The 120,340-nt window shown below is 41.1% G+C and overlaps 7 protein-coding genes across 19 annotated transcripts; 5 read left to right on the forward strand and 2 right to left on the reverse strand.

Annotated features, from left to right (window-relative positions):
- Positions 1-276: 276 nt before the first annotated feature.
- On the forward strand, positions 277-26,697 carry SSX2IP (SSX family member 2 interacting protein). 13 transcript variants are annotated; one of them, XM_055815626.1, is made up of 17 exons: positions 677-779; positions 1,109-1,230; positions 2,409-2,512; positions 6,212-6,312; positions 9,612-9,745; positions 10,494-10,660; positions 10,925-11,125; positions 12,769-12,879; positions 14,064-14,199; positions 15,383-15,458; positions 15,533-15,704; positions 18,797-18,944; positions 20,413-20,549; positions 20,969-21,142; positions 23,373-23,484; positions 25,492-25,591; positions 25,811-26,697. In XM_055815626.1, the coding sequence occupies exons 5-17, from the start codon at positions 9,703-9,705 to the stop codon at positions 25,890-25,892; spliced, it is 1,659 nt and encodes a 552-aa protein (XP_055671601.1). In that variant the 5' UTR covers positions 677-779; positions 1,109-1,230; positions 2,409-2,512; positions 6,212-6,312; positions 9,612-9,702; the 3' UTR covers positions 25,893-26,697. The 13 variants fall into 13 exon arrangements, with proteins under 13 accessions (XP_055671608.1, XP_055671602.1, XP_055671601.1 ...); XM_055815634.1 differs by lacking the exon at positions 677-779 and having other exon boundaries at positions 982-1,230; positions 20,972-21,142; XM_055815636.1 differs by lacking the exon at positions 677-779 and having other exon boundaries at positions 984-1,230; positions 23,373-23,424.
- A 4,310-nt stretch (positions 26,698-31,007) lies between these two features.
- LOC101922252 (vitellogenin-2-like) lies at positions 31,008-54,377 on the forward strand. Its single transcript, XM_005238454.4, has 35 exons — positions 31,008-31,077; positions 31,193-31,213; positions 31,319-31,470; positions 32,754-33,005; positions 33,462-33,623; positions 33,711-33,859; positions 34,444-34,594; positions 34,717-34,874; positions 34,968-35,133; positions 36,013-36,138; positions 36,496-36,714; positions 37,673-37,890; positions 38,050-38,147; positions 38,446-38,570; positions 38,681-38,782; positions 39,453-39,572; positions 39,659-39,848; positions 41,617-41,710; positions 41,822-42,007; positions 42,548-42,692; positions 42,814-43,036; positions 43,127-43,302; positions 43,678-44,310; positions 44,798-44,848; positions 45,770-45,859; positions 46,912-47,124; positions 47,213-47,355; positions 47,761-47,899; positions 48,420-48,555; positions 49,002-49,188; positions 49,516-49,607; positions 50,644-50,741; positions 51,484-51,643; positions 53,016-53,177; positions 54,042-54,377. Exons 1-35 carry the CDS (start codon positions 31,008-31,010, stop codon positions 54,158-54,160), a joined length of 5,526 nt encoding a protein of 1,841 aa, XP_005238511.3. The 3' UTR covers positions 54,161-54,377.
- Positions 54,378-58,393: 4,016 nt separating this feature from the next.
- LOC101918808 (vitellogenin-2-like) lies at positions 58,394-81,634 on the forward strand. Its single transcript, XM_027788294.2, has 35 exons — positions 58,394-58,436; positions 58,798-58,818; positions 59,004-59,155; positions 60,929-61,180; positions 61,332-61,493; positions 61,647-61,795; positions 62,212-62,362; positions 62,469-62,626; positions 62,707-62,872; positions 63,370-63,495; positions 64,538-64,756; positions 65,170-65,387; positions 65,500-65,608; positions 66,032-66,145; positions 66,814-66,915; positions 67,503-67,622; positions 67,722-67,911; positions 68,239-68,332; positions 69,066-69,251; positions 69,460-69,604; positions 70,347-70,575; positions 70,664-70,839; positions 71,091-71,396; positions 71,745-71,792; positions 71,951-72,037; positions 73,578-73,790; positions 73,913-74,055; positions 75,394-75,532; positions 76,230-76,365; positions 77,519-77,705; positions 79,031-79,122; positions 79,603-79,700; positions 79,781-79,940; positions 81,056-81,217; positions 81,351-81,634. The coding sequence occupies exons 1-35, from the start codon at positions 58,397-58,399 to the stop codon at positions 81,464-81,466; spliced, it is 5,166 nt and encodes a 1,721-aa protein (XP_027644095.2). The 5' UTR covers positions 58,394-58,396; the 3' UTR covers positions 81,467-81,634.
- Positions 81,635-81,782: 148 nt separating this feature from the next.
- CTBS (chitobiase) lies at positions 81,783-88,933 on the forward strand. Its single transcript, XM_055815279.1, has 8 exons — positions 81,783-81,944; positions 82,171-82,309; positions 83,285-83,493; positions 84,096-84,267; positions 84,833-84,930; positions 85,640-85,801; positions 86,785-87,008; positions 88,614-88,933. Exons 1-7 carry the CDS (start codon positions 81,813-81,815, stop codon positions 86,992-86,994), a joined length of 1,122 nt encoding a protein of 373 aa, XP_055671254.1. The 5' UTR covers positions 81,783-81,812; the 3' UTR covers positions 86,995-87,008; positions 88,614-88,933.
- A 485-nt stretch (positions 88,934-89,418) lies between these two features.
- On the reverse strand, positions 89,419-107,755 carry SPATA1 (spermatogenesis associated 1). Its single transcript, XM_027788210.2, has 13 exons — positions 106,429-107,755; positions 105,448-105,554; positions 101,791-101,908; positions 99,615-99,668; positions 99,186-99,516; positions 98,823-99,071; positions 97,012-97,138; positions 96,816-96,861; positions 95,720-95,828; positions 94,782-94,907; positions 92,786-92,955; positions 90,765-90,863; positions 89,419-89,930 (listed from the first exon to the last, which is right to left on the reverse strand). Exons 1-13 carry the CDS (start codon positions 106,462-106,464, stop codon positions 89,826-89,828), a joined length of 1,677 nt encoding a protein of 558 aa, XP_027644011.2. The 5' UTR covers positions 106,465-107,755; the 3' UTR covers positions 89,419-89,825.
- Positions 107,756-107,858: 103 nt separating this feature from the next.
- Positions 107,859-111,702, forward strand: GNG5 (G protein subunit gamma 5). Its single transcript, XM_055815281.1, has 3 exons — positions 107,859-108,070; positions 109,136-109,291; positions 111,459-111,702. The coding sequence occupies exons 1-2, from the start codon at positions 107,990-107,992 to the stop codon at positions 109,259-109,261; spliced, it is 207 nt and encodes a 68-aa protein (XP_055671256.1). The 5' UTR covers positions 107,859-107,989; the 3' UTR covers positions 109,262-109,291; positions 111,459-111,702.
- A 963-nt stretch (positions 111,703-112,665) lies between these two features.
- Positions 112,666-118,714, reverse strand: RPF1 (ribosome production factor 1 homolog). Its single transcript, XM_055815280.1, has 9 exons — positions 118,488-118,714; positions 118,327-118,383; positions 117,237-117,317; positions 116,729-116,824; positions 115,897-116,050; positions 115,221-115,303; positions 114,172-114,353; positions 113,968-114,094; positions 112,666-113,096 (listed from the first exon to the last, which is right to left on the reverse strand). Exons 1-9 carry the CDS (start codon positions 118,653-118,655, stop codon positions 113,055-113,057), a joined length of 990 nt encoding a protein of 329 aa, XP_055671255.1. The 5' UTR covers positions 118,656-118,714; the 3' UTR covers positions 112,666-113,054.
- Between the last annotated feature and the right edge of the window lie 1,626 nt (positions 118,715-120,340).

The raw sequence follows: 120,340 nt of genomic DNA on the forward strand, positions 1-120,340 counted from the left end.
ATGGCTTGAATCAGCAATACCTTTGTTTCAGACAGCACCAAACAGCTCTTGAGATCAACTATGAAGCCGCCTTCTTTAAAGTGTATTCTACAGAGACGTGATTCTGGGCTAGCGGAATAACGTGACGCAGAGGACTTCTCGTGCTTTTGCGTACAGCCGCAGAAATTGCCTGCGGGGAGGAAAAATCAAAGTAGCAACGCGCAGTCAAACGTAAGGGCTGGTATTTAATGACGGATCTTTTTAAAAACTTGTGAACGCTGTCCTCCGTGAAAGGCGCTGACGTTCTGGGCCGAGCATTAGGTAAGGAGGCACAGCTCCCAGCGTACGTGCGGCGCGGCGGCGGCGGGCCCGGCCCCGCGGGGGCTCCCCCAGCCAGACGGAGCTCGCTCTCTCCCCGCCCCTCACCGGCGCCGCAGCAGCGCGGCCTGCGCCGCCACCTGCCCCCCCGCCCTCGGGACCTGCCAACAGGTGCCAGGCGCCCAGCCACCGCGCCCGGGCCGGGCCCTGCCTCACCGGCGGAGCAGGTGCCGACACAGCGCGGCCGCGGCACCTGCGCGGCTGCGGGCCCCGGCCCGCCGGGGCGGTGCAGGCCGCTGTGGAAGGTCTCCTAGCAACTGCGCGGCCAATGGCAGCGGCGCCGGGGCGGGGGTGTGCGGCGCCGGGCGGGTTAACCCCGCGGGGCGCGGCCGGCGGTCGGCGTGGCGGCAGCTGCGGGGCGCGGAGCGGAGCTGAGCTCGCTCGGGAGCCGCCTCCCCTCTCTCCCGCCGCGCCGGCAGCAGGTGGTGCCGGGGCTCCTCCTTCCCCTCACCGGCGGCGCGGGAGGGGGGTCCCGCGGGGGCCGCGTCCCGCCTGTGAGGCGCGGCGGGTAACGGGCGCTCGGCGGCCGTTGGCGAGGGGGCGGGCCGCGCGGGGAGCGGGAGCGCGAGCGCGCCGCAGCGCTGAGGTACCGGGGCCGCGCCGGGGGCGGCCCGCAGCGGGGCGGCTGAGGGGAGCGCGGCAGCGCTCGGGGCTCGCCCGGGGGCGCCCGGGCCGCGGCGGGCTGCGTGCGGGGGCCGGCCTGGCTGGCCGCGGCGGCGGCGCGGGTTTGACATGTGCTATTCCCGGCCAGGCTCCGGCTGATCCGCAGGGACGGGGAGAGCGGGGCGGGCGGCGGGGCTGGGCCGGCCCTCCCGCGGGAAGGCCCGGCGGCTTGTTGATCTCTGAAGCTACAAGCGGTGGGTGCTCGAAGAGGTGAGAGCCGTGAAGCTTCCTACCGAGTCTGCGAATTGGTGGCCGCTCGGGTTTTGCCAGTAGTTTCACGTGATGTGGAGTACAGGTTCCATGAAGGATTTTCGTTTTGTTTTTATTTTGTTTAAAAATATTTTTAATTTGCAGCAAAGCCTATTTCAATTTGAAGAGCAAATCGTAGTGTGAGATCACTTTGTAGTATGTGCTGCACCCCCTATTTATGTGGAACACACTGCTGCTTTCTGTGCTGTCAATGAAACAGTTACACGGGGCTCCATATGCTCCAGAGGTATGGTAGGAATTTCGGGGCAATGACTTAAAATAGGAGGCATGCGAAGTAAAACGTGAATGTATTAGGAAAATTTACGTAGTGAACTTGGCAAGGAGACCTAAGATACCACTAATGGAAATCTCAGATTATAAGCATTCAGGTGGGAAGACGTTATTTTTGTTTCATGTTTTTTGTTTTGTGGTTGGTTGTGTTTTGTTTTTTTTTTTGGTGGGGGTGGGGGAAGCTGTGGTACTATGGTCAGTTATCATTTGGGCTGAAGAGAGCGTAGGAGAGGGTAATACTAGGCTCATTGAGGTCAGTATTTTGTCTCTGAAAGTGGCTGGCAGCAGATGCAAAGGGAAAGATCCTGAGTGCAGGTTGGTTGTACAGCAGTGCTTTTATCTGTGTATCCTTCCAGTATACTGCGGTCTGGAGCTGAAGGATTTCTGAGCAGGGGTTGTATCTCTCTTTAAATTTAAACAGTTGCCGATGGATGTTTTTTAATTAATTGGAGTCTGCTTATATAGCTGGAGTTCACAGCACCTCATGGTGATGTGAGTCCACAATTAGCTGTGTTTTATAGGGGGGGAAAAAAATGCTCTCATTTTCTAGCTTTTGTGCTGAATGTTTCATTTAATTCTGCATAACTGTTGTGTTAAAAGAAGCAATTAATAATTGCTTTCTGTATGTTTGTCCTATTTATGTAGCTCTTTCCTCTTCTAGTTGAAAAGTCGTAGCTTATTAGTTTCTTGTATGAAAATGTTGGTTGACCTTCTTGCACCATTTTTAGCTCTGTTATGCCTTGTGTACAGAGAAGGTTGTACCTGCATGTAATATTACATATGTAATACGTAAGCTTAATGTTCATATAGAGGCATCATGATAATCTCTCTTCTGTCCTCCTCACCAGTGTTCTGTTAACTGCCTGTGAGCTGTTATTTCCAGATGACTAATCATAGTGACCCTGGGATCTCTTCCTGCATGATAATACCTAACTAGAGGCTGTTGGTTTAAGTATGTAGCAGAATTGTCTCTTTTCTTTTTTTTTCCGTTGTGTTAGTTTGTCCTCATACTAAGCAAATGGATGACAAAAATCAGTGGCTGAAACTCCATGTTCATAAACACAATTTTCTGCAGTTCTTGCCGTTCAATCTGGGTGTTTATTTTTCTGAATAACTCTGTAGAATACACAGGCTTTCTCACTTAACTCATCACGTTTTTAAATTTATTGAACAACAGAGATGCCTGCACAGACCCATTGAGACCCTAAGTTTTGTATCTTTAGGACTTTCATATGATATACTTTCATATCCTCTCCTCACCCTTTAATTTACTCCCACACTTTGCCCTTCCCCATCTTTAATTGGTCATTAATAAATCCCCTGACATCATAGCTTAAGAGCTTTTGGTATGTAACATGGTGAAAATTTTTCTGGAAATCCAGTTATGCTGTCTTGCCCAGGTATGTTAGCTCATTCCTTCTTCCAGAGCACGAAGGCAGACTTGTTAGTGTTCCTTCCTTCCACAGAAGGCATGCTGAAGCTTCACGAGTCCTGTTTATTTGCAGTTACCAATTCTGCTCTGTGACACTTCTGTGTTGCTCATTAGAAACCTAGAATTTACATGAGAACAGTCTTTGAACTCCCTGGCAGTCTAAAGAAATTAGTTAGTTACCATCTTCCATTTCATGCCTGATTTAACTTGCAGGTTATATGCTACTGAAGCTTGTAAGTCTCATCACTTATGAGATCTGGAATACTAGTTCTGGCTCTAACCAATAAATACTACCAGCCTCAGGATCTAGTAAGGCTGTAGTCTGGTTTTGCTTTTTTGTTTCCTTTAAAATCATCTCCTTGCAGAGACAGCCAAGCTATAAATTTTGGCTAAAGCTGATCTCAGGAAAAGGAGAAGGAACTGCACAAGACTGTTCCTGAGGTTTTCCTCTTGGGTATCTGATGTGGGGATGTTTGGTAGCAGAATGTTCTGCTCCAGCTACATGCGTTAAGTAGTTTGTGAATGCAAACAGTGGAATACGATTTTGAATATTAACAAAAATAGTGCTATTGTTTAGTAATAGGAAGATGCTAATGTGAAGATCCAGTGTTAGTTCAAAATGGGGTAGGAATTTGGGAGCCAGATTAAACATTGCCATGTGTTTCAATTTGCAGTGATTGCATTAACAGAATTTCAGTCATCTGTGTATTTAAAAGGTAGAGTTGAATCTTGAGGTAGTAGATCAGATTATTTTCCTTGTAACCTGAGTGTTTGAGGCAAAGACTGTGACAGAACAGTCATCAAAATGCTGTATTTTTATCAGATGTGAGAGTATATTCTTGTGTGGCTACACATGTTGAGGAGATAAAATAAGCATATTCTTAAAACTGTTGTTTTTTTTTAGTTTATTTGCTTTTTAAGTAAAAAGGAGAGGAAAAAGGTAGTTGGGATTTTGAGTATGATACGCTCATAATGAAGCAGAGACTTAATATGCACACACTGGGTGGTGATACCAAAAAAAAAGAGACCAAACTCTCTAATACCTGGTTTGGAGTGTTAGAAAGCAGGCATTCTTTATTTTTGGTGTTGGATGCGCGGGGGATAAGTTCTGCCCAATGTGCATACCGACTTTGTTCACTGTTTATTTTTAAATGGCTGATCTATACATATTAATGACATTTCTGAGAAACTATTAGCATATTCATTACGGTTCCATGAACTACTTAACATATTTACACTCTTGCTACGCATGTGTGGTCTAATGGGTCAAGGGCCCTCTGGTTTGGGACATCTTCATCCTCTTCCTCTTCTCGTCCTTTTCATGACCTCTTCTTCTGGCCCTGTTTCAGTGCTTTGGGCTTGTATCTTGGTTTCAGACAGGTTCTTAGCTGCTTAGTAGCTGAACTATACAGTGCAGCGTTCTACTGGTAGTTAAACTAAGTAATACAATGTTGTACAGCTTGGCCATGTCATGGATACGTAGTTGCAACATTTACCCTTAAGCACACTGTTAAAATTCCTCTGGTATCAGTGGTTTGAATTGACTTTTCACGTTACTTTTGACAATACTGAGATGTTTAGCTGGAAATTTGACTTTGCTTAAAGTTCCTGTAGAGTGTGGGTAAGCAGAGGGATTTCACCACCCCCATGTTGCAGTTAATAGAATAACAATTGAAGTGCCCCAGTCTTATAAATGTGGGAGAAAAGATGTGGGATCTGCTTCAATTGTAACTTTAATGATGGCTCTTGAGATATTAAATATAGGTCACTAAAACTGTAATAGATCTTTAGATAAAGAAATTCTTTCAGCTCTCCAGTTATCACTGGATAGCATATGCATATTAGTGATAATTGTAAACTATGTTATTAAAACAGCTGTATAGAGAGAATAAGTGTCAAAACTCTAGGGGGGGGGAATTCATGGACTCTTGTGGTGATTACAAGAACTAAAACAAGTATATGTTTTACAAATAGATCCCTGATAATGTCATAAACCTACAGTGTCATGGCTGGAGTATACCCTAAATTTGCATAGTCTGTGTCTTTGTGTCTATCTGGATAAAGCCATCTGTGGATTACTAGACGAATGTAAAGGCTCTAAGCACATTCACAGCTCCTTTTGGGACATAATTTTACTAGAAGGAATCATACTACCCTTCAAGTAAAGGCTAACTATGCCCTCCCCGCTGCCGCCCCCCCCCCTACGGTTTTACAAGTTGAAACACACGTGTGTCACAACCTGGTTTTGAAACTATTTGAAATATACAGAGAAGGAATGTTTATTTGACAATTTCTGGTTGATACTTTTTAAAAACGCTTTCCCAAGACATTGCAGTATTGGGGCAAGTAGAAATTACCTCTCCAAAAACTGCTTTTCCCTATCTTCTCTGCTTGGGGGGTGGAGTTCTGGGTTACTAGATACTGCATTTCCCATTTGTGTTACACCCTGTGTAGGTTAGAGATGACCAGATGGTGTAATATGATCACAGCACAGTGTTCTGACAAGCGATTCTCTTCTGATAGAATGAGTTTTACAAATGCAGTTACAACTACTTCTTTTCAAGTTTAAGCATGATATTTAGAAATTCTAAGTATACTGTGTTGTGTACAACTTATAGTCTTCCTTGTCTGTGATAACTTGTCATGCTGAGACTGCTTGTCATGCTTGAGTTATGATATGGTCTAAGCTCAGGCTTACTTAATCAGATTTCTGTCTTGAATCTTAGCACATTCATTGTCAATCCCTCCCCTGTCCCCCAAAACACAAACCAGTAATTTTAAGAATGGCTGCTTTCAGCTCTCTGGGTTTGTGAAATGTACTATTTTTGATTTTTCATCTAAACTTTTTCTTGAAAAGAAAGAAGTGTTTGTTAGTGAATCGTGTAGGAGTTGGTGGAATTATTCCTGTAGACTTTTTGTCAAAATTCCCCAGGTGCCTTTCTAAGAATTAAATTATGGTATGTTATTACCATGACAGCTTTTTTAAAGTTCATTGGGTTTTTTTGTACTTCACTTGTTCCAGCAAGCACTTGAATGCTGCAGTTTGATTACTGCTTCCTTGGTATTAATCAAGCTCTCTGTGATTTTTAATGCAAGTAGCTTAGGGTTTTTTTGTTTTGTTTGAGGTTTAGATTTCTATTTGCAGTGAGATGGCTCTGCCATTATGTTCACACATTTGAAATTGGGTCTCAAAGGTTCATTTTTTGACAATCCACCTAGGTCTTGTTGGCTCTGGGAATTTCTCACTTGGAATAGGAAGCGATACTGCCAACTAGCAGAATTACATCTAGCAAGCATTGGGTTGTTACAGTTCTTTGGGGGTAAGTTATCAAACCTGTTGGTGAGGTAACTGCAACAAATCCTGCTGTACAGAGAATGGGCATAGAAGGAAAAATCATTAAGTAGTTAGAGCAGTTTTGGCTGTTCAGTGGTTCTTCTCTCTCCACCCTGCAGTCAGTCAGATTTTTGACATTACTATGGGATGCTGGGAAACAGTAGAACTTGAATTACTATTATTTTTTTTTTTTCCTGTATGGCATGTTTTCCCAGCTGGGGCTTAAGGAGGAGGGAAGAAAAAACCCAACCAAAACCCCACAAAACCTTCTCCCTGCTTTTGTTTGGTGAAAGCCTTTCTGTGTGAACTAGGGTAGTCTGGGTGATCCTTTAAAGTACTTCTCAATCTTACGTAGTATTTTATTATTCTTCTGAAATTACACAAATTACTGCTTAGAGGAAAATGTGTAACTCCTACGTGAATGTTTCCTGTGTTACAGTGGTTCGAGTGTCATAGTATACTAAAGGTGAAGAGTCCCTTCTGAATATGGTGTATCCAAATTATTTTTTGCGTCCATGCTGTCTTCATCAGGAATGCTCATCTTTAGTTCTTGCATACCTTAGTGAGGCTATATTGAGCTGTTTTGCTCCAGAGGGACTGCCTAGATGGGGAAGGAAATGATCTGATGGGTCTTAATCACTAGGTAGCTTTAGCAATCACTGCTAAGGCCCTGAACTGGCAGTAGAAGCCATGTGGGACTGATGAGATGATCTTGGACTAAAGGCTTATAGCATTCCCTTTTGCAGCTGACATGGGATTGTCTTGTTCTGCCCATCTGATTTTAATTCTAAATACAGTATATAAAGATGATTCAAACATAAAATACTGACCACTTTCTGAAATTATTACTGCTTCAAAGCTACTGCACTTGTTTGACCCATAACAAAATAAGATATTTTGGGTTAGTAGTTTAACAGTTGAAGAAAGTTTTTTTGGGTTTGCTGCTTTCCAAACCTTGAAATTGCTGAGGGAGGTTTTTAATCTGATGTATTAAACAGCATGCAGTGTACTGCAAGTGGTCGATTTAAGACAAAGTCTCTAAAGCCTTCAAGGTAGATTAATGTAAGAATATAGTTGCATCATCTGGATTTTATTGGACTGCGTATATGTTCTTGCTTTTTCCGTCTTCACTAGACATCCTTTGGAGCCTGGGTTTGTGCTAATTTTCTTTGTGTCTTGTTGGTGTACTAGAAACAGCATGTCACTAGAGAGTAGTCTTGATAAAGCATCTGCATGTGGCTTGCAGGGCTCAGATTTAGAGAATCATTGCATCCCCACACCTGTACTAGTGCTGTTCCTGCTTCTAGCCCAGTGTTGTTTGGGATGATAGATACTGTGTCAGAATAGTATTGTCAGTGTAGAGACCTGTGGGTTGGTAATACGATAAATTGAGGGAATTTGGGTGATCAGATCTCTTAATGGGTGTGCAGCCTCTTAGAGAACAAAAGCCAGTTTATTTGAAAGTAATGACATATCTGAAATAAGAGTAGTATTTTTGTGGACTTTCCAACAGTCCTTAATGGAATTTGTGTGTCTTGAGTTTCTTAAATATCTTTTGAAATACCTTACTAGAATGCAAGATTGCAATGCCATTAATGAGAATATACTTGTAGCTTAATTTGCTGCCTTATTTCCTTATGTTTGCAGATTTCTCTATCTGATAGATCCAACAAATTAACATGTAAGAAGTGTGTCCTCTTAATCCTTAGTCTTGACTTTGAATTCCATTTTTAAAAGCACAGTTATTTTGGATGGGTGGAAAAAATTGCCTTGCAGATTTCTACTATGAAGTCATTTCTTGTCTTTAGAATCTGAACCTTCACCCTATTTGTTTGTGGACATGTTGGCTTTATTGGGGGTGAGCAGTAAAATATGCATAAATGAATATGGGCTAAGAGGAAGCAGGAAAACCCATTTCTTAAACAAGAACAGCCACTAGACTTGATGCCTTACATGTACTTTCTGATACGTTATCTCAGTTGTAGGGCCTTCAAGTTATCTGAGGAATAACTGTTTTCCTTTTTTCAAATTTATGAACCTGGAGAAATATTCATCCAGGTGGATATTTTATTTTCTAGTGCTGAGCATTCTGTGACATGGCTGTGTACCAGTATGATACTTTAAAAACTTGGTGTTACTTTGGACACAGTGTTCTGTGTTGAAATGCTACTGAGAACACAGACAGTAAGAATCTTTAAGAGACCTTACGGATAACACAGCACGCTTTTCCTGGCTCTTCTTTGTTTCCCCACAAATGACAGTTTTCTCTATAGTGATAAAAATACAGGAGTTTAGTGTCAGAAATTTAGAAGTTGCTTGCCCAGAGTGTGTTTACTGGGATATTAACCAGGGGTTAGGGGAAAACATCCCTGTGCTCTACAAGTCTACGGAGTCCATCTAAAACTGACTTGAGGTTTTGTTCCAAGGTGTTAATTGAAAAAAGGGGGCCGCCTTTCCTGTCAGGAGGAAAGTTTGTTTCCCTGAAGTATCATTGTTCAAATGATGGCTGATGGGTTGCACTGTCTGAATCTTAAACATCCAAGCTGGATTTTAAGTTTCCAGCAGTGTGGTAACTCTAATGCTATTATGTGCCTTCTTACTGTGTGGTAGAGATAGGGTGAGGGGACAGTTTCTTCTTTCTTATGAGTGTGTGACTTTCCTTTGGTTTCTAGAGGGCTGGTGCTGTACTGGGTGGCTGTGTGGGGTAAAGCTTCTGCTGTTTGCTTTCTTCAACAATCTTAGAAATTCTGTAAAGCAAGCAACTTGCCAGGGAAAGGTACTATAGCTAAAGGTATAAGTTAAACTTAAATAGTTAAACATTCAGAAGTTCCTTTGTCCTCTCTCTGCCAATATACCTCCTCTACAGCCTTTTTTTATCCTTCTTTTTAATAATCCCACTCAGATTCATGTTAAAACTTCACATATGTTTACCTTAACAAAATTGCTTCCTGGTCATATGGCAGGAAAATACTTAATATTTGGCTTGCTGTTTTCTCTAATGTATGTTATCTGCAGTGTGAGTCTTCATTATTTTCATGTGTGCATGGCATTTTAGCTTTAGTTAATGGTTTACAAGACTTAGTTAAGTTTAAGGTTAACTGAATATAGACAGATGCATTATTTTTACAGAGTAATATTTGCTGTGCTTACTGTGTTCCAAATACTGTGTAAAGAAGTAGAAGAATTTCATGTGGCTTAAGTCCAATAGTTGCTCTCCTATGACTGCTTTAATCTTCTAGCTGTATTAGCCGCTATTGTTAATCTAAAATGCTCTTCCTATTTTAGGAGATGCCTACGTAACATACGTTGCCAGCAATTATACTAAATACTTCACTGCTGAACCAGTTGCTCAGGTACCCTGCCTGTCTTTGTTGCTATGGGAGATTGGAAGACTATTACTGTGCCAGTGCTGTCATCAGGTAAGCTGGTAATATTTGTAATTTAGTGGATTTGTTAATTTTTCCAGTAATGTTATAGCTGCTAAAGAGAGATTGGACTTCTGTGCATGACACTTGAGTAGTTAAGCAGAATGTTAAGTAATAGGTAGTACTTAAAGTGCTTTTTTAGATTGAGTGATTACAGAAATGCTACTGTAAAATACTGTCTTTTCACATATATATAAAGGATCCAAGTCTTTTCAGTCATGCTTTTTTAAATTGCATCTTTTAGGATATCTTGCATTTTCAGGGGTTTCTTTACTTGTTCTGTATTATTTTGCCTTATTTTTTACAAGTTTATTAAAGGAGTAAATATCTTGCCTAATTCTGTCTAGTGGAAGAGTAAATTACAGTATACTTAATATGAGTAAGGATATTACACATTCTACAAAAATTCTTGCCAAATACATAGTTTGTGTACTTGTGTAAAAAAAAAAAAAAAATTCCTGTTGTAGCAAGCCAATTGGGTAGAAAGTTTGGCCAGTGTTTTCTTGGCAGATGAGTAAAATTTGAAAGATATAATACCTTAATGTTATAGAGTCTTTAAATCTTCAGTGGAAGCTTATCATCTTTTTATTGTGAATTGCTTAGAATTTCACCTAGAATGACATTAAGTGCTAGGATTGTAAACTTCTGTAAGTAATAATGTAATAGGGATTTGATTTTTTTGGTATGTGATGTGTCCTAAAGTACTAGCTCTGACTTGTTTCTTGATGTTTTTAACTTTTAGATAGCAAAAATATTTTTCAATATACCTCAGAAAAAAAGATATCTTGCCCAAGCATGAACTCACAAGTGCTATGCTTGCCACTGCCTTCATCTAAAAGCATGCACAGCTTTTATAGTGCCTTCTGCACAGAAGAGAATATTGAACAGAGTATATCCTATCTCAATAGGGTAAGCCAAATTTTCTTGTTTATTGGAGGTTGTGTGAAGGGGACATTAAATTGGTTGTGGTAGTAAAGATTCACTGGATTAAGAAGGCTTCTTTCTCAATGCTTAGAAGTCAAAGTTGGTGGGGAGTAGGATTATTCTCCCACTCTTTCCCCTCCCCGCCCCCCCCCCCCCCCCCCCCCCCCCCCCAGGATTTCACCAGATATTGTTTCTCTCGTGAGAGATTGATCCAGTTATTTATTTCCATCCCACCTTGTCTTTTACCAGGAATTGACAACATTGGGCTTTCCTTCTATTTATGCCGAGTCCAAAGGAAAAGAATTAAATTTAATATCTATCATAAATTGCATGAATGAATTGCTCGTACTGCAGCACAAGAACCTTCGAGCTCAGGAAGAAGTAGAAATGCAGCATCTGAAACTGGGTAGTGATATGGATCACTTACAGAACTGCTATACTAAACTAAAGGTAGAAAACGAGATAAATCCACCAATATTATGCAGCACTTATGTTTAACAGATACTGTACATTCTTAACAGTGACTGGTTTTGCCTTTCTCCCCAGTACTAATCTGCAGTTGTTTATGTGTATTTTGGGGTATATTTTGAAGTCTTTTTTTTTTTTCCAGTTGAAAATTCCTTAAAGTCAACAAAATATGAGTTAATGAGAACTGAAAATTTATTTAGAATTATGGCCTTGTCAATCAAGGAAGCGAAGACTGTTTGGATTGGAAGTGTTAATGCATGCTGTGGGTAAAAATGTTAAATGCTTCAGTTCGTATCCTTCAGTATCACTTAAAAGGATATGTCCAGCTCTAAAAGATAAATTCACAATGTAATTGTAACCAGTAAAAGTGTAGGTAGTATTTCTAGTGTGTGTTACAGGGGGGTTATCGGTCTTTCTTTGTATATGTAGCTTTTTCCTTTTTTTTTGTTGTATTCCTTGGATAGCTGATGACAAAGTCTTCTTGCTCAGAAGCTAGTGTCAAACCTGAAGTTATAAGCTTCATTTTATCACAAAGCCAATCACTGGAGTAGCTGATACATTGGAAGTTCAGTCTATGCTACTTCATGGGTACCTGTATGTGCAGTCATATTAGTGTCTCTGCCTTTCTGTCAAGAAGAAAATTCAGTGTGTGATTTGGGGCCTTTTAGGCTTGCTCTTTGCTAGCATTGGTCAGCACTATCTCCTTGACAAATACTGCTGTAGATGATGAAAATCATAGTACTCCCGCTGATATTGCATTCATTTTTATGCAAACATTAAATATTAGTTCCAGAACACCCCAATTACTTTGCCTAGACAAATGGCTTTAAAGTGAGGGGGGGTGGTGGTAGAAAACTTTTTAGTACTACTTCAATCCCAGGGTATTTAATTTAGCTTGTAAGGTTTATAGTGTACATTCTTTCAGATACCATGCAGTAATCCTCTTGCCTTCCACTAATGTGTTACCTATATTTCGATGTGGTTTGCTTAGTTCTTGTTGCTTAAATATCTCTGCATACTTGTAGCTTGCTGCATGTGAAGAAAAAGAGTTTGTATGTAGTGTTTGGCTCTGTTTGTGAAAATATTTCTAAAAGGCTAGTTTTGCACAAGTTGTTAGAATGAGATCACCTGCCTAATATTGTATTACATTAATGTATACATTAAATATCCTGTTTGCTTTGGTATGGTCGCAGTCTGCATATCTCTTTTAATTGTTCCCTTCATTATCTAACAAACATTCCAGTGAAACTGTAGTCCCAAATTCATACAGTTTGCTTAGTATATACCTCATTCTCACAGTATAGATATACTTACAGAATCCTGACTTACTGAAAAAGTAACAACTGCATAGGATAACATCTGTTAAATAGCAAGCCAAATATTTGTTTCCTGTACTGTAGAATCATATTTCTTGCTCAAGAAAATAGAATTAACTTGTCATTGAGAATGCAAGATCATCCCCCAAACATCAGATTAAATACATAGGCGAACTTACCTCAAGTGAGGTGGCTTAGTAGTTTGGTTTGGGTGGTCTGGTGGTTTGGTTTGTTGCTGGGTTTTGTTTTTTTTTTTTCGTCCTTTGCTATTAATTCTTAATGATACTGAATTATCAACACTCTTTCTAGGAACAGCTGGAATCATCTAAAAGGGAAATAGTTGGACTTCAGGAAAGAGACAGACAACTGCAAAGCAAGAACCGAAATTTGCACCAGTTACTTAAAAATGAAAAGGATGAAGTGAGTTGTTGTGTACATTAACACAAGTCATCACACAGATATTCAATCTATCTTTTTTGTAAGAAGTCTTGCAATTATTCACTTAAGATGCTTTCTTGTTGGTAAATGTCTTTCACCGCAGTGAAACTGAAATGTTATATATGGACAAATAGGTTCTGTAAGGGATGGGTCCAAGTTATAACAGTACTAGAGAGTACTGCAGAAATGCACATGTGCAGCTTTCTGAGGCTTTCTGTACTTTTGAGCATAGCGTTATCTCCGAATATTTTAAAATACCAAAAAATGGGAGGGAGCAATAGGATTCAGTTAATTCCTCAAATGTTGGCATATAGGAACTTTCTCTTTTGTTTATACTGTAGAGGGGAGCAAAAGACCCAAAAGAAGGTAGGTAAGGGGAAACTCAGCCCAAAAGCACAGTCTCATTAAACTTGGGAGTCTTGGAAGAACGAAGATCAGAAAACACTTTGAAATCCAAGACACTGTTCAATTTGGGTTTTGTTTCCAGTGTGTGCCTTCCCCAACACTGTATGTTACATAACTCCTAAGTTTCTGTGAGTGTTCTTGTGTTCATAGACAACTTTATGAATATGTTTATCACGGCACTATCCCTATATGGTGAGCATCCTAAAGTTCCAGCTTGAAATATTGTATGTACTGTATGTTTGTTAGGTTTTTTGAATCGTCAGTTTAACCTTAAAAACAACCCCAGGTATTGATAGTACAGGCCAAGTATGTGCTTTATGGTAAGTTTTAATGTTCTTTTAGGCCAAACGGAATAATCTGTCTTCCAGCATCCTGCTGTCCAAAAGAGTGTGGTTTTTTTTTAGTGTAAACCTAACAAGCATACTTTAGAATTAAAGTGCATCCTGAACATTAGTAATTGAAAGCAAAAAAGATATCTTTCTCAACCTCCTTCAAATACCTTTATTGAACAAGGTAATGTGAATTACCAGAACATGAGTTCAGAGGAGCTAGTGTTAAATGTTGCTTATGATGTTGGTTTCTTCAGAGAAGAAACTAAATCCCCACAGACTGGGAGACTTCTCCCAATTTCTCTTGTCACTTCCTTTCACCAAAAGTACAGTTTAATAGAAGTGTCATTTTGCTTCACGTTTTTTGGCTTTCTGAAAAGATTTGTGTGTATGTTTGTTGAAGAAGCATGGTTTTTGTGGGGTTGCTTTTAGGTACAGAAGCTACAGAACATAATTTCAAGTAGAGCTACACAGTACAATCATGATATGAAGAGGAAAGAGAGAGAGTATAACAAATTAAAGGAACGTTTACATCAATTAGTCATGAACAAAAAGGACAAAAAGATAAGTAAGTTGCTCTGAATTTTACTGTAGAAGAGTGGTGTATTCTATATGTTAAAAATGCTTAAATCCTGGTTCTGGCCATCTTTAATATGGCCCTGCTGTAGATTTTTTTTTTTCAGATGTTAGTGTGTTATGTAAGATGTAGTATTTCATGTCAGCTGACTGTGTAAGGCTAAAACTTTTATATTGGTTTCCATAAGATTGTTCTCCAAGCACAAAGAAATTAGTATCTCTAGTAAATGATTTTTTTTTCTTTTACTAGAGAGAATTATTCAGAATCTATTCCTAAGGTAGAGCTGTCACTCCTCTACTTTCTGGCTGCTGCTACCATCGTATCACTTTGGGTAGTGGCATAAACACTATTATGCCCCCCAGCTGCAGTCAGGAAGGAACACTGCATAAGCTCTTTCTTTGAGATACTGTAGACTATTTGTGTTAACAAGGGATGAGAAATTGTAGAGAAGTAACACAAGGTAGACATAGTATCTAGTGCTATGTAAAAATAAGGAAGAAATTGCCTTTATCATATGAGTACTCATATGTTGTGCCTCCCAAAAATTGTGTTCAAGACATTCATGAGTGCAGTTTAAAGTATAGCTTTTTGTGGTGTGTTGCTGGAAACAAGTATCAGTGTTAAGTAAACAAAAATATCTGCTCCTTTTGGTTCACCTATCTGACCTTAGAGTATTTATATTGTTTATCTCCAGTGGAAGGTGAGTCCTGCTCTTCCTCTTTTATCCCTCTTGCCACTGCCAAAACCCTCAGCTGTTTGCCAGCATGTAGTGCATAGTGCTTGTGAAGCATCAGGAAGCTGCTTAATCTAAACTGGAGATAAAACTGGCATTATTGCCAGAAGAGAGGTTAGAGTTGATACAACAGTGATGTAAAGGTTGAAATAGGGATGGTGGTGTCATTAAGAAATGTATTAAAAAAAAAAAAAAGATAGGGTGAGAATAAATCCCTCTGAGTTTCCAAACACAAATTATTTTCTTTCTTTGACTATCTTATTCTTACTTTGAGCAGAGAAATGTGGTTTCATATGGGTCTGAAGACTGAGGGAGATACTTGGGTAATGTGGTCTCTTGACAATAGTTACGTGTAAATACAAATATTTAAATGCAGTGTCATCTAAATATTCATATGTTTGCATGTCGTTTCACGCTTTGAAATATCCTTTTTGTTTGTAGCTATGGAAGTTCTAAATTATGTTGGTAGAGCTGATGGGAAGAGAAGTGCATGGAGGACTGATAAGACAGATGCCAGGTAGTTGTCTCAGAACATTAATTGAAGCATATATTACACCTGTTATGTTGTTACTCCAAGACTTCCTCTTCCAGAAATGAAGAGGAGATGTACAAAGTTCTATTAAGTGATTATGAACAACGCCAAAAACAGCTTTTGATGGAAAATGCTGAGCTGAAAAAAGTTCTTCAGCAGATGAAGAAAGAGATTATTTCACTTCTCCCACCACAGAAACAGAAACCTAAAGAAAGGTCTGAAGATGGGCCAGTAAGTATTCAGTTAAAATTAAATCTGAATGGTAGTTCAGTATAGTGCTGGAGTAATCTGATAATTTTAAAAAAGTAAACTTTTGAGACTTGCAGTGGATTGCACATCCTGTGCTGTGCTTGAAATTCCTCCATGTTTAAATGTTCTACTGTCTGAACAATACCCAGTGTATTCTTCCCAGTCAGTTAATGGAAAGCTTGAAAGTATACTTTGAATTAATTTAAAATGCATTAGCTACACTTGTAACTTCACATAATGATGCAGTTAATAGGGAAGGCAGACAAAATCCAAAGGTGTTGATGCTAGTTTTCAAGGTGCTTATGCAAATAAATTGGGCTTTCTATAGAGTCTGTGAGGGTGGAGAAAATATAATTAAGGTGTGCTCCTATAGTATGTGGCTTAGAGTAGCTCTTAATTCCTTTTACAGAGCTGCTGGTATGTTCCAGGAAGAAGTTTGATTTCAAAAGTAAAATGGTTTGTGGGTGTCTGATTCCACATTTAAAATATTTCTTTGTTTACACAGGCTATTTTATTTTCATGGAACAGTAGACTGCACATTCACTGTTTATCAGAGTTTGTTTATTATGATGATTCCCAGCTAGAGTTGCAGCTCTGTTTTGATATCGGAGTGAAGTGGGGAGTAACCTAAAAAGTTTGCTGAGCTTTTGCTTAGCAATGGGAGAAAAGTGTCCCTGGGCGTAAGAAAGTTGAAATACAGAAAAATGTGCATAAAGGCTAGATTCCAGGGATTATTCAAGATTGATGGCATAGTAGTAATAGGCTATTAAGACAATATGGGTAGTCCACAGAACAAAGTATGAAACATTTTTATTACAGTAAATGGTACAGGTTGGTACATAAGAATATGTGTAGACGGAGTCTTCCAGAGCGTGCCAATTCGGTGGAATCTAGTACTTGCCATTTCAGAAGGTCCGCTGTCCTGCTCAAGTGCTGTACTATGTCCTTTATTTCTGAGCAATCTCAGGTGCATTTGTCAAGCCCCAGAATGTGCTGTGAAGAAAAGCTCTAGGCTTTCTGGCCAATTCTTTGTAAGATGTGAATAAACTTTTCTCAACGTCACTGGATGACCTGCCCCCTATACCACACAGAGTGACTCTCATATGTATTTGGTGAAGTAGTCAGTAATGTGCAATGTGTTAATCTTTACCTCAAAAGTTCATCATGCAGATAATCGGTAGATCTAATTATTACTCCAGTTCAGCAATAAGAAGTGATCTTCAGTCATGGGTGTTGGGTATAATTTATACTAGAAAATAAGTGGTCCTTCTGCTTTTAGGATTCCAATGAGGCCAGGAGGGCTTGGCACAAACTTCAGTACATTGGTGAAAATTCAGCTGTGGGAATGGGCTCTTTGTAAACATTTAAACGAACTTGAGGAAAAACTGGGACCTGGTGCTCTGAAATACACTGTTCTTGGGTGACTAGACAAGTATTTAACTGTTGTAGCATTAATAGACTAATAAAAAAATATTAAAAGCCTGTACTGAAACTTCTGTTTGGTTCTCTTGTAATAGTACCAATTAAGCAGAGCAACTAATTACTACACAGTAATTTCTATTAGCAGAATAATAATAGAAGCACTTATTAGATGCAAGTCTTCAGTTATTTCAGCAGGGGTGTAGGGGTTTTTGGTGGTTTGGTTTTTTCTGGATGTTCTTCCATTTAATCTAAAAAAATCAATTTCATGGCACTATAAAACTGGGGACAGTTTTTTTATCATAAGTATACTGCTCGGTTTTTTCCACATTTGTCAAATATAAAAAGGAAGAATACTGACAAAAATTGTGGTTTTGCAGAAATTATGTATTTAAAACTTAGTCTGTCCCACAACATAAGTTTTACATGGATTAGTTTTGTTTAGCAGTACTAGTTTGCTTTGTGAATATCTAAAACATTGCATCCGATAGTTCATGCTTGTTTGTGGCCCTTTTAACATTTTGGCCTGAAGCGTGAATTCTTACTGAATCCCTTGTAGAATAAAAAAAACACCCAAACACTGCATTTCTACTTAGAAATGTGAATTCAAAGTATGTGTTTCCTTCTAAGAATCAATATGGAGGTTGGCAGCTAGTGATGTATACATACCATTTATTATTTTCCTTCCCATTACAAAATAACAGCCATGAAATCAGCCAGACTGTCATAATACAGTACTATCCAGAGGCCTACTCCAGACTGGGCTTTCATTGCATTAGCATATATAAATATAAGTAAAGGAATAAGATGTTTTTTGTGAACTGACATAACTCTTAAGCTGACCAACCACAAAAACCCCAACCCAAAAAACCCGGGCTTGTTCTCTATATTTGTTTTTCTCCTCAAGATCTCCTGTGATCCATGTGTAAGTGATTTACTTGCCTTTGAAGTTCTTGATTTTATACTTCCCATCCTATTTATCTTATCTACTTGTAAATAAAGGGGATTATATAGAATGGTTTAGATGCTTGAGAAGTGAAGTGTTCATGCCAGGTATTCAAACAGCTATGGCTTGTCAGTTTAAATCTGCTAAACTGTCTTGGCCTAGTCTTCTATCATTTAGACTTGCATCTTAGCTAGTCAAGATGGCTTTTGGGTTTGATATTTGAACTGTAGTGTAAAATGCAAGGGGGAGAGGGAGGTGCTAGTTCCACTCAACCTTCAATGTGTTGTGAGTGTGGGTGTCTTTATCAGGGAGGAAAAAAAGCGGGGACAAATCAATGCTCAACAGGAGAAAATCTTTGTCTTACATCCTGTTGGTGCCGTGTAGTGGGTTTATGGATAGCTACCACTGAAGTTTGACAGTGGAGGTCAGCAGTCTGAACTTATCTAGCTTGAAGATGTGTGAGTCGGTCTTGCTAGTTGATAGCCCTCAAAACCCACCACAGAGAGAGTGTAACAGGTCACTTCTGTCTCTTCAACATTACGCTGTCAGGGAACTGAACTCCCTGACAGTCAGATTTCCCTGGATGGAAAAATCTTTACTGTACATAAGCATTTTTCTTCTCTTCAGTATATTAAAGCCATGTAAATATTTAAATGTGTGTATTTGGAGTGGAGGAGTGATTTGGAGCTGCTTGTTTCTGCTTCAACAGGTGCTGTCAGATCTGGAGGAAGATATTGGAGAGTTAAAAGAGAATATGTGGGAACTGTCCTGTGAAACTGTCAGAGAGCAGCTTACCAACAGCATTAGAAAACAATGGAGAATGCTGAAAAATCATGTTGAAAAGCTGGATAACCAAGGTGATGTTTAACTGGATTACATGTACATATAAAATGCTACTGATGCCATTTGGTATTGCCCTCTTAAGACTTACTTTACTGACCATTGAAGCTAAAAGGAATTGTGACCTGGTAGACTTTTTCAGAAAGGGCATTTTCCTGTGTGAGTTTTAATTGTAGGTAGTTAAGGAAGAAATGGCATATCAAGCCTGATATCATGGGAAAAGGACATGATTATAACTTGACACAGTAAACAGCAACTTTCTGAAGAAATAATTTTTCTTTTGAAAGTATATGCCTCTAATAATGTTTGTTGCATTTCACCACCTTTTTAGGATGTTCAAGTAATGCAGTTGTAATGATCTGAAGTAATCAGATGCAAAATATGTAAATCCCTTTCAAGCATCTAGGCTTGCCCCATCCATACCTCTGAGGCTGCTTGTGGCATTCTGAAGTGAACTGGCTGATGGTATGGTGCTGGGCTGTTCTCATTTCCAGCTGTTAAACAGCATTAAAAGATGGCTAAAAATACATAAAATTCTTTCCTAGTATTATCTTCCCATGCAAGCAAATGTTCTTGCTACCACAAGGATATTTGCAGTCAAGAATAAGACTGAGGAGGTCACACATGCAATTGCAAATAAAAGAGCAGACGGTCTATGAGAATGTTTATACCATAGAAAAGATTTTTAAGAACACTAGTTCTGAGTATTGCTTGATTTGATGTAACTAACTGAAAAAAAACCAGTTGTAAAAATCAGGAAAAATGTTCCAAGTATTTGCTGTTTTCTTGGAGCCACCTTTTTGGGCTTTGGAGTTAGAGATGGCCATAGTCTAGTCCTTTAGGATTCAATTAATGTTCAAGAAACGGCATCAGGGGATAAAAACTTGTCTTATTAATCACTGTGATAGCTATGCATGGAATTAAATAAAGCAGTATGTAATTACACAAAATACACTTTATTCCTCTCTAATTCATTCCCTTACTGGGATGGAAATATGCACACAATGTTTGCTAGCTCTGTTTGTCCTTCGCAGGACTCAAAGGAAGAGATTTCTTTTTATATCTGTGACAAATATAGTTACTGTCATATATTTATGAACACACAAGCCCTTCAAAAATGGGCTCAGAAGAATAGGTTAACAGCATGTCAGTGAAAAGTCTTCAGTTTTATTTTTTTCTTTTAAATACAGCTTAAACAAGTAGGGGGGTTTGTGTGATAATTACTGCAGCACAGATGCTCGATTTACCTTGAGGAATGTGAAACAGCTATGTTTTCATTGCTATTTTTTCTGAACTGGGTTTTGTGCGTAATTACATGCATAGCACCAATTCTGGATCTCATGTCTAAGTGCTTTTCAATCCATTGTGTATGTCTCTGTCAGGATGAAACAAATATGGATGGAAACCTTTCACTGTAGTGGTGAGTCCCTGATGTGAGGAACTTTTTTTTTTAAGTAGGCTTTTTCCTTTTCCTCCCCTCCTTAGTGTCACGTGTACATTCAGGAGCTTTGGATGAAAAAGATGTCATTTCAAGGGAAGACCACGAGCTGGAAACTGAAAAGCTGGAGTTAGAGATTCAGCAATGTAAAGAAATGATCAAAACTCAGCAACAGCTCTTACAGGTAGCAGGCTTTATTTTTTCTCAACTGAATCTAAGCTTTTTTGTGTTTTGTTGTGCCAAGCTTCTCACCTCTGAGCCTTCCTCCATTCTTTGATAATGCTGTTTAAATATCTTAATTGTTGTTGTGAGTACAGGTGTGCTGGTGGGTTGTTTAGTAATTCAATGAACTTGTAATCCTGGTAGGAATAATTTTGGGGGATTAAAAAAAGGTGAGGAAGGTAGAGGTCAGCTGCCTGAACAGGGACACTTGCTTGCCATGTGAAACTCTGCCCCCACCAGCCACCAACTTGATACTTACTACATGGTTTCCATATTAAACATATAGAATAATTGTTCTAATAAAACTGAACCTGTGGAAATACTGCATCTCTTAACCATCCCAAATTAATGTTTGTGTCTTTTGTTGCTTTACATGTGCAGCAGCAGCTTATGTCTCCATGTGACGATGACACCACTCTGTTACTACAGGACTGCTATTTGTTGGAAGAAAGAGAGCGTCTTCAGGAAGAATGGAGACTATTTCGAGAACAAAAAAAGAATTTTGAGAAAGAACGAAGAAGTTTCACAGAAGCTGCTATTAGATTAGGACTTGAGGTATCAGGAAAGGGAACTCCTATGAAAGATGAGTTACAATTGTTAAGTAGTTGTACACACTGAAGTGCAGCTGACAAACAATATCTGTTTGCCAACATCTATAGAGGAAGACTATTCCCATACTGCAGAGAATTTACCTTTGGTCATTGCAGATCATTGTTACCATTTAAAAAAGGGGTTTGTGTGTGTTGGAAAATACAGTAGCCACATCTGGAATGGCTGATTTCTTGTTTTAGCTTTTTAAATATTTAAGTACTTCCAAAAATCAGTCCATTTTTTCACTAAATCCTTTATTAGATGTTGCTTAAGTTTGGCTTGCCACAAAAGCAAGACCTATGCAAATTTCAGTCAGACTTCATTGCTGGGTTGCATTATTAAAGGTACTTAATTCCTAAGCTTTCATGAAAACCAGTGACTGTTGCAGAAATCAAAGTAATTGCTGCCTTTCCCTTAGGGTCATTATCTGTTCTGTTCTTACAGTAAAGGTGGCCAGTAAGCACACATACTGGAAGGCAGTCAGAGTAGATGTGTCTGAGTTCTATCATCTGTGTCCTTTGGTCTAGCAACAGTTAGGGCTTAGAACGTGAAGGAGTTTACAAGTTTTGCAGGGAAAGGCGGTCATGATGATGTTGTTGTGGAACTATAGTAGTATATATGGCAGGAAAAAAGCCATTGAATTAAAAAAGAAATGGACTTTAGATTTATTATTCACAGAACTGCTTGCTTTGACATGTGGAGCAGAAAGTTGGAGTGGGATGTGATTTAAAATTTATAAAACTGTGGACTCAATTGGTCAGATGAAAGCAGTACTGCTGTTCACTAAATCTCTCTAGATTAAGACTAGAGGGAGCTCACGGAGAGTGCTTGAAATTACCGCCTTTGCTGGGTATGGTTTAGACTTACTTTATGTATCAGGGAGTTGACATCTGGATTTTGCTGCCACAGGAGATTGTGAAGGCCATCAATCCCAGCAGGTTAAAAAAACAATTGCCGAAGCTCATGGACAACACATCTACAGATGTGATACTAAAAGCAGGGGACAAGTGTGCCTTCCAATATACCTAATCAAAAGGCTTTTGGGGCTGGAACATCTGAGGGAATGCACTGCAGAAAGTGGCCAGGTTTATGCGATCTCATAAATAGCATCTCTTGTGGCCACTGTTGAAGACAGAATACTGAGCTAGATGGACAACTTGTCTGACTCAAGACAGGTTTTTTTTATTCTTATGTTGTAAAACTTATTGTAAAGAACATAAAATACTTCGGATTTTACTTGAGATACTGTCACGGCAGTAGTTCACATGGTGACAAATACTGACTCAGACTACTACATACAGATAAGCGGTCTTCAACTTTTCATTTAACTTTATTTGTGTTTTAATGAATTTGTGAATATCATGTTGGACCTGGAATTCAGCTTTGAAAGTCTTGAGTGATAAGTGATAATTGTTTGTCCAGAAATGTATAGGACTACATTGCAGCATAAGCATAACTATCCATGCTTCTGCTTGTTAAAATGCTTAAGTATGAAAAGAGAAGCAATGCTGTAAGCTTTGTAGATGTGTTTGAAACTGGGCATTGGAGTTCAGCTTGCTCTATTTTCTACTGACATGGTAGAAATAACTTTGTGATGGGGGTGTCCTGCTTCATTGATGGGTTTTGGAGGTGAAGTAGGTTGGTTCCACAGAGCCGTTGGATATTTTGGAGGTTGTCTTTCAGCCATTATTTTCATCATCTGTGCTCAGAGTGATAGGAAAATGAAGCAACCCTTTTCTTTCTGCCCCAGTTTCAGAAGGAAGTAATCAGTGCTATTTTCAACATCACTTTTCAGAGAAGGCTCAGGATTGAGGTTTAAGCAGTAATCCTTACTGGCAGCCACCCAGAAATGGGAGCTGCCTCCAAGAGGTGGTGCTACACTGAGGGGGGAAGGGGAGTTTAGGAGGCAGTGATAAGACACTGTGTCACTAGACTGGAGAACAGTAAAATGAGAAGATTAGTCAGACCTCTGTGAAACAAACCATGATGTTTGGCTTGTGAATAAATAACCTCCTTAGCTAATCCTTGTTGCATCCAAAGCTTGCTCACATGACTGTAATCTTGTGTTAAACTTCTGGCTGTCCTTAATTATGTGGACACGTTACAACTTCTGCGTTCTTAGAATAGCATTACTTTAATGTGGACTAAGCTTGTTCCTGTGGTCGTAAGTGTAAACTGTCATTTCCTTTCCTAGAGAAAGGCATTTGAAGAAGATAGAGGAGCGTGGCTGAAGCAACAGTTCTTAAGTATGTCTACTGATTACAAGCACTCTGAAAACGTGACAACTCCAAGTGCCTTCCTAGGAAGCAAGTATTTGGTTCAAATTATGTTCTTACATGTTTCCCCTCCCTTTCAGTTAGAAGATGCAAATAAGAAAAAAAACCCTTTTAAACCTCCAAATCTTTGCAAGAGAAATTTTATCATATATCTGTATGTCTCTGTCAGGGTAACTGATGGTTCAAGATTTCTTGTTAAAAGAAGGGGATAGTGATAACTGCCTCCCTCACAATAAATGATGTAATCCATTTATATTAAGTGATCTGGTCAATGTTGGGTACCTGACAGCACAGCTGTTAAGAACAGGGAACTTCTAGAATTACTGAAGTAAATTAAATGTGAGCATATTAATTGCCAAGGGAGTTAAGGAAATCATGACCTATGGAGACCTGTCTAGATTAGAAACAAGTTTTGGAAACAAGAACATCATAATGTGGAGATGGCAGCATTAGTTATTTGAGATGAGGTAATATTAAACAGGTGTACACATACATATTAAGTTAAAAAAATAATTTGGAAAAAGAAATAGTGAAAAGAGCATAATGAAAACATTTGAGCAATATGCAATTGAATTTTAAAATTCAAATCTTCATAAAGGAAGAATTTCTTCAGAAAAGATAACAAAACTATGGCTGTATGATGTATTTTAGAACATTGTTTTTAATGAAAGTATTTTTTTACTTCCCTCTACAATTCCACCCCCACCCCCCCCACCCCTTCCAGTTGGAACTTTTATTTCTCATCCCCTCATGCCTGAATATGCATGTGCAGTGTTTTGGTCTTTACCACTGAGTCTTCAATACTTTCTAGGGGAGGGGGGAAGGGATAAGGGAGGAAAAACTAACAGCAATCTCTGTTAAATAGACTCTTGTTGTGGCAGCCAACATTTAAAGATAAATGTGTGAAACACCTGGCAAGTAAAGATAGCTTGAATTTGTATTCTTGTTTAGATAAAGTAGCCTGCCTCATGTTCTGGGTTCTGCTTGTTTCACTTCTGTGCAATTCCTGTAGTGCTTCTGTAAGTAAGAAATTAAATGTTCTTCCACAATAGGAAGACCTTTATTTTTAGGAACAGAACTTAGATTGTTTGGCTGTTGCTCATGAAGAATGACTTGATCTAGTGATCTGTGAGCAACCTGAGATTGGTTTAACATTCACTGTTCACCTAAGCTTTTGATTTGTAATTGCCTTTTTCCAAATTCAAGTGTTTCTGGATGTATTTAAAGCCATTATTTTCTCTTCTAAATGGCATTCTTCTATCTTACATATCCTAATATTAAGCTACTGGATAATAGCAATAAAAACAAATGTCTGCCACACTGAGGATCATACTCAACTTGGATATTACTCTACAGGTTACCGTTAGAATTATCTTAAGGTTAAATTTTCCTTTTTCATGACACTTGTCCAAAATCTTTTAATTCTGTAGTGCAAGGATGAATACTGTACAACACAATCATTCTATGGTTTTTTTTTTTTCCACTTCATATGAAAGCTTTGAAATCTACATGTGAGGAATAGTTAGTGGGGGTTGATCTGGCCCTGCCAAGTTTGGCCATGTCTTTCATTGATTTCAGTGGTGGTTAAGTTCATATAAATGCTAAGGCATCTAACTTACTGCTTTTCATTTTTTCCTGTACTCTGACAAGGTTGTATGTTTCATGTTGATGTTAATTACTGTATATGCATGCTGGAGGAGTTTCTACTAAAGGAATAAAAAGCTTTAATAATTGTAAAGCAAATACTTTACATTTGAGTGACTCTAAACTTGACTTCAACGTGACTACTTGCAGCAGTGCTTGTGGATGTAGATACTTCACTTTCAAATTTAGAATCATAATTTTAACCATTACTTCATTCAGTAGTAGTAAGTGTATTTATAAAATGTTACCACAGATCTACAACAATAAGATTTATTATAGACATGCCATAAAATGTTTGGGGCATTTTTTTTAAAGCAGAAGATATATAGAAGCAAGTCCCTCAAATTTTTTCAGCTGTACTGTAGCTTAACTGATGATGTGTGTCTCTCTCAGGTTCTGACCAAGACAATAGGTTAGTGAAATCTACATCTCAAAGAAAACCTCACTGTATGTTGAGTGGTCCTGTTTCAGCAGAACCTTGCCAGACATCTCGGTATGTTACATATAACAAGTATCAGAAATGATGTTGCAGATAGTTATTTCTATAGTGGTAAACTATATAGAGTACAGAGACTAAGTTATGATAACTTAAAAAGCCTAATCTAAGGCTTATGATTGATATCTAGCAGAACAATATTAGACACACAGTACTGGTTTTATGCTATTTATCTGAAGCACAATTTATTGCTTTGTAACATTCTCTTTTTCCCAGTTCCAGTGCTGCATCAAAAAAACCTGCTGCAGATAGCAAGCCAAATCAGTGGGTGGAAAGCGACAAAGAAGAAGCTGAGTAATGCACAAAGTCGTGGGAAGACTCTGGAGTTGGCACTCTGCTATGTAGAAGCTTGCACATAGAACAACTGCCTTAGACTCCCTAGGGTTGCCTGCTGGGGTTTTTGTTAGAGATTTGTTCATAAATTATTCTAAAGTGAAACAGAATGCTGTGAGTTTGATCATTCTTCTAGAGGATTATGTGGTGATCTGAATTGTGGCGTGTGTGTGTATGTGCGTGCACATGGCTTTTATTTTTTAGACCATTTTTTGCCTCTTTCTTGCAACCCTTGAAAGAAGACAACTTAGAAATATATACAAGCTTTGATATTTTTTCTAGTTACAGAAGCTCTGATTCTGTGAATGAAGCAATGGTCTGAAACTTTGACTGCAATGAGATATTGGATCCTAATGTTACCTTTCATCACAGGCAGAGATAGAGCACTTTTAGAAATTGTTTAATTATTGTAAACATTCATTTGTCTCAAATGTAACTGGCATTAAATCTTTTTTTGCCTCAACTTGAATGTACAGTATACTGTAGATTTTTAACAAAACAGGTTCTATATTTATTGTGTGATTTGAAAATACCTCTTTGATATTTCAGATGACTTAAAGTGCAAAATCTTTATATATTTGTAAATAGGCAAAGTGGTTATGCTGGGAAACCATTAAATGAAACATGTGCATACATAATATTTTACATGGCATTTAAAATTGTTTTATAGTGACACTCAGTTTACAGATGCATTAGAACTTTCAATGGTTCAGTCAGGAACTAAATTATTTCAAATGTGATAAATAAATGTGTAATTCTATTCTAAGAAACCCTGGTTCTGTGTTGTGTGTGCTAAACTTTTAAGCTATCATTGTTGTAGGGCTGTATGCTATGTCAACACATCTGATGCTGGTTTTGTATTTTGTTAACTTTTCCTTTTTAATTGACTCCAAATACCTTTTGATGTAGCCTTTGGGAAATCTGTTTGTGTTTATAATAAAAATAGCCAGGTAGAGGTAAGATATGTTTCAAAGTCTCCTTCACCTGACTCGGTGCATGCTGCTCTTGTCCATTAGAAATCTACCTTGTCTCTTGTTGGGTTTTCATGCATCTGCAAATGCATGTGTGTAGCTCTGATCCTAGTGTAACCGACCTTTTGGAAGATGCCCAAGAAACTTCTGCCTTTCTCAGGGTCATAGGAAGGAGATTAACTCTGAAGGTTAGAATGCTTCACTGAAAATGCATTGCTGCTCTGCCCGTTATTGTTAGAATTAGATGTAACGGAGTGATTGGACTAATGGAGTAATTGGGCTACTTGAGGGAAAAACAGCAGTGGAATAACATAAAGGGAAGAAACTGGAGTTCTCCAAGAAGCTAAGACAGAAAACTGCAATTTCTGCTGATCAGGTCTGTATGTGGAGTTACAGCTTGAGACAAAGTAGTAGCCAATGCAAACTGCAGAGGATGCCTGGATGGTTCTCACGTAGCACCCCGAAGGAAGCAGCAGCCTCTATAATTATATTCGTGGTCAGCTTTTTGTTTCATAGGTAGTCAGGTTGGAAAGACAATACAGATAACATTTCTTTTTATTTGTCTCTCCAGTTCCCCCTCAATAAATGGGTGACCCCGGTTGTGCCATCTGCTAGAAGGGTTTAGCAGCATACAGCTACAGTTGGGCTCACACCTTCCCCACGGGCAGCTCTTGCCTGAATATTAGTGATGGAAGAATAAATGTAAGAATTCAAAATAGTTGAAGATGTAAAGTGAAAAAAGCCGTAACATATCGCCGATTGTGTGGGACAGCTTTACTGTACAAGTAGGCTCCTTCTCCTCGGGCCGGGAGGTGCCTCCAGGTGGTGGCCCGTAGCGAAGGCAGGGTCACTGTGCCACTAGGGGCTGCTGCTGTCCCGAGGCAGTCCTGGGCTCGGGGGGACACCCGCATGCGTTCTGCTCAGTTGGACTTCTCTACTTGCCTTTGAAGAGCAAAATTTTATCTTTTTAATCTTTTTTTTGCCTCTTGATGATTAGGCAATCAACACATCTTGTACTAATCTTGCTTTAACGTTCTGTACCCTGTAGAAGTGGAAATTTATTTGAATGCCTCCGTGGAGGAGCCAGCTGTGCTAGAAGTGTGCATGCAGCAGAGTCCTGAGCTGACCTGGACTGGAAGTCTGGGGTATAGATTCAGTCCTGTCCTTGTAAAGAAAGGAAGCATGCCTAGAGGCTTTGGGTTGCTCTATAGGCAGTGATCTTCAATTGGAGCTTTTTAATCTGAAGCTACTGCTAATAATGGTACAAATACTGCGGGTGGTCTGGTTGGTAATGTGGAGATGTAATACTTTGACTGTGTTGGAAACAGCTTTAGGATCTTACTCGGAGATTGTTGGAGAGCAAAGGGAGAGAGTGCTTGCAGGAATGCAGCACAGGTGTGTCGCTGCACACAGGTGTGTATCTGAGGTAACAGAGCGAGTGGCCTACATACCTACTTGGGAAGGAACAGGGAGCACTGACTGGCACACGTACAGTTATTAGCTACCTATACGTGATATTGAAAAGATGACTAGTTCATCTTAAACTGTGGTGTTTTATTTCACAAAATCTTTAAATGTAAGATGCATTGCTTCTTTCTCTTGCTACTTGATGAGACAAGGCTTAACTTATAAATATTGGTCTGATTAGGTATGAGAAATTACTTTCCAGGATTAATTACAGCTGTTACTTTTTCCCTTTCATCCCCAGTGGCTGAGGATGATAAAATACAGCTTTTGCAAAACTGACTATAGCAAAAAAAAAAAAAAAAAAAAAAATCAACAAATGAAAACTTCAGTAAACTTTTCCATAGAAAACAGCTCTGCTCCTAATTTGAACAACTGCTTCCATCAGCTTCTGCAGACTTGGACAAAAATATTTCCATGCGTATAAAAATAAAATCAGACCATGTTCTAGCTTTTTCACAGGGATTATTCTATGTACGCTTCAACTAGGCTAAGGTGACTAATTAATCCCCAAGATAATACCAGTTTAAACATGTTGTTATTGAAAGGAAAATAGAAATATATACAGGGTTCTGGCAATGCTGTGCATGTGAAATTAGCTTAGCTATTACTTGTGTTGCTTTTTTCTGGTTTTTAATTTGCAGTTACCACAAAGCTTTTGTGTGTGAAGACACGCAAGACCTCTTGCTTTTACTTCTACCCCCTCCCTGTAATTTGCAAGGGAAGTAAATGAGAGGATATGAGTAGATGAAAAGTTGATACAGCTGGATTCAAAACCTGATATCAAAAGAAGGCTCAAATTATCTGTTTGTTTGTTTATTGCTTTCAGACAATACATCTGACCTCTAATGTTAACTATGCCCAGCAAAGCTGCACTGTTGCTAAAAATAATAATAATAAAATATCCCATGGTAGACACTGTGTTGTAGTTCTCACACTGACACAGTACTCATGTTTCTTTGAGTTGTGCAAGGCATACAAGTAAGTGGAAAGCATAACAGGTGCATTTTTTAAAAGAAATGTTCAACAATAAAAAGTTAATTACAATTGTATGGAAGAGCTTGCCAACATCCTAGTGAAAAGTTCATCACTTGAGGTGCAAAGCATGTTTGTTCCCTTTAACAGAATAGATTGATAATAATGAAAAATGAGACATTTCTGGCTAATGTTGTCCCTTTCCCTATGTGTGCCACCCACCAATAAAATAATAATAAAAAAGTCTTCTGCACAACCCCAGATGGATTTACAGCCCAGATGAAATCTGTTTGAAGAAGTCAAGACTTGTGGGGCTGACAACCCAGGAAGCGCAGTTGCTAGTGGGAGACTGTAGAAACTTCTGAGATAGAAAATACATGTTCATTTTTGTCGTTAAAATAGTATTTGCCACAAATCTCACTCCTGGGGTTAATCTTACAACCATAGCTATTGTAGGAAGAGAAATAAAGTGACTGAATTACCAGTGTGTTGTAGATGTTCAATTAGAATCAGATTCATTTTTTTGTGTGACTTAAAGGCTGTGGTTTATTGCTTTGCTGAAGTTACCCCTCTGGAAATACCCTCCAACTCAGAATCCCCTGTGCATTTTTCTTGCCTTTTTTTGTGATCCAGTTACCATCCAGCTCACTTTGGAAGATTATGTAACTTTTCAGGAGGGTTGACCAGAACTCATTCCTACTTTTTTGTGATTACCAGCTTATTACCATGCTCAAAAAGGGGAAAGCATGTTTTGTGCATCTCTACTTGCCTCCGTGCCCTGGACATCTGTAGAACAGAACACTGGTGTGAGTGTGGTCCTGGGCTGTCACAGCAAATTAGTGATGAAGCTGGCTGCAAGCTCACGTCAGTTCAGGTACTTGGCTGCATTTTGTATTTGACTCCTTAGGAAATGCAAAAGTTCTAGCTGACCTGCACTCCCATGCCCGCTGCTGAGGGGCTGTGGCTTTTAATTGTTCACATTTAGCTGGCCTTTACCTTGGAAGATAAAATATTTACAGATTGCTTATGAAATCTTTGTTCATTTAAAAATTTTCTGGGTCAGCGTGACCGGAGCTGAAAGGGCACACTGATAGTCTGATTTGTTTAAACATATATATATGTTCCATATGTACAGGTTTTTGGTAGGTTATTAAATGTGCTTTGGTGCACATGTGACTGCAAGAATAGCAAGGGTTTAGCTGTCTTCATCTCCTATCTAGAGGGATGGCTGTAAACCAATGTTGAGGGAAGCAAAAGAACACCCTTACGTGTGTGACACTGACTCTGCTTTGTTAATTGGGCTGCTATCAATTAGATAACAGCTTGGGTCAGATGTCAGGTCAGCACAACCTGGGCAAAATCAACTTAATCTATGGCAGGAGCAAATGACAGCAGCCAGCCGTGACACAATCTAGGAAATTAATGTGTGTGTTGTAAATGACCTAGTAAAATTGTTTTACTAGGATAAGCAGAAACTTTTAAACAATCCAGCAAAGGGCTTATATGAGAAAATCAGTGGGATGCCAAGGTATGACTCTATTTCCATGATTCCATCTGAAGAGAAAGTATGATTGCAAAAAGGGAAGTGTTTGCATAAACTGATAAAAAACTTGAGAATTCAGCAGAACACAGCCACGTGTTCCTGAGCTTTCTTCCATAAAAGTGTCTCCATGTCCGGCAGAGCCCCATTCACCTTCAGTATGAGGGGAATCATACTGGCACTAGCACTCACCCTTGTAGGTAAGCCTAACATACCCCTTCTTAATCTCTCTTTCCCAAATTTTCTTCAAGTTCAGTGGCAACAATTGGATCTAGACTGAGTGTTACTCATCTGGTTTTCTATCTCTTTTTGCAGGTAGCCAGAAGCTTGACATTGGTAAGTAAATTCCCTCCTATAACCTTCTTTCGGTGACTTTCTTGTGATTTCTATTTGTTAGAACGTGCCTGCAAGTATTGTGAAAACGGCTCTTATCCCCTACAGACCCTGGATTCGGTGGCAGAAAGAGCCACTTGTACAGCTATGAAGGCTGGGTTTTGAACGGGCTTCAAGAAAAGAGTTTAGCCAAAGCCGGCGTGCGCTTCAGCAGCAAAGTAGAGATCAGCGGGCTGTCAGAGAGCACCTACCTCCTCAAGGTAACGCGTCATCTTCCAAACGTACCGTGCAACAGCGAGCTACAAAGTGCAGTCGTAATTGCACCTGGGTGATCTGTGGTTTGGGGAAGCTGTAGGAAACCCAACGGGAGACTTAGCGTGTAGATGTCAGTGAATGGTCAAGCTAAAGTTTCAGAAGCGACGAGTAATTTGGCATCCAGTCACTTAGGAATGTTTGTTGTAGGAATTGATCGTAGCAGGTGCTCTGCAAGACTTCTTGTCAGAAATAGAGGTGCCAAAATCAGAGGCTCTTTTAGAAAACAGTTATTTCCAACTCAAGGCGCTCAAGCCTGCTCTGAGTTTAAGATTTGATTCTAGTCTCAACACAGAGTTCCAGCTTCTGTGGGAAGCCTGGACTTGGGTAAGTAAAATCATTGTCATGCAATGGCAGGCAAATTAAAAAACATAGATTTGAAAAGTGACAAAAGCACGATTAAAAAAGTTAAAGGCATCAAAAAGCATGTAATATTTAGTGTTTGGATAATGCAGTAAAAGGTCTGTACATGTGAAATCACACTCCTGCTAATGTCAATAGAGATAGGACCTGACCCATTCAAAACACATTTCAGAAAAATACTTTTATTTGTCTGTTTGATTTAGTTACATATCCAAGCTGCTTGTTCGGGCTCTGAGTTCAGTGACAGAGCTCTCAGCAGCTGTAGCTGAGCTGTAACCTTCCTTCACTGATGCGGACAAGGTGGCAAAATTACAGGCTAGGGATTGCACCTCGCACCGGAGCCTTCATCCTGAAATCCTTGCGTGGTGTGCACCAGGCTGTGCTCTGAGGCACTGAAACCAGCAACAACCCTGCCAAAGTGACTGAAATTGCTTCTGTTTATAAATAAGTATAAATAATATAAGTTTATAAACACATTGTTCATTATTAAAAAAAGATTGGATTGATTTAAGCATTTGAGAAATATGAATCAAATATAGCAATTAGTTTAATTAAAAATAAATTGGAAGGGGACAAGTTAAAATAAAACTTATAAAAAAAACCCTATAATTTTTAACACTTGGATTGATAGAAACTTTTTTAAATGCTAAATTTCACCTAAAGCAGAGTATTTATTTCAATGCTGAAAAAAGGAGAGATTTTTATTTTAATTTTTTAAAGTACTTTTTGAATCGGCCTTTCTCCCTATAGGGTTAATACAAATCAAATGTTTAAAATGTTCCTGGGAGTATGTTAATTTCTTCCAATCTGTTTGCATATTTAGTACCAAAGTAATTTTATTCACAGAAGTATCTTAATTTTCTCCTAGATCCGCTCTCCCCAGTTTGAGGAATACAATGGCATCTGGCACAGGGACCCATTTACTCGATCTTCCAAAATCACCCAGATGGTTTCTTCATGTTTTACCCGGCCCTTCAAGTTTGAATACAGTAGTGGACGGGTTGGAAACATTTATGGCCCAGAAGATTGCCCTGATATGTGTATTAACATAGTGAGGGGAATACTGAACATGATGCAGATAACCATTAAAAAGTCACAGAATGTGTATGAACTGCAAGAGGTTTGTGTTTTCCATTCTAAACCTACTTTACTGAAAGGACGTTCCTCTTTAGGTGCTCTTCCTCCAAGTTTCTGTTTATTTGCATCTACTTTCAAATGTTCATCATCAAAAAAAGATGATTTTCATTGATATAGGAGAATATGTGTGTGTATGTGTTGAACAAATAATCTGGGCTGGATTCTTTTTAAGACATCTGTCTTCAAGACTTAACATGCAGTCCTTTGAAGAAAAAATAATTATCTATGAATGTATTTGTTATATGGCTTCCCTCATACAGCTGCTTGATCCATTTTATTTGTTCGCTGTTGATGGTAACAGGTTTCAAAACACAATTGAGACTGTTCAGGAGGTCCTTACCCTCATACTGCTCCTTCAAAATCTTCTTTCAGTAAAACTTCTCACGCAGCACAATCCTGATGCAACCAGTAAGTCTCATTATCTGTGTTGACCTGCCAGGCTGGAATCGGAGGTGTGTGCCATACGAGGTACGTCATTCAGGAAGACAGGAAGAACAGCCGAATCTCGGTTACCAAAACCGTAGACCAAAACAATTGCCAGGAAAAAGTGAAGAAGAGCGTTGGAATGGCTTACATCTATCCTTGTCCTGTTGACATGATGGTATGTGAGATGTGAAAAGATCTTTGTGATTACAAGTAGGGCTGTCCTGTCCCCATTCACTTTTTGGGTCTCTTTTTCCTCCTCCAGAAAGAAAGGCTGGTAAAAGGCACCGCCGCTTTCTCCTACAAACTGAAGCAGTCGGATGGCGGTACCCTGATCACAGAGGTGGTGTCGCAGCAGGTGTATCAGATCTCACCGTTCAGTGAACCCACCGGTGTTGCTGTCATGGAAGCAAGGTAGGCAGGACACGGGCTTGCTTCACCAGGTGAGAATCATTATGGATTCTGGCAGTCCCTTTCCCGCCCGACTGAAGTGAAACCAGAACTGGGCTCCACAGCACTTGGGTAAAGCTATGAGTAATCGTACCTGGGGTTTCCGCACTCCAAAAAATTCAGTGAGCCATTCTTTATTTGTACCCTGGTGAACTTGGCACTACAAATACATGGAAGAAAAGAAGAAAAGCTCTTTTTCTTGCTTATGTCATAAGAATGCAACTTTACTACTCTGTCCTGAAAAAGGGCTAATTTGTAGTGTCAGGTGGAAGACGGTGCACATAGAAATAGGGTCATAGATTACACTGTCAGTAGCTCTCTTTCCAAAGACAGCAGTTTAGCTTCTCCTCAGAAATAATGTCATTGTAGATAACTCTAATACTATTTTGTTGCAATTAGAAGGCTTTATCCATTAACAAACTCTAAGATTTTACTGTGATAAGAATAATAGAAGTGATACCATCACAGTATTGCTGAACAAACAAACCACCAAGGCAGATGAGGAAGACAGCTAATTCATTCTGGCCATAACACTCGTCTCTCTACAGACAACAATTTACCTTGGTTGAAGTGAGAAGCGAGCGGAGCAGCAGCCCGGACATCTCCATGCAGAGCTACGGAGGCCTTCGCTACCAGTTCCCATCAGTATTGCCACAGATGCCACTGCAGCTAATCAAGACAAAAAACCCCGAACAACGGGTATAGTATTTTTAGGTCTTCAAATTGCTTTCCTAATAAAAAAAATAATGAATAAAAGAATAACAGTCATGAATTCCAAAGCATTTAATGATGTATGCCCTCTCTCTTTTGTTTTGTAACAGATAGTAGAAACACTGCAACACATAGTCCTGAATAACCAACAAGATTTCCATGATGATGTTCCGTATAGATTTTTGGAGATTGTCCAGCTCTGCCGGATAACGAGTGCTGATACTCTTGAGTCCGTCTGGAGACAATTTTCAGATAAACCCCGCTACAGGTATTTCATTGTACCAACTTACAAGAAACTTCTCAATTTTTGGAGAACTGAGAGCTAAAATTAAGGATTTTTTTTTTTTTAATCTCCTTGCAGGCGCTGGCTGCTGAGTGCAGTTTCTGTGGCAGGCACCACAGAAGCACTCAAATTCATTAAGACCAGAATTCGCAATGATGACCTTACCTACTTGCAGACTCTTCTAAGTGTTTCTTTTGCTCTACATTTAACAAAAGCTGATGAGAACACTGTTCCAATAGCAGCAGTGAGTAAATCCGTGTGAATCTTTCCTGTCTGATAGCACAAGGAATGATAATTGATGGCAACCTTTGATTATTAAGTAACATTAGAGATTGGATTCTCCTCCCACGTACACCGATTTTGTGCAAATGTTGAGCCATTAACTTCTTTTGGCATTACATATGGAGAGGAGTTCAGTCTTGTGTCTTCGTTTCACTATGTGGATATAAAAGCCCTTCTTTCATAACAGCTTCTGAGAATAATTCCCGTTTTAGTTTGCTGGGATCACGTCATGCCTTCTGCAGACAAAACTTCACCCACTTCAACATCTTACTTCTGAAAAAAATGGTGATTTCTGTGGTATGTCATGTGAATAGCTCTTTTAATTGCAAACTATTCCTATGACCTGGAAAGTGTTGCAAGTGCAAGTATTAGTGCAAACATCAAATATTTTGACACTATAATCAATCATTCATTCTGAACAGGATTTTTGCCATCTCTAGTCAATATTCTTCTTCTTAAATAGGAAAAAAGGATATGATATGAGAATGCATCATTAACATAATTGACTTGCACTTTGTTCATATATATATATCACATATATTCCATTTCTAGAATGATGTTTACCCATAATCTTTATATATTCAGTGTTATGCTCAATTAAGGAAAATCAAAATGGTGCTATGTAAACTTACATATATTGAAACTAGTGGGGAATTAATCTCTTAAGTGAAGCTTGCAAATACAGTGTCTGCAAGCTGATTTAATTTGTTTGGATGTGAACAATAATTGTTCTGAAATTGCTCGCCTCAGATAAGCTCTGATGATTTTCCTGCTCTGAAAGTAATGTGAAACACTATATTAAATAGCAAATTAATATTTCCCCCCTTTTTTCCCCCCATAGGATTTAATGACCAGTTCTCGAATCCAGAAAAGTCCTATGCTTCAGCAAGTTGCCTGCTTGGGATACAGTTCTGTGGTCAATAGATACTGTTCTCAGACCTCAACATGTCCTAAAGAAGCTCTTCAGGTAGGTGGCTTTTTGTCAGGTTGTTCTTAATAGCTTAGTAGTGTTCATTACATTAGCTTAATTCTTTGAGGATACAGTATAAAAATGACAATTGGGCTTACAAAGGCACATTTCATAGGTCTCCTTCAGAACAAAGGCAATGAATGTTTTTATTAATGTAGATATTTGCTTCATGATTGAAAACACAGGTTTTGCATTGTAAAGTAAAATCCTGAGAGAGAGAGATAAAAAAAAAATCACTGAATGATTTTATTAAACCCAGTTTCATTATTGTGATTGGCTTTTCAGTGGGTAGGGGGAACACTGTGGACAATCTATACATTAGGAAAAGAAGATTGAGCTGTGCTTTGTCTATAGCCCATCCATGACCTGGCAGATGAAGCGATCAGCAGGGGCCGTGAAGACAAAATGAAATTAGCTCTGAAGTGCATTGGCAACATGGGAGAACCAGGCAGCATCAAGAGGATTCTGAAGTTTCTTCCCATATCTTCATCCAGTGCTTCTGATATCCCCATCCACATTCAGATTGATGCCATAATGGCCTTGAGAAAAATAGCTTGGAAGGATCCCAAAACAGTAAGTAGGATCTGTCAGGGATTTCTGTACTTAATGAATTAGAGAATATATATTGTAAGGGTAATGAATTTAAAGGTATCGTGTGTGGATTCAGCACAGAATTTTTTCTAAGAACAACACAATACATTTTTATATTTCAGCTGGTGTTTTCTGCTAAGCTGTTGTAATTATTGGTCAGTAGGAAGCTTCCAGAAGGATATCAGCAGTGTTACTTCAGTCATCTGTCATAACCAATTAAGTCCTGTGCTAGTTATATATGGTGGAAATAAAAGTCAGACATATAATTTAAACTGCCTCAATAGTCAGGAGGAGAGACACTTTCTATGGACCTCGGAAGCAAAACATTGATGTTGCTCTGCCTCTTTTAGACCCTTCCCCTAACTGGGCTTGGATGAATCACCACTGACCTCCTGCTGAGGTTGCTGGCACGGTGAGCATAGGCAAGACTCCTACCTCTCTGGTGGTTTAGCTATAGGAGCTATATGACACAGCATCGACTCAGACTGTCTTTGGGGAGCTGCTGAGCTCCCCTTTTAGAAATGGTCTGAAACAGTGAAGCGTGTTCACAGAGTCAGTGGAGCTACTCCAAAGAATGAATCTGTCTTAATACCTGCAATTGTTTCTTCCAAAGTTACTCACCAGTCTTTGAATGTCAAAAAATTTTAATGCAAAAAAGCTATGCTGATGTATTTTTGATTGTGGTGGGCTGACCCAATACATCAGTACACAGACATTTGCTTTGCATTCAGTCCCTGCCCTTCTCCATGGGCCTGTTGCTCCATGGCCCACTCCAGTTTCTTAATAAAATTATGTAGAACCATGCAGTAAAAATTATCAGGAAACCCTTCTTTCAGGGTTGATGACCCCCTCTCCTGTATTTCTTGCAGGTTACATGTGGATCCAGTCTGCCAAAAAAAGCCTCAATTTTTGCTGATTCCACACTGCTTTCTCTCTGCAGGTGCAGGGGTATCTCATCCAGATCCTTGCAGACCAGTCGCTTCCCTCCGAAGTGCGAATGATGGCTTGTGCTGTTATCTTTGAGGCAAGGCCTGCCCTTCCTTTAATAACAACGATAGCTAACGTGGCAATGAAGGAGACCAATTTGCAAGTGGCCAGTTTCGTGTATTCCCACATGAAGGCTCTGTCGAAGAGCAGGCTGCCGTACATATACAACATGTAAGTGGCGACAGGAACCAAGTGGGTGACCTTCTGCAAATACAAAATTGTTACATTCTTGTCGGTGAGCACTGCACATGCTGACAAACTGAATTCAGTTTATATTCTGATGCGATGCAGCTTACTTCTGGATATTATTACCTCTTTTATTTTGTTTAGATCTTCAGCTTGCAATATTGCCATTAAACTGCTGGCCCCCAAACTGGACAGACTGAGCTATCGGTATAGCAAGGTCATGCGCGTTGGTGGTTACTTTGGTGAGTTAAAAGTGTTTCAGTGACCACAGAACTCTCACTTCAGAAATCATTCTTAAGAAACATTAAGCCCTTTGGAGAAACATGTCATTCTGTGCTTCAATAATAACTTGTATTAAATGTGACAGTCACGTATTTAAAAGTGCATGAATAGCCATTTATTCTTTTGGGCCTAAACAGTTAAAATTTATGTAATGATATATCTTAGAGCTGACAACGAAAAAGCTGCAGAAATATCATCTTGAATGATAAGTAGAATGGTTAGAAAAAAAGATGTGTCCTTTTTTTCTTTTTGCCATAGATAACTATAAAATCGGTGCTGCTGGAGATGTCTTTGTTATGAACAGCCCAGGAACGATGTTCCCGTCAGCAATCATTTCCAAGCTGATGGCGTATTCTGCAGGGACAGTGGCTGATTTGGCGGAGGTAAATATTTACCTAAATCAATAATAAAGCCAAGTAAAATTAAAATTGACCACAAAGTTTCATCTCTGTGAGTAAGTTTCAGTCTGCTCCTTCTCATGCTGTTTTGGTAGGTTGGTGTCCGCGTGGAAGGCATCACAGATGTCATCAAGAAACAAAATATCCCGTTTGCTGAATATCCCACATACAAAAAGATAAAGGAGATTGGAAAAGCTGTAGGTATTTTCAGTAATGCAATGCGTGGGTTATATGAAGGGGTATTTAGTGAGGCTTGTCCTACTAGTTAAGCCCTGTCTCAGAAGGTAAGCTACCCGCCTAGCAGTCAGCGCGAGTATTGTTGTGAGAGAGAGATCTGCAGCAGGGCTGCAGGCAACGTCACTCCTGCCATGGCTGCGATAGCTTCTGCGGGTTCTTGCTCTGGCCCTGCCTCCTCCCCACGCCATGGGTGGCTGCAGAAGGAGCAGGGGAGGAGAGGGGGGATGCGCGCATTGCAGCACAGTGTGGGTCTCATGCCTGGCAGGCTTCCTCCTCCCTGCCTTCATCTACCTCACTTAATTTACGAGGATATTTCTTTGTCTTCGAGAGAAAAGGTGATTTGTTGCTGTGCTTTCGAACTTGGGTTTAGTGGCACTAATGACCCAGACCCTCTGTGTAAGTGTTACAGCATCAGAACACAAAACACTGCCCAGGAGGCCCTTCGTGGGCATCTCGGTGGTGGGGGAACGTCTGAATTATTGATGCTGTGCTGTTTACAAAGCAGCAAGGAAAAACAAGCAGCAGTGGAAGGCTGCAGCTGGGTCAGGACGGGCTTAGCCACCCTGCTGAATTACCGTTTATAAAGTGTTGCGTTAAGGAACTTTGCTTGTTTCTCGATCTCTTCCCTAGCTGCTGGGATGGAAGGAGCTGCCAACAGAAACTCCCTTGGTATCGGCCTACTTGAAACTGTTTGGCCAAGAGCTGGCCTACATCAACGTCAATAAGGAAGTCCTGCAGCAGGCTATGAAGGTACCAGGGACCCCTACTTTTACTTGCAAGTTTTGACACTATCGTACTTTTATATCCCAACCTCTTGGATCTCTGTTTTACTGCAGACTGTGCTAGAACCTGCTGACAGGAACACGCTGATGAAGAGAATCGCCAGTCAGATCCGCAATGGCATTGCAGGGCAATGGACCCAGCCGGTGTGGCTGGGAGAGCTGCGATACATCACTCCCACCTGCACTGGTCTGCCACTGGAGTACGGGTTGTACACCACTGCGCTGGCCCGGGTGGCAGCCAGCGGTGAGTTGAGAAGTATGAGATCGGTTGTGAGAGGTCTGAGCAGGGGATGAGAGGGACAAGCTAAGAGGGGCTAGAGAAAGATGTGGAAAAACAGGAAATTAGAAAAAGATCTAATTTTTGTAGCGGAGGGGAGGTAGTGAAGATGTTTGAAGAGAAGCTGGACACAGCCGATTTCTGCCTCATCTTTGCATGGACTGGAGACAGAGAAGGTGAGGGGAGAATGTGGGAAACCAGAGAGAGAAACCACAAAAAATGAGAGCTGCCTGGGGAGCTGACACAGGCGTGGGCAGAAGGGGGTACTCCTGAGAGACGCATGCACAGGCTGAGCAGGATTCAATGGACATTTAGAGAAGAAAATAGAAGACAATCCAAAGAGATCTACCAGTAACATTAGAGAAGGCAGGAAGAGAAGAGGGCTTGTGAAAAGCGACAGAGCTCTGTTTTAAAAGAACAAATATAAAAGTACAAATACTTATAATGAAGTTAATTCAGTGATCATACTGCTTGTTGTACAGCGAACTTTTAATATAGCCAGAACTGACCCTTGCTTCTGCTGTCCCCACATAAGGAATGAAGGGTGAAGTACAAGTACTTGTGCTCTTTACAGAAGCCTCATATGTGTCCACTTCTCACTGCTCTTGGTTTTTGGTTTGTTAGTTTGTTTTAATGACATCTTTGAACCCCTGGCCCTTGTTTCGTGGGTGGTTTTTTTGTTGGTTGGGGTTTTTTTTGTTTTGTTTTTGTTTGTTTGGTTGTTTGTTTTTTTCTTAAATAACATCCTTGTAGCCAGGATGGGGAGGTATGGATTCAATGGATGGGCTACAAGGTGATTGAAGGCTGTCTGGACTGCTGGTCTATAAGAGTAGTCAGCAGATGAAAGTCTAATCAGTGGCCTGTATGAGCGTCACTTCTCTGTCATTAGTACTTGTTCATTGTCTCTTTTAACAACCTGAACTTTTGAAAAGGCGGCACCCTCAGGAAATCCATGTCAATGATGACGTTGAATTGGTGGGAGCAGTCACTGCACTGGGGTGGCCAGGCTGCCACCCAGGGGACCCTGACAGGCTGGAGAGGTTGGCCTGACAGAGGTGTGATGGGATTGACAAAGGCAATGCAAAGTTCTTCACCTGGGATGGAGTAACCCATGCAAGTGTGTCGGCTGGGCGATGCCCAGACAGGAAAGGGCCAGGGAGGTCTGAGGACAAGCTGGTCTGGTGACCCAGCAGTGTGCTCTGGTGGTGGTAAGGCAAACTGCATCACCGGCTGCAACAGCGAGGGCACAGCTAGCATGGAAATTACTCCCCCCCTCTGTTTAGCAGATCTGGGGCTGCATCTGGACTACAATGTCCAGTTTTGGGTCTGCAGTACAAGAAAGATATTCACACTTGCTGTGAAGAAACATCAGGGTTTGTCTAGCCTGGTTGCCCACCATTCACTCTGTCTTCTGACCCCTCGCATTTCTGAAATTTTAATATTGTACTAATACACAAATTTCGATTTGGGTCAGCTCTTTATTCTCTTACTGTATTTTTATTTCCATTTTCAATATGTTGCATCAGGACCTTTGCCTACAGAACAAGCTTTCTGTATATTTTCAGTATTTTTTTGACTCATAAAAGATCTCATGTACCCCAAAGTCTGTCTTGTTCTCCAGCCATGCTTGTTGTATTAACAAAAAATATTACCTTTTCCTGAAAACGTGTCTTGCTTAAATTCAAATCCTTTCCTTCATTTTTACCATGTCTAATTGTTGTTCTGTTGTTTGCAGTTGATGGAAAGATGACCCCCCCTTTAACTGGAGATTTTAGACCTTCCCAGTTGCTTGAATCCACCATGCAGATCCGGTCTGATATAAACCCAAGGTACGGCAGGTTTCTAAGGCTTGACATAGGATGGAGGTGGGTTATGGAAAGGCAGAACCAGATGTTTAAAAGGAGCGCCTTTCTTACACCTGACCCTTCGCTCTGTTTCAGTTTGTACGTATATACGGTCGCAACAATGGGTGTCAACACAGAATACTTTCAGCATGCTGTTGAACTCCAAGGCAAGGTCCTGACAAGAGTGCCAATGAAGTTTGATGCCAAGGTAGACATGAAACTGAAAAATGCTAAGATCGAAACAAATCCATGCCATGAGGAAACTGAGATAGTGGTTGGAAGGTACGGTAGCATTGCTTCAGAATACTTCTGTCACTGAAACCTTACAGAGTTCACTACCCACTGACCTCTACAGATGTTTCCAAACAGGCAGAGTGACTTTTCAGCGTGTAGCAGAACCTTTGGGATAAAGAGAAAGGAAGAGAAATAAGGGAGTTAGAAGTCAAATGATACCTACATTATTCGGCAGTTTAATTTTTAATTTGTTTATTATTTTGTGGTTCTAATTTTTATTTGTTGATTATTTTATTGTCTTTTAAGGTTTTTTAATTTTTATTTTTAAATTAATGTCTTTCATGATTTGGAAATTTGTTTAAATTTATCCAGATTTTGAAAAATTTGTGTGAAATAAGGAACCGGTGTTTGTCATGAACTCTTATTTGTCTTTAATAATATTTATACTTACAGTTGCATATACAGTCCCTGAATGTTTGAACAATTTGTTCAAACAACATAACTCTGTGCTCTCACATGATACTGACAGGTTAATCCAAAGACAAAGGGTCAGAAAAATTAATATTTTTTTTCCACATATCTCAACAGACACAAGGCTTTTGCTGTATCAAGAAATATAGGAGAACTAGGTGTTGAAAAGAGGACCTCAATTCTCCCAGGAGATGCTTCATCTGATATTGTGGAAGAACCTTTCAAACCATCAGAGAGAGCTTCCAGTGAAGATTTCACAGTGGTAACCTATTCCTTTTTGCTTACACAGTAATATTTGCCTTCCCTGTGATACATATGTCTGCAGTTTTACCCTTGCCTATGATATGCTCCCAGTGGTATTCATATACTCATCTCCAATGCAGCAAGGAGCTGACAGCATGCCAAGGAAACATGCCTACAGCTCTCAAGAGGATCTTCGCCATGGTGTAAGAAGCAAAACTCGTAAACAAGACATTTGCATCAAAATGCATCATATTGGTTGTCAGCTCTGCTTTTCCAGAAGGTCACGAGATGCCAGTTTCCTAAAAAACACATATTTGCACAGATTAATTGGAGAACATGAAGCTAAAATAGTCTTGATGCCAGGTACAATACTGAGCACAAGCCTTGTCATCTTAGATTTGTCAGTGCTATTTGGAGCAGTATAACCTTCTAATGTGTGCAATTGGTGTGTAGTTGAAACAGATGCCGATATTGACAAAATTCAGCTGGAGATTCAGGCAGGATCCAGAGCAGCTTCCAAAGTAATTCATGTGGTAAACTCAGAGTCTGAGGAAGAGGATGAGTCATCTCCATATGAGGACATTCAAGCGAAACTGAAGAAGATTCTAGGCATTGACAATGTGTTCAAGGTAAGAGACTTTAAGTGTGGGAGGGGGGAGTATTTTCCCACAAATGAAATCAAGAATTTGAAGTTTATTGTGGAAAGCTGGTGCGGGAAAGCAGGGATAGGGCTAGTTTGAAAGGTGCCAGTGCCACATCTGGTGGGACTGATCCTGTGAGGTGCATCCAGCTGGGGCTGATCCTCCATGCTGGGCTAGATTTCAGCTAAGCAGGGTGGATTTAAAGGGAGATCTACAGCTTCTGCAGTGAGTGAGCCAGAGAAGTTGTCATTCCTTGAAAGGCCAGTGTGAGCAGCTTGTCTAACACTCAGAGAAATTTTACATTGTAAATATAAAAACAGATGTATCCCCTCTCTTGCACTTCTCTTTAAACTGTTTTTGCAGGTTGCAAATAAAACACGACAACAGAAGAAGCAACCTTCTAAGAAAGGAAACACTATGCTAACAGAAACAGAGACTGGGACAGACCCCAATACAAAAAATCCCTCGAGCTCATCGTCTGCCTCCTCAGCTGTCTCTTCTTCTTCATCATCTGCTGCTGCTTCTGATCGTAAAAAAGCCATGGGTGAAGATGAGAATGATCAAGTAAAGCAAGAAAAAAACAAAGATGCAAAGAGCAGCAAGAGCAGCAGTAGTGGCAGCAGTAGTAGGAGCAGCAGCAGTAGGAGGAGCAGCAGCAGTAGTAGCAGCAGCAGCAGCAAGAGCAGCAGCAGTAGGAGGAGTGGCAGCAGCAGCAAGAGCAGTGGCAGCAGCAGCAGCAAGAGCAGTAGTAGTAGTAGCAGCAGCAGCAAGAGCAGTAGTAGTAGTAGCAGCAGCAGCAGTAGCAAAGGTAGTAGTAGTAGCAGTAGCAGCAGCAGCAAGAGTCACCATAGCCATGGGCATCACTCAAGGTATCTGAATGGCAGCAGCAGCAGCAGCAGTAGTAGCAGCAGTGAGTCATCGAGTCACCATAGCCATGGGCATCATTCAGGACATCTGAAAGATGGCAGCAGCAGAAGCACGTATTCCGAAATATGGGTAACTGTCAGTAAATTGACCAATGCTGCTAATGTTCATGAATCACATTCCTGATGGCAGCTGGCTTTGCATCATAAATCTGGAAAATATGAGCTGACACAGTAAATTTTAGCAACATAAAATTGCAAAATCTATTCTGCAAGCACACCTGCAATCATTGGCTCAGATATCTACTTCAAAGCATTCCAAAAGTTTCTACAAGTTTGTTGAAACTTTTGTTATAGGCACAGAACCATTTTTTTGCCAATTTACTGCTTTCTGTCAATAGGCATTGCATATTTCTGTCTTTATTTTGCAATAGGAACATTAATGCTTTGCATAAACTACTTCAGGTCTTGCGTTACGTGCTTGTGACTAAGCATACAGAACTATGTATGAATGATAATGAGTAAAATCCTTACTTAATTCCCAGTGCTCAGATTTCAATGTAATTGCAGCATTTCCTTTCTTCTGAGACTTCATCTTCTTGTTTTTATCTTTTTCAAAGGAAGAGCATGAGATTTATCAGTATCGCTTTAGATCAGCGCATAGACAAGAGGTGAGTTTTTCTTTCCTTAGTAAATTAAGTATGGAATCTGTCATGAGTCAAATGGAAACCTTAAAGGCAAGTTGTTGTCTTTGTTCAGGCAAATTACAGTACTAATAACGTTTAGAACACCAAATCAACTGTGGCTGTTCTTCCGAAATGCATAAAGACAAAGTGTGTTCTTCTTTGTTGTGCACATGGTGCCATTTGTGGCCCTCCGAGTAGATGCAAAACTCTACCAGAGCAGTACCAAGACTGGGGACACACACACTTTGGAGGAACAAAGATCCTACCATCAAGGGCTTGGGTCATTTGACTGGCTTTGATCACCTGGCTTCCTGGGTTGGAATCACTGTTGGTACACACTGGGATAGTGACGCTGACAAACATGGGAGGATGCTTTGTTTTATGGTGCTTTAGTTTAGCAGAAGACTCTTACTAGGGCATGTGCCAGTCAGGAGCAGTGTACTTGATATTAGTGTTCCTCAAAAAGTGAAAAGTTCAGCTGTGTGTGTCTGTTCAGTTGGCACTTCCCATATAGTTGGTCCATTCAGTACATCCTCCAGCTGACCAGGCCCCTCCAGAAGTAAAATGAACCAGTTCTGGTCTTTCATATTGGATTGAGAGGCTGGTTCAATTTGGCTTGCTCTGGTCCATTCTTTTTTCACACAGGGAATTCTCATGTAGACGTGTTGCTTAATTGTCTCTTCTGAGAGGTCAGATGTATTTGGGGAAACATGATTTTTCAGAGCCAGATCACATGTGCTAAGCAGGACCAAGCATATTGCAAGTTATTGAGCTGCTCAGGGTTGGAAAACAAGTTTACCAACACCAAATGCCATGACAGGGAGAATTTGCAGCACTGCCTAGTGCAATTTCTTCAATCACACTTTTAAGTTCCCCTCTTGAGCATGATGTGTTTTCTTCTTGCAGTTCCCAAAACAGAAGGTCCCAGCTGACCAATTTAGTAGCACATACTCCTCTACTGGATCCAGTCATGCCTCATCTGAAGCTGCTTCCCGGGTTAGTTTCACCATTTTTAGGGGGTTTTGACAGCTTGGAAGAATGGCAGCGTGGCTGTGCATTTGCAGTAATTGTGCAGTTAGGATAACGGGAAGAGAGGAATACCAGCCTCTCACGTCTCAGGTATCAATCAAGAGTGAGACACGCACCATCGTTCCCACACAATCCTCTGCAGTGAGGTGAGCATCCTTCCTGCATCTTGCACCACAACCCTCACAGGGGAATCTCACCCCACAGATGCCTGCAGAGGCTGATCTTGTGACTCTGCAACCAGGAGGGAAGCTGAGGTGCTGTGGTGCCAGTGCAAGGTGGTGGTGGTGGGGGACTGAGGCTAAGACTCAGCAGAAGGCATGCTCCAGAGGTGACATGCAGCACCTTGGCCCCTTGCTACCACCCAGCCCAATGCCTGCAGCCTTGCTCTCTGATGCAAGTGATGAGGTGAAGTCTAACAACGGAGGAAAGGAATTGCAGGCCCTGCTGTCAAGGGGGGACATTGAAGACAACGTCCTGAATTATATTTTGTGCTAGGGTGCTGTGCAAACCTGCCTGCCCCACAGAACTCACAGCTCAGGTGTGAGGTGAAGGCCAGCAGAACCAGAGATGAACAGGAGGACACTAGCTGGGGGGTGCTACTGCTGTGAGGAGGAGTGATGAGTACCACGGACAGCTGATGTTGTTAGTCACATTGAACCGCTTTCTTTCATTGACAGGCAAATATATGGGTATTCACAATGAAGCCCAAATCAGTCATTACTGTACCCTAATGAAAGGAATATTCCCACAGTAACAGCTGTAGCTCAGAAAGTGGCACAAATTTTGGCTCATGTAAAATACAGTGATAAATCCATCTGTGCATGCAGAGGCACATGCGCACTAAAGACATATGCATGAGAGTTTATAGGCATGTGTATGTGTGTGATGCATATGCTGGTATGTATTTGCAGTTCAGTTGCTTATTTTTCATTTATTCATCTAGATCTTGCATCTGAAACGTTCCATGGTAACTGTTTTATAATTATATTCTTTGTGTAATTTCTCCCCCTTCTTCTCAGCCTAAGTTTTTGGGAGATGTTAAACCACCAGTATTAGCTGGTTTTCTTTACGGCATTCGTAACGACAAGAAGATAGGAGGCCTCCAGCTTGTGGTATATGCTGATACTGACTCCATCAGGCCCCAGGTGCAGGTATTTGTATCAAATCTCACAGATTCAAGCAAGTGGAAGCTCTGTGCTGATGCCTCAGTCCTCAATGCTCACAAGGCAACGGTAAGGCTCAAAATAGTTATATACAGCTGTATGCATCACATGAATGTTCCAAGCATTTGAAAATGGACAATTTCCTTCTCCGTGACAGGCTTACCTGAAATGGGGCCGGAATTGCCAGGACTACAAGATTTCAGCTGAGCTGGTAACTGGGCGGTTTGCTGCCCACCCTGCTGTACAAGTGAAACTGGAGTGGCCTAAGGTGCCCTCAAGTGTCAGATCCATAGCAGAATGGTGAGGTTTTAGTCTTTGGTGACACTCATTTGTCGTATCTGTCAACTGGGGAAAAATCAGCATCCCCCCATGAGGTTCTGGTGGTTAAAATACTGGCTGTTATTTTATTCTCTGATCTGCCTGGGTACTGCCTTTGGACATAAAAGCTGAGTGGGAGATCATAGCCATCCTGTTCTGATGTATGGTAATTGTTTGTACCGGACATAATTACTAAAACCTGAGGAACAGATCGTTCCTTTCACTGATCACTTGATCAGTAGCACCGAGAGTGATCATGGGGACCTAGCCAGTGATCCTGAAGACTCTTTGTGCTACTTACACACACGTGTGAGACAGCCTGGTTGGGATGTGTGCTGCTTTTTGCTTCTCTATTTCACCAGATCTTTCTGATTTGAATTTTTGAAGGTTTTACAAGTTTGTCCCTGGGGCTGCATTTATGCTGGGGTTCTCTGAAAAAACAGACAAGAATCCTTCTCGACAAGCCAGGGTGATCGTGGCTCTAACTTCTCCAAGGACATGTGATGTTGTTATCAAGCTTCCCGATGTAATTATGAAATATTATTATCACTCTCCTATTTTTTCCTAGTAGAAAAGTGAGACTGTTGCATTTTAATTACAGTGGCTTAATTACAGAGAAAGAAAAATTAAGTAAGCATCTGTTTGGGTGCAAATGATGAAAAAAATTTGTGTTTATTCTCAGCCTTTTCATATTACATCCAAGAATATTCATAGAGTGATTTTGTTCATGGAAAAAGTGGGTACTCATAATGACATGAGTTTCCATCTGTAGTAGCTCCATACATGCTCACCTAACCACCTTTGAAGGGGAGTAACTAATTCTCTCCCAAATAATACCTGAATGATGGCCCACACCGTGAGAGAAAACTGTAAGCAGAAGCAAAAAGCTCATGGACAGCGAGGCAGATGAGTTGCGTTCATGTAATGTCTTTGTCAACCAAAGTAGAAGAAATTGAAATCAAAGAAGAGAAAAAGCTGACCTCAGCTGTTTGCTGTGAATACCTGGCAGAAATGTATTTTGAATGTGCTTTTGGATTCCTTTTCAGATCATCCTCTATGAAAGAGCCATGAGGCTTCCCCTGTCACTCCCTGTAGGTCCAAGGATACCAGCTTCAGAGCTGCAGCCTCCCATCTGGAATATCTTTGCTGAAGCCCCCTCTGCTGTGCTTGAGAATTTGAAAGGTCAGGGTCTAACCGGGTTCAGAAGCATGATATCCTCAGTCTCCCAAATTACTTGAGCACTTTCTGAATTTTTCTGTGATTATTTGTCTCCACTTAATTAGGAAATGTGCTGTCATAATGCAAGGATGGTTCAGCTGGGAGAGAATATTGTGCATCTAGTACAGAAATTATCAGCCTTTCAGGGAGCAAGATACCAGTTATCTGAGTTGATAACATTTAAACTTTCTGGCAATTATTTTTTGTTAGACAGAGGAGTACATTTTCCATGCCTTGTTTAGAATTTATGGTTGTTTAGTAGTCAAAAGACCCTGTAATCCATAAAAAAAATATCACATAGTGGAAAAAAATATGAAGCTACAATAATATAGCACTAAAAATAAATATATGCCATTTCCTGACTTTCTTTTATGGAAGAGCAAATACTCACTGGCATTTTATTTAACCAGCTTACTGCTCAGTTTCCCACAACAAGATCACAACCTTTAATGAAGTTCAGTTTAACTATACAATGCCGGCAAACTGCTACCACATCTTGGCTCAGGATTGCAGCTCTGACCTGAAGTTCCTGGTGATGATGAGGAATGCTGAAAAAGCTATGAACTTGAAAGCAATCAACATCAAGCTTGGCAGTCAGTAAGTAACTCCTGCCAGATGCTGGGAGCGTGAGGGACTGCATCGTCCACGTTTAACGTGAGAGGAGCTTAGTTCTGAGCTTTACTGCAATGGTTAGCAGCCCAGGGGATTCCAGCATTTCCCTTATTTACTTTCCGTGCATGTTGAATATGATGCTGATGATGTTATCCTGCATCTTGGGTGACAAGAATACCCCCGATGGAATTTAAGGGGCTGAAATAATCTTATGCTGTGACCAGTGATATTTAGTGAACAGGAAAATGCCTTTGTCACTGTGTGCGTGTAAATGTGATACAAACAGGGTACGAACGCTCTTCTCCTTAACAGTGAAATTGATATGCGTCCTGCAAACGGACAGGTGAAACTGCTGGTAGATGGGGTTGAAAGCCCCACGACGAATGTTTCCTACATATCTGTTGGTAAGTGATGCACCATCTGTTGTTTCAGTGTCACAGATGTTTTAGGAGAAAGAAAGACTCTATCAAAGAGATTCCATCAGTATTTCTACCTTTGGTTGTAAGAGTAATACTTAAGAACATGTATTTTACTCATTTACATTTAGAAAGACTGATTAGAGAGTGAAGCTCTTGAAGTGGCCTAACTAAGCAAGATTTAACTAACATGAAGGTCACTCCTTTTCATACATTGCTGCAGCTCCTGCTGGAGTTCCAAATTTGAGAAATGTTTTGGTTATGCTGTAAAATCTTGTTTGATTAAAACTTTTTGAAGTAGAGCTTTTGTAAAATTCACCACACTATATCACTGTTTTTCTTAACTTCATTTTTAGGTATAGATCTGGCTAGCATTCTGAAACCTGCAGGCAATAAATATGGAGAACTGCTAAAAGAGCCTGCTTGCTTCTCTCAAAGCAGAAATAGTTTGGGGTTTTTTTTGTGAAAGGTACAGGAGGACCTAGTTACATCCTGTGCTGTGCAGTCAGGGGCACACAATGCAGGTAGCTCCTGACTGTGGAGCTGTGGTATATGAATCAGGCTAAATCTTGCTGAAATTGGGTTAGCATCTGCCAGTGCTAAGCTCTGTCCTATTTGTTACGCACATGGGAAGCAGTAATTGTGCTAGAAATGGCTGCAGTGACAGTCACAGTGTCACTGTGTCACATATAGGGTACTCAGGGCCCTGTATATCTGCACAACTATACAGATACTATAGACAGCTCTGTAATCATTTCTAGAAATAAATGTGAATATGTTAATAATGCAATGATGAATAAATCTGTGATCATTAAAATTGTTTTCCAACGTTTTACAAACACCTGTTTTCTGTATATACACACTTCTATATTGTTTTGCTGCCTGTTTTCTTTCTTGAATAGAACAATGGAGGAGTTTGAAGGAGAAGAACATTTTAGAAACATGACAGTTGCTTTTTTCTTTCTTAAAAAAGCTAGGTTGGGTCTGTTTTGGTTTTGCTTTGTTTTATTTTGTTTTCTTCTAGGTGCTCCTCTGTGGATCCACAGTGAAAAGCAAGGGCTTGTACTTGTTGCCCCAGCCTATGGCATTGATAAATTGTACTTTGATGGATACACATTCAGGGTATTGATATTCCTCTTCATAAGCTTGGGTGTTGAGAAATTTCCATAAGGTTCCCTTAAATCTTCATGTATGAGTGTAAGAGTATATAGTGGCAAATCCAGATGTGTGCAGGGCCCAAAAAACCCCAAAGGGAAGCGACACTACAGCATTGCACAGCGGTGCTCTTTATTTCTAGGCAGGAGATGTAAGAATCTTTCACTGACAAAAATACCTTATTCTTGCAGTACAGGTGTGTGTTGGAAAATGGGCTGTGAGCATACACACACTGCGTCAGCAGTGCATTGGCAAGAAAAATGAGTTTTCAGCTCCTGTCCACTATTCTTACAGCTGTATAATTCTTCAAATCAGCAAAATTGCAGCCATTCTTTTAAGACGAATAAATGCTTTAAAGGCTGCATTAAAAGTAATGTGAAATAGGAATGTAAGAAATTGGCAAACCATACTGTATCTATCACCCGTACTATGAAAACATCCCTCAGACAAAAGATTTATTGTATTAATAGTTTGGACTATTAATAACATACCAGACTGGCACAGTAGGTTTTAAAGGCTGTAACAGTCAAAGATGCTGCAGCACCACGGGAGTTTGGCATCTGGCTGTCAGACCCTTTTGAATTCCTACTAAAGAGTTTTTAAATGTTTGTGCATTAACGAATACTAGAAGGGACCTGCATAGCAGAGGTCTGTTCCATAGGTATTACTTTTGCTAACTTGAAATGGTTTTGACTTTTTTTTCTCAAAGATTCAAGTTGCTTTATGGATGGCAGGGAAAATGTGTGGAATGTGTGGAAAATATGATGCAGAATGTGAACAGGAATATCGGATGCCCAACGGATATCTAGCTAAAGATGCAGTGAGCTTTGGACATTCTTGGATTTTGGAAGAAAAGCCTTGTACAGGAGGTATGCAAGCCCCAATAAATTTAATATAATATACTGCAGTTCTTTAGAAAATGTAGAATCTGTTTAGAAAATTTTAAATCTGTGAACAATTTGGAAATACAAAGCATTTTATAAGGATTCATTATTAAGTTTATATATAAGTTTTAAAATTACTTGCCCATTTAGAAATAAATTAGAAGTTACAAGTTAATCAAGACAAAATACACAAGTCAGTTGAAATTAAATGACCAAGCTGAAACAAAATCTTTGTTTCAGTTTTGAAGTGTTTTAGAAGACCAGAAAAAAATGTTAAGAGGATAAATTCACACGTAATGCTTTGATTTAAGCACAACAGCATTTTCCAGACATCAATATCCAGCATTTGACCCATCAAAAAAATCAGATGGAGATTAGTAATTATTACCATGGCTAAGCACCTGATTTTTGAACCAGTGCAACCTGCCAAGCAAAGCATTCAAGTGCATGAGCAGTTCCAGGGACTTAATTACACGGTTGAAATAAAAAAGCTGTATTTTAAGTGCTTCAGTAGATTAGGATCTGATGGTGTGCTGATGCTCCCCGCTGAAGTTATGATGCAAGAACATCCTACAGTGCTGCAAGGACAGGCACAGCTGCCTTTGTGAAAAGACTTGTCCTGGTGGGAAGGACTTCCTCGGTCCCTAGAGATGGCTTCTACGTGTTTAGCTGTGCATTAACTGTTACTCTATGTCTTTGTCAAGAATACTGAGCATCAAACTTGCTTCAGATAGATATAACGTTGCATATACCCAATAACATTCCCACAGTTGGTAGTGACCACATATAGTGGAAAAGGCTGGAATTTCAGAGAATGAAACTTATAGTCAAGGGTAGATTGTGGCCCATTTAGCTTCTCACACACTTGCAGCTGCTCATCCTGTGAATGCAAAATGTGATCAATATTACTGGCTGGCAGCAATGACTTTTGGTCTCTCTCTGCAGCAATTCTGTATCTGAATGACAGTGGTAATAGTGTAATTCTTTAGTGACTATTTTTATTTGGTTAGAAACACCGCCTTTATTTCCACTGCTGAGTATTCAACACTTTCCAATGTGGTTTTGTAGCTATCCAGTAAGCTGGTTTGCTTTGAAAACTGTTTTTTAGAAAGTACATCAGGCTACGTTTCTACATGTTAATCTAGAAATAAACCAGTTGCATTTGAAATTGACTTTCCATAGCTCCATATCTAATTAGCTGATTTGAAAAGCTTATCAGTGAGTGATACTGCTTCACTTATGATCAAAATACAGTTTTCACAGAGGAAAGTTGTTTGCAAATTGGCAGCGTTGGCAGTTGGAGATCTGAAGATTTTTGAATGTCAGCACCTAAACTATCACCGATGATGTGTTACAGCCTGTAAACTGCGACGCTCGTTTGTGAAGCTTGAGAAGACGGTTCAGCTGGTGGGTGTAGAGTCCAAGTGCTATTCTACAGAGCCCGTGCTGCGCTGCATGAAAGGATGCTCCGCCACCAAGACTACTCCAGTCACTGTTGGTTTCCACTGTCTCCCAGCTGGTAAGCCAACGGAAATTCTACTGAACAGGGGCTGCACAAAAGTCTGAATAGATTGTGCCTTGACACGGTTATTCCACTTGAAACATATGAATAACACCTCCACAGGCAGGGTTGACTTACTGTGCTATTGACTGAAGACCTTTCCCTGTTGTCATTAATACGTAAAACTTCCTTTAGCAAGATAAGTGTTTTTCTGTTGTAATTTTAAGTTTTTCATTATACTGGAATTTAAAATCTATACTGAACTCCCCTTCATGGTGCTTTGAGCTAACAAGGTAAGGGCAGGCAAACAGCACAGTCAGCAGCAGCTGAAAAGCCATGTATTGCAGCCCGAGAGGATTCAGCCACTGATCATGTGCAGCACCCTGAGACGGGGATCCTTACCTCCTATATTTTAATATATCACTGCCTTTGGTCATGATCCTTTTTCACTGAGCTGATTTAGGCAATAGAAGGGCAGGTGTGGGTGGGATTTCTGCACCCAAGTGCAGTGATATAGGAGGATGTCTTTTTTTGTAGGTATATTGTAGATTGTAAGAGTTTAGCTAAGGTAGATATAGATCATATAGATTATAGGTTTGTGTCTGTTTTCCATGTTTGTTTTCCCTTTAAGACCATAATATCCTTTCCTAAATGTGTCATTAATAAAATTCTAGATGGAAGTAGTTGTTTCCAAGGTAGAACTGCTTTATTAATTAAGTGGTTCTCCTAGAACATCTCTGTGTGACTTAGACAAGTATAAATATGTAAGCCAGTGAGAAGCCAAGCCTTCTGTAATTAATGACTAGTGCATGGGAAATGCTGTACCTTGCAAAACTACTTATGAAGCATACTGTTTACTTTTCATTTCTTGTTGCCCATCAGATTCAGCTACCAGCCTGATGGACAAACAGACAAAGTTTGACCAGAAGTCAGAGGACATGCAGGACACTGTTGATGCACACATAGCATGTTCTTGCGAGAACGAAGACTGCACTGCATGAAGCTGTACATCACAGCACGGGAAAAACCAGAAATGCTTTAATGTTTTTATTGTGTGGTGTAAGAAAACTCATCTTAAGGAATAATAAAGATACTAAATTAAGTGTTTAAGGACGTGTGGAATCTTCCCAAGTAATTTAAAGTATTAAACTTTATTATTATAGAAACTGTTATGATTGCCCTTAAAGTACCTGATTTCGTAATAAATCCACGCATGGATAAAATTATGAAGGCTTCCTTATTTTACTGGTTATTGAAAGAGAAGGTCACTGTTGCTTGTCCTCACCCCCCATTTTGTAGAATTTTGGTATCTGTGACCATCTTCTGCGCACCAGGCATGTGTCCATGTCAGGCCCCTTCGGGGGTATAGCTGGGTAGCTGTGGTAGCAGGTTCCTCCTTGTTTCCCCCAGTACTTTCTTCCCCAATGCTGGGATCCTGCGCACCAGCAAAGGAACTGATCACCTCTGTGTGATGCAGCACCCTCCACAGCAGCAATGCTGTTGCGGTGCTCTGCAATAACTGCATGGTGTGCCAGCGCTGGCCCTAGGGAACAGCAAGGTCAGGGGATAAGCCTGAATCTCATGGCACTGGACAAGGCTGCCCTGAGGGAGTCAAGGACACACTGTTTCTGATGCACCACATGCAGAAGCTAGTGCAAATCAGGGGCCTTTGAACAGGACATGGTAGAGGTACCCAAGTTTACCACTTGCCAAAGGGTCCGGAGCAGAGCTGGTCCTTTGCACTTTGGGTGAGATGCTCCCACCCCCGTGCCCAGCTGTGGCCACCATCAGCAGGTGGGCTCTGCCTCCTGCCCACCTGCTGCAGGTCTGTGTGGGCACAGTGAGGGACGCGCTCATCTGCTGCGGGTGCTGGAGCCCAGAGGATTCCAGCAGATCTGGAAAATGTCTTCTGCTTGCCCCTAAGGCTGTGCTTGCAGGCTGAGTATATGTGCTGGGTGAATTTGTTTTTCAGAGAAGTGCCTTAGGAGATGGTATAGACATAAAGAGTGATGTCAGTGAGATTTTTGGCAGCTTAAGTCATCAGGAGTTTTGCACAAATTTCAATAGAAATGGTATTGTACTTAAGTTTATCTGCCTTAATTCATCAGTGTTCTCCCAATTAATACACATACATCCAGCCATTTTTATTACTGACTGAACACACACATTTTTTATATCTACATTTGTCAATGCAAAGCAGAATGTGATCCTACTCAATTGTTAAAAATGTAGATCTCCAGTAAATTAATTAAAATAAAAGCATATTATTTGGTTCTTAAAATCAGTAGAAACCAAAGAAGAAAAATGGCATTTACCATGTCGGGTGGAGGGGTAATTGCTTGCCTGTTTTTGAAAACAGTTGAGAATGTTCTGTGTCATTTTACTTTCCCCAGCAGCTTTGGTACCTTCAATGGATGCAAGTACATGAGTTTTGTTGTCTGGATGTAAGTTTTCTCGTTTGGAAAGGTAATGTCTGTAGTACCAAAAGGAGTATGTTTGAAAGGCAGGTATAAATATACAGTTACATACAGTTTAAGTGCTGTCGTGGTGCCTGCTGCTGGGTGTGCTGGGGAGCTGCCAGCAGGCAGTGTTTGGGCACTACCTGGCAGCAGCAGTAAAGCGATGAGCTGGTGGGTTTGCTGCTTGCCTGGAAGTCAAGCAGAGCAGTCATGGGAAGCACAAGCTTCCCGGTAACCCCTGAGGCTGAAGCTGGGGCTTTGCATGACCCCCTGAGCTGGGCTCCCCAGGGGGGCTCTGGCACGAGCTCCCAGCTCCGGCGGTGCCAGCCCACAGGGCCCCTCTCCTCCCAACGTGCCGAGGCTGGAGCACAGTTTTGGGGTGACTCTCACCCCCCAGCCCCCGTGCTCAGGTGCGAGGAGCTCCGCAGCGACGCCCTGGCAGGGGACCCAGCCACCATGGCAGCCAGGCACCCGGGGGGCCCAGCCGGCCTCTGCCCCTCTCCCCCACTGCCGCTGCGGGGAGCTGAGCACAGCTCAGAAGAAATGCTGTCCAGGGCACGTCCTGGGCACAGCAAAGTTGTTTGTCACCCTCACAATTTTCTTAGGATTTTTGTTTTGTTCCTTTCTCGCTCTAATTCAGGTTATATCCTTCAGAGAAATATGACGCATTAAAGGGCTGTGCGTGTATGAGGGGACAGGCTGGCAACTGAAGCTGTTCTTGACATAGCGGAGAAACGATCTAGAAAATAAGAGGGTTCAGTTCCGTAAAGAAACCCCCAAGAGGTTTTGCCTGCACCTGGAGCAGAAGGACAGGAGATCCCGGCCCGCGGCAGCAGCACGGCTGGGCTGACCGGGGATGCAGCATTTGCTGCCCAAAGAGGGGGTGAGGGTCTGCAAGTCCCAGGCTGGGGGTTCTGGGGAGACCCTGCCCTTGCAGCCAGGCACAGCCCACACAGCTCCCGGGGCTGTGCCTTATGTTGAGGAGTGTTATGGTTTGTGGCGTCCTGTTATAGTGTGGTATTTTAGCGATATAGCGTTATAATTTTGTGACACTGAATACAAGTGCTGTTGCATTTAATCCACTATCACAGCAGTGCTCTTCTGCTTGCACTGCCACTGACCTCCAGGCCTCACTGCCTGCAAGGGGGTGTGTGGGTGTGTGTGGTTTTTTTTTTAAAAAGAAACCTGTGCAGCTGCGTATAGTTATCCCATAACATATTAGCTCTTGAGACTTAATTACCGGTCACCAGTAGCTATATACTCAAATCCTTCAGCTACATTTACCAAATCTTCAAAGACATGACACAACCCACTAGTTAACAGCTTGGATTTTCTGTCATGTGCCATCAGTTTCACAAGGGAAGGTGTTAAAAGCAACGGGACCAGAACATAGCGTTGGTAAAAGCACAGTGAAGTATTTGCCATGCTTCAAAATTATATTTTTTTTTCCCTACAGATGCAATCTTTGATCTAGGAACAAAATCCATAGTTTGTTAAACATTATAAATTATATCCCAACTGCCAATTCTAAAACCCCATCAGCGAAAGAGCATTATGAAAATTAAGCTGTCTTGAATAGGAGCCACTGACCTGTCGGTGATAAGCTGTCCCATTCCGCAGTGAGCTGGGCAGCAGCTGTGGTTCCCCACCCACAGAGGAGAAGGTTGGTGGGCAAATGGTGGCTACGCAGCACCACTGTGAACCCCTCAGCACCGGGGCTGCCATAGCTCTCCTCGTGCAGGTTCCTGGTGGGAGCAGTGCTGGTGGCCCCATCCGCTCCGGCTGAGCCCAGCTCTGGACCCCGGCTGGGGGACCCCAGGGACCAAGCCAAGCCTGGAGCCAACAGGAGCCTGAGGGACCTGCAGGGCTGCCTCCAAAGGGACAAGGAAAACGCTCACCGATGGGAGAAGGGGCATCCACCATGGGGTGCAGATGCTGCCCCTCGTTGTGTGATGTGAAATGAGTTTGGGTGAACCACTTTGTATGCCTTGGTAAACCAGGAACTTTGTGTCTACAGTGCCTGTCACAGAATGGTCAGAGCTGGAGGGGACCTCTAGAGATCACCTAGTCCACCCTCCTGCTAAAGCAGGTTCACCTAGGCGAGGTTCAGCTGTCAGCCTCACCAACACCTGTCTATGGCTAATCACACAGCTGAAAGGGGCTCATGCATTAGCCCTGTAAGACAAAGCAGATGAGGGAAGGAGGAACATCAGCAGCGTTTAGCCATGGCCTTTGTGGCAAAGATGGGAGGTTTGTGTTACTGGGTGAAGTCCCTGTTCCCAGAGAGCAGTGTTGTGAGTGACAGCCTGTCCTGCTTCCAGCAGGGTAGGTATTGGCACGGTGTCACAGGAGGGCTACTGGGGTTTTTACACAATTTTGTTGGGGCACTATCAGTTAGATAAGCTGTGTGCCTTGTGGTCAGGTCAGGATAACCTGGGCAAAGTCAGCACAGACTGCAATAGCACTGGGTGCTTCCAGCGGATAAGGATAATCAGTAGTTTTTCTTAATAAATATTTTGGCTTTAACAATATTTTAATACTTCTGAGCACTTGTTTCAAAAGGTACTTTCAGTATGTTCAGTTGGTGAAGTGAGAACAAAAGTGTGTGATGTTTTTGGCTCAGCAATAACAGCCAGCACCTTGTCCTTGACGCCCTCTCCCTCAGAGGGTTTGAGTGGTTGATAAAAAGTTGACAACTCAACAAAATTCACTGTGCCTGTTAATAATTCTTCTATAAAAGCTGCTCATTTTCCCCTGCAGTCTTCAGTCACTTTTAGCATGAAGGGACTCATCCTGGCCCTGGTGCTCGCCCTCGTGGGTAAGTTGAAGCTCTACCAGCACTGCTGAGCCACGATGGCCACGGCGGTCCGAAGCAAACTGCATCTCCTCAGGGCCTGTCAGGGATATTTACAGCTTAATTTGCTGAGGCTCTTTTATGACTTTGGCTGTAAACTATTGGATTTCTGTGCCTAGCTCGGCAGCAGGGATAAAGCCCAGCAAGCTGCAGCTAGTGAGCAGGGCTGGTGGGGGCTTGGAGTTGTGGGGGTGTGGGGTGCGCCCCGGCAGCCCATTACTAGTTGTTTGCCAACCATTAGCACACTGAATAAATGAATAATAAATGAAGGGATCCACAGATGTGGGGGGGGTTCTCACGCATCCTTCTCTTTCTTCCCACACAGGGGGCCAGAGGCAGGACCTCGGTAAGTGCGCTCCCACCCCAACGAGCAGCTCCCACGCTGCCCTTCCCTGCGGCCGTGCCTTGCCCACTGCTTGTGCCTCCTTTGCAGCAGTAGCAGCCTCACCCTTCTTTGCTGGGATGGTTCTTGTGAATAACATTGCAACAGTCATAGCAAAGCAGGTGTTTCTCTTATATTTTTTTAAATAGACCCCATTTTTCATACCGGGAAAACCTACCTGTATGGCTACGAGAGCTTCATCCTGCACGGGCTGCCCGGCAGGGGCCTGGCAATGGCAGGGCTGAGGCTGACCTGCAAGCTGGAGATCAGCCACGTGTCTCGCAGCATCCATCTTCTCCAGGTAAATCGCCGTGGGTGTGGGAACCCACCCACGCCATGCAGCCTCAGGCACTCAATTCATACCTCCCGGCTGGCAAAATAAGTAAGAGTGATGAGAGCTCACACGAATGCTTGGGGCCCTTCCCGGTGCTGAGATGACCCCACGTCAGAGCAAGCAGCCTTGCTTGGGCAGGGATGGTTTCCCCAGTGCGGGCATAGGTGCTGGGCTTTGCGCCCCAAGCCCCCGAGCTGTGCTGGGGGAAAGCCAAGGGCGCCACTGGAGTGTCTGTAGCTGCAGCCAAACTGCTTTGAGCCACCAGCTGTGACCTACAGACAGCAGCACAGGCTTCCCCGCAGCCCACACCTTCAGCTGGGGAGCTGGACCTGCTCTGGCTCTGCTGCCATCAGCACTTGAGCCCCCTTGACTAAAGCTGCCTTAGGTTCGTCTCCTTAGGTTCTTTAAAGAAATGTCCTTAAGGTAGTTTTCCTATGCTAAGCTTGAGTATGAAAATAAGAATTCAAGCATGTAATACCCAGTTTTTCAACCTGGTCCGTAGCCTAAGAAAAGCTCGGTGCTGGAATTCACCTATCGCATGAGAAAGTCCCATCTGTCTCCACTATCTTCCTTTTGATATTCTTCACATAGGCGTTAATTCAAACGTGAAGAATTCCAAAGGTAATGCTTGTGCTTAGCATAATGATATCAAATCTGGAAGCGCTGTTACTCACTGAAAAGACTAAATCAAACAGCTTAAAATACTGGCATGGAACGAAAGACCACAGAAAAGGGATCTAGAAGACACCACGTGGGGAGAAAGCTGTAAGAGGTACCCTTAGCGTTCATCCTAGAAGTTTACTCAGATCTGTGTAACTGTGCATATATTCCTGAAACAGCGTGAAGGAGTGCTTGTTATCAAGCTTTACGCACTGCTGCAATTGCAGGCTCTGTGCAGCCTTGCTAGAGCTGCTGTAACTTCAGCAATTGCAGACGATAGTCTTGAGTAGGATTTAATCTGAGGAAATGTGACAAGAGGCAAGTCACCCTTACAGCATTGATTATAAATGCCTAAAATAAAACAGAGCACTGAACCCACACCATTCCCCTGCAGAGAACACACAGGAACATGTACTTCTGTGTGCAGGGGGGTGCGTGTATGTGGCTAGATAGGCACATGCATGCAGGCACGTGTTTCCCACTAGGTAGCAGTCAAGGACTTGGGCACAAGCTTTACAGCTTGGTAAGCTCAAAATGATGACAGCTGCTTCCAGAGAGACATCACATCCCACGGGGCCACCTCCTGCGTGAGGTCCTTCGGTCACCTCTCCTTCCCCATCAGCTGGGCCGCAGCTTTGGCGTGCTGGGATGTGCTGGACTTGGAGCAGGAACCAAAATAGTCCCTGTGTGCTTAGGCAGGCAGCTTGAACAGCGGCTCAGCTGCCTTGCAGGCTGAAGGGAGATCTCACCAGACACCTGGGGAAACCGGGTGAGTGTTCTTTCTGTACAGACTGCTGGCAGGCAGTGTTTCGCTCACCTAGCAGGCTTCACCAGACTTGCTGAAGTTTTGAATGTTGCTTGCACAATCTTATTTCTCTGGCACAAATCCTTCATGGAAAATGCACTTTCAAGGATGCTTCCCAGGCCCAGCACAGGAACCTGGGGAGGAAAACATTTTCTGCAGTGTTGGACAAGTGGCTTGTATCCTGCCATGGTTTGGAAGTGCCCAGTTTCCCTGTTATTGCACTATTTCAAACTGACAGTGAATAGGATGAACGTTTTTCCTAACTTTATTCACAGATTCGATCCCCAAAGCTGGAGGAATACAATGGCTTCTGGCCCACGGACCCCTTCACTCCATCTTCGAGGCTCACAGAGACAATCGCTGCGTGCTTCAGCCAAGCCTTTAAGTTTGAATATGCTGCAGGAAGGGTTGGAACTATTTTCACCCCTGGGGACTGTCCCATCCTCTGCACTAATCTAGTGAGAGGGATTCTGAACATGATGCAGATGACCATCAAAAAGTCACAAAATGTGTATGAACTCCAGGAGGTTTGTTTTTTTTCCATTCGGATTTCATTGTTATTCTCATTTTACTGTCTTAGAGTAACTTGCCTGTACATACACTTCCCAGGCAATTTTCTTTGACCTGTTTATTCCTGTTTCAAGTGGAAAGTTCATTGTGTTTAATCAACGCTCACAGGCTGGGATTGAAGGCATCTGCCAAACCAGATACATTATCCAGGATGACAGCAAGAATAACCGTGTTACCGTTTCCAAAAGCAAGGACCTGACAAACTGCCAGGAGAAAGCAGTGAAGAACATGGGAATGGCATACATCCGCCCCTGCCCCACCTGCCCCCTGGTATGAGCAGCACAGTGACCTGCTGCCACGCTTGGGCATAAGCCACTGCTGAACACTCACGTGTTGCGCTGATGCTAGCAGGGAATTTGACTTGTCTGTGCTAATTTACTACCACTCCTTTGTCTTTCTGAATGGGTCTCTTTGCACTTCTAGAAAGCCAGAAACATTAGGGGCACGGTGATGTTCACTTACAAGATGAAGTATGATGGCAGCGGGACCTTGATGACGTCTGCTACATCCGAGCAGGTGTACCACATCTCTCCCTTCAATGAGCCTGACGGGGCAGCAGTGATGGAGGCAAGGTAGGCACTTCCCTGGTGCACGTCCTTAGCGTGGCTGTGATTATCAGAGCCAGCAGGAGATGCCAGAAACATATTTACTGTCGATTTGTGAGTTAACAAGAAGCATCTGGCCTGCGGGGTGCAAAGGGCCAAAGCACAGTGTATCCCTCGGGATGCACAGCCAGGTCTGATGCCCTGCTCTTTGGGGGCTTTGCTGGGCCACCTGTAACATTTGTCCAACTTCTCAGAGACTTTGGCAAACTCTAATGAAAGCTCTCGCCAGTCCTATGACATTTCCAGATAATTCTATGCAATGCATGAACAGAGAAGGGCACGATTCTTCTGTGGTCAATGCTCAGCCCGCAGCAGCTGCTATAAGCGTCCACGCACACGGTGACGTTCGAGGCTAGTGACGCATTTTGTTCTTTCCCTTGAAGACAAGAACTGTCTTTGGTCGACATTAAAAGGGCTCCTGTCAGTGCACCAAAAACTCAGCTGCAAAACCAGGGGAGTCTCCGTTATCATTTCTCAGGAGAGCTACTCCAGATGCCAGTTCCTCTAATAAGGATTAAAAATCCAGATTTACAGGTATTAGAGGCTTACTTCTCATACTTTTTTCATTATTTATAAGGTTAATAAGTCATCACAATTATTTTAGACATGAATCCTTCCAGCTCTCTGATCTTTCCCACAGTTAACAGAAACACTGCGGCAACTAGTTCAGGATAATGAAGAAGGAGCCACTAAAGAAGCTTCAGTCAAGTTCTTACAAATGGTCCAGCTTTTTCGTGTAGCGACCCTCGATCACATTGAATCTTTGTGGGTGCAGTTTGCCAGCGACCTTCCCTACAGGTAACTGTTCCCTTCAGCCAGGATTTCTGATCGGAGGCATACTGGGAAATGGGGATAATGAATCCTCCTCTCCCTGGCAGACACTGGTTCCTCAGCGCCATCTGTGCTGCTGGAGCTACTGACACGTTCAGGTTCCTGAAGCAAAAAATTCACGATGAGCAGCTGAACATCTGGGAAGCATCTGCGGCTCTCTCTCTCGCCTTCCATTTCGTTACACCCAACAAACAAACCCTAGAAGTTGCCTCAGTGAGTACAGATCATCCTTCTTTCTATTTCCCTCTCACTCCTTTTTAAAGGTGAAATCAACGGATTATAAGTGAAAGATGCAACACATATTCTTCAAAATTTGTAAAAGGTATTAACAGAACTGGGGAACGCTTCAGAAAATGTTCCCAACCACTTGTTGCCAGTATTTTTTAATGGTTTTGGTATTTGATGTTAAAACCCACAAATCTTAAGAAATGGCTATTTATTTATTTTTGCCAAAATTACCTTTTAAAAAACAAATAGACAAACTCAAGAAAAGAGTATCATGTACCCAAATTCTAAAGTGCATAGAGTATAATTGGAGCGAGTCTACTCACTTTTATTGTAGCTGAGTGACTAACATTTGGGTTAACTTCTGAAAACATTTAGGAAAAATCCAAAGCAATTTTATCTATTTATTTCTCAAATGTAATTTTCACTAAATACCAGCTCTAATTACTAGAAACATTAAAGACTGCTGCTTCTTTCTTCTGCAGACTTTTCTGACCTGTCCCCAAATCCAGAAAGCACCAATGCATCGGATAATTGTTTACCTGGGATATGGTAGCATGGTAAATAAATACTGTGCTCAGACTTCACTCTGTCCAAATGAACTTCTTCGGGTAGGTGTCTCTCTTTTTGTATTTATAAAGAGTGAGGAAATTTTTCAAAAGCCTCTAATTTAGCTCTCATAATGCTGGCAATTGGGTAACTTGCTGTTCACATGCCTCGCTCTCAGCTGTGATTGTCTGTAAAATTGCAAAGACAGAATGAAACACCGAGCCGATGCCTTTGAAAAATCTGATCTTAGCAGTTCAGAATTTCAAATGGAAGTGGTAGAAGCCCATGGTGATAATGGATCCTGTAAACATCCTGAAACTAGTTTAGGCATAACAAATTCAGGATTAAAGCAAAATCATTATGATTCCTCTCTCTACTTTTACACTAGATAGAGTGTACTTAACAATATTAAAAAGGCACTAAGGTGTGAATACAGGCAAAGCTGTAGGTGTGTCACAGGTTAGGGCTTCCAAAACTGCTTATAACTGTCAGAAATACTCAGGACGTTGTCCTTCAGCTGTGCAGCTCTGGCTCCTCGCTCAGAAGGACCACAGCACTGAGATGGCCTGCTGGCCTTTGACGTGCTTGAATCTTCCCCAAAAGACTGAAACAAACCCAAGCCGCTAGAATGGTAATTTGTCTTCTCAGAACAGCAAAACTGTTTAAGTAAGCTTGCTGTTGCTATAGGAAGTGAAAAATATGCAAGTGCAATACTGCTGCCCCGCAGCCGCTGGGGGCTGCAGGCTGCAAGGGCTAGTGGGGGTGTCCCAGGGAATGACCGAACCCCGCGTCTGCTCGGGGCTGCTCTGGAACTTGCAACAGACTCCCAGGTACAGGCATCCACCCAGGATTATCTCCTGTGCTCAGGCACAATTCAAAATCAACTACAGCACTGTGTAAGGAGAAAATCAAGTTTGCTTGTATGTTCCACATTTGGCATCCTGATAACTATGGTGAGATTTTTCCTGGAAGAAAATTCTGAATAGCTTTATTCTGGGTTTTGCATCAGTAGTTGTTTTGCTTGCTATGGCAATGCATATTTTTATGCATTTTTACATATTTTAGGCCTTATTACAAGATTAACACAATCTGCTCTGTTTTCAGCCACTCCATGACCTTGCTACTGAAGCCACCAGCAAAGATGATGCCAAAGACATGGCCTTGGCCCTGAAAGCCATTGGCAATGCAGGAGAGCTGGCCAGTACCAAACACATCCTGAAGTTTTTGCCCACATTTTCCCCGGCTGCCGCTTCATTACCAAACAGAATTCATGCTGATGCTGTGCTGGCCTTGAGGAAAATTGCCAGAAAAGACCCTAAAAAAGTAACTGAAATCATTATTTAAAGAAATGTCTTAGAGGGTATGGTTTGGGTTGACTTCATGATCGGGAATATAAAAGCTATCGGGTAACATTAGCAGCTCTGGGCAGATTTCTCAGTTGCTGGTCTTCCTCTTGCTCACACTGAAAACTCCTGACATCACCCCATCCTTGCTGATATCCTGGGAAAGAGGTTGCTTTAGTCGCTGTGACACTGGGACCATTACTAATGGCTGTTTCTTCCAGCCCCATCCACTGTGTGCCCACAGATATCTTAATTTTCGGTGGCGGGTCCCACGCTCAAGTCTCTGTTTAGGGTTTTGTTCCCTATTCACCGCAGGTCACGCGTGCACAGTTTAGGAGCCACTTCTCACTGAGAAGCTGTGAGGTACTCACAGGTCGTATCTTCCTCCTCTAGGTAAGAGACATCGCCCTCCAGGTCTTTATGGACATCACTCTTGCTCCTAAAGTCCGAATGGTGGCTTGTGTTGTCCTCTTTGAAACGAAGCCTGGTCTTCCAGCCGTAACGGCGATGGCCAGCTCGCTGCTGACAGAGCCCAGCTTACAAGTAGCCAGTTTCACGTATTCGCACATGAAGGCTTTGGCAGTGGGCAGGATCCCACAGCTCTATAATCTGTAAGTAGAGGAAGAAGCACATTCTTTAGTAGCAAATTTTTTTCCTTGCAGTTTTCTAAGAATTTGGTCGCACTCAACTATCTTCATACGGTTGTAACTCTTCATTACTCAGATCTGCTGCCTGCAACATTGCCATTAAACTACTGAGCCCCAGGCTTGACAAGCTGAGCTATCGTTACAGCAAGGTCATTCACATCGGAGATTATTCCTGTGAGTACCAGGTGCCCTGGTTCACCGCTTCACCTTACGTAGCCAAATGCCTCTATTCCATTCAGTGATCTTCATCCAAAATCCAATCACAGGCTGCGAGTTTAGTGCACTCCTGAAACAGAAAAAGCACAAGAGCATCCTAACATGCAAAACCCCCTGAGGATGTTCTACCACTCTCTGGGTATCTGGTGGGGAAAGCGGAGCTTGCACGTGGATTTAGGCCTCCTCCTCCAGTTGCTGTGGTCATGTTGACTCTGTCCTAGAACAAAGTTCTCCTCTTGAGGTTGCAAACTTGAAGACTTATGGGACTGAATCCTGGCAGAACCTCTTGTGATCTATAGCACATACCTGAGGTTGCTTACATGCACCAGGCACCTCAGAGACCCTAACCAAAACCTCTGCTGCTTTTCATTCCTGTGACAGCTGAACACCAGGCTGGTGCCATTTGGAGGGTCTATCTAATGAACAGTCCCAGCACTGCATTTCCATCTGATATAATCACAAAAGTGAGAGGATATTATGCAGATACTGCAACAGATATTATCGAGGTAAGTATTTATCTAAAACGGCTAGCTAGGTGCAAGCCAGCTACAGATAGTATTACTTGTTAAGACATTTGGACTGTGATGTAGTGTTTAACTCCATCTCTGACTGTGAGGGCGGATGTGGAAGAGAAAATTTAGATAATGATTATGATTTTACATAGGCGGCTTCTTTTATTTGGGCTTCTTGACACATACATTCATCATTGAACACACGCACTATAGGCACAAAAATGTAGAAGAGTAGAGGAAAGCTTGCTCAGCAGTACATTCATCTGCTTGCCTAAGTCACACAGCATCTCTGGTACTTTGCATAAGTACAGGGAAGTAGCATCTGAAATTAAATTTCAGCCAGCACTGCAGCCAGGGCAGTGTGAAGCCCCATGTAACAGCATGCAGGTATTTACTCAGAATCTCGGGCAAGCTTTGCAGCCTGGGCTGAGCTCCGTGCTGCCTAGAATTATCCCTGCTGACTAATTCAAAGCTGGTTTAGCACATTCTCAGCATCTGCAGCCATAGCCTGCAGCCATCTGCCAGGTAGACGTAGCCTTATAAGTGCAATGGCTTCATCCAGTATGTATTTAGAGTGGCCTTAGTGAGCGTGACAAGGGGTACAAAGGTTTTCCTGGGCTCTCTTGTACTCGGGCTGTAACAGCTGCCTCCGTTTCCTGCAGGTGGGTGTCTGGTCACAAAGCCTGACCCAGCTGATCAGGAAGCAGAATATTCCCTTTGCTGAATATGATACATACAAGACACTGAAGGAGCTCGGTAAAACGGTATGTCTCTACACACCCTTCTGATCTGTTTGCAATACGCAGTCCTGCTAGCTCTCGGGCCGCATAGCCCACCCACCCACCAAGCCATCCCTTTGATGCTTCAGTGAGCAAGGAGTCAGTCATCCTGTTTGGTTGTGGAAAAATGTACTGTACTTAACGCTGTCAACAGATGCCACCTTTTCACTCAACATGTTTTAGCCCTTAATGTACAGTACAAGAAATGATGATGATGGTGATAGGGAACCAAAATTCACATTATAAAATGTCTGTTAAAACACGGTATGTGATTGCTCTTCTCTTTTAAAATTATTATCGACTAAGATTTTTGTTCATGAGTCCTAGCGTGTCACCCACTCCAGTAGCAGAAATCACCTCATCCTTATGTGGGGAACCTCCCACTGAAGTCAGTTATGCAGCATAAGAAAGGCCACATAGGTTCAGACCTGTAAGACGTCTATTTGTTTTTTGGCTAAGCAACCATGGCTAGCATCATTCAGATGGGATCTGCACTTTGCTAATACATTACTGTATTTTACGTGACACTATCTGCTTCTTCCCTTTCTCTCCGTCTCTCCTTAACACCACAGCTTCTGGGATGGAAGGAACTGCCTCCCGAAGACCCTCTGGTGTCCATTTATGCCAAAGTACTGGGCCAAGAGATCGCTTTTGTTGACATTGATAAAGATGCCATTCAGCAGACCATGACGGTACTGACAAGGCTGTTGTCTTTTCTGTCTGTGGTGCTGAATAATTTCCCCTCCCTGTCTCTTCTCACATAATCACATAACCTATTCCTCTGTTTTCAGAGTCTAACTGGATCGTCAAACTGGCAGCCAATGGTGAAAAAAGTGGTGGAAGAGGTCCAGCAAGGTGTTTCAGGCCAGTGGATCCTGCCGGTGCTGGTGGGTGAGCTGCGGCACGTTGTCCCCACGGTGGTGGGTGTGCCACTGGAGCTCAGCCTGTGTGGCACTGCGCTGGCCCAGGCTGCCGCCAACGGTGAGCTTGGGACTCCAGACCTAGCGGTTCCCCACAATAACTGGGGGTCCAATCCCTCTGCTGAAATTAAATCCCTCTATAATCTTGAAAAATGCTCTTGTAATGTGGAAACATCAGTGTTCAGCTACCTCCAAATGGTTTGAGAATTAGCACGTTCTACCTCAGACATATTTGCATAATTCATTTGGAGTAGCAATCTTTAAATAAACACATAAAGTATTTCAAAATGCAGAAGCACTGCCCGTGTGTTAACTACTGTGCTTACTGAAAACATTGTATTGCCAGCATTTATTGTTTCTCTGTTCATATAATTCCTGTCTTTTGCAGTGAATATACAGATATCACCACCATTATCTGGCAATTTTAGACCTTCACAGTTGTTGGAAACCAACATGGATATTCATGCTGACATCAAGCCAAAGTAAAAATTACATATATTTTCACTTACACACAAGCATTTATATTTATATTTGAAATAGATACGTGATTGCATGTTGCCATATAGGGGTCTTACTTGCCCCAGGTTTGGGACGGCTGTGCTAGTCCAGAGCAGTGAAGTTGTGAGAAAGCGACACAGTCACCTGATGCTTTACGACCCTGCGAACAGCAATGCGTGCTGTATCCTACAGGGTGCTGTGCTGTTCTGCCATTGCTGAAAATGCTCGCGTTTGTATCTGTTCAGTGACTAAAGACACTGAGCTGTGAAGATGTGTTTGCTTATGAACAGGTTTTTACAAGTTCAACATAGAATCCCATCACCACCTGGCACAAGCTGGGGGGATTTCGGGGGGAAAAAGGGAAACGCTTCTGGATCTGCAAAAGTACTAATAACGATAATAATAACAATGATAACAATGATAATGATAACCTAGGAAAATCTGAAGCTAGAAAATTCTAGCATTAGCTTGTCCTCAAGCAATATATTGGTGACAAAGCAGTGAGAAGGTCCACGTTAGCTTTGTTCATCAGATAAATCCCTTCACCTTTTCCAGGGGCACTTCAGCATTTTTTATCCTGTTGTGATACATCTCTTCATCCATCAGTAGTGGCTCTTAAAAGAAACAGAACAGTGTGAAAACGTAATTTTGCATTTCAAAGTTAAATATGTGCATATTAATCTGTGATTATGCATGGTTTTGTTTCCACTCTTTTAGGGCATATTTTCATGTGATTGCAATGATGGGGATTAATACACAATATTTTCAAAGTGGTCTTGAATTTCATGCAGAGTTCAGTGCCAACACTACAATGAATTTTGATGCCAGGATAAATATGAAAGAGAAAAATTTGAAAATGGAAATGCTTCCCTGCGATCAGGAGGTTGAGCTCGCAGCTGTGAGGTACAGAAGAGCTTGTTGCATTTTGCTTGTTAGGTGTTACTACTGTTCATGAGCTTCCCGTTATAAAATCATAGACATACATCTCCTTGTTAGGGTCTGCCATACTTCGGCAACTAGATAAAGCTTAGTTCTGTCTTTTTTTGCACCAGCAAAGACAGGTAAGCAAAATCGGAAGGCATTACTTGTGTCACATTTATCGCTTCTACAGGACTGAAGTTTATGCTATTTCAAGGAACATGGGAGAAGTAGATTCCGAAAAGAAATCCCAGCTTCTCCCCAAAGAAGAAGTACCAAGTACCTCCGACCAGCCATTTCAGCCATTAGAAAGAGCCTCGGGACCTGGCAGCTGGAAGGTAAGGAGGCCTCTCGCCATCTGTACTGCAGACAGGTAGCGAACAGAGAGCTCCTCGCAGGGGCTGACCCCCCAGCACAGCCGCTGGCTAGCCAGGTCACAGGCACACAAACTGGGATTCAACGGGTGCCTCGCGTACCCCAAACCAAGCCTAACGTAAGTCCCCGTGGGTTCAAGACATGATGAGAGTGAGCAGACTGTGAATGACCATCTCACGCAGGTAGGGTTGCTTTGGCAGCATGTCTTCCTATATATTTACAGTCATAGGGAGGGTGTGTGAAATTCATATCCTTTGAACAATATCCCTCCCCCCCCCAAGCCAGAGCCGTGCGGAAAAGATGGCTCTTGGGCAGGGTATATGTTTTTCTTCCAAATCCTGAGGTAATCCCTGCAGCGGATCGCAGAAGCCCGTTCTCTTATGTGCTCTTCAGCTTCTGAGGCTTGGGTGGGAAGGCTAGGTTGGCTTGCAACAGGAGGGCTAGTAACCCAACACTGATGCAGAAGGATAGCCCCTCAAAGAGCCCGGCAGGTTCTCATTGGGAAGCGTGTTTGTGAAACACTGCCTGGGAAAAGTTGGGCAGGAAAGCAGCCCTCTTCCACACAGCACCACGTCCCATGCTTAGATCTCTAATTTTAAACAGGACTGTCATCATTCTCTTCATTAATAGGAGGGAAGACTTTAGGAGCTGTGACAATTTTTTTGTAGAAAATACCTTTATTTGCCATATTTTTGTTTAATGTAGCAAAGCAATACTCCTAGTGTGATATCCAAAGGATACCAGCAAGGTTCAGAAGAGGCACATCACTACAGTATAGGAGGAAGATCTTACACACACCTCTTCTGTGGAAAATTTGAGAGTTTGGGATGTTCTGCTTGTCTCAGCCTAAAGTCACGAAGTTCTGCTTTCTTAAGAAATACCTACCTGCACAAATTAGTTGGAGAACTTGAAGCCAAAATAATTTTGAAGCCAGGTACAGTCATGACAACAAGCTTTTCGGTCAATCTCTGTGAAGTCTGCTCAAGCAGAACAACCCTGCAATCTAAGTATCTTGACTTCAGTTAATACAGATGCTGACATCGACAAAATACAGCTGGAGGTTCAGGCAGGATCCAAAGCAGCTTCCAAAATAACTGATGGACCAACCTCAGGGTCTAAGGAAGAGGATAAGACATCTCTGTACAAGGACATTCAAGCTAAACTGAAGAAGATTCTAGGCATTGAAAATGTGTTTCAGGTAAGAGACTCTGAGCATCAGAGAGGGAAATACTTTCCTATAAATGAAGGCAAGCATTTCCAGTGTGGAAAACTGGGGTGGGTAAGCAGGGATTCCAGCTGGGAGGAATGGGTCTAGGTGAGTTCTGGCGCAGTGTGCAGGGCTGGGAAATTGTATTTCATTGAAAGCCTGTGGTGAGCAGCTTGTCTGACACCCAGAGAAATGTAACAGAACAAGCTATGAATTCATAATGCTTTGAACTGTTTTTGGAGGTCGCAAATAAAACACGGCGCCGTAAGAAACGTATTCACAGAAACGACAAGCCTGCAGTGACAAACGTCTGGGCAGAGCCCAGTGCACACCCCCTCTCCAGTTCATCCTCCTCTTCCACTGCTTCATCTGTTGATGGTAAAAAGCCTGGAAATGAACACAAGAAAGATGAAATAAGGCAATCTGGGAAGAAGCGTGGCAGCAGCAGCAGTGTCAGCTCTGCTAGCAGTAACATCTGCAGCAGCAGCAGAGGAGACCGCTCTGGAGCCCAGCACTGCAGTGGGGACAGTGAATATTCCAACCAACAGGTAATTCCCCACGCTGGACCTTTCAATATTTCTTGTAGTGAACATTTTTGTGCATCAGGACATTGTACCCATAGAGTATGGACCAATGAAAGAAAAACAGACTGTTAAGGGTGGCTGTTTGCTGCAGGACAGACAAGGTAACCGCTTAGCAGAGCTTTTTCCCCTTTTTAACCTCGTTGGTTCTCTGAAGCATTTCACATTTCGGAGGATTTCGGTTTAAAATGTTTTAAGAATTTTATTTTGTTTTGCCTTCTTTCCATACTCAATACTGATTATTTTTTTTTAATGCATTTGTCAAAAGTTAGTTCTTTGCCTTCTCTTAGGTCTTCTTACATGCTGTTTTCACAGGGAAATCCACCTGTTTACCAGTTTTGGTTCAAGCCAGCAGACAAACAGGTACATTTACTGCTTATACGGTGAGCAGGGCCTACAACTGCTCTCACTAGCTTTGCTGCACTTAGAGCTTAGTTCTCTGAGAGTAAGAATATGAGAAATTAATTCTGCAACTTCCAATGGTAAACAACTTGCTTCAAGGTGTTTCTCTGCTTTTGCAGGGCCCAGGAAGAGAAGTCCTGAACAGCAGCATCAGCCTCTCCTCTTCTTCAGCTAGTGATGAAGGCATCTCTAGAGCCATGTCTCAGGTGAGCATCATAATCTACGAGAAATAAAATAATTTACTTTGGATTTCCAGTTATTGTATTATTATAACAGAGTAGGAAAAATATAGTGATTTAGCATATTAGGTAATGATATAGAATGAAAATTGTTTCCTGTTTTATAGAGGTGAGCACGTTGGATAGCCGTTGAATGTTTTTTTTATATTCACTCAATACAGGCTACGTTTTTTAATGAAACTGGAATGTATTGCCGTATATGTTGAACTTTGTGTTACTCAATAACCAATTCACTATAAAAATGAGAACACTTTAGAAGTGCTGATGTGCTTGATCAGAAACTGGTTTCAGGTATTTTTTTTATTGCATATCTCTGAAAATTTCAGACTCTACCACTTTTGTTCATTATGTTTTCACTGCCATGTACTTCTGTTCATGTTAGCAGGACCGTACAAGGCCTTTGAAAAGACCTTGATTTTGCAGTAAAGCTTCAGCTTTGAGAGCAATCCCGGTGTTTATTCAGGAAGGACAGCATGGTACATAGTTAGTTAATGGTGCCTCATCCTTCTGTAAGAACTGTTGTAAGAATTATGGAATCTGGAGCAGATGTTATCAAAGCAAATGTCACACGTTTCACACAGTGACCTACATGCCTACAAAACAGTAAACCTTGCTTTGCTGGGGCACCCCCTCTGCACCAGCAGCTTCCAGCTGATAGTGCAAGTAGCTTGTGGGGAAAAAAGGCAACGAGATCTACCTTCTCCCCCACACACTTCTGTGTAACTTGAATTCACCTCTCTTTTCCATCTTTTCACATTACTACTTCCCTGAACCCCTCTCAGTCTCCCCCAATGCTCTCACCACACACACCCTCCTCAGCCACAGTCTTGCTCTTTCCCCATTCCCCCTAAGCCGCCAGCCCTGTCTCACCTGATCCTTCCGTGAGTCTCTGTCACCCGGACTTAGCAGCACAGGGGGGACCTGCTGTCCCACATCTCACCCCACTGGCAGCTCCCCCCTGGCCCAGTGGGGACTCCTGCCCCACGGCTCGGGTAGCACCGGGCACCAGGTCCTGAATTTGAATGGGGGGGGCACGTGCTGCTCCTTGTGCAAGTACCACGTTTTGGCCTGCACTGAACAGGTCCCTCTGTCAATACAAATTATCACCGTTTCAAACAGGTGGTTACACAAATTTTATCAAAAAGACTACTAGCTAAACTACAGGTTGGTAGGAGAGCCGCGCTGAGCTGGGTGATACTGGTTCTTTCTGCAGTAGGGTCCTGCTCCACACTTCCCTGTGTTACACTGAAATTACTTTACAAAAAGCTTCCCAGCAGTACTGTTTTACTTGCATAGGTCACGACAGCACCCTTGAAAGACTATGGCAAAACTGCATATGAACCGAATAGATCAAGCAACAATCTATGATGCTATCCCATAAGTCATGTAAAAAGACCTTCTGAATGAAACTTTTCCTTTACAAATACTTTTTATCTGTCATTTTAATAGAGTAATTTTAATGCTTTGTTTATGCCTTTGGTCTCTATTTCCCTTCTACTGACTTAAGCCTAAATTCTTGGGAGACAGCAAGCCACCGATGCTGGCTGCAGTCCTTCGTGCCATCCACAGAAACGAGCAGCCGACAGGATTACAGCTTGTGCTGTACACTGACACACAACCCATGAGATCGAGGATGCAGATGTTTGTTTCAAGCATCACAGGATCAAGTAGATGGAAACTCTGTGCTGATGCTTCAGTAATAAATTCCCATGAAGTATCGGTGAGTTTAAAATAACGATGAGCTCAAAAGTAAATGAAATTTAATGATCTTAACTATGTTTTATAAAAAAGAATATATATATATATATATAATATATATATATATATATTCCCCTCTACTAGGGTTCTCTTAAATGGGGTAAAGATTGCCAGGACTACCGGATTGCTCTTCAGATTGCAACAGGGCAATTTGCTGCTTATCCAGCTATGCAGATGAAGCTGGAGTGGCCAAAAGTACCTTCACTGGTCCGAACAACTGCAAAATGGTGAGATTTTAACTTTAATTTTTGAAAAATTCACCTGTGTCAATGCTCTAGATAGTTATAGATTCAGTTCTGCAACTTCTGAGCTGGAAGAATTTCCCTTAATTGGTATCATATTATAAAATCAGATTACACGTGTCTGTTTTCTCTGTGTATTTACTCCCTCAAAGCATAGTGCATTTTAGTTGGCAGGAAACCTGCTTGAAACAAAGGGGTTGATGGGATTCAACTAATCTGTTGTAGACTTTTAATTGAAAGTGCCTGAATTAGGAAACTGGTCTCCCAATGCTTCCTAACTGATGGAGGCTCACGGCAGAAGCTTAACCTTGATTCTCTGAAGGACTGTCTCTATTGACTGTACAGGGAAAAGAATTTCCTAATGTAGGCACCTTGCCTCCGGCTTCGGAAGAAGATGATACAAATACTTCCCATAAGGCTTATTGCACACTAAATAGCAAATGTTGTGTGACACTTAGTGTAAGAAAACTGTAACTGCTGGATTCATTCACTTATGTGTCTATCCATACATGTGCAATGTATGAATGAATACAACAGAGCCTGTACTCACACATGCATTTGCCCAGAATACCATACTGATTGCATATCAAAGACTAATCTTTTTCCATAGTGCTACAAAATAGAGACGCATACAGCAACTCAATTATCTAAATATGCATGGCACACAAGCTTTCACATTAAAGGCACACAGGTTGACAAACGTATACTGAAGAGGAAAACTTTTTTATATTAGATTGAATTACCTGAAGTGCTGTTAATCTGCCCTTATTAGAGGGGATGAAAACATCCAATTGGCTATCCTGGAGCACCGCCACAGAACTCGCCTCTCTTCTGCTCTGAGACTATGCCTTTTTTCAAAGGAATATTTTCTGTATTTCTCTATTTGAGTCCCAAGCCTGTAAGGGAACCAAATCATTGAGATGCCTCTGCCAAATCATTCTTAGTGGGTGAAGGATCCTTACTAAAAGTTACCGCTGCAGGGCTCACACATTAATACACGGTCATCTATTTTTCAGCATGTTAGTATTCCAGTTTTTATGTACTCGGTGCCTATTTTTGACTCTGAATGTATTTAAAACAAGTTGGATATACTTTTCTTCTCATATCACTGTCATCCAGTCTTCTGAAGACTGTTTAACCCACTAACAGTTAAAATCTGCTTGTCCCTCCTCCCATACACAACACATAAGGTTTGTGTTAGCAAACCCTGACACAAAACATGGCTGACACAGAATGCATATTGCTTTATGGGGGTATTTTTGCCTGAACAAATAATAAGCAATGTTTTCAAAGACAGATCATTTTAATACCTTCCTTTTCCAGGTTCTACTCGTTTCTTCCAGGAGCTGCCTATGTGCTTGGGTACTCCCAAAGGCAACAGCATGGTCCCTCTCGCCAGGCAACCTTGGTTATGGCTCTGACATCTCCAAGAACCTGTGATGTAGTCCTCAAGGTACCCGAGGTAACTATTTCCATTATCTTTTATCCTGGGGCATTCAGTGCTTATGAAACTGAAGGTTAACAGCTTTTTTAACCCACTGATTTTTTGATTTTTTTATTTATTAAAAGATAAAGAAGCTCCCACCACAAAGATATTACATTCACACAGTTGGTTCCATTACGAAAATATCTTACAACACATTTCTCTTTCTCATGTAGCATGCAAACACACAAAATAAGAAACAGATTACAAAACAACCATCATGATTGGTGGCACATTAGCAATAACTTATTAAAAAGACCAGTCCTCCCCAAATCTTCAGGGAGATGATAGGTTTTCCTGCATCCTGGAAGATAGTAAAACCAGGCTGTAGAGAAGCATGACAGCCCAATAGCAGCCCTCAATGTATAGGCAAGGAGAGGGTGGGCATCTCAGGTAAGCAAACTGTTTGCATTGAGATCAGATGTGATGTACAACTCCCCAAAAGGTTACAAACTGGTGGATGTCAAACTTCATTTATAGCACTGCTATTCTATAGGTTGCAGATGCATCAAACAGTAGAGCTATTTCATGCTGTAGCCAGAGGACTTCTTTTTAGCTCTGACCTAGCCCTGGATCAGTCAGTACAGTCCTCTTTGAACATTAAAGGGAAATGATCTCTCATCTCTGCACTGTATTTTGCATTTACATTCATGTTTGTTTTCTGACTGCTTTTCAGCTCACCATTTACGACCGAGCCATCAGGCTTCCCCTACCATTCCCTTCAAGTCCAAGCAGGTCGATTTCAACACTGCCGCCCCCTGACTGGAATGTCTTTTCCCAAGCAAGAATTTCAATCATTGAAAACATTGAAGGTCAGCAATTAACTGTTTACACAAGCATTGGTTGACTTGCAGATTTTGGAAATAAGATTTATACTTTGGACATAACTTGAAATTGTTTTACATTCACTTAGAAAATGTGTGGTGATTTCAGATAGAAATAAACCCATCTGTATGAAAATCTGTGAGGCTACAAAGATGTAAAGAAAAGGAAACTTACCAATAAGATTAAATACTCAGTTCCATGCCAAATAGTGATTCCAAATGCATCCATTCTCAAATGCATCCATTTCAGGATCACTGCACAGGCTGCTCGTGAAGAAAAAAACATTACAAAATTAGTGAGAGGGACATCCAAGTGATCTCAGATTTGGGCTGCTCTGCTTGATTAGTGCTGTTATGTAGAAGCTAGAACAGATACAAAAGTATAAAGTATACCCATTAATTTAAAATCCTGCACTTGAAGGGATTATTGTTTCATTAATGCTGTATTAAGAGCTAATCCCATTATACTTACTTAGGGTAAATTTTAAATGGAAAAGCTTTATGTAATCCTGGGTTAAGGAGTCACGTTTTGCTTGAAGTCAGTGGGCTAATATCATAACTGTGTATTTCTTTGGTAAACACCAAAACTAGTCCATATTAGTTAAAATTGCTGTAAAATAATTTCTAATCAGAGCTGGTAGGATTTCCATCAAAATACCATTACAGTGAAAAAGGAGAAGTTTATTCTAGTGTGGCTTTTTTTCCTCCCATCTTCTAACTATTTCTAATCCTTGTTATGACTCAATAAAGGCAGCAGCATTTTAGTGAATCTCCTCTGGTGTCAATATGTGAATCATTAACAACATTTGAGAAATACTTTTGACTACAACAAAGTTACAAAAGCAAAAAGGCCACAAACAGTTGCACCAGCACCAGCTGTGAGCAGAATTTATCTAACACAGAGACTGAATCATGAGTGGGTTGCACTGATGTCTGGGGACTGGCAAAGTTTTGTTTTGTATTACTACAAATCCCTTTTTTCATCTGAAGGAATCATTTTGCTTTTACGTGAGAATAGGTAAAACCAGAAAATATTTGGTTTTTTTTTTTAATTACAAATCTAAAATAGAATAACTGTCTTATATAAAGTACAAAAGGCTTGCTTTTGACTGATTGGTTTTGTTGTTTTTTTTTTTTTTAGCTCGTTGTTCAGTTTTCCTGAACACGTTCACAACCTTCAATGGCGTTACATTTAACTATTCAATGCCTGCAAATTGTTACCATGTCTTGGTACAGGACTGTAGTTCAGAACTGAAATTCCTGGTGATGACGAAAAGACTTGAAGAGTCTGCTGACCTTACAGCAATAAATGTCAGACTCGCCAACCAGTAAGTAATTGCAAACTTAATGAAAAATAGATGTCAAGCTGAATATGCTATAATTGTGAAGACCAGATTGTTAGGGCAAGTTAGTGCTAGCGTAAGACGCACGCAAAAATTAACAGTGTCAATGGAAAGATTTCTAGGAGTGTCACTGGGATTTGGGACTTTGTCTTTCAAAAGTGCTTCTGAAATATATCTGAGGTTCACAGTAACCTAAAGTCTTTATTGCCCAAAATTCTTCATTAATTTGTTAGCATTTAACCATCTCATTTCAGTTCTTTGTAATTAGGTAGACACATAAACTATAAATCCACAAGTGACTACTGTAATAATTTAGTCTGGCCTCCTACGCTAAGCTAATAATTAGAACTAATTAGCACCCAAAATCATCTCAGCAGAGATGTTGAGAAGTGGACACAGCTGAAAAGGGAATTACTTATCCCAGATTAGAGGCACTCTCTTAAGTCATACTTTTAGTTGGTGCATAATGTTCTAATCTATATGAAATTCATTTAAGACACACATTGTTTCATCTTGGAGCAATCGCCTCTGCCATCATAGGTTCTTCTTTAAAAGTATAGTTTTATACTCGAAGATGTACGGGATTATGCATACCAAAATCATTGTAGGGAGTATTCTTCAAAGTGCACAAATGGACTTTGATCTGTAAGGTTTCATTACAAGTAATTATTTAGTTCTGAAAATTGTGTGCCTGACTGTGCCATGCCATAACGTTAGAAAAAGAGAGAGAAACTAGCATTCCCTGCATGTGTTTTGTGGAAGAACCGAAGGATACTTGTTTTATAGGCTGTATCTTTTGTGATAAAGACATTCCTCGTCACTGTATCATTCCTAATCATTTCACACAACTGCATGGAAGTGCTTTTGATGTGCTTGAGCTTCATATTTCTTCATTAGAGCAAACACTACTCTGAAGAAAACACTACAATACACAGACTATTCAGGCTGTAAGAGAACCACCGTAGGGAATCCAATCTTCCTTTGAAATGTAAAGCACTTTCAATTTATGCAAATGTAATAGCAATTACATTGTTCCACAGCAAGGGTCCCTATAGCCTGGTATCTTCCTGCCTGAACTGTGGCCACAAGCAGACACTCAGAGATGAGTAAAGCCAGGGAAAGATGTTTTGTGAGCAGTCCTCCCGGCACACTTCCCTGGGCGCTCGCAATCTTCCTCCCAAAGAGTAGCAGGTGTCTCATGCGAAAATGATATAAGCATCCTGCAGTGTTGTTTCTACCAGGACTTGAAATTTTGAGCTGAGTAGGGCAAAGGACAAACATTTGTTTATACTCATTTCCTTTACTTACAGCGAGGTTGACATGTATGTTTCCAATGGACTCATCCAGTTGAAGATTAATGGTGTTCAAGCCCCAACAGATGTTCCATACACATCTAATTCTGGTAAGACTTATCTTTACATTTTTTTTAATCTTTCCTGACCTTTTGAAGAAGGAGAGGATGTGATCCTGCAAACACCTCTCAAGATAAAGATCACCATAATTTGAGAAACAATTAGGTGATTTTAACATACCTTCATGCTAGCTTTCATAGGGGGTTGCAAGAAAGCTGAGCAGAGAAAGAGACGCTGATCCTGCATGTCTTTGTGCAAACCAAATAATGCAGGGCTGTGGTTTCTTGTGCTGATCACAGAGACCCACAGAACGAGCATCTGGATGTCCCCTGGCCACGGCCACCCTTGTCGCAGGGCTTTGTCTTGTTCTAGGCCAGGGAATAGTATGATCTTTTTCATTTCCCCCACCTCTTTCAAGATAAATTACAGCCTGCATTAAGTACCCAGCAATTTAACAAGTGATTCAGGTTGGACACTAAAACATTAAGTTCCTTTTAAAAGAAATCCCTTTTTTGCTTTTTTTGTTGCAGATGCAAGCATGCTGATCAGCAGCGAAAAGGAAGGCCTGTCACTAAAAGCCCCTGATTATGGCATAGATAAACTATATTATGACGGGCATAGACTTGAGGTATTTTTTAAAACTATTTTCAGTGTTTTTCTTTTGAGAAGAAAAACATTTAAGTGCGTCTTTTCTTTGCTTCTTCAAAGATTCGGGTTTCCTTCTGGATGGCTGGAAAAACATGTGGTATATGTGGAAAATATGATGCTGAGAAGGAAAGGGAATATCAAATGCCCAGTGGATATTTAGCTAAAGATGCAGTGAGTTTTGGTCAGTCCTGGATCATCTCAGAAGACCCCTGTGCTGGAGGTACTAAGATTCTAACATATTAATGTCTTTGCCTGTGACGAATTAATTGGTCACACGAATAGATGAGTTACATTAATTGTAGCACAATCATCTTATTTTTCACCGTTTCTGTGATTAGTGGTCATAGGCTGAAAAAAAAAATAAATCTGGCTTTCCTGAGTTTGGTATTTCACTGCAGATTCTAGGTTTGTTACATTTTTATATCAGCTTCTTACACACTATGTAGTTACCTGAAGTTTGTGTCTTCCAGATAAAATTATAAACTTAAAACTCCCTAAGATGATAAGTTAGTATGAAAAGTAGGTAGTTTGACTGTTGGAAAAAGACATTTTATGTCATCCTTAATAGTTTCATTCTTTATTTCCATTCTATCATTTCCAGACTTTTAGTTTCCCAGAAAAAAATTTAAAAACTAGCCCTGGCTATCAAAGTGGAGGGCATCTGAGGTGGGAAATACCCGGTTTATTTTCCTCAGTCTGAAGATGGACTTCCTCTGAAACTTTCAGCCTGGGAATGGTTGTTCTTACCATCTGGGTCCTATATAAAAGCAACATGAATGTATTGGTAACATTGGGGTGCACCTCCTTTTGTGTGGAAACCGACCCTCTGGACATGTGGTGGTATTTTTATAATATAGTCGTAGATCAAGCTCCCCTGGGGTAACTGGTCTAGCAAAACCTGGATCACTGAGGCTTAAGAACTAAGCTACTCAGCCATGGCAAACCAGATGTGATGCTAGGCACAGCACAGAAGCGGATACACGGATGTCTAGGTGCCGCTACTGCCCCCAGGTGAAGTGTCGTCATAGTTTGGGTAAAGTTGAGTATCAGCTGAGCAAGGTTTTCACGTGCATCTTTTCTGGATTTGGACACTATGTTCTACCTAGGTCCTATCTGGCAAGCCTCTGTCCTTGGAACTGTTTCCCACATGCCTGACTTTTCCACAGCCTAAGCCATTGGCAGAAAATAGACTTCAATCAAATTGGCTAATTAATCCACGTAGCCTGTGTCACTTGGTGCATCCATTGGTCTTAGCTGCTGCTTATTCTGCAAACTAAGTCAAAAAAGTTATTCACGTGAATTCTGTAGGTGCTTTAAGAGAATCCATTTTTGTAGCTTGCAAGCTGCAGCGTAAATCTGTCAATATCGAGAAGCCTGTTGCGTTTGAGAAGGCGGCAGCAAAATGCTTCTCTGTGGAGCCGGTTCTACGCTGCGTGGAAGGCTGTTCAGCAACCACGGCTGTTCCCGTCTCCGTGGGCTTCCACTGCGTCCCGCCCGGTGAGTCTGCAGAGGGATACCTGCGCCCAGCACGGCCGCCATGTCTGGCTGCACTTCTGTGGGAAACCGCGGGGCTGGCGGAATGTATGTATGGAAAATATACATCACACGACCTCTTCTTTCTGCTTCACAGACTCTGCTCTCAGCCTGGAAGGGCAGGCTAGGCTGGGCCAGAAATCAGAGGACATCGTGAGCACGGTTCCCGCTCACACCGCGTGCTCCTGCCAGCGGCAGTCATGCCCGCCGTGATGCCTGCCATGACACCCGCTTCACCGGGCCCGCTCGCCCCTGGCTGCCACCGGTGGCCGGGTGGGCTGGGACACTGAGGAGGAGGCCCCGTTCCCTCCAGGCCATCGTTCTTCTCTAGTTCTTCTGCAGATCTCGAAAATAATTCTGGGCACCCCTCGCCGGGCTTGGCCCTTTAATAAACCGTTGCTCTGTAAAAGCAGTCGGTCACGATCGTGTCTCTCCGACCAACCGGCTCCCCTACGCTGGGCCCCGCTGGCCGCCCCGCCCGACACCGCCTGCCCGGGCGCCGCTGCGGGCGGAGCTCAGGCCCGGCCCGGCCGGCCCCGCTCGGAGGCGGCGGCGCGCCATGGGGTGGCCGTGGGGCCGGTGGCTGCTGCCGCTCGGGCTGCTGCAGCTGCTGGGCGGCCCGGCCGCCGCTGCGTGCCCCTGCCGGGACCCGCGCCTCTGCCACCCCGTCACGGGCACCGGCGGCTTCGAGGTGCGCGTCCCGCGGCGGCGCTGGGCCGCGGAGCCTGGGGAGAGCGGCCCGGGGGGAGGCGCGGCGCCGCCGGCGGGTTTCATTTGCCTGCGTTACCGGGGCCCAGCCCGGTGCCGGCCGTGGCGGCTGTCGGAGCGCCGGGCAGCGCGGGCAGGGCCCCTTTCCCAGAGGCAGGGGGGCGGGAGTCGCTCGGAGCTAACGAGGGTGCTTGTTACCCCTTTTCCAGGTCTTCGTGTTCGATGTGGGAACGGATGCCTGGAAATCCTACGACTGGTCGAAAGTCACCACGGTGGCAGCTTTCGGGAAGTACGACCCCGAGCTGGTGTGCCAGGCGCACTCCAGAGGCGCCAGGGTGGTCCTGAAAGGTCGGTTCGTGTGAGCCGGTGGGCGTTTGTGGGGTACCACGGATAAGAACACACACGGAGCGCTGTAACACCTTGACACTTCACATTTGCCTGTATGCCCAGTATTAAAATGAGTAAGAGGATTAATTAGGGAATAAAGCACACAGGACTGTAATGCCTTGGCCTTTTGCACCTGCTGGTATGCAGGGTATTGAAAAGCAGCAGTGGCTTCTGCCACAGAAGTAACAAAACCATTCGGGTGATACCTAATAGAAGTCCTGTAACGGGGAACGTCACAGCTGTGGAGGAGCAGGGAGGAATGGAAGGTCCTGTAGAAGATGCCTATTTGAGTCTGCATTCTGGCAAAGTACCCAAAAGATGGGGTAGGGGAAGGGACTTCCAGTAATTTTCAGTACTTTCCACTTCAGTCAATCCCTCTGTATTAGGAAGTGGCTGAATTTTAAAACATGAGTACTGGTGACCTCTGTGCAGGCACAAATGCTGATTAGAAAGACAAAGTCCCTTACAGCTTATGTGATCTAATCAGGGTTCGGCTCTGTTGAGGCATAAACAGAATCCAGGACCACAATGTGGAAAGCACAAAGGTTAAGCGTAACAGTTATGTTTATCGGAACAGCGAGACACAGTCTCTCTGGCTCTGTGGAAATACTGAAAGTACGTTTATTTCAAGCATGATAGTTTACAGTGGCTAAAAGAATACTACGTAGAAGTAAGGAGATTAAAGTTATAGAAAAAAATCCCAAAGGAACTTAATTTTAAACATTGCTGTCTAAGGAAGCTTGGTAATCTCTTCTGGGGTGGGTTCTCAAAATTACACTTGGGGGAAAAAAAATTAACTCCTTTGTATTTTACCAGTATGGATGTGGAGGCTTTTTATTTTGTGGTTCTGTTTGTTAGTTTAGTAAAGGCAAACCTTTCCTCCTTACTATTACTGTGGTGCAAATACATGCTGACTCTTCAAGGCCTCTTCTCTAGGTGATGTACCTCTTAAGGAAATTGTTGATCCTGCTAAAAGAGCGGCATGGATATCCCAACAGGTGGACCTTGCAAAAAACCAGTATATGGATGGAATTAACATAGATATAGAGCAAGAAGTGAATGAAACCTCCCCCGAGTATTATGCATTAACAGAGCTTGTCAAAGAAACTACAGATGCTTTTCACAGAGAAATACCAGGATCACAGGTAGTAATAATGTACTTTATACAAATATTAACTTTATGAAATGCAAGGAGTTTCAAGAATGCTGTTTAGCATATGAATATGAAAAAATTTGTGCAGATCTAAAGCATGATATTTTCATGCATGCTTAATTATGAATGTTAGCTATGATATGCTATCATAAGAATCATTCTTTTTGATCTCTGTTAATTTAAATGGAAGAAATGTTTTGCTGAGATTTGTAGATACAATGGTACTGCCTTGTTGTGAGCTGGCAGTTATTAGTATGGCTTAGTAAGTCTTTTAAAGTAGGGCAAATAGAGCCTTCTGGTGCAAAAGCTTGACAATGTTTTGGTAAACCCATCACTAAAGTTTTAAGGATTTGCATCATGCTTCATATTTTCGATCAGATGCTTTTCGTGTTATATTTTAATTTCTTCGGTGTTTTGTATTCACTAGTAAGGGCACTCACTGTTCAATGTTTATCAGTTCATTTGTATCGCTCTATGTTAAATGCGGTGCAGCGTTTGGGAAATACTGTCTTTAAAAGTAAGCTTTTCTTAAAGAGAAAACAAGGGCGCCTAAGTGCCATACACAGTACTAAAAGTTGTGCATTTTTCCTTCAGGTAACATTTGATGTGGCTTGGTCTCCGGCATGCATAGATAGAAGGTGCTACAACTACACTGGGATTGCACATGCCTGTGACTTCTTATTTGTGATGTCCTATGATGAACAGAGCCAGATCTGGACAGACTGTATTGCGAAAGCCAATGCTCCTTACCTGCAGACTTTAGCTGGTGAGGACAAAACGCCTGCCCAGGAGTCAGAACATTTCCATTTGTTCACATGAATAGATAGAAAAGATTGCCTTTTCTTAGACAAGTTTGTTGGTTGTATTTAGGCTTTCAAGTGTGTTCAGATACGTGGTTGTCCTGATGTGAAAATACTATCCCGGATCCTTATGACACTACAGATAGACCTTTAGTAGTTGTGTATTGTTACTTGTAACTTAATTGTCTAGCCCCTACTATTGGGAAGAACACTTTCAGAATAACGAACAGCAGCCAAAGCAATGGTATTTGCCTGGGCTTGCAAAGAATCTGAAACATTTCTCTCATTCTTCTGAACTGCTGCTGTGGGCAGCTGGTTTTAAGTGTGAGCAACTAGAGCAGTTACTAGGATCTGAATAGAGCAAGACTAGGAGTATGTAGGTGGGAGGTAAAGAAGAGCTTGTACCTTCACTTCTGTCTGGGCATCATGCAAGTTCTGTATTGGCGGCTCTGGCTCTAGATTAGTTGTAAGAATAAAAAGCATGGGGAAAGTGCAATAATGTGTCTTAATTTTTATTTCCTTCAAAACTAGCTTATGAAGAGTACATTACTATGGGCATTGATCCTAAGAAGCTTGTGATGGGCGTCCCCTGGTATGGCTACGACTATGTCTGCCAAAACCTATCTGAGGTAAGTTGAAGATTAGTCATTAGCAATTGTACTGTTCATTTTTTCCTTGGAAAGAGACAGCTAGATTTTTGGTGATCCTGTTCTTGGATTAGGAAATACTGTGGTCTGTCTGATGCAGAAGAACATAAAGCTGAGACTCAAGACAGAGACTTCTGCTTGGCTGATAACTGTGTGTTACCAAATGAGGCATTTTATCTCTCCCTAGGCAACTTGAACCCCATGATACCCAATTGGCATATCTGACTAAAGAGCTATAGGTGTTACAAGAAGAGATGATGTCCACACTTGTAATCTGTCTTCTCAACACCATCACTAAGCTCACTGCTTAAAGACTAGGTGCAACAAACCACAGTGAAACTATGACTGTTAAAAAGTATAGCAGCTTACGGATAAGCAATGGAGTCTTAAACAACATTATACTTACAGAAAATGTAAGAGTAAATTAAAAGTGGAAAAGACAAGACAATGTTATAAATTGCATGATGTCCGTCATATATGATGTCAAATCCTGTATTAATACAGAGTAAATAAAATTTAACTGTTTTACTTTACTTCTGTCTACAAATCGTATGTATACCACAGATACTTGAAGATTTGGGATTTTTGAAACCCTAGTGCCTTTTGTGACTTTGTTCTTGGCTGTATTGCCATTTTAGAGTTCTATAAATCTATATAAAGTGAAACTCATGCCTTCTGCTTTTTTTTCCAGGATCATGTTTGTTCTCTTTCCAAAATACCTTTCCGTGGGGCTCCTTGCAGTGATGCTGCAGGGCACCAGGTCCCCTATGGAGCAATCATGAAGCAGGTGAACAGTTCTCTTTCAGGGGTGCTCTGGGATGAGGTACAGAAGTCTCCATTTTATGAATACAAGGTAAGTGTCTCTATCATCATGTTGTGGAGTAAGTGTTCATGAACCATAGTTTTTTGATGAGAAAGTTTTCAGGGTTTAGATTCTTCCATTTGTGGTTTTTACTTCTTTTCATGTGTGTGTGTGTAGTAAAGGATGGCTGGATTTCCCTGTCTTGAATTTCTAGTCTGAAAGAGGGGTGCAGTGACTGAAGCCTACAGTAGTAATAAAGATCTTCATTATTTCGCGCTTTTCTTAAGAGACTGTATCATGTCACAAAGGATGTTTTGACACAAAGAAATCCTATAGCTCCATGCTTCACTATTATAGTTACTTTTATGAGTTGATGACAGATTTAAACTAAAACAGATTCTGAAAATGCTCGTAAGTTTTTCTAACCCAGTGGCTTGCATGCATACTCTCGTCTGCAATTGGTTTTTACACAGACATCGTGAAAGAGTCCATTAATTATTGTGCCTACATGAACAGCTCTGTGTATGCATTTCATCTTGTTTCTTTAGACATGATTTTAAATTTCACATGTAGATGCTTAAAAGGTGTTGCAAGCAATCATCAGGTCAAAGCAACAAGAATTTGACAAAATGTTATTACCTCCTCTAAAACTGTTCATTGCTGAAAAAAATCTCTAATGAAATTCACCTGTTAGGTTAGTGTATCTGAGATTTTAGCTGTGTTTTAAAAAATTATTGAAGGACAAACTAGCAAAGTCTTTTCATCTAACTTCAGTTAAAACGTTTTATAAAATGTGTTTTATAACTTAGATTCCACAAGTGAAAAAATAGCCAAGTAGGTGACTTAAAAATTTTAATTGTCCCATGTGAAAAATAATTTGTAAATCAGGAAAGTATTACGTAAATCTACATAGATTTTTAATTGTACTTCTCACTGCATTCAACAGAACATGTAATCAAAACTCAATGAAATTTAATGTGTCATGTTTATATAGATAGGTAGATACTGATGCTAGTGTTTAAATGTTTTTCTAGGATTCTCTTGGTCACTTCCACCAAGTATGGTATGATGATCCCCGCAGCATCTCTCTAAAAGCAGCATATGTGAAGAACCGAGGTCTAAGGGGCATTGGCATGTGGAATGGAAATAGTCTTGACTATTCCAGGGAAACTGTAGCAGAACAACAAACTGAAGCCATGTGGCAAGCCCTGACCCCGGAAGAACTACGTGAACCCTTGATTTAGATTGATGAAAATTGGTAATTTTTTATTATAGCTTATACTATCATAGATTTTGACTTACATAAATATACCACGGTTACAAAACTTGGAGAGCTAGCCAAATTCATCTTCTTACTTTGTATATGCAAAGCCATATTTTTTGTTCTTCAAAAAGTTCCAATGTTGCTTCAGCAGCTTTTTTTTTTAAAAGACTGCTCATCTTTTTCATTTTTCACAACTACGCTAAGTTGGTTAAAGCTTGAACGCAGTGTGTATCTGGTAACAAGTAACACCAAGTGGTGGATTTACAGGGGCCATCTCATACCGATCCTTTGCTAAGGCTGGGCTGCCTGGTGCAGCCAGTATTCGTTCGGGTGTCTGACGGTGCAGTCTCAGCTTTCTGACTTCCCACCCCAACCTGTATTTCAGCTAAGTCACTCTTGAATCAGGTTAAACACTGGAGAGCTAGATTGTTGCTTACACACGGCTTGGTGAAACTTGTGCTCATACTTGGTTACTCTTCTGAAGATTAAAATATTTCATACATTGAAGAAATTATGTAACATGTAGTTGTTGCCAGTAAGATTTCTGTCAGACTTGTTAGAGAGGAATATTCAGTAAACTCCAGTTTCATTGTGTTTATGTATCACGTAAATTCCTTAGTTTCAAAAGCCAAAAATCTTAGACCTTATCGTGAAGAAGGAGCATTAATATGGAAAGGATTTGGATGATGTTTTCTTCCATTTCAAACCAAAAAATTAGAACTCAGAGGCTTATTTAATGAACTGCGTATGTCTTTTTCCACATACTTTAAGGTTCATTCAGTAGCCTGCTGTTTGTTTTTATGTGGTGCTGCCTCTGAAATAATACATAGTTATATTTTTCTTTCCAGTTCTATTTTTTCGTACAATAATTTGCCTACAGAAACTGTGTAACTTTTTAAAAATAGCTGTAGTGATGGAAGGATTGACTGGTGTTTACAGGAGTGTTTGTTAAATAAGATGCTGTCTTCACTAAGGTTGGTAAACAGTGTTGTCTGTTTATGCTTTACTTGTTCCACAGCTTACAGCCCACGCTGCTTCTCAGAACTGTTTCACAATCAAATTAAAGCGCAACTGCGTCCTGCTTAAGTGACTCCATTAATTAAACAATTTATTTAATTAGATATATGTAGTCAGTTATGAGGGTTTTTTTTCTGTTTGGTTTGTTTTTTTCTCTTGCTAAATAGTTACCAGGAAAACACCACAGAATAGCAGCACTACCATAATGGCTGCTGAGGAGATGACTGGAAGACTAAATATGAGTGTCTGACTGCTTGATACAGCAGGTGATGGAAAGCAGAAGTTAAGCCTACTGCTCTCACATAAAGAAAAAAAATCCCTTGGAAAATCAGAGGGCTTTTCACTAAAACTCTGATCCGTAGGTTTTAGGATAAACTGATAAATTTGACATACAGGTACTTCAGAATTTGCATTACTATGCTAAAATACTGTGAAATAAGATACTTGTGAAATTGAGAGGTCTTCTGGTGTGGATGACCTGACTTACAAAATCTTAACTGAAGGCCACATGACTTTATTATAAAACTCTGTCCTGTAGCAGTCAAGAATTATGCGTTGCTTTTTTTCTTTTTTCTTTTTTAGGTTCAGATATTCCGGTAACTAGTTGCCTGCTCCTGTGTCTTAAGACACAGTTCTGAAATACAGGATGTAGGATCCAATCCTGAACTGAGTAAAAGCAGCTGTAGTTTTAATAATTCATTTGATATTTTAGCTAATACTTTGTTAAAAAACACTAATTTTTTGTTAAATCCTATCTTTAAGAAAACAAATTGGATAATGGGTGGTTTGACTCAAGACATTTGGAAGTTAGTCCTTTGGAGAGTTGCATAATTATTTTACCTTATTTTTGATTTCCCATGAGCGTTTCACTTCCAGTAATAAATACAGCCTTGTCAACTTTTTAGCTGACTAATTCCTGGCATGTTACTGTTCTGCTTCACATAACATGTGGTACTGCAAAGAGGCAAAGAGGAGAGCTAGAAAAAAGTTACTATCAAGAAGAGGTTTCTGATTACTCTTTCAGAAAGAGTATTATCTAAGCACATGCATGAGCTTGAACTTAAAGAACAGAATATACAATACTGTAGGTTGGAGCAGTATCATCATTACTGCTTGTCGAAGACAAAGCTTGCCTCTTTCACTTAATGCAGAAGAATGTTAATGTTCACGTGGCTTTCCTGGTAATAGAGGGAACAAAACCAGCTAGACATGAAATAAGGTGAGATTATCTGAGATTTTGTTCATACTTCTTAATAATATGGTAATAATACATTGGTAATTTATAGATAAGACATATAATGACAAAAATATACTTCAGTAAATAGGTGAAGTTCTGTACATTACAAACAGTAAATTGCTATAGTTCTACAGAAGATGTAATGTAATTACTTTCCAAAAAATTTAGTGTGTGTGCCTGAAAATAAGAACAGGGGATTACAGATTAATAGGTTTATTTGCTTAGCAGGTATTTTGTTGATGAAAGGACATCAGCACACCAATCTGATATTACACAATTCACTAATTTGCACTTTTAAAATAACTTACCTTTGTTTCAGGCACATTACTAGGTTAAACTATGTTTAAGTAGCTGACTAATCTCATAGTGAGATTTAAAAAGAAGTGAGCTGCAGTACCTCAGTAGCCTAGTATACAAATTCCACAACATTTATATAGTTGATGTCTTTTTACAAGGTAACTTCAAGGGCACTCAAACAAATGCTATGAAATTCTGATCTTCTATATACATTAAAGAGCTCCTGTAGACTTTACAGATATTGAAGTCACACCATCCTGTTAAATTCTTGATTTTCTGGACTGGAGAACTAAAGCTGAATGAATCTTCTTCTGTGTCAGTTCCGCCCTCAGTGCTTGTAAATCAGCTGCTGCCTGCTTTCTCATCTGCAGAACAAGTAATTTAAGGAATTGCAATTTAAGAAAGTTTTGGAGTTGAAATGCATATAGGTTTATATAACTAAGGTTGAATTTTATACAGGATGGCTGAATAAAGGATATATCTTTTCATCTGTAAAATTTTACATGTCTAATTAGATAGCCTAATTCTAGCACTACTTTCTCCTGTACTTTGCCTTGGTGGTTTTAAGAGACAGGTATGAAATACATTGTTCTTTCCATTCCTTGTTATACAATGGAGGAGGTGTAGCGAGTACATCCACCCTAAATTACCCAGTAAACAGGGGCATGGGCAATTTCTGTAATGTGGAGGACTCCTGTTCCAAGTATTCAGAGCTGAAAAGCTATCCAGTGCGAAGGCCTATACTATCATTGTCCTTCGAACGGGAGCCACAGGCAGCACTGGTATGGAATAAAGCAGATTAAGATGGCCATCTGTTTAAAAAGTTTTTTTTTTTTCCTTTTTATACCATTTTTTTTCCTTAGCCATGGTCTACGACTGATCAGTGCCTCACCAAGTATGTTCCTTCAATTACCTTTTGAGTGAAATGGGAATTTTATGGAAGAGATTGTGAAGCTTAGCTTATATAGTACCTTGAAAAATCTAAGTTGCTTGAAATAAGTTCAAAATCATCTAATACCCTAGTGTTCTGGAGTAATTTGGCTCAAGTGATAAAGTTGTGACAACTAACACCATAAAACTTAACAGCATAAAACAAGAGCTGTTTGTTTAGCAAGTATTTACATCATCTAATGTTTGAGAAGATCTAAGCTTTTTACACATAGTAATGTTTTAACTGTTTTAATTAAAAGGCAGAGTACCTTAATTTCTGTTATGAGTTTCATTTTTGTATCATCCACCTTCTTTCTCAGTTGATCGAGTTCATGCTGCACTGTAGTAATCCGTATGATTGTGTAATTCTGTATGAAAAAACAACAAAACTTTAAAGAGTGGCATTAGTGCACCTCTTTATTCATTGGGTGTTACTTCACCACTCAGAAAAAAATCCTCTAAACTCTTAACTCCCCTGCTTTTTTTCCCAGTCCTTGATGTGCACTGGGCTGTCTCTCATCTATAAGCAGTCTCCTCTCCCAGAGGGCAGCGCCCTTCAGCTGGGTGCAGAGTTTTTTCCACTCCCTGCTGCTTTGGGAAGTTCAGCTCCAGATCAGATCTCCCAAGTCACAGCACACTGTTTTGCAATTATATTTTATGGCTACTCCCCACTTATAATAAAAAGGCATACTTCAAATCGGACTTTTTTTCCTTCACAGGCCTAGCATCACTCTGTCCCAGTAACATTTACTGATGAGATTGCTACACTCATGTAATGTTTAGGGCAGATAATCTCCTGGTCATACAGCACGTCACTTCAGCCATAGCTGTGGGTGGGCCTATCTTTGAATTAACCTGTAAAAGTAAAATTTCTACTTTCAAAATATAGGTTCTGAAACTCCGCTTGTGTAAGCCATGGCCCCCTCAAGTCTGTAACGCTGAGGGGTGGGGGTGTACATGGTAGTTTCTTGATGTTCCAAGCCTTTAAAAATGCTATTAAAGTGCTAGCTGAAGCAAATTATGTGATAAAGTTGCCCATACAAGGAGTCATTAGTATCTGTAGCCTCTCATCTCTGAGCTCCTGCTGTAAGCTTCTCCCCACCCAGCGATGTAGCTGCCTGCGTACAGGGGTCGAATTCCCAGCTCTGCCACTGCACAGCCATGTAACCGTGGCACAGACCACTGAGAAAGCATGAAAGGTACACGATCATGCAGAAAAAAACCTGGCAGTGCTGTCAGACTAGGTGGGGGCTACCGAGGAATCACCCTGTCATTGGGCTGAGTCACCAGTGAGGACAAAGCTGGTGGAAGATGGGAAACCAGTGACAGCGGGATCTGTTCCCCAACGCCTGACTCTTCCTACCTGACTGACGCCTCCCTGGCCAGCATGTTGCTTACAAGGGGTGGCGAGCATACTTATCCTTAGTCTAAAAGCTCATTAAATCTTAGCTATCTTCTGTGTGTGCTAGCCAATAAGTAACTGCCGTATACATGTTAAGCTGTGCATATCTGTTCACATAAGGCTTCTTGGTGTCTAGCCAGAGAGACCTAAAAAACCCCAACTGATACCCCTCCCAAAAGGAGGAATAACATACCTAAATATAGCTTGTAATATAATGTAATACCAACCTTATTAATATTTTTATATTGTAGATATTTATATTAAGATAGCTCAAATAATACACGTTTGTATATAATATACACTTCTAGATTGTACGTACACTCTCCCACCTTTCAGATACAAGAAAGGGACAATTATTCTTCCTAGTCTAGCTCCAGATTTGCCAACAGACTTGCTTCCATTAACATATTTATAAAATTAGCATATATAATTATTGGGAGAGGTGTTTCCTCCTTTTCTCTTTTCTTTTTTTTAATTCCTCTCTGATTTGACACCAACAGCATAATGTGAGACTTACAGTTGCACAATAGTTGATGTGCAACCACCCCAAAAGGCTCAGACACATTTCTTGTCCTCCAAACTAGAATTCATTACAGCTGTATGTCAAATTTGGGATGATGAGAACAATATAGAACTGAAAAATTCATTAATCATACTGAACAAAAGGGGCTTTTGTTATGAGAAGGTATTATACAAAGACAAAGACTCAAGCACTTCTTCAGTCTTTTTGAAAAGAATGGGCTGAAGGAATTTTATACTTCAGATCATTACAAGATATTTGGCTGTTAAAGCTAGTTTACAAGTCATCATTTTTTTGGTGACAAATTTGTTACTTTAAAAAAACCCAAGCTGTGTAAAAAAAAGAGATTAAATAATACAAACAAATACCTTGGAGTTTGTCACGTTGCTTGGTTGTTTCCGGCTATCTCTGGCTCTCAATTGCAAGAGTAATTTCTGGTGATAAAGCTCTACATCTTGTCGCAGTTTGTTTAAAGCATCTTCCAGTGAAACCGTAGCTTTCTTAGTTTCAAAGTACTTCTTTTTCCATTCCTCACGAACTACAAAGGAAAACAGTAATACTGTTTGGTCTTTTTCACCTTATGGTAAAGTCTGTTGAATACAGTAATGACCAACTGATCTCACAAGATTAAGTTGGCCAATGCACACATTAAAACATGGCAGTAGGTTTCTTTTAAAAAAGCACTTAGTGAAAAATCTCCATTAAAATGACATTCACTACAAATGCAACTGAATTTTCACGCAATCACCTGCAACAAGAGGCTTTGTATGCCCACCAAGATACAACACAAGGTCCAAAACGAAAATTTCATTCAGCCTGGCTGTCATTCACCTGCACTGTAAGTGCTCCAGACCTGCAAAGACTGGTATGCCCACCAGTCTGAAGTCCGCTGCTTTACTGTAGCAGAATATTTAGCACTGTAGATTTACGCAAAACTTGAGCTCTGCAGGGCCAAAGATTCTGAACAGCTGAGTTTTGTACAGAAGTCCCAAGATTATGGGAAACGGCTATTTACCTTTACACTTAAATATGATTCCTCCTACGTTGTTAATGTGCTATCAACAACTGGCCCATAAATCCGCCCTGGCTGGTGTGGCAGTCTTATGGCCACATACATCTGTCCACTCGTCTGCAAAGTGTTTTAAATGATCCCTTCTTTCAAGGCACATTTTAGGAAATCAGGACAACTGCTTCTCAGAAACTTACCCAAAAGAACCTAGGTGTTGGAGGACTATACAGTATGTAACTGAGAATGGCTGTCAGCATGGCAATCTTTGGAGGATATTAAATAAAGACTGCATTGCTGTCCCTACAGAATATGCTCGTCCCTTCATAACTTGTGAAGAAATGTTTACAAATGCACTTACTTAAGAAAATGTACAGGTCTGATAAAAATAATTCATAGATAAAGACATTCCTTAAAGAACCTGCAGAAGCTGTTTGAATCCTTGTGAAATAAACTTTACCTAATTGGATACCATAATTTAAGACAACACAGGAGCCATTTAGGGCTTATCTCAGCAAGGCAAATTATCCTGCCTTGCAGCTCCACGCTAGTACAGATTCACTGCTTCAAGTACCCAGGTTTGGTCTTTTTAAAATGCAGCCTCGCCATGCTGCAGAATGCAGCGTAGCCATGTCCTTAGAGAATAACTGGAAGAATTGGCTTGTCTTCTTTCTACAAAGCTGCAAATAACAGTTGAGACTCCTAGAGATTTAGCTGTATTTAAGTACGAAGAGAACGCTCTTCAAACACCAGTGATTAAACCTCATCTCTATAACTGGAATGTGACTCGGGAGGATAGTTTAAGTATAAACCTGAAAATAATGTTATGAAGAAAATTTGAGTGGGATTTCAATGAGATTTTTTCCTTGTTAAAAAACAAGGGTTGTCAAGCTTGTCATGACAGGCTTGTAAATTGCATGCCATAAGCTTAATACCATTAGACAGGAGGAACAAAAAGTATTACGCTGGCAATTTAACTAGAACCCCTATCGCCACACTGAAAACCTCTGTCAAGCACCAGCTAAAGGTAGGCTTAGAATATGGCAGCTGCCCTGGGCCTCTAACAGCAAAGCGACCTGCGGTAGCTCTCTGGGCACTGTATGTACATGGGGCACAACCTGAAAGGTTTATAAAAAACAGGCTATTTTTAGCTTTGTAAGACTGCCACAAAAAAACTGGAAGGAAACGCTGCAACCTTGAATCTTTTCAGCATGCTGTTATACAGATGAGCCTTCTCGGAGCTACGGGTTAGCAAACTGCTCTCTCTGTAATTAAGCTCACTGACAAGGAGACAAAGTTTTTCACATTGGTTTCAGTGTCATTTCTCAATCATTCCAAATTCCATAATAAAAGTGTACCGTGGTATCTCCTCAGCTTATTTTGTTCCAGTAACCTTTTAGCTTTTTTCATCAGTTCTTCTCTAGTTTTTTCCATGTGCCTTCTGTCTTTCTTCATTTGTTGCAATTGTTCTACCATCCCGTTTTCTAAAGAAATTATAATTGTGTTTAGCAAGCATTTGGATACTGTAAATAGGAAGGATCAATCAAGATTTTTGTAATGCACCCATCACAAATCATGCCAAAAGCCCTGTCAGAACAGGCAGTGGAAATGATTTTATTCTAATAAACTATCTCTAACTTTTCAAAATGGCTGGTGCATTGGGAAAAAGTGAGAAATCCAGCATGCATCCAGACACACATACATACAAACAAGTAAACACCCTCTTATATGTCTAGACAATGTATCACTAACACTATATATTCAAGATATGTATACACTTCATACATTGAAAACTCTTGCCACAGGAAGCCAAAAAAGCCTCCCAAAGATTATTTCCTGCTCAAAATACTTCGTGATATAAACTGTGGCAAAATCTTGCTGTCATAGGGAGGATAGCATCTCAGACTTTCACTAGAGTGCATCAATGGGTCAATCACTCACTTTCTCACTGTTCCCCTCCACCACAGTAGAGGATCCTCAGCAATACTTCTAGCGGCTTTCTTTGCTACATTCTCACTTGAGCCTGCAGTATTTCATCCCATCTCCCTCCTTTTCTCCTTCCATCCCCAAGTCCACAATCTGGGTTTTCTAGCACTGGGAACCTGCCATGTTCCATGAATAGCCCATGCATTTATAAATGCCTGGAATTTTCCAGCCACAAATTAAGATTTGTAACAATACTGTCAATGAATGTATGTACAAAATATTTTATAAAGTAGGTATTTCTGTCTTGATTAACTATTCAGTCTTGATTAACCATTCATTTCACTGCAACTTTTTGGAGTCATATACTCACTTGTTGCAGGAACCTGAGCTGGAATCATAGGAAGTGCCAAAAAAGGTGGACTAGGAGGTGAAATATATTCTTTTGGACAAGTAAGATGATTTTTCTTGTTTTCATCTGCCTATAGAATCAAAAGATACAACTATAAGGACATAACCCATAATCCTCAATAGTTACATAAGACATATACCCTGAAAGTGGCCTGAGTGAATGGGAGGGCTGAATTTGAATTCTGCATATAAGCTTTTTTATTCTGTTACCAGCACAAATGATTGCCAAATTACAAACAGCTGGACCTCTGCAAATAAAATCATAACACTGAACCCTTACATCACAGAGAACATACAGGCAAAAATGTAGACTGTTGCTAAATGTTCTTGTTCATGCCTATAACCCCACAAGTTACTGACACACCCATGCAACACTAGAAATAACGGGCCTTAAAACTGCCACCTGGCTCATTGCTTACAAAGCCTGGACTGCCAAAGTCTGAACTAAAATTTACAATAGCAGAGTTTCCATTCCATTATTATTTTCATAAGACTCCACTACAACCACTTCTGCACAAGAGCTCAAAGGCTCACAGCTAATAGTGATGGCTGTTACGCTGTACAATTGCACGTGGGTGCTGAGTTTTCCTAAACATGTTCTTAATCTAATACTATGACTATATCATATCTATGTCTTAAAGGATTTTATAGTTTTTATCAGAAGTTTTGCTTGGCTTGAAAGACAAATTTGTCCTATAGGAAATACAGAACTATAAAAACGTCACAGACAAAACCGATAAAATGTTACTGTCAAGAAACTGTAGACAGAATTCAGGTAACATTAGTAAGACTGAGACTGAAACTGTAGTTTCTGTTGAATTATAACCAGAGGTATAACTTCTGATGATTTAATTGTTTACAAATATAGTTGATTTTTCATTAGTAAATCTGCTAAGTAGCAGTGCATAAATTAACTTTTCTCAATTGCTCTCAAGTCTACATTTGAGTATTTCATATTCCTAATGAGTTACCTGTCTTATAAAATAAGAATATTTCTATCTGGAGGACTATGTTTATTGCTCAATATTACTAGGAATATTTTATCTTTAAAAACATACCTCATCAGGATCATCTATAGACTTGTTAGTTCTGTATTGCTGGAAACTAGAGATAAAATCAAAGCAGTAAGTGAAAATTAATGTAATGAAATTGGTTTTTCCCCCATTTTCTTTCATATAGTTGAAGTCTGTAAAATAATTTTCTAAGTATGAATTGATATTATCTGTTATTTTAGTAGAATCATTATTTACTAACCTTTGTTTTTTGTGTGCATATTCTGTGGTTTGGTCTTCCATTATTTTAATAATTCCAGAACCCTGTATTCTGTCTCTTCTTAGTTCAGTATCTTTCTGGTGGTCATTATTTTCCATGTTTGTTAGTTCTGTGAAAGGACAGCGATGATTAAAAAATATAGATTACACTCACAAAATTCAAGCTGTTTTGACTGTCAATGCCTGGACTTTCCAACATGTATTAGAAATTCAGTGAATCGATTCAATAAATAATGATACCTCTGGGGCTTAGAAATGTATAAATAACAGAAAAAGAAATGAAGTGAAAAACAAAAAAGATATCTGTTTTGAGAATTTGTACCTAACGAATTCTGGCAATTACTACAAGAAACATTATCACAGATAAAGAAACCACTTAATTATTTCATCTTCCCTAAACTAATTCTGTATGTAACACTTTCTGTCTTTCAGAAACTGAAGATCCCCTACAAACTGGAGCTAGCAAGAAAGGGAGAACAAAATGTTTTGCATTTAAATGTTAATGAATAAATGTTATCTGCTTTAAAATATGTACAATAAATATTTCAAAAGAAAATTGCTGACAGACTTTACCTTTGCTAGTACAAAATCCTACAATCTTCATAATTCAAAATCAAGTTATGGAAAATTTTCAGTTATTTACATATATATTTGTATATTAAGAAGTCTCATACTTAGTATCAGTTAACATGATGATGGAGGGATAAAGCTGGTTTTGATATATTATGACTGAAAAATGAAATTACTGAAAAGTCATCTACGAAAGCCTTTTCTAATACATTCTCCAGGCACATCTCAAAGAACACACTATCTGAATTTTGTTTTCTTCCTCAAAGTGCTGGATATCCAGAAAATCATTCTAATTAAATCTGTAAGGTGCCCATACCGATGAAAAACAGAATATTGCCTTATTTAATAATTACTCATTAAAAATTTGCAATAGGATAAAGGTCACCTTTTTTACATTAACTACAAAATTCTACTCAAATATTAAGACTTGTCTTTCAAAATTATTTCCTGAAAACCAATTTACATTATAATCTTGATGAAAATACAGCAGTAGTCACTCAAACTTAAATATGTCAGTCATTTCTTTATTGGCGATCACTAAAAATAGAAGAATGTTAACATTCTATTATATACCATTATATAACCATTTGGGGATTTAATGGCCCTCAGTATCCATAAGACGCTCCATTTTAAAGGAAATAGCAGTTAATAGATCTCTTCCAAACAACATTTTCTATTTTGCAAAGAACTGTTCTCTAGTTAATACTTTTGTAGTATTTTCACTGTAGTCTGTTCAAAGAGTTCTTTCACCTCTCAGTTTTAGGAATGCATATAAATAAACACTATATGGGAGGGAGGGGAGGAAACATTTCCTCTTCAGTAGTAATGTAGCCATGGATAAGATGACAACGGAATTGTAAGTGAATAAATGCTTCCCTGATATACTGATAACAAGATTTTTTTCATTTAGAATTGCTGTTGAATTATGAGATCATTATCGTACATCTTTACAGTAGCTGCTTCGTAATTTTTTTCATATAAATAAGATTAGACAAGCGTGTCAACTATAGTAAAGTGTTTCCTTATATCAGTACACAGTGATAAAGGACTAATCCAAAGTGAAACTACAGCTCTTTGAAATACATCATCATTATTAAAGAAATTAGAATACTGTTTTGACAGCAATATTCCAACTCATGCTTTAAATTTCTTAAAACTTAGCTTTACTCTGCCAACTTTCTAAAATGCATTCTTTAGCAAAAAGATGACAATGAACAGTTGTACCCTTTTGATATTTAACGTGATTTGGGGGTGTTTGGTTATTCTGGCCTTGTTCATCATTGAGGTTTACATGAAGAGTGGAAGTGGTTCGTTTGGCTTTCTCATTCCACTCAGGAGTGTTACGCTCTCCTTGATCTTGGCTGAGATGATTTTGCTGAGCGGTCTGTAATACCATATCACTCTTTCCAGACTCCCGGTCTGCAGGATTTGAATGACTTGGTGTGAAGAGAGATCCATTGGATCCATTTTGATCTGCATAGTAATTGATATTAGAAAAGAGAAATATTATTTTATTGTAAATTTTAACCATAATATTTATTCCTCTCCTCCTCCATCATCCTCCTGCAGTACATTGGTTAAACTAACCTTTTTCTCTAAACTGTATTAGTTTTTCTTGAATCCTGTTGTTATGGTCTTGCTTGTGTTTTGTGTGCAAAACTGGAACAGGTTTTTTCTCCCCCCGTTCCACAGATCTGTGCACTTCCTGATTTTCTAGCTGGTAACTGTTCTGCATACTTTCTAAAAATTGTTTGCTTTTTTCAGGTTTTGGTTGAGGAAGACTGGATAATCTTGATCCAGAACTAAAACTATTAGCTTCTGCATTAAAGTGATGTCTTTGTTGAGTTGATGCTGATAACGGATAAACATCTTCAAAGTATTCCACTCCAGGTAATAAATATAATTCAGGATAAAGTGCCTATAATATGCAGCATATTCATCAGACAGGACAAAAGAGGAAATGTAAAATGTAAAAAGTTTCTGAAAATTATGCCTTAAAAGCCATTCAATACATACGTAAGGAGGAACAAATGACTTCAGTTCCAGTTCTGTTTCTTGCTTTGCTTTCACCTCGGAAGATAAAGAATGGAAGCATAACCAATAAAATAATTTTTTATCAATAATGTTGCATATCACTTAATTTCTGTGTTCTATCACCACTTTTACATACTATGTTTTTTCATAACCAGCACTATCTTTTGTAGTGGCCTCATGGGGAAGAAGAAACATAGACTACTATCCTGTTTTCTAACATGGCACTGAAACTTTATTTTGTCTATGTTTCAAAAATTTCAATCAGACCCACACGAGTACATGGATATACTGAATAATTCTTTTTTTTTTTTATCCTTTGCACTTTATGTTATGGTTCAAAGGACATGATCCAACAGTCACAGCAGAAGAAAGTCTTTGACTTTCTTTACCAAAAGTTGCTTTAAGCTGAATCTGAATAGAAATGCTGATTCTTACGTAAATCTTTTCTATTCGCCTCACAGAATACTGCAAAATAATTAATGTATATAAAAAGAAAAAACCTATTACTCTCCTATGTCTTCTGTATTTATTGTTTATCCTAATAGTCTTTGTGTGATATATACTTTCAGAGTTTAAGTCATCTAAAAACAAAGTCCAAGATAAGCATTGTTTATTTGAAAGATGTGCTCTGACAGGAAAAAAAATAAATCTTAGCTTACACTTAAATAATGAAATTGAACTAAACATGGGGCCAAATTCTATTCTCAGTAATGGCTGGGCAGTGCCACTGATTCACTGTCAGAGACATGGGCTATATGCAAGAAAAGGAAGAGCAAATTAACTGAAAAATAAACAAACTAAAATCACGTTCAAGACCCTTACTTGCAAGTAGGGTACAGCTCTCAGTGCTGCTTACATTGTCACTGTTGTGAAACAGAAGACGGGGTGGAACCCCCCCCCCCCTCCACTCAACAAATATTTGATCATGGAAATGTAATTCATGAGGTTACCATGACCCTAAACAACAAATAAATCAGTTATTTGGTTTATTGCTTTACACTTTGTTATAAACATCAAGCAATAGTAAATAACCCAAATTAAAATTATATCTTTAATTTGCCACTACATATTTTCACTTGTATCTACCGATATTTTTAATTCCACTTGAAGTCAAATGTTTTATTAATTTGATGACATTCTAAAGGAAGCTGGAAAATTCCTCCATTTACCTCAAAACTATCTGTATATTCAGAAAATATACCATCTTACTTATTATCATCCAGTTAAAAAGGCCTGAATTCTTCGAAGACACACACATTTTCAGATTTAGATTGTGTCAAAGTCTTCAAGTTTTTCTGTATGTTTTTCTACCTAGTTTTTGCATATTACTTAGTATGTATTTTAGTCTTCTGTGTGAGTAATTTTAGCGATAACTCCACTGCAAATAAAGAACGACATCAAATTTCCAGCTTGTAATTAATTTCCAAATCCATGAGGAACAGGTGAAATGAGAGACAAAAGTATTCTATGCTTATGTACATGATATAAGTCTTTGTGTACTACAAGAACAAACTTTCAGTTGGACTGATTTTCAAGTTTCTTTAATCTTTAGCTATAGTTTGTAAGATATAAATATACAAGGAATCAATGTGAGGAACAGTTATGATTCAGAGATGTAGGTTTTTGATTACATACATCTTAGGCTGTATTACTGGGCTAATTAGTGGAACACAGATGTACATCCAGAGAAGGTCTCATTCAGAGACTGATTTGTTACAGGTTCTTGGGCAGGTCACAGTGGGAACCGTTAGAGGAACTCTGACTTACTCAGCTTCCATTGCAAATTCTTCAATTGCCATATTCCCTAACCATGTACTGGGAATAATGACCTTAGGGGAATATATATTTTTTTTTCATGCAACCAGACTTGTCATATTTAATCATTTGACTTATCAAAACTAGCATCTTTTCACTGGATGGCAACTAATTACATGTGATACTTTAAAGGATGTTCCTAATATACCTGTCCAACTGTGCCTTTTTATTTGGGGAAGTAGATGTGCTCTGACAAGAGCTTATGCTCCAGCGTGTTTAAAAACAAATGCTAACAGAGCTCCTAAAGTCATCTTTTATTTGATACTATCTAATCTGCAGGAATGAAATCTGCAGTTTACATGATAAAGCAGAATAGCAATAAAAAAAAAAATAATTAACTTACCACTGCTAGTCTTTTCCCAATGCATTTTAGAAATTTGAATTTATCTGCAACTGCAACTCCACCCAGGTACTCTCCCAGCCTCTCCCGCAGCACTCTTAATGTGATGTGAGGAGACACCCTAGAATGTTGTTATTCATTAATACATCTGTAAGATCAAATAATGATGGCTAGTTAGTAAGAGGGGGAAGATAATGCTACATACATGCTGGCCTGCATGGAGAGAATAACAAAAATTGGAAATTATGTCCTAGAACTGAACCTAATTACATACAGGCCAGAGAGTCTTGGTATGGTAAAGTCAGAACATTGTATCATGTTATGGTAGACTGTATTACAAGGGCTGTCATTACATTAACTAGCAATATTTATATTTTAGGAACCCCATACAAAGGAAGAATGTGGAAGTAGCTGAAATTTGAAAACGAATCCTTCAGAATGCTCTTGCTCATCTGCAGATGAATAACAAAAACATTGGAAACTACAGTCATGCATTTCCACATAGGTGACAAGGTTTCACAGGGCTGGTCCAGGACTGTAGAACATATCCATTCAAGCACTATGGGCTAGATGAGACTTCACCACCATCCACTTCAAGTAGCAGGCACATTCCTTGGATTTTGTCTTCTCCAACACAAATTTACAGTTGGGTATGTGCATGCATACATGCAAATGTATTTTAAATCAAAAAACAAATGCTGCAGAGTGAACACTTCCACCATAGTTTGAGGATGAGAGAGCTGATGCAAATATGAATTGCATCATTTAACGTACTACTGAAAACCATGCAAATATTAAAGTAACGAGCTTAGTAATGAGATAAAAATCACTGTAGAATAAAAAGCATCTCTGCAGAATAAAACCAAATGTGCAAGAGGCACATAAAAGCTCTGCAGCACAGCATAAACAATTCTAATTCCTCCTATGCTGCCATGCCGAATAAACCGGGGAACAAATTCAGGCCTGAGACTGTTAATCACCCATGCTGATTAAGTGTCAGTATACTACTTAGCAGGACCTAGCACGATAGCTACCCAGGCAGCTATCACCCTTCAAGCAATGCACAGACACAGCTTGGGGGATAGCATGTGCCATTCTCAGTAAGCAGTATAGACAGGAACGTGCCATTCCTTCGCCCTGGACAGGTCTTCAACATCAACCTTTCAGGGTTCGTTTGCACTTTCAAACACCCCTATATACCTTCATTTCACATTGTAGGTGTGTAAAAACACCATCAGTTTCATCTCATAAACACAGTACTTCAGTGGGATACAGTGCTTCCCTCACATTATTTCAAACACCCTGGACTTTGAGGACCCTCCTGAAGATCATAAATCTGCCTTGGAGCACAGGCATGCAGCCGAGGAAGCCAAAGTCTGCAGAGCGGACACATCCAGGTTACACTGCTTGGTCCCTGTAGATTCTGCTACTGTTTATTTCTTCCCCAGCTACTTTTGGCCCACGCTTGCTGCAAATATTAGCCCTAATGTCATCTATTTCAAATGTATAAAGAAATACATGAAAGTTGGATACATAATTCAATACTCATCCTTCCAAGGTCTTATGTGAGAAGTGAGATGATCTATAACTCTAAGACCTCTCATTCAGTATCATTACTTCAAGCGGATGTCTCAGAGAAGATATACCTTTTGAATGGTCTTCTAAAACACAATAAATGCAAGCTCTTTCAGAGGCAGTTCTAACACTGCACATACTTCACTGATAAAGTCTGTCCAAACCAGCAAAGGAAAACTGAATCTAAGACATTTATAAACAGTAGGGAAAACATTGAGGCAACTACAGGGTATCCTGGAAGAAAAGTATCTGGGTATACAGAACCTGAGACATAGGACAGGAATTTATCTAAAAATTATTTGCCAGTGCAGCTTCTAGGAACATATAGTATTATATTTCTTACTTGCAGCCACTGGCTAGCAGAAGACTAGTCATATCACAGTCATTTGCTTCAGGGTGCTCCTTTAAAAGCAATGCAAACTAGAGTTCACTGCAGCCATCTCATCTAGAAATAACACAAGTATGACTTCTGTGGTGAGGAATGAGGAATAAATAAAAGATCACAGAGGCTGAGAAATCAAGCTCATGGGAACAAGAACTCAGGGCCATAAATAATTACACACTTAATATTTCCCTGTAATTCATGATTAATGGAAGCAGCCTGTACTTAGACCTAGGAATCCTTTGTTAAGCTGACTCAGACAGTACTAGGATTGTCAAGCTGACTGGACAGTGCTATAAACAATGGCCAAACAGCATTAGTACCAGCAAGTCTGCTGTTCCCCCTCCTGGATTATAATAAGACATTTTTAAAAACATTTTTTGTTTTTAAAGACTGGTACACTGGCCGGGTGCTAGTTAGTTATTTGTAATGCTAACGTACCGCAGCATTGTGTAGTACCCATAGAATAGTTAATTAGCAATTATTTAAGACTCATTAGCAAGCAACAAATACCCAGACAGATATAAACCCACTGAAATCAATGAGAATCCTAATTTAAGTTGATGCATCAGAATTGAGACTTAGTGAAATAAACTAGAGAAGAGCAGGCGGTGACAGATGTCCAATCGCATGAAATGATCTAGTTCCCACTCCATCCATGTATTTTGCACCTCTGCTGGAGACTAGAATAGCAAACAGAACAGATACATGCACTTATTTCCTCTGGTTTTGAGCAGCCTTTCAACAAAAGAACCTGCAAGAATGAATACATTCTGCCCTATATGCCTCTACTGCTGTCAGTCTTTTCAGCGGCGCAATATACTGTCCTAAATGGACAATATAAGCCTAAATTTATATTAGTTAAAACCCATATACCCTGCAGTTTAAGCTAAGCTGACAGGTTTTGCACAGGAGCAGACAAGGTGTACATAAAAGCTCTGTTTCAATATGCATCTTTACGTTATTTGATTTTTCTTCAATTTCTTACCACACTATATACATACAGGTTTTGTAAGTAAAGTGTTTAGGAGTATAAAACAAACTTTCAAAGTTACGAAAGATTAAAACAGAAACTCTGTGCCAGGTTTGGGCCTAGGACTACGAACTGAGGTATTCTTTCAGTAAGTCTTCTAAATAGCTACTGGAGAGCAAATATAGCACATGGTGTTGTGGGCAACCTTTCAGAAATACGACTGAAGAAGAAGGAAGATATGTTGGTGGTTGTATGGGCTGTAATGCTTCCCCTTGAGAAACATGGCTTAAGCTCCTTCTTTGGACTGAGAGAGCTCAGACTGACATATCCCTGTTCCTGGGAACTGACAGGCTATCCCATCTTCATCAAGCCACACTGCCCTGAAGCTGGCCCGCTGCTGAAAAGAATTCAAGACTTTGATAACGAGGCTCAAGGAGACAGAAAAAATACAAGACTGTGATTTTACAACATAAAATTATTCCGCAGAAATACTAGCACTGCTCTGAAAGTGTTTCAATGGCCTACACCATGGGCTGCAATGCAGCTGAGCTTGACACCGTCCAAATAAGCATAACGCTAGCCATAGGCACCGCTTACCCTCCAGAAATTATTAGAGAACAAGTCTCCTCTGACAGATGTAATTGCATTCTGTAGAGCAACAGCTGAACTAAATGACTGAAGGACAATGGAGAGGACCTACCACCTACATGAAGCCTAAGACTATACTCACCTTATAAACCCAGCTGAGATGAATTTGCTAGTAAGAGCTACAGGAACTGTATTCAGCTTGAAGTTCCACACTTCTTCTGGGACATAAAAAACATGGAGCTCCACCAACTAAATAAAGAACAGATGATCACAGCTGTAGATACCCTCTTCTATATGCTTTGTTTTGTTTAGGCAGGCTTCGAATTTCTAGGGGCAGAAATGGCTTCTTTGATAGCACATGGACTAGAAGAATGCAGCTCTATCTGACAATGACTAGATAGTGAGAAAATCAATGAGTAGAGCAATTTGTGATCAAATGCTAGCTGACAGCATTAAAATAAGTCACAATAGAAAAAGTGAAACAATGGAAATGGGAGAAAAGAGAGCCTGTGCTACTGCTGTATGTCACTGTGACAGCAACGGGCTGAGCTTACCAAAAACATACTCTGGAGCGCGTCATGGTTACAAGAATACTTCAGCTGAAATCCTACCATTGTTCATCTGACAAAAGATGCAAAGCACTGAAAGCTTGATATAAACAGCACGAGGACTTGACCTTGCCAGCAAGAAAAAAAACCTCAAAGTATTTCTGACAGTTGTTAATAATATTAGCTACCTTGGAAGCACAGAAATGCTCCTTTTGATGTCTGCAAAAAGGGTAACTAAGACTGCTCTGAGCAAGACTCACTTAGTGTTCAAACCTGTGGTAGTTGTGGGACTGTTAATGTCTAGGTCTTGATATATTTAATGAAAATCAGATGGTATTGTCAAGGATGATACACTTCTCTAAAACTAGAAACCATGCAAATAAACCATATTAAATATTTCTGCAATTGTTGAGTTACTAAATATTAACTAGAAAAGAATGCTTTCTATATATACTATGTTGAAAGCACATTTTTTCCCCCTCAGGTCCCCTAGAAATGGTACAGTGTCACTTATTTTAATATTTTTTATTTGTGAAATCTAAAAAGTCTTTATGGAAAAGTAAAAAATTTCTCACCTGTGATGTTCGAGGTCTCATTTGACTGAACGACATCTTGGTCCCTGTACTTGATCACAGTGAATGCCAGGTGGAGTTTCTAACTTTCTTTTTGATCAAAACATTTATTTAAGAATGAGTTTCATGATAATCTGTTACGAGAGGAGTTATCCATTAACACCCTTTATTTTCATTTACTGTTCTTTCCGTTGGTGAAAATAGGAAAGGTTGTTTCTGTGCTGAGGCAGAAAGCTTCCAGCTTATTGCAGACAAACAGACTCAGCCACACCTTCCACGCAAGCCAGTATCACCTAAGTAACTGGGGAACTGCTAAGTCACAGCCCTGCACCTCCGAAAGGTCTACCCTGGAGTATTCCCTCTTAACATTTTCCCCCCCTTTCATGAAATACTTGGGTTGTCTGTCACTTTCTACACAATTGTACTGTTTTCCTAAAGACGCAGACCTAAATCCCACCAAAGGGGACCCTTGCAGGGCCTGGGTTTGTCTCTGATAAAGGGACAGCTGCTGTGCCAAGCCCAGCTACACACACGGCACACCGTGCTGGCCAAACGCAGCATTCCAAAGAAACCCCACAGCGCTGGGTGACCACGTCAGAAAAATCCTTTCATCAACTACAAACCACGGCTCTGCCCTGACCTTGTGCCTTTCCTCAGCGCTCCCACTTTGAAGGCTCTTCCAGCACCTCACAGGTTACAAACCCCATTCCGGCTTCCAGGTGGCCAAACGCCCTCACTGCCCTCCTGGTCACCTTGGCAGCTCTCCCCCTACCTCTGCCACACCTGATTTACCTCTGCACCAGCACAAGTGACCAGCCCTCCCAGGTGCCTCCCAGGCCTTGCCCTGGCTCCCTGCGGTAGAACCTCGCCTCAGTGGGAGGTGCCTACTTAAAATGGTGCGCGTCTTTACTGGCCTCTTCACAAATCCACCACAACGAGCTCTCACGCATGACCCGACCGTAACATCCCACTGCTTCTCCAGTTATTCCCAGCCAAGGCTGCAGCAGATCACGGCACAGGTTTTTCCCACTAGCCCCTGCATGCCCATGGGATGTTGCACTTCGTGTTACAGCATGGCAGCCCCCCGTCCTGGGGCTTCATGCTCTTGTCATTCCCGCGCAGACGCTCCCTGCAGCAAACACCCATCGCCTCCAGCCCGCAGCCGAGGCCCCAACACGCTGGCAAGAGCAAAGTTAGTAACTTCATTCATTACACCTCAAGGTAACCTCCAGACTAGTAACCTGCTGGATACAACCACCATGATTTGCCACCTGGGTCTTCACATCGCCTTCTCTTTTAACTCGCTCTGTAGTTAAATGGCGGGTGTGTGTGTGTGTGTGCCTCATCTCTGTGCTTCCCGGCGCCCCCCCCTTCGCGGGCACCCACACCCGCCGGCGAGGGGGCAGCCGCGCTGGGGGCCCGGCCCCGCCGCCCGCCCCGCAGCGCCTTCCGCGGCGGCCCCGGCCCCGGTTGCGCAGGCGCCGGCGGGCCGGGGAGTTCGGGACGCGCCGGGAAGTTGGGGCTGGGTGTGGCGCCGCTTGCCGTGGCCGCCACCGCTCCCGCCATGTCGGGCTCCTCCAACGTGGCGGCCATGAAGAAGGTGGTGCAGCAGCTGCGCCTGGAGGCCAGCGTGACTCGCGTCAAGGTGAGAAGCGGGGACGGGACGGGACGGGGCGGACGCGCCGCCATTACAGCGCCCCGGGGACCGCGCCCCGCCGCACTCCTCGGAGGCCGCCCGGCGGGTCAGGGGCCGGGACCGCCAGCTCCGAGCAGCCCCGCCCCAGCGACCCTCCTTGGCGCTGGCGTCCCGCTCCCGGGCTTTACCCCGGGGCTCCGTCGGGCCTCCCCGGCTGAGCCGACCCCGGGGCGGCTGCGCAGCTGCGTCCCGTCCCGTCGCCTCCCCGGGGCCCGGTCCGGCCCGTCCTGGCTTCCTGCCGCCGCTCGGGGACCCCGGGGGACGGCTGCGCCCCGCGCTCCCTCACCCCTCACCCCGGGCGCGGCTCCTGCCGCCGGGCTGCTGGAGGGGCCGCCGGGCCGGGGGCGCAGCAGGTTGCCGCGGCGGGCCTGGGCCTGGCGCTGGGAAATGGGGACGCTGCCCGCCGGGTGCCGCTGGGGCGCTCTCGGGGCGAGGGCGCGCCCGGTCCAGCCAGAGAGACTCGGCAAACTGCGGGTACGGGATGCCAGGGAAGACGCAACTTTCTGAATCTTTGAGCGTTCGGTTTTTATGCGTTCAGAGTTGCAGCAAATAAAAGACGAAGCATTTTTTACTGTTCTGTTTCTAGGTCGGTACAGCCTGCCAACACCCCACCCCACCCCCCGTGTGCTATCACCTCATAAGTATGGCTATCCAAAGGGAGATAAAATGCCAGCTCAGTTCAGTAGAGCATCTTAAACAACAGGCTGCATTTTTAAATGATTCATGCTAGAGCAAGAATCTTACATTTAACAAAGCCATTTCCAAGATGTTGCTCATCCCTCGCCCTTCAGGCTTTTAAGTTTAACATGAAAACTTTCCAAACAAATTCTTACTCTAGTATCCACAATTTCTTCTCTTTTAAGAAACCAAAAAATTGCAATGAAACTGTTGTATACAATCTATGTAAGCTGTATTGCAGAATCATTTAGCAGTGTGCTTTATACTGTTTGCTGTAGTTACATCCTCAATAAAGACTGTTCAGTGAATTCTAATGCCAACTTTTATTATGACCAGGTTTCTCAGGCTGCAGCAGACTTGAAGCAGTTCTGCCTGCAGAATGCACAGCATGATCCCCTACTGACAGGAGTATCATCAAGTACAAATCCATTCAGACCCCAGAAAGTTTGTTCATTTTTGTAATTATGTGAACTACTTCAGTATCTTTCAGTGGTAAGTTCTTGAATTACTGTTCATAAACTGTTCTGTCATTAAAAATAGCTGGCTTTAAATGGGACTGCCCTGTATTAAAAGTATTCCGAAGAGACATCTGACTTCTGCAGCTGGTGTTGGTCTAGATCCCCATTTTGGGCCCTTCCTCTGGTTGTAGCTCTGTACTGGACACATGCTGTTCGTAAGTATTATGAGCAGCATTTAGCTGTTGCAGGGCTTTTGCCAGTTGCTGTTGGTGCAGCAAAGTAGTAGTGGTACCAGCTACTACTGACCTGCTATTTGGACTAACCTGGTTGTACAGTAATGCTGCTGTATCTTCCTTCTGTGTAAGAGTATTAATGCCCTTTTTTTCACGTAGGATTGCATGCCTGACATCATACATGGTGAATCCTGATTGTGGCAGATAAAGCAGACACTTGTTCTTACATTTTTAAAGAGCACTTCCAAAGATAGGTTAGTGGTGGTCTCCAAGAGCACTGTCCACACGCCCTCTAAACCAAAAGAAAAAAGTATGTAGTCCAAGAATCGTATCAGGGCCCATACTCCACTCAAATAAGCTACTACATGGGTAGCAGTTTAAATTAACTAGAAGCAGCTGAATACTCCTTTGGATTTTCATTCCAAAACTTCTATGGTTTCATTAGCCCTACTGCTGTCACTAAGAAGACCGCTAATCTGGCATTCCTTGAAAATTCTGGTAATTAGATTTTAGGCTAACCTATTTAGAAAGGTGAGCTTTAGATCCACAGTAGTCTTACCAAGACTGACAGTCACAGTAACTTGATATTTTGCCCGCAGTAAATACATAATAATTTTACTGTGTCCCTCCTCCCCATTGCCCCTTGACTTTGATCCATTGGGGGTGAAAGCATATACATTTCAAAGCACCTGATACATAGTTACCCATAGTTCACAATCCTTAGAAACCTCATAGCAAGGCTTAACCTTGTGGAATTCTGGGTTTGTAGCTGACTTACATCACCCAAAGAATTGTAGTTTGCTAGATTAAATTGTGTTATTTAGGCAGCTTTATAGAAGGAGGACCACAGTCAGACTGAGTTGTTAAAATTGTCCTGGCCTCAAGCCTGTAGAAAGCTTCCAAAATGTTGGGGTATAAACAAAGTGGTTCATGCTAGTGAAGACAGAGTAGTAACAGTAACTTTATAACAAGCAAAACCACTTCCCCCATTGTTTTGATCAATGAATTGCAGCAGTGTAACTGAAATGTGCTTTCGAGTTCCTGTATCTTTTGAAGTTATTTCTGTTGTGTATTAAAAGATATTCTTGGACACTGACTTGTGTCCACACTACTGTAGCTTCAGCTTTGAGCAGTAATTCAAGGAAGAAACCAGTTAATCTGTAAGCATTAGGCTGATAACCTATAAAAAGCCAAATAAACTGTACTTTAATCGGTGACACATACAGTTCCCCACTGAGGTTTGCCAAGATCTAATTCCTGGGTGCGGATGTCAGGAAATAACGTTTCCTCCATCTCACATGAGCATGGGCCCACACAGGGCATAAAAGGCTTAGTATTTTTCTTTCTCAGTTACAGCCTTTATCTTTCCTTTCTTTGATTTTGGAAGGGGCACTTGTTTCTGCTGCCGTTACAGGCAAGAGTCGCTAGAACAGCAGCTTTAGTTATACTACCTATATGGAAAATTTTTCCTTCACTGTATCCCTTGCAAGCACTTCCTCAAAATAGGCAATTTCTTATTTGTAATCCCGGTGTTTTCACAGTGAGCCAACAGACTTGATGTTTGCAATCAGCACCACCTCTGTGGAGTAAAGAGGAAGTGTAATTTCTTAAGTTACACAGACTCTCCCTGCTTTTCAAAGACAAAGTAAATGCCGGATACTTCTGTAGGCACCAAGTGACTGGGCACAACTTTTTCTGTCCTTTCACATTGTGTCTCCTGGAAGTCAAATTGCTATGCTTCAGTTCTTTTGTAATGGCTTTGATTATCTTCTTGCACCCTTGGTGATAGCTTAATGGTTTTGAAAGCTTATTTTATAAACTAGTAGTTCTACAAAACAGCTGTAGAAAGGCTTTTTTTTTTCCTAAATAGCTGTCCATGGCATACTCTGAAGTACATGTTCTTAGACATACAGTTGATTCATTTAGCGTTGATACTTTTCTAACTACATTTTTTTGTTTGTTTTTCAGACCTTTTAGCATCTTTTCCTAGCTGCTGATGTGTGTATGGGCAGAGTGCCTCAAGGAGTGGCCTGGTTTGAAGTCTGTACAAAAGCTTAGCTTTAATGTGCCAAATCTAACTATAAAATTGCTACTGTCGTCAAACCTCTTACCATCTACCTCTCCAAATGAACTGTATGCTAGTTACAGTACTTCTGTTTCATAAGGGAATCAGTTTTATATGCCAAGCAAAAAATAAAAGTGTCTTGAGTTAGCCTGGTCTTGAAATTACTATAATAAGCTGATTAACTTCTGGGTATCTTGACACCTCACCCGTTACTGCCTCACTCTGCAGCAGCTGGAAAGCATATACAAGAGTCTAACTTTAAATATTCTGTGCTGCTGCAAAGTTTTCCTGGGGTTGGTAGGCTTACAGAACAATGAGGCTTCATCAATACTATACTTCGAAGCATCATAAAAATAGAACAGGAAAACATTTTTTTGGCTGTTAGTTTAGAATTAAACTATACAGCTGTTCTGTATCATAGGCATCAAATAAAGACAAAGAGTAACTGAATTACTCTTTATCTTAAAGAGTAAATCTATCCTAGTAGATGACTTACTCTATGAACCATCCTACTCTTTAGGTAAATGTGAAAAAGCATATGAAAAGAAAGGAAAACAAGGAAAACTTAGCTTTTTCAGATGCCAGTGAATGTGCAAACTTAAGGCAGAACGGTATTTTATTCTGCAGGTAATACCAACTTGAGTACAGCTGAGGCTGAAGAATCATTTTAAAGATTTTAATGGGAAAACCCCTGCTCAAAGACCTCACCTGTTCAACTGAGCAGCGGTTTCAGATAAGATGATAGCTTCATGTACTTCCTGTAAACTGGCCTTATGAATTCTCTCTCATTGGTGTTTATTTCTTTTTAACTGCTTTTGGTATATACCTCTTCCAAACACAACATTCACATAAGAGATACCTGTAGGAGTCAAGCATATTTTTCTAACTTTAGCAACATGGCTGTTTTATGCAAGATGTTAATGAAACAAAATACCACAGACTTCCTGGATTGCATACAACCTTCTCAGTGCTCTCTAGATAGGAGACTATTTTTATCACCATACTGTTAGGGAACCGCATACCATAAATTAGAAAGAGATTTAAAATATTTATGTCTTACATGATTAATGGAAGACACCTGGGTTTAGCTGCTTCACAGAAAAAAAGAGCTGTATAACAAAATACTTTATTTTAAGAATATCTTTAACCAAAACATTTACTGTCTTTGATGTCGCAAAGTGGAATTTATCTGCTGTTGTGCTATATTTATGGCAAATACTTGGTGATAACTGAATTACAGGCTTCTCTGACATTGCCATAGTTTCTCCTGCTAAACTGGAAGAAGGGGCACATCCTTGTGATGTTGGATTTAGCTACAAAATTAGGAAGAAAGATGCATCCTACTTGATCTGCTTCTGTAGAAAGTTTTAATGTTTGCAGTTTGTTTTTCTGTAGATAGATACTGTTCAGTATCGTTATCATTAGTTAGGAGTCCAAGATAATCCATAGTTCAATGCAGTTACATTTCTGGTCACCAGCAATTTGCAGATAACTGTCCCTTATAAGTGAAATTTTCTTCTGCTTGTGTCCATTTCTCGGCGCTGAAATTTAGAAGAAAAAAATATTTATCAGCAAATTTGTGCAACAGAATACAAACAAGGATGACCGCTCCAATTCATAGTAGGGTAGGCAGCGACATGTCACAGTTGCTGTGTAGTTGACTCTATAGTCAGCTTTTCAAGACTAACAAGGTTCAAGAGTTAGAGATTAGTGATTTAGAACTAAAGAACATGTAGCAGTTCTCTGTCTACTCAGAGTAGACTTAACTGTCTTTAAAACAAACAAGATTATCTTTTTCATGGACTACACCAAGAGTATTAGAATTTTCCTTCCGGTGTAGCTTGGATACTCACTACTAAGTTTTGCCAATCAACTGCAATTCCATGGTAAAAATGACTGGGAAAGTAATTCATCACTGCCTCAAGTAACATTCCTTTCATTCGAAACACTTCCATTTCTTTTCAAAATGAAACACATTGAAACATGTGCAGAGGTCAGTGTTACTTCCCATTCACTATTAAGAAGTGACATTTGCGTCAATAGCTTAATCATTTTTACATTATGATTCTTGCACAAAAATAGCTCTAGTCAAGTTTACTAGGCTTCCAAGAGTAGCTTATATCAAGGGAATATTTCTCACATTTGGTTATATCTGTATATGCTAAAGAAATTACATTCTGCAAATAAGTAGTCATGATATATTGATATTCATCATTCTTGCTATTTTTGACTTGCAATGTAGCAGAATGCTTCTGCTTTGCGTATTTCTTAAAATATACCTCTAAATATTTCAGTTAAACACTTCTGTATTGAGAACTGCATTTATACCACTTTTTAGGTGAAGATTTGCAGTTACATTTCATGTCAGATTTATTCTCCCTTCCCAAGCAGGGCTATTCTTATTAGACCTACCTTATGAATCCATTCATATTCTCCAAATTTGGAATCAAAGGTTCCTTTTTGAAGAGACCTCAGCTTTAATGTAAAACGCGGTCCAAGTTCTTGAATTCCCACTTTCTTTTCACTCTTGAAGATATATCTTGGGCAAGGAAAAAAAATAATTAGGAAGTAAGTTACAAAACCCCTCTCATTTGTAAGTTTTGTGGAAAATGTCACCTGTGGAATCTGAAAAAGATGTAGTCTCGCTGATTGTGAAATGTAGCTACTTGTCTTCCAATGAACTGAGGATCATGTGGGAAGAGAGCAGCAAACATGCGACCAATAGAATGGCCAAGTCGCGTTGTGAAATTATTCAGGATTACTTCGGGTACGTGTTCTGTGGGGTCTTTCCCTCTTCGCTGAAATGAAAGTAATAGGTAAAAATGCAAAAAATAGATCAAACGCAAAAGAATTTTAATACATTATCAAAGAAAGAGTTTGAAAAAGTAGAGGGAAGACAAGCAGAGCCAGTTTCTTTTAAACACAGTGATAACATGCTCGAATTATTTTTTCACAACTTAAGTTCATACACAAGTGAAGGAGCAGCTGGTAACATAAGGATCCTTGGTTCAACAACATAAACTGAAAAAGCACAAATAAATAATTTTACATTTCCTCTCTCCTGCACCAATTCCCACTCCTGGCAGCACCTGTTATAGCAAATAATGCAGTCTACCTGTCACAGGAGTCTTCTCTCTATACTAATACTAACTAAGAGCATAAGGGATTCTTCTTCAATAAAAACAGATTAAGTTTAAAAATTACTTATTTCATAAGAGAAAACAAAATCCATTTTACTACAGAAGAGGTAACAGGGCTGTAAGAATTAAGAAAAACTAGGTTTTATTCAAGACTAGGAACTATATCTATTGATATCTTTTATACTGCTGATTTTTATATACCCTGTTGCGTGTATGCTGTACATTGGGAATTCCCTACTGATGTAGGTTATCAACTGCTATTTATTGGCACGACTATAAAAATACTTGGCAGACAGTTAAATTCAGCAAATAACTATGAAAATGGAAATATGCTGCTTATGGAGGCAGAATATACTAGTCTTTGGCATCCTGTTAGCTTATGAAAAAAACACCTGTACACTATCAGCTGAATCATACAAAAATGCAACCAGTTTTGACAGTTCAAGTAGACTGAATGTATTTATCATACATCAACAGACTTACCCCTTGGGGGGAGGGGGTTAATAAATTTTGTTGGAGTCTCACCTTTATTTCTTTACGCAAACGGACACTACTCATTCTAAAATGAGCAGTTGGACCATCAGGCAGATGACTTAAAACCAGACCATCTGTTCACCAAGTTAAAAAAAAAAAAAAGCTGGTAAAATTCAACCTGTAATTCACAGAGCAACATCTTCTGTGAATTGCAATATTACATTAGCGTGTTACAGCCACAATCTATGCCCGATTTACAAAGTTTCATTATATTTTTGAACATACATTCATAAACTGGTTAACTAGTGTCCTGAAGTATGTCCACTAAATTTAGTTTCCATAGCTAACCTAAGTTATCTTCTATAGCTTTCTCAGTTATTAATTAGTAATATTTTATCTAGTCAGCAAAACTAAATGGGACTTCCTGGTCAGAAAAACTTGTTAATTAATCAAACCATTAAATTTACTGAAATAATAACAATGTTTACCCATATATTACAAACTAAAAAAAAAGCCAACGCTTTTTTCAATAATTCCAAGTTCCATTAGCCATCAGATATTCAAGTTGGCCCAGTGATTTTTAACTCTATAGTTACGCTGTAAGCTGCACAGTAAAGAGAAAAAATCCAGAATAAAGTAGATCTTTGATGCACACCACAGAATTACTTCCTTTCCCCAATAGGTCCAGAGCCAGTATATCTACTTTAATAAATACACAAAAGGATACTTGGTATTTTGCGATCTTCATTAATGACAATTAAATCCGTAAAGTCCCTTGCAATACACTGTGGAATAATTCTTTTCAAAGCCAGTCCTCTTCGATAGTAGACATGCGAGTTGGGTATAACAGTAGCCAACTGTTCACAGAATCTCACTGTTCTCTGCAAAACAGGTGAGTAAAATTACAGTTCAGTAAATACAGTGCCAAATTCAAGTATTAGGGGGATGGAGGGTTGCTCGTTCCAACTGCACTCCCTGATGATATATTACTTCCAGTACAACCAATGAAAAAAAACCCAAAACTATCTGCATTAAAGACTGCAGCACACCAGGGACTTTTTTGGTTTTTTTTTTTTTTTAAAAGGATTTTTTCCCCTCCCTCAATCATAGAAAAGCAGGAAAATTCTACAAGCATAACCTCCAGACTCATTAAGGACATTGGTTTACAAAAAGCTTGTAACATTTTAAACTATTACTTCAGGTACTAATGTCTGAGTTTCCAGGTAAACTGTTTGCTGTGTACTTTTTCCTATTTTTAAAACCACTTCTTTTATGGTTTTCACAAATGTTGGTCACCTCCCCAGTTAGGTAACACAATCATTTGCATACAAGAATATATGCATGAGGTTGGTTTTTGCTATGAAGGAAACAAACAGTGCTTGAGACACTAACAGATTACATACTTACACAAAGTTATTGACAGTTCACTAAATACAACAGCAGAAAAAAGCCATGTGAAAGCTATTATTTTCAGCTTTGATTTACCAATCATAATACGAAAACCTCGGTATCCTATAACCAGTTGACTGCTCAGAACTCTACAAGTAAAATATACGTACTCCGCGAGGCCTGTCTGATGTTGTAATAAGAATCTTGGGAACTGTCTGTCTGTTGAAGTATGGTGCAAATTCATCAGTTGCTTCATCAAAAGCAACCTGGAAGAACAGAAGTCTTGTTAATCTACCATATATGAAATAATTGAAGAACAAACGTTTAATCTGATCTAAATTCTGATAAAAATGGCTTGAGTAGGAAAAATTCCAATTCACAAGTTCTATCCTATAATTAATCATCACAAGACAGGTGGTTTCTACATTTTTAAGAATCTAGTGTGATGAACATTGGCAGATTTTACTATCAATAACAGTAATGCAAAAGGCAATTATCTAATGCAGATAATGAAAGGATGACATCACCTCTTTGTGAGTCCATCTCATGTAAAACATAATTCATCAATACCTTAACATAAGTGGTGAATGTTAAGTTTCACGAATCCATTTTATGTCCCTTCTTGGGGGGGGGGAAAAAAAGGGTTAACAACAGCATGTGTAGAAATTCAGCAGTTACCTCTTCATCATTGGGATCTACAGTTGTTTCGTCATACACTCTCTGATTTTCAATAGTCTTTGGTACGGCTTTTGGAGGTGCCTAAAATAAACAGATTTATAACATACAACACTCATGCAATTTTTAAGTATATTGAGAAATGTATTCATACTACCATGATACTGTGTATATTCCTTCACAGAACTGAAGTATTATTTATTTCAGGCTAGCTTTTAAAAAAGAAGTTACAATATCACCTTGATTAAAAGTATGCATGGGTATTGGGACACCAGAGAGCATCACATGGACAAGAAGCATCACTAGAAGAATGACACCACTTAATTTCAGTCCAATTAAGAAATGGGGTTCCAAAACAAAACAAGCAAACAAAAAAAAAAAAAAGAACAAAGAGGGGAACTATCTATCCACTTCTCTTCCATGGAATAAAGAAGCTACACTTTCAACAGCAACACAATTTAGCCTTGACATCTACAACCTAACAACTAATAGCCTATGTTTACCCTGCTGACTTACACTACTCTTGTGAGATTATGATAATAAAGGAACTCAGAACTGTCTTCAACTGTTAATGTGCTTTTGAAACAGTTCAGGAAAAGAAGGAAAATGTTTGTTCACAGCTAGGCTTGGAAACAAGCAGGCAACTGGTCTGGGCAAGGTTTGGTCAGATCCAATTGTCTGAATTTCTCAGAAATTACTCATCTGAGTATAAATCCCAATAACCTCAACACAGCACTTACATTGGACAGAGGACAGTTTTCAGGAAGGGCCTGCTTTTATGCCATTGTTAGCTTAAAACTCACGCTGCCCCGTTACGGCGTCATTTAACGCAGCACCCACAAGGTGTCTAAGCTCGGCGGCTCGACGCCGCTACACAACACCGTGCCGCTGAAGGCTCCCACGGCCAACGAGCACCCAGCCACTGCTCCACTTCACCGAGGTTTGCGGAGAAACCGCTTCACTCACGACACGGAAGGGCCCCCCGCCCAGGCTGCGCTGCAGCACCCCGGCAGGGCGGGCTCTCCCCGCTGCCGGCGGCGCCTCGGCCTCGCCACCGCACGGGGCCGCCGCACGCTGCCGCCGGGGCCCTTACTTTGTCTCCGAGGGCTTCTCGCTCCTTTCTCCGCTTCTTCTTGGCGGCCAGTTTCTCCTAGTGGGAAAGAGAGAGCCATCCGTTAGCTAGACCCGCCGCCCGGCCGGCCCCCGCACCCCCTCGCCTGCCGGTAGCGGCCGCCGCGGAGGGCCCTCCCCCACCTTCCTCTGCTGCTGCTTCCAGCGAAGGAACATGAAGTGCCGCCGCTGCTTGTTCTTGATCTCGGACACGCTGAAGGTAGGCGGGAAGAGAACCCGCTCTGGGGCCGGCGGCGCTCCATCCCCCGCCGCAGAGCCCACCGGGCCGCTGCCGCCACCGCCGCCGGCCATGCCGCCGCGCCAGGCAGGAGCTGACCCCTCACCCTTGACCTCCGGCCCCGCCTGCCGGGAGAGCGGGCGCTGCGCCTGCGCCGCCGGCACGGGCTCCTGCCGCGCATGGGCGGGGCCGGCGGCCGGGCGGGGCGGGGCGGGGCGGCCGGGGGGGGCGGGCCGGGGGGCGGGGCCGCGGGCCGGGGGGCGGGGCCGGGGGAGCGGGCTGGCGGGGCGGCTCCGCGCCTCGGGGCGGCTGCGGGGAGGCCGTTGGCAGCAAGCAGGCCTTGTGAGCCGAGTGCCGCAGCGCTCGGTGCGCCGAGAGGCGGCAGGGCCTTGGCGGCGGTGGTTGTATGGCGAGTCACGGAAGGGCCCAGCACCGTCCACCGCCGGCGCAGGGGCGCGGAGCCCGGCGCTGGCCGCGGCCGTGAGGGGTGCGCCCGGCGGGGCGACCGGCACAGCCTGTTGTGCGGTGCGGGGACCTGCGAAGTGGCTAAGCTACTTGCTCAGCAGGCTACAGACCTTCAGATAAGATGAGAGCGATACAGATTACCACCGTGTGTAACTTATAATCAGGGTTAACAGTACCCAAATGTGCAGCTTTGGACAAACATCACACGCCAATGGATTTACAGCAATGATAGTAACACCGTGACCCAGCAGTATTTTCCCATGTGCACGTTTCACATTCAGATACTTGCTCAGGGAGTTAGCTGTGGGGAGCACCTGCTTAAAAGGAACCATAGGGGTTTTTTGATGGTAATGTTCCTGAAAATCCCTTCCATTCCATTAAAGCCGGTCAAAACTTAGGTTAAGATGAAATGAGAACCCCTACAACCAATTAAAAGAGATGTAATTTCTGTAAAGCTAGAAATGAAGTTTTCTGTTCCTGAGCTGATTTGCTGGTTTAGACATATGCCAGCTTTGCTGCAGCATGAAGACTATACTCTGTTTCATAGAAATTGAGTACTCGGGGATTTTGGGGGGCCTGGGCTACATTTGAAGTATTTTTAATCTGAGACTGCAAAATGCTGAGCCTCAGTGGGACTGATTCATTCCATTTCTCCCAAAGATTGTCTCAAAGCTTGGAATATGTCTACTATTTTTATATACAAATACTATTTTGCATTCCTAAGTTTCTCTTCCTAGAAAAGTGAATAAAGAAATGTGTTAACATAAATGCATGAAAATAATGGAAAAAAATCTAGAAATAACCTGAGCTAGACAGTGTCTCAAACCAGCTTCTGTCCTATAAATGAATTGGACTCAGTAACACAACTTGCTTCACTGAGGTTATTTCTACTTAACACAGATGTAAATGAATGATCAAAGGCCTCATTATGCACAATCCTATATTTTTCTGGCCTCACTCCAATTTTTGTCATGAGAAAATATTTCAGCTACCCTGAGTGCCTTAAGGATAAGTAGTTTCCATGGTAATTAAAGTTTGGGGGATTTAGTTGAGAATATGTTAACCAAGGACTTTCTGTAACTTCATTTCACTAGCTGATTCAAACATCAGAGATTGCAAGTGTATCTCTAAAAGTCATTAGCAGAGATTTTCATCACTGCTGTTGGCAGAGCTAATAGGGAGTTCTAAGTTATTTGTAGTTCCAGTTTGCAACAGTGGTTTTGCTGGGATCATTGCAAACTGATGTGCAGCATAATTGTGTGAAGCTCACTGAATGCTTATGTGTGGAATTATC

Source organism: Falco peregrinus, chromosome 10 (genome assembly GCF_023634155.1).
Source record: "Falco peregrinus isolate bFalPer1 chromosome 10, bFalPer1.pri, whole genome shotgun sequence".
In the NCBI taxonomy this organism is placed as follows: domain Eukaryota; kingdom Metazoa; phylum Chordata; class Aves; order Falconiformes; family Falconidae; genus Falco; species Falco peregrinus.

Excerpts from the sequence above, each read along its gene's own strand:
- SSX2IP (XM_055815633.1), top strand. The coding sequence starts at position 9,703 with ATGGGAGATTGGAAGACTATTACTGTGCCAGTGCTGTCATCAG. Across the intron at positions 10,661-10,924 it reads GTATATCCTATCTCAATAGG|GAATTGACAACATTGGGCTT; the intron begins GTAAGCCAAATT and ends GTCTTTTACCAG. Across the intron at positions 23,485-25,491 it reads TCCAAGTGCCTTCCTAGGAA|GTTCTGACCAAGACAATAGG; the intron begins GCAAGTATTTGG and ends TGTCTCTCTCAG.
- LOC101922252 (XM_005238454.4), top strand. The coding sequence starts at position 31,008 with ATGTCCGGCAGAGCCCCATTCACCTTCAGTATGAGGGGAATCATACTG. Across the intron at positions 31,214-31,318 it reads TAGCCAGAAGCTTGACATTG|ACCCTGGATTCGGTGGCAGA; the intron begins GTAAGTAAATTC and ends TATCCCCTACAG. Across the intron at positions 49,608-50,643 it reads TGTTTCCTACATATCTGTTG|GTGCTCCTCTGTGGATCCAC; the intron begins GTAAGTGATGCA and ends GTTTTCTTCTAG.
- LOC101918808 (XM_027788294.2), top strand. The coding sequence starts at position 58,397 with ATGAAGGGACTCATCCTGGCCCTGGTGCTCGCCCTCGTGG. Across the intron at positions 70,840-71,090 it reads GCATTGAAAATGTGTTTCAG|GTCGCAAATAAAACACGGCG; the intron begins GTAAGAGACTCT and ends CTGTTTTTGGAG. Across the intron at positions 81,218-81,350 it reads CTTCCACTGCGTCCCGCCCG|ACTCTGCTCTCAGCCTGGAA; the intron begins GTGAGTCTGCAG and ends TCTGCTTCACAG.
- CTBS (XM_055815279.1), top strand. The coding sequence starts at position 81,813 with ATGGGGTGGCCGTGGGGCCGGTGGCTGCTGCCGCTCGGGCTGCTGCAG. Across the intron at positions 83,494-84,095 it reads GAGAAATACCAGGATCACAG|GTAACATTTGATGTGGCTTG; the intron begins GTAGTAATAATG and ends TTTTTCCTTCAG. Across the intron at positions 84,268-84,832 it reads TTACCTGCAGACTTTAGCTG|CTTATGAAGAGTACATTACT; the intron begins GTGAGGACAAAA and ends CTTCAAAACTAG.
- SPATA1 (XM_027788210.2), bottom strand. The coding sequence starts at position 106,464 with ATGTCGTTCAGTCAAATGAGACCTCGAACATCACAG. Across the intron at positions 99,072-99,185 it reads AATACAGTTTAGAGAAAAAG|ATCAAAATGGATCCAATGGA; the intron begins GTTAGTTTAACC and ends ATTACTATGCAG. Across the intron at positions 96,862-97,011 it reads TATGCACACAAAAAACAAAG|TTTCCAGCAATACAGAACTA; the intron begins GTTAGTAAATAA and ends TTTTATCTCTAG.
- GNG5 (XM_055815281.1), top strand. The coding sequence starts at position 107,990 with ATGTCGGGCTCCTCCAACGTGGCGGCCATGAAGAAGGTGGTGCAGCAG. Across the intron at positions 108,071-109,135 it reads CCAGCGTGACTCGCGTCAAG|GTTTCTCAGGCTGCAGCAGA; the intron begins GTGAGAAGCGGG and ends TATTATGACCAG.
- RPF1 (XM_055815280.1), bottom strand. The coding sequence starts at position 118,655 with ATGGCCGGCGGCGGTGGCGGCAGCGGCCCGGTGGGCTCTGCGGCGGGG. Across the intron at positions 116,051-116,728 it reads CATCAGACAGGCCTCGCGGA|AGAACAGTGAGATTCTGTGA; the intron begins GTACGTATATTT and ends CCTGTTTTGCAG. Across the intron at positions 113,097-113,967 it reads AATATGAATGGATTCATAAG|CGCCGAGAAATGGACACAAG; the intron begins GTAGGTCTAATA and ends TCTAAATTTCAG.